At 37.0% G+C, this 144,179-nt stretch overlaps 2 protein-coding genes across 5 annotated transcripts; one reads left to right on the forward strand and one right to left on the reverse strand.

Moving 5' to 3' along the window:
• Positions 1-22,753: 22,753 nt before the first annotated feature.
• On the reverse strand, positions 22,754-101,364 carry SLC16A7 (solute carrier family 16 member 7). Of its 4 annotated transcripts, none has more exons than XM_062609081.1 (6): positions 101,067-101,364; positions 78,080-78,164; positions 57,665-57,907; positions 33,588-33,731; positions 31,220-32,032; positions 22,754-28,206 (listed from the first exon to the last, which is right to left on the reverse strand). In XM_062609081.1, the coding sequence occupies exons 3-6, from the start codon at positions 57,876-57,878 to the stop codon at positions 27,935-27,937; spliced, it is 1,443 nt and encodes a 480-aa protein (XP_062465065.1). In that variant the 5' UTR covers positions 57,879-57,907; positions 78,080-78,164; positions 101,067-101,364; the 3' UTR covers positions 22,754-27,934. The 4 variants fall into 4 exon arrangements, with proteins under 4 accessions (XP_062465065.1, XP_062465066.1, XP_062465064.1 ...); XM_062609082.1 differs by lacking the exon at positions 101,067-101,364 and adding an exon at positions 84,390-84,578; XM_062609080.1 differs by lacking the exon at positions 78,080-78,164 and having other exon boundaries at positions 101,067-101,361.
• Positions 100,560-102,105, forward strand: LOC134158794 (collagen alpha-1(I) chain-like). Its single transcript, XM_062609098.1, has 3 exons — positions 100,560-100,811; positions 100,893-101,052; positions 101,168-102,105. Exons 1-3 carry the CDS (start codon positions 100,560-100,562, stop codon positions 101,800-101,802), a joined length of 1,047 nt encoding a protein of 348 aa, XP_062465082.1. The 3' UTR covers positions 101,803-102,105.
• Positions 102,106-144,179: the final 42,074 nt, after the last annotated feature.

The following is a 144,179-nucleotide window of genomic DNA, read 5'->3' on the forward strand; positions in this document are numbered from 1 at the left end:
AAGTAAAATGAGCATGATGCTTCCAGCTTATTTTCTAGCAACCTGATACACTGAACTCTTATATCTGGCATACCTCAGCAATTAGTACAAAGTCCAAATGTAATGGGCTTGCTGGTACAGCATCTGAGCTCTACCTCTGGTAATTCACGTAATTAACTAAATAAAATAAACCAAGCATGCTTTGTAGAAGCAGAAGCTTATTGACATCAAGGTGAATGAAAACTTGAACCCTGCTTTGCTTCAGCTGTACATTATCTCCTAACAACATTAGTTCTCTTTCCATGAATATTAAGGTAAACAGGATCAGCAGTTTGAGCAGAGGATTGTTGTGTTTAAAAGATGGGGTATGCCCTGGTAAAGGACTGCATCATCAGTCTGTGCAATGCAAATAGACAAAATTTAAAATGTTCAAGTTTGGGTGGGATGCAGCTTTGAGAAACCTGGTCTAGTGGAAGCTGTCCTTGTCCATGGTTGGAACCAGAGGATCTTTAAGGCCCCTTCTACTTCAAACAGTTCTATGGTTCTGTGATAAATGACTTGATCATTAGGAGGCCTGCATAAAATAATTTACTCCACCTCTTATCATTTTCCTAAGTATGCCCAAAGTACGCTGTTCCTTAGCTGGTCAGCTGTGAAACAGATAACGTGCTGGAGAGCAGGGCAACAGGACAAAATAGGTGGAGCAGCGCTGAACAGCTAAAACAAACTTCTGATCTTTTCCATGACACAGAGAAGTAGCAGCAAGGTGGGCATGAGAGAAGATACCCTCAAAAACTTCCATTTTTACCTTGCATCAGATTTTTTTTTTCATCTTTGAACTCATTTAAAAAATAAAGCACTTGAGAATATAAATAGATAGATTAGATAGATAGATAGATAGATAGATAGATAGATAGATAGATAGATAATAACTTGACCTTTCTGCCCCTTAACCAAAAAATACATTGTTTTCCTCAGATGAAAAAGCCACTGAATAAAAGCAAGAGCTTTTATTAGTTGACTAATAAGCAATCCCTGCACCATAAGTACACTCTGTAAAAGTCAAAGAAAGATAACAGGATGAGAAGCTCTCTATAAAGTGATAAAGGATACATTCATTGTTCATGATAATACCAGCAATAACAGCAAGTTGCATTTTACAATCATGTATCTTCTTGTACAGATGATAGTGTTGAGATTTCTCTGTGCTTTTTTTTCTTGCTATGAAAAATGAATAGTAAACATTAACAAGCACTTCTGTCTGGTGTCTCAATTCTCTGTTTGAAAGATGCCACTTTTAGGTAAAGAAAGCTTCAAAGCCTGCCATTGTCAAATGAAATAAAATCAGTAGGAGCTGAGGCATCCTGAACAGATCCTTGTTGGATCTGCAGCAGCATTATCACACACACACACACGCACTAAACCTTGAAAAAGCAAAACCCACACACACTAAAAACAAGACAAAAAAGAAAACCGAAAACATACAACAAAAAAAAAAAAACCAAACCAAACAACAGCAGAAAAGCACCAAAAAACCCAAAACCAACAGAACAAATTTGCAATATTATTTCATTCACTTAGTTTGAATTGCTTTGGATGCAATTTTAAGGTGAAACGGACCAGTCAAACCTCCTTAGTGTGTAAAATTTACTGTAGCAGAACCCCTGAATAAAGGCAAACAACAATATATATCGGATCTTACTGTCATTACCCAGTCTTCTAAAAGAGCAACTAGAAGCGAATTATCTGTAGACTGTAGTTGGAGACAGTCCCTTGATGACAGCAAGTCCAACACGAATCACAGATGTGTGAGGAGTTCATGCTGATGCCATAGCTGCAACTCAGCTGGCATTCCTGCCTTAACATCAGAACTGAGCAGCCTTGGCATTGGGATGAAGAAATGGACCAAAAGCTGCAGATGGTGTTCTTTTAGTAACTGAGGTAATTAAATAACCCAAGAATGGAAAGAAATAGAATATTCCAGAGGTCTGTGCAGGTATATCACAGCTGGAAATTGACTGATAGTGCAATGACCGTATAGAAAACTGAATGTCGTATTTCCAAGAATTTTTAAAACTTATTTTTTTATTACCTCATCACTCACATGGAACTGGTCCCCTGTCTGCAGTGCCCAAAGGAGTGAAAATGGAAAAATCAAAACCATTGGTCAAATAAGCAGCAAATGTCAAGAAAAGCTTGTGAGAAGAAAGTCTAAACTCTGCCCCTCAATGGGCAAGCCCACACAGAGTTTGACAAAGTCAGCAAAGACCCCTCCCATGCTGCCCGTGCCATGGAGAGGAGCATGAATCTGAATATTTTCATACCCTAGCAGTTTACTCCATTTCTTCGTAGGTCAGGAGAAGCAATCCCCATGAGGTGCTCATATGGAGTCAACTGAAATTCTGAATCTTTTATTTTCATCCCTACACAATACGGGAAGCCTTTCTCTCTCTAAAATAAATCTCTCACAGCCTGCCATAAGCAGACTTGGCTCTGCTTTATTTCACGAGAGAAAATAAAGTCTTATTCAATATCTTTTTCACAGCGTTGTTTTGTTTTTTTTTTTTTAGTTAATGAACAGCATACTTACTAATTTAAGGTAGACTTAATTTTATCATCTAAGAATAATTTAATGGGTAATTAACAGAGAATAAAAATAAATTGTTTTTTATTAATAGCCCTTTTTGTATCTGGATATGTTAAGGTAAGATCCCTCATCCACCAGTTTATTGCAGTATTATTCATATTTAGTATGATTTATCCTGTGGTGATTGAATGTCAGTGATGGAAACTCTTCTCTTAACTGTCTCCAAATATTAGTCAGGTTTGGATCTGCAAGCATTTAAAATTTAAGAAAGGAAGGTGGTTCTTTTCAGATGTTTAAATCTGTAAGATCAGCTCAGAAGATGATTATTCCCCCCAATATGATTATTATTTTGGTGCTCAGTGGAAAGGATTATCCTAATATTTTTTCAGCTATGAAATTCCAGAAGCTTTTGATGAGGGAGGCAAAAAAAAAAAAGAATAGTAAAATGCTAATAATGGTGTCTTAATTATTTCTATGGTGTTAAAACTGTCAGGGAGTCCAAAAACAAAAAAAAAACAAACCACTTTCATAAGTACACCAGAATGCTTATTCGTTTTAACACAACTTTCAGGACAGCTCTCTTAGTAGTTGCACTAGCTCTGTCTGTGGGTAAGATTTAAAAAGAGGAACAGTATATTGCATGAACAGGACCTGTCATTCCAAACTTTGGAAACCATATTTTGGCGTAACAGGTGTTCTCTGGATGCAAAGTCTCCAGAAAGATTCATCAACAATTGAGTGTGTGATTAGTGATGAGTTTTAGCCTTACTCTGCCTCAGTTCATGGACATCAGTATTGCAACTTCCAATGGAAATGAACATGGGTCCTTTAATCTTTCTTTTCCCCTTCTATGTTCTCACATGGAAGAGCTTAGAACAAATGACCACAACAATAGACATTAAGGTATATCATTGGCTAACCTCAAAGGAATACTATCTGTATTTTTATATTCAAATTCAGTATCTTACAAAGCTTAGGAGAATCCTATATGGGGTTTATTATTTCATAGTAAAGAATCATTTTAAATATAAAGAAAAAATAAAATGTATCTATTATGCAAACATGCACATCCTTTTAGAAAACTATATTATCAATATCTAAAGGTAGATCTAAGTTTTGCATTCCTAGTTCATTTTCAAGAACAATTTAAAGTCACAAACGTGACAGTCAAAGCTTAAATATCTACCCAGTTAAATATATACCAGGCCCCATAAAACATTTGATCTACATGCAAGAGAATTCCATAGCAAAATGCATTATTTTCACTCAAATCTAAAGTATTTATTAAATACTAGCAAAGTATTTGTTAAATAAATAAACCCCCCACAAAAACCTTGGGAGAGAAAAATCTGTTACAAATACATAATCTTTATTCTTATTTTTTCATACTTACCTACTGATGACACAATCACACATAAATGTGATTTGATCAAAATCAATTTTTTTTCTATAATAGTATAAACCAGATTATAAGTAAGGAAATTTTCTAGTGGACTTCCCAATAAAACTTCATAATAAACAGCAGATTTCTATCACAAACATACAGGTACTTCCAATGTGCCCAATACAGAGTAGGGCTTCTTCTCTCATTTTAAAAGTCATGAGAAGTCTCATCCCAAAGGCAGAAGATTGAAAAACTTTCTTGATAGCAAGCATGTAGAACACATTGCCTTGCATTAAAAAATTGCAAACGTTTCCCATTATATCAAATGCAATTTCCTTCTCCAGCTCCTAGGAGGTTATGAAGGGTATCCCATTGTTATAAATTTTACAGACATGTCAAGCTACTATTTCTCCATAAAATAACATTGCTTATTCAACTTCAGTGGCACAACTCTGAGAAACTTTGTTCTTTTCCATAGTCTGTATCTCTAACAAGTCCACAAGAAGGCATTAAGCCACATTTAATCAAGAAAATATTAGTTTCTAATAAAGTAAGGCTGCAGAAAAAAAAAGAAAAGAAAATTGTACCATTTTGATATCATAATATGTAATGTCAGTGATCAGGGGACCTTGAGCTGCGACCATCCAGCCAATTCCTTATCCACCAACTGGTCCTTTTATCAAATCCATGCTTCTAGTTTAGAGACAAGGACGTCATGCTTTATTACCCTTTAGGAAAAGATTTCCAACTGTTTGTGAAGGTTTATTAGATAACGGCTAAACTTGAAGTAGATTGAGACTTTCTAAAAAGGGCTGGATTTAGATAAAAGAAGGTACATATTCTGATGCCTAAACTTCTAAAATTTTTTGGGACTGAAAGTAAAGTGTGATTTAGAAGTGACAGATCAGACTGATATGTCACCTTACTGCTGAGGGGACCAGACCTGCTCAGACTGGAAAAGAGAGGGCTTTGCGGGGATCAAGTAGTACCCTGCTAGAGCCTGTAAGACTTATGTGACCGTATGTCCTCCATAAAGACCATGTAAAACCTTTTTTCTTTTTGTACATTAAATGCAAACAAACATAAAAAGAAAAAGAACTGTTTTAAATCTGAACTTTTTAGAAAAGGCTTAACATATGAAGTCAGTTTGATCAGGGTATATTGAACACAGTGTATTTAAATGCTAGTAACACAGAAGGCAAAATACCATACTGCCATTGCACAAAGTGCATAGGAATAACAGAACAGGCCTAGTAGTGAAGAAGCAGTGCTGCCACTTAGAGAGCTTAGTCAAATGCAATCAGTGCATTATATTTGTATTATATTTGCATGAAAATCTAGCATGAAGTACATTTCCAAATAGAAATTGTAATATTAAGTATTAGAGAAGTGACTGTGCATCTGGCAAGCTTAAATTACAAAATTCCTAATAATAACGGAAATCTAGATATTTATATAGGTAAACAGCATAAAATTTATGTCAGCAATAAAATTTTAGACTGTTGCTTGAAGGTATTAATCACAAAGTCTGAATTTATACACTGCATTTTGTTGAAAACTGGTTTACCATTTAGTGAGCACAGTATACAAAATTCAGTTAGCTGAATAAAACCGGAAAACAAACAAAAATATCCAGTATATTATTGATTAACTCCTAAGAAAAGAATTCTGGTAAGGTGAGGAAGAGTTTTAAAGGAGCATCAAAATGAGTAAAGTGCTTACATGCAACACTGAGAATGTTTTATGACTACCAACCCTCCAAAAATAATCTGAACTATCTTTAACAAGACACAACTAAAGGCAGCATGAGTAAAAAGAAGTGTAAATGAGGATCCCAAATCTAAAATGATTGCCTAAAAAGACTGGAATTTCTGTCTAGAACTATAAAAGTACACAGATTATAAAAAGTTAAATGAAAAAGTGCAATGCATTAATTTAAAAGGCTACTTGTGAACAATTAAGTAGCAACATCAGAAGAAAGTAAAAATTTTTTGAAAGCCATTTGAAAAGTCTCACAAGAGACAGTGAAGAGTGAAAGAGATTTCCTTGTATTTTCCTTCATGGAATATATATTTATGTTGCCAGTCTGAGGATCTGTTTCAAATTTAATATGTATAATTTTAAAAGATATCAGTAGCATTGCTATCAGCAATCATAGCAATTATCACAACCAGATTTTTTTGCCACAAAACACTAAAAGAATTAATTTTCAGACTCCTAACAGTCGTTTTGTAGTTAGTGGTGTGTGTACTCAGTTCATTACGTTGGCTTCAGTATGAAAGAATGACAGTCAATAAAAAGTTATGTTAATTATAGAAGTGTTCAGGAAGCTTCTCAGAAATTATAGTTCAATAAATCTGACTCATATACTGGAAAAGCTAGCTGAAAATATTTGACCATGCTCAGAAAGAATATTGGGAAATATGGACATGTGGTTGGAATACAGCAGCTGTTTCTGTATGGTTTTTGTGGAATTACCCATGATATTACTCAGTTTTAGAGAGAAACATAAGAAAATCAGCAATATAATATTCAAAACCATTAAAATCCACCCAACCTATTGTAACTGATCCCTTGTCACTGGTTAAAGCACAGACAAACTCTGATCAGTTAATGCATCTTGTATTTGCACTAGCAGATTTAGTAACTGAGTTGGAAAAGTGGTTGGATCATTCTGCATATAAATTTTTGTTGCATTAGCTGCCTGATGCTATAATGACAGGAAGGAAGACTGGAATAATAACCTTTTGTAAAAAGAAACTACTGTCATTTTCTTCATTTTTTATATCAACTATAGGCTTTAGATGTATGGTTTAGTCAGCATGATATCCTTGTGTCACTGGAGAAAATTCAATGAAGTCTGTTTGTTAACATCTGAAATACTTTCTTTTTCTCTTCTTCGTGTGACTTCTGTCTTAAAGTACCTAAGTAAAGTTTGGCTACGTTCACAAAAAAAAAAAGTTTAGCAAGATGACATGCAGAAAACATCTGTTGTTTCAGGAGAATATTTTAGGTTCTCCTGTGATTTCAGTCAGGAGCATGGGCATAATCTGAAAGCCCAGCATTACTTCATTTTCCAGGGAAAACCATGGTGGTAGGTGTCAAATCGAAGCTTTTTCAGGAAGAAGTGGTAAATCAGCGGTGACTGCAGAGTAACTTGCTAAAAGTTGAATGTCTGTTAACTGCATTACTAAGCAAGTTGTTGGTTTACATGTTGTACACTTCTCATCAATTCTACAAGGAAGCCTGCAAGCCTGACAGGAGATGTATTTACTTTCTTTAGCAGTTTCTGCTTGCTCAAAGTATTTCTGTTTTTCATTGAGGTGATTAGTAACAGGGAATGCTTGTGACTAATACCCACTTCTTAAGAACGACTTTTTAACTCTAAATGCAAGGAGTGCACATAATTCTTTTTTATACTTTTTAGTCTTCTATTAAACAATTCTGCTTTCAAAAGCCCTGTTGGTCATTCTGGCACTAACAATATTTAGACGTGGCTACTGGACAGGGAGAGACATAGGTGGCAAGTTCTTTCATTTCTCTAGATGAATGTAAAAACATATAGGAGATTTTAAAATTGTCCTATTACATTCAATTTCTACAATTATTGCATATCAATTTACAAGTAATTAAAATTTTATCAGCACAGCACATATAGTATTTATCAGTTCTTTCCTGAATTTACCTGCATTCTATATCCACTTCCTCCCACTCTAATTGTACATTCTACATCAATTTAGAGTAGTTGAACCTGTTGAGAGAGATTTTATATTTAAAATTTATGTACTTAGTAAAAATAATTAGATGTCTTTTCTAGGGTTTATTCAAACTATGGATTAGTTTGATAGAAAAATCAGATTAGACTTAGATGTTCTACAAATTAAGTTGGCTAACAAGTACGGAGGTATCTGTGCCTTATCTTTAGGCATAGTTTTCTTAGACTGGACAAAAGAAGAAATACAGTTTACAAATGTAATATTCTTAACCTGTCTTGAAAGTGATTTTCTCCACCCCATCAAATGCAACTGGTGAGACAACATTTCCCAAAGTTAATCAAGATCTTATAGTTAAGAGTCTACTTGGAACCCCCTGGGACATTAAAGAATGCTCCTAGAAATATTAGCATTCTTTTTCCTCTATTTATATTTGCCCATTCTTTGAATATATATTTTGAATATTTTTTTCTAGTTAAGACTTCTTTTTTTCAGTATTTGCTTTTTTTTTTTTTTTTATTTTAGAGATATTTTGATAATAACCTTTTCACTTCTGGCTTATATATTTACCTTCATGTGATGATTTATCTTGTACATTCTGTACTTACTGACAATGAAAGGCAAAAGTTTACAGATTCAATTAAATCAAAAGTTGCAGGGGCTGATTAGAGTCAATAATTTTTTTTAAATAATGGAAAGCTATTAAAAATATTGAAATTAAATTATAAGATAATATAAAAAATAGGTGAGAGAAGATTAAGTGTGAAGCAATAGTCATTTTTGTGTAAGTCTAGTTCACTAAAATTAGAGAAGTAACTTCATCATATGTGAGCTGGTTGATCACTGATCCATTAATTAGCTAATAAAAGGGATTTTCTACTAAAAGTATTTTTGTTTAGGGGATGTTCCTTAGGATTTTCTTGAGAACCATATCCGAGGTAATGTTCTAATATTCATATTAATCAAAGGTCATCTCCAAAGGAGCTATTTAGGAAGACTTATATCTTTTTAAATAAGCAGCATAATGCATTCAAATGCTATTCTGTAATAATTTCAGATTTACAGCATTCTGGTTATCACAAAAGTAAATTGTATTTTGTAAGCACATAGTCTCTTAAGAGATATAAGGATTGACTTATGATTTATTTTGGGGTTTGAATTGGATAAATTATGAGGGATGACTCAAAAGCCAGTGACATGAAATAGATTTTCAACTACTAATGTATATGGATGGGAGTTATGCTTGCTCTGTCTTCTCAAACTCCTCAGTCCACATTCATTTACAAGTGTGAGTGACAAGTGAGAAAAAATTAGGAACAAGTACAAATAAAAGCTTCTTACATTTCTCTGAATACGTAAAAATGCCTTAAGTGAATTCTCTGATTTGGCTTTCATCATGTCCTGTTTAAGGTGATGATTTAACTTGGCCTAGGTATGTTATTCTTATCAAATAAAATAACGGAAAAATTTAAGCTCCTGTTATTGAATGTAAGTTCAACAAATCAACCAGCACTTCACTCTTCCTGCTGTCAGCTTTAGTTCACGCTGTATCCACATTCTACTGTCCAAGAATAATGCTCCCACAAGGTACAGCCTACATCTCTAAGGGAGATAATTATGCTCTTTTGCTTCATGATAGCATACTTTCTAAGAAATTCCTGAGACAGTTGCCCTTTATCCATTTTATTTTCCTAGCTGAAGGAAAAGGGCACAAACAAGCAAACAAGCAAATAAGCAAACAAATCTCAGTATCTCCACACCCTATAAAACATCACTGAATGGTGAGAAAATAATTTCAGTGGAATAGAACGCCTGGAAAGAACTCTATAAGAGTAAGAATAAACTGAGAAGAAAATTAGTTACTAGAAATAAACTTTCAACTAGAAAATTAAATGATTCTGATTTGAAGACCTACATATGGGTTGATTCCTGTATTATTTTAGATTTTTTTTTGATTACTTACTTATGCTTGGTTCAACAGAATCTTATTCTTGCTGATGATGATGAGGAAATAATTATTACTATTATTTTCATCAGTCTCTGAGTTATTATATAGAGAAAAGCACACACTTACAGAGTTAGGAAGATGAAGTCCAAAAATAAAATTAAAAAAAAAAAAAAAGATAAGCAAGTATAGCAACATGTCTGGGAGAAAAGGGAGAATATTTACAAATTGGAAAAGACTGCAATAGTCACACAGATTTCAGTCATTTTATTAGTGGTGAGACTAGATGTGGTGCTAAGCAATTTTCTTCCTGTTCCTCACCAAGGCTGACCAATCTCCCACTTAGTAATTATGTGTCTTTTATCACAAAAATGTACATCTTTGAAGTGAGACTCCATGAGCCAATTAGGCAGATTAGTTTCAAAACACACAGGATGTGGTAGTTCTCATTTGTTGACCCTTGGACAGCTGTGCTAATGGCTTTGTCTCTAGATTATCAACGTGTTAGCTCACTTACAGCTAGTTTAGATTTTAAAAATGTTAGGAGCCTGATTAGTGTACCCAGCCTGGCTGGAATACGTGGGCTGAATGTCCAGCTGTACCTCTTTTGCTGAGTTTAGAATACATGAAGAAGACGTAGTTAATAAGTATGTTGTCAGCTCAAAGTCCGGGTCTAAACGTTTCTAATTGTGATTGCTTTAATTGGCTTTATCAACAGAAATTTTCTCTGCAAATAATGCATTGTTTATTTAAGATACAGCTAGCAACACTGTCAGAAAATGTATTTTTTCTCGTACTGAATAAGTGATGAAGAAATTTTAGCTTGATTATTTATTTAGAAAGTTTTTAATTTAAATATTTTTTTACTTTCAATATTTTTACTTTCAATATCGTGTTATGTATAAAGATACGCACTTTAATTACTTTGAAAATACAGAAGCAAATGCAGTAGTCACTGCTCTTCAGTAGGCCTATTTATGTCTTGTCCTGAATTTTAGGATTATGTATAATAAGATAATGCATCTATAGGCATCTCTGTCCACAGTAAAGTTATGGGGAATAGTAAACTTGCAAACAAAAGAGAACTTCAGTTTAATATTTCAACAGCAGTAAATCAGAATATCGTATCATAACTCCCTCTCAGCTGCTGGATATTATTGAATTTAAGTAAGAAAAAAATTAGAAAAAACTAACAGTTAAACATGATGATCTTCAAAAGATACAGGAGTAATGTGAAGGTTACTACATTATTTCCTCTACTTGCCACTAATATTATAGGGAAAAAAACCTCTTGATCAGACTTATGCTATCACGTTGGTGCTGAGAGCACCATACTTTGAAATCCATTAGACTATTCCTAACAAGAACTAAAAAACAGTCCAGGAAAACTGGTCTCTGCAAAACACCACCAATATCAGGTTTCAGTGAATAATAAACTTAGGAAACTCAGCCTGATCTAGCTCTATCCCAGGGTAAACTGAGTTTATTATAATACTGGATCATCTGATTGCTAAAAAAAAAGTAGATTTTACAGGATTTTTCACTTTGATAAGGTTTTTGTTGATGATGGATCAAAACAAATTTTTGCATTTTTTTTCAGTGAAGCCTGAACACCGTGAAAAAAAAATTAAACTTTACAGAGATAAAAGGAGTGAGAGAGAGGGAGAGGTATTCTGCAGTCACAGTGAGCAGAGAGACAGGTTTCTATAGAGTAATTAATTTCACCTTACTTAGAGATCTCAGGACCCCAGCAGCCTGTAGTTGGCATATGTTGGCGATACGATCTAACCTAAATCCCCTGCTCAAGTAGGGTCATCCAAAAGATATATAAAACTAAAAAGGGGAGATGTGGAGACAGTGTTCTCATGGGAGAATGGATACTTGGTACATGAACTCTGAATAATCCCGAAAGATGCAGCAAGGCCATGAGAGGCCCGAGGAAGGTTAAGCAAGCAAGATAAGAAGCTGGAATTCACTGAGTTAATGAGAACTGTGAACTGTTGGCAAGCTTTTGAGGTCAAGTTCTCACACCTGTGCTTAACCAATTATATGTTAGTCGCTAAGGGTCTTCAAGACACGTATCCATTCATAATATGCCAAATCACTGTAACTGCATGTAAGCAATAGTATATAAGGAGTTAAGGCTTTGCAATAAATGGCTTTGGTCTGACCACATTGATCTCTGACTGAGTCCACATATTTTTTCTGTGGCAACCTTACTTAGAGATCTCAGGACAGCAAAAATCTCCTTCTATAACTAATTACAAGAGAGCCAAAAGTGACTTGATGTGTCAATTGTCTGAGTTATCAAACACAAACAGTATACTAGTAGAGAGTTACTTTCAAACAGTGTAAAACTAATTCACTAGCACAACACATGATAAATAACCATTAGCTAATCTCATTTAGCTAATACATTTATAGTTAAAGGTTGGATTTAGTTATTGAGCTCATGGACACTTAAGAGCTTCATTTATTTTCTTTAAATGCTTTCTACTATGACTACTTCAAACTTCATAAAACCTATGGTGGAACCTTGACTCTTCTTTCTTATTAGCTGGGTGCAATTATTACACAGGAAAAACAATCATAAGACAAAAGAAATACACTATGTTTGCTCTGCAAAATTATAGTAATAGTGCTGATTTACATCAGAAGAGGATGTGGGTTCTCAAAAAGCATTATTTAATCAAGTGTTATGGATTTACTTGAATCTGGTTTTGCATAACACATGCTTTCACTTCTCGGCATATATTCAATCGGTTTCACAGTTTAGACTTGTGTAACACATCAAATCATTTCATCTGTGTCAAATTCACAGCTTTTAGCACCAGGCTTGGAATGCTCTAGACGATGTGTGACTTACATGGTAAACTCCTCAAATGGCCAAATATCATAGAATCATAGAATCATAGAATCGTTAGGATTGAAAAGGACTTCAAGATCATCTAGTTCCAACCCCCCTGACATGGGCAGGGACATTACCCCTTGTCCTGTCACTAAAACAAGAGTCCCAACACCAAGGCCTCGTCCAACCTGGTCTTGAACACTGCCAGGGATGGAGCATTCACAACCTCCCTGGGCAACCTATTCCAGTGCCTCACCACCCTAACAGGAAATAAATAAATAAAATATATGTTAGAAATAAGCCAAGAATAAGCCAAGAAACTCAATTGAAAAGCATAAGCACCTAGGGCTCAAGGAAGCTATTGCTAGATGAGATCATGATGGTTATGTTTTCCATAATGACATGGAAACAAAAGAATCAGGATTACTGACTTTGCACAGGTATTTACTGCAATGTGATGGGCAGCACACTGGAAGATCAGGTTAACACTCACATACTGAAGGATCAGAAAGCTGTAGACGGACATAAAGTTGCAAATTCTCAGATTACTACATAAAGATTTTCTTCAGCACATTAAGCTGACCTTTGATGAGCTTTAAATATGTTATGTGTGTGTCTTTTCAAACTATTTTAAAGGATGTAGAGCCCCAGCTGGATTTCTTACAGGAAGACTGACATCACTCTTTAAAGGCTTAAACCTAAGTTTTTATTCTTCTCAGTGCAATTCTAAGCTGCAGTCTTGAAATTTGAGAAGGCCATGGATGCCTTTCATTTCTCTTTTTTAAGTCGGGATTTCATGAACAGAGCAGCAAGCATGCTTTTTGAATTTATGTGGCTTCGATTACCTGAACATTTCAGGTCCATTCATTTAATCATCTGAGAAGATATTCCTAACGACTCAGATTATAAGGATAGATCTCATTTATCACCAGTACAAGCAGACTAAGTTTCTGACACTTTCATATATACTCTTTTGCTAATAATCTTCCTAACAGGAAAGCTTAAGGAGATTAAATATAAAATAGACAGTTAATTATGAATGTAGAGAAACTAACTGAGTAAAATAAGGATTGTTCCCTATGAGCAGAAAAGCTTTAAAGTAGAATATGAAACTTTTTTTAATAATTACTATTTTAAAATTAAAATGAATCAAATGGAAATTTAGCTGAAAGTTACCTAGAGAGCTCCACAGAAGTATATACTTAGTACAGCAGATTGCTATAGACCTTTATGCATATATGCTAGGCAAAATGAAAGTGAAGAGATATAAAAGCTGTATTCAGTACTGGGACTTTAAGTCATTTGATTGGGATGAGATTATTTTTTTTATGCTAAGTGAAAACTCATCTGAACATTTTTTAACCCTATTTTCATTACATGTAAAAGGAGACCAAGTAAATAACTCTGAGATGTGTCTGCTTTCTGAAGCAAACTATTTTCTTTCTGTTGTCTGTAGGGGCATTTACAAGGTATTAACCATTAATAAATAAAATGTTTGTACAAATGTAAAAGGCAGTTTTCCAAATGTACCTATATGCTTTTCTATTTGTATTTATAATATAATATGTATATACATCCAGATAAATTCCTGGGAATTAATTTAAAATTGCAATTCACTGTAGTCACAGTTATTTTCCAGAACTGTTGCCTGCTTATCCAAATAGTAGATTTTAGTGGTAGGATTTACACAATGACACATATGGCTAGCATTTTCAATGCTGCTCCTGATATCTTCAGTTGAGAATCACCAAGTCATTTAAAATAGGTTACAATCAAGTAGCGAAACTGTTGGACAAGTCTGAAATTGGGAGACCTCCATGAAGACCCTAACTTTTCATATGTATTCAGAATTTCAGTTGTAAATACAGTGCTGTCTTTGGATGCACATCACAATATGAACATTCATTCTTGCTCTGTATTAAAAGTTAACTGTAGAAGGCCATAAACTATCTTCTTAGGGGTTTGCTTGTTTCAACTCTTCTACAATGTAATGGAAATCATGTTTCAAATAAAAGATCCATTCAGAATTACATCAGAGCAGGCAGAAACAATGCATTGCACCTGTGAGTTACTGTCATGTAATGCAGCCGAAGGCAGGAGGCTTATTATGATTTTCATCAGTTCACAAAAAGTTTTAGAAACACTGTTGTTTAGTGATCAGACTGCTACACTTTGAACTTCAGAAATCAGACAGTAACTAAGAAACAAGCAGGGCTAGCCATATCCTTCGTGGATTGCATTTGTTGTTTCTTTCTTCCCTCTCTTTATCTTTGTGCTGTTGAAAAGAAAGCTTTGCAGAACAGTTTATTTCCTGATCCTGAGAAGACACTGTTGTTTTCACTGCAGTGTCCCAACAGACATCTCATTTATGACTGTCTCACAGCCACACATACAGGAATACATGGGGAAGAAAAGCAGAAGCAATCACAGCATGTGGTACTGGAAAACCTCCCCATTCTCTCACCTTGTACTCTTCGTAGCTAAGAGTCAGAAACTAGTTTGAAGTACTGCTCATCAGTCTGTATGCTACCTGTGAGGACTCCTCACACACACTCTGTTCAAGGTTGCTCACCTACAGGAAGTTGTTGCTTTCAAGTGGATGGAAACAGCAAAATAAGTTGTGATTTATAGAGCTATTTGTTTGGTGGTGTGGATAAGCCAGGCTTAAGGATAGCAGATTGAATAGAGATGATGTGGATGATATCTTAGCAGAGGTAAGTAATCTGTTCCATCCTGAAGCAAGTGGCTATTGTACTGTAAATGTTTCACTGAATGACTACAACATGTCATAACCTGTCATAGAGTAACAGAATCATACTGCAATAAAATTACTCCTACTCAGCAACAATCACATATATTTTCAGTCAGAGTGCATTTCGAGAGGCACAGCAGTGCATTTGGAAAGACTGTGTGAAAGGAAAAAGTGAGAGAAGATCAAGCCACATAAGGACCAGCCTACTCCACTTACTGCTTTTAAGGTAGGCATTACTCACTTGTTTACTGGGAAAGAGCCTTTCCCCTTTTTTGAATACTGTATTGAGTCCATAAACTATGAGAGAGCATGCCTCTTCTTGGGAAATGGAGGAAAGGATGTAGTGATGAAAGTGCAATGGGCTAGGAAGCTGTATGGACCTTCTCTTTGCTCCTCATCCTCTGCAGGTCCACAAATCTGTAATGTTAACCAATTCATAAAATGCAGCGGTAACTAGCTGGACTTTTCATAGTAGAAAAGGAGATATGGTGACTGAGCAAGAGGACTTTTCAGACAGATTCAGGCTGTTCCTGAAACTGGTTCTCGAGTTATATTTTTAGATTCACAGAGCATTATATGTTCTTAACATCTAAACCATTAGCATTGTTTCAATGTCCATATTTATTCTTTCCTATGGTAACAAACCCCACTTAGAAATAAGCAGCCAAGTAAAGAAACAGTTGCTTTTAATTTGACATGTAGCACTGAGTTTTCCTGAACTAGGAAGTTATTTCGAGGCCAGAAGTGTTAGAAAGAGAGTAGCTATGTGGTATGTTTCCTTCAGGGATGCTAGCAATCTCATGCTGAGAACTTATTACTGCCTGCAATTCTGTAACAAGGGAAGTGGTTCTTCAGCTGCTAAAAAGGTGACAAGGAAAACAGTATGTGTCCTGAGCACATAAAAATATTAGTAATCACTGATATTACACTTTGAACTCATAGGTTTTAACTTTGTTAGCAAAGGTCTCCAGACATGATTTTTTGTATGCTTAGAAATGTAGGAAAATAGGGACAAATCAAGTCTAGAAAGTTGCTTGAAAATAGGACAGATGTGAGACAAATTCCAGCTATCTTGCGTTTCAGTTTCTTTCTATTTATACTGTGATCCTATTTTAAAGGGACAACTTTCTAAATTTACAAGCTTTCCCATAAAGTCTCTATTAAAAGAGAAAGTCTTTTCAAGAGTTGAATAAAGACTCCTGAATACGCTATTCCTGAATCTTACATTTAAGGTTTTTTTTTCCTTCCAGGCACCCGAAGTTAATTCCAACATGTGATTGTTTAGAATTTCCACAGTCACGTGTGTTGGTCAAAACAATTATCCCATAATTTATTTTTCTATAAATTGAATTAAAATGTCTTGGCAGAGTAACCCTCCTAAGGACAGGCATCCTGAGGGAGAAAAATCTGTTCATAAAGCTTTTTGATTGGTTCCATGTGAGCTGCTTTCAGAAAAATCCATCAGAAAGAGAAGTTCCCAAATTAAAAACTCTACATTTTCCCTGTGGCTTATATTCACTCACACTGAAACTTAAAAATACCAAAGAACCATGCAAGCTGTGCAACGTAAACATTTTGTGGTCATCCCTTGGCGTGTTTTGGGGCAGAGTGAACAACAATCTGGGCTGTGTCCAAACCAGGTAATTCTTCACAAAACCCAGTGAGATCAGCCCCCGAACTGAGCCCCTTGTAGCACTGAAGCAAGGTGTTACTTAGTTTTGTGTATTGTGGATGCTTAACTAACCTGGAGACTCTGCAAAAAGTGTGAGCAAACAATTTCCACACGGGCTCTAGTCAGCTGTCTGATCTGCAGTAGGAGGAAGGTGAGAGAAAGGTTATTTGTGGCGGTCTCTCAGTGACTGTTGCTTCAGTAAACAGAAAACACATTGCTGAGTCTAATGACACAGATTTGGGAATAAGTTATTAACTGATACACAAAACAGAATTGTAAACGGTTCCACTGTGTTTCATGCTTGTTGCTGATGCCTGTTGATGCCAGCTGCAGAACTTAAAGCAGTCCTATGACTGCAAGCTCCTATTAATCCCAAATTCTCCAGAGCAATTAGGTATGTCACACTTTTGAGCCCCTGACAATATATATTTCTGTTAATAACAGCCCACTTGCCACCCTCTACCAGCTGCACTGTATCTCCAGGTTACTGCAGCTGCTTTTGTTAAGACAGAGTTTAAGAATGAGTTTTTAATGTATTTTCACTTGGTTAATTTCAAGACAAAGTCTTGCTTTAATAAACCTGAGTGGAATCCAGCATTAAGACCATTTAGTGACACTGTTATTTCTGGTAAAAGTGTTCCTAAAAAAAAAAAACCAACCCAAAAAAAAACCTCCCTTGGAAAATAATTGCTACTTTGGGTCATTATTTCCCATTTCAGTTACTTTTTGTATCCAGGTTGAAATTCTACACACTACGTTTGAGGATGGGAAAACAAATATCTAGAGAGAGTCATTTTCAATCAACTCATACTGTACCTCTCTTTTAACAAATTCAGTGTCCATGTAAACACAAAAAAGCTTAATGTGGATTTTATTAATACCCAACAATAAAACCTTTTATTTGCAGTGGACATCAGCAGAGTAAAAATAAAGAGGAGATTATCAATGCCAATCTACTTTATTTCAGTCTTTCAAAAACTATGGATGTTGTATCTTTTCAAACCAAAGCATTTCCTATGCTATTCCCCAAACACAGTTCCAAAGGATTTTACTGGTGTGTAGGTATTAGCAATTTCTTTATTGGTGCTCCTTCAAAATACTTACTGTTGTTGAAAGACATACATACAGCCAGGTGCTAGAGTGCTCCCATGTGAAATGGAACCAAAGCCTCCCAGTCTCTTCAGCAGCAAAAAATATCAGCAGCACAGAAAGTCACTCACTCCAGCCTGAAGAGAGGGAATCATGGATTCCTTCATGTCAAACAGAAGAAAAAACTGAATCTGTCTCTCTGTATGTCAGATCATTGCTGAATCCTTTTGGTTCATAAATCCTATTCAACTCTTCCTTTATTTCCATTCAGAAGGTCCAAAATGAAATCAAAAGCTTTGTTTTGTAATTAAGGCCAAGAAATACTTTTTCTGTGAGGTGAAAAAAAAATCCATTCAGTTCAGCCCCTACCATTTTTACCCAATTATTCAGTTCAGTGATTGAACTGAATAATTATACTGCCTAACTGCTACTCATCTATCATTGAGGCCAAACTGGAATTGCAGTTATTAATCAAAATATATTATAATGGTTGGCAAAATGAATCACTGTTTTTTCCAAAATAAACTCTTTGTCACTGAAAACTAAAACATGTGTGGTGCTCCAGTAAGCTTGGCCACTTATTTTGGTATCTAGCTACAGCTTTAAGATTCTACAGGACCATTTCTTAAAATATTTTGTGGAAAGTACAAGCACATACAAGTCATGGATATCTTAACCGGATTATGTAAGACAAAACTTTTAGTATTCAGTTTAAACCTAATTTTGAAGGAACTTTTGGAGTTTTAAGATGTTTTAATAACACATTTTTCTAAATATTTCATATGCCTTTTGTGCTCAGAATTCTAATACCATCTAAAGAGTTTTATTACATTCTTGTCGTTTTTCATGAACTTGTCTGGGGCTATGTGTAGGTGGTATAGAAGGCACCAAAACTCTTCGGCTGTCACAATATATCTGCAATAGATATATACAGAAAATATTATTGCTTGGTTACCTGCAGTTACACAAGTTCCAGACAGAAAAAAAAATAATTAAATTCAGAAAAAAAAAAAAAATCTATCAAAAGAAAGAAAATTCATAGCTTTGCAGCAAAACAAAAGAAGCCCTTGTCCAGATACTACTGCTTAAATGTAGTCATTAAAATTTACGATTTCCAGCCATTAGCTTCTATTTCTATCTTTAACTGAAATAATATGTGTAAGATTTTAGGATGATATCTGCAAATGCTGAACAGTATCTCCTATAGGCATTTATTTTGATTCAATATTTTCTTTATGGAAATTTGGCCATTTCCAAGAATTTTTTCAGAGATGCTTTTTATCACGAGATCTGAGACTGTTTGCTTTTCCAAGTGGTTGGAAAATGTCTTTTTTTTTCTAACTAAAAAAATTAAATTAATTTTTAATTAAAAAATGTAAAAGGGGTAGCTAGCAGGGAAAGGATGTTAGTATTTCTAATATTATCTCTAATATGCAATTACATTCTATAAATAAGCACCTACCTAAAGGATTAAGCAACCATTACCTTAAGTCAATTGACAAAAGCATAGGATGTAGGAACACTTAGAAAGATGAGCTGAAATGTAGTTATCTATATCTACATCTATGATTTCAAGGCACCTAAATTCCTCTTCTGTATGAAAATTATTAGTGATAAATGAATGATATTGCATGTATACAGAATATAGAAAAAGATCCCAATCAAAGTAATGAAGAAAAAAACCTGTCTCTCCAGATGGTATTTGAGTAATGTGTGAGAATAAATCATAATTATGGTGGAATTTGGAACAGCAAAGGGCTGGTAGAATGTTTTGCTGCTGGTAGTACCTTTCCCACACATGAAATCTTCAGTTCTGTTTCTGCATGCAAAGAGAACTGATTTTGAGATCTTAACCTAAATTTGAGTAATGCATCAAGTAATATATCTATGAATATCTGCACAATTTAGAAGTGTAAATTACTTACTATTAATGAGTCTAAAAAACCAGCATTTGCATCCTTACAGAAATTTTACATTGAAATTTTATTCTCATTTTTCTTTTTTGTTTTCTTTTACATTGTTTATCATACACATTTTTCATTGTAATTTTCCATAAATACATATGGACAAATTTGACATATTAGACGCTAGTACAAGCCTGGAATAGAAGTTAATGGGCAAAAATGCATTTAAATACAAAATAATGCAGTTCATCAGCATTTTACAGGGTTAATATACATTATGCACAATGAATTGTGGTCAGGTCAGAAAATAGATTTGGCATCTAGAATGCTATCATTCACCCAGATCTCTTTGGAACATAAATAGCACCTCTAGCTAATAAAATGATTGTCGAAATAAAGAAACAAAAAAATCTAGCCAATATGTTCAAGTAAAAACCATACAGTATTGCAAAATACAAAAAAGAAGAAAAAAAAATTGTTAGTGAACAACAATGGCTTATGTATGCTTAATTATTGCATAGCAATACCAAGTTTTGTTGGTAGACTGAACTTTCCAAGTAGGCTATAAATGGAAAACAAACCTATGTCAGACTTCAGGAAGGTTATTTATGTAAGTAAGTGCTTTATGTACCACTCTGAAAAAAAAATCTCAATAACTTTATGGTAGAACTTTTAAAGAGTCAGAGGTGAATGCAGATTTTTCATGGGTTTGCCTACTTGAAGACAACATTAAAAAAAAAAAAAATTCAAAACCTAGAAAAGGTATGAAAAATTGTCAATGTTTTTAGAGCCTGGTGATCTGGACACTTCCCATAATAATTTAATACGGGTATTGTTTACAACATCTTAATTATTCTCATTTTCTACCCTTTTTACCACACTATCGTGTCCATCAGTACTTCATATGATCTTGTCATACATACTACAAGAGATGAAAATTCAGTCTACGTGTTGCAGTCTGTTCAGAGATCATCTAGTTAATGCTTCCACAGCAAAAACACCCAATCAGCTCCTTCACTAACAGTCTAGGTTTTACAGTGTAAAAATGATGAACATTCTCAGTGATCTTAGGCCACTTTGAACTGAGTTATGGTTGAAATACCAGCGCTATGTAATATTGCCATTTTCTGAATGAATTTCTACTATAAATTAAACCAGCATAAACCGAAAAGTAATAGCATATATACTTACAGAAAACCTTTGATTTTTTCTGTGATTTGCTGAAGTCTTTTATTTGCTTACAAATATATTTATCAGGCACAGTATGCAACTTGACTCTAAAATATTATATATATTTTATATATACATTAATATATATAATATATATAAATTAAAGCTTTATATATAGGGGAATACATATATATACACATATATGCATATGTATTCCCTTATATATATATATCTGTATATACATTCCTAAAAGACATAAACCATTTTCTCTGGAAATAAGAAAAATTAAGATTATAAACTGCTGAAGAAAGGCTTGAAAGGAAATAGACAATTTCCTTTGGGGTTAATCAGATTTGTTCTGATATTAACTTAAATATATCCTCTATATTTTATAATCTACATTCAGAGTTTATGGTGGCTTGGAGGCTTTTTTTATTATTTACATAGACTATTAAAACAATACATATTGTGCGTTAATTTAGGGACTGATTCATTAGGAATATTATGCAGGCATAGCTAAATTTGACAGTTGCAACAAATCCTGCATTTGTTCTTTTATGTATGCTACTCCTGAGATTTGATGTGGAGAAAATAAGGCTGAAGTCCCACTGAAGCCACATAATCTCCAATGTCTGATAAAGTCTTTGATAGGTTTTTTTTTATGCTGGCTTCAGTGGACTTTGTACTAGGTCCTAGAAGTCAAGAACAGTTTACATACTAAAGAATATTTTGAAAAATACAATCATCTCTGGTTTTGTAAAGAACAATCATTGTTTTTTGGCCCCAATTCAACACTTTGTGGCCATCTCCCTCAACTGCCTCAAAGCAAGCTAAATGTCTGTATTATTTCTAAACCAAAGAAACATATTCTTTCAGGGATGCAAGATGCAAAGTGTTCTGTAATACTTTAAAGAAATTGTTTGGATGTATTAACTATGTAAAGTTTCCATTTAATTCCATTAACTCAGAAGCGCGAAGACAAAACCAAAACCAAACAACAACAAAAAATAAATTAACACACCCCCCCCAAAAAAAAAGAAAAAAAACCAAAAAACAGGAGGTCCATCATCTCACGATAGACTTTGGATATCAAAATGGCACATTGAGTTTTTATATCAGATCAGTGATGTAAAAAACTAGACCACTATGGGTTAAGTCTTTAGACTTAATAAAGCTATGCCAATTGATAGAAAAAATTTGGTCATAAATATGCAGTGCCTTAAAAATAGAACTGAAAGTGGTTTCAAACACTTGCAAGAGTTTCTAATAGTCTGTACAGGTTTTATAATTATGCTTTTTGTTAACTGTAATCTTCCAGGGTTGTGCAAGTCTCCAAACTTCAACTGAGAGGTAGATGACAAGAAAAATCCAAACTGCAAAATAACAACATGCAAATTATGTTGAAATTACATAGCAATGCATTTGCAAAATGTGATCAAAAAGGTCTGTATGTGCAAACCCTTTCAATATATAAATGCACAAATATCAGAAAAGCACCCCCCCCAAAAAAAAAAAATCCAGAGAGCCTTGTTAAAATTGATATGTCACGTCTGAAAATAGTTATTTAAAAATTCCCTTTATATTCCTCTCTGTGAATATAAAAATAGTCTCCTATTGAGAAACTAACAAAAATTTATTGATTCAGTTTTGTTATAAGCAATATTGTCAACATCAGTTGCAGCATGTTCATCTATAAAAGTGGTCACTGGCTTTGTTTAATGAAACCCTGATGGCTGCCCATTATCTGGCTGTATGTACTATCTGTAGCTTATATATTTGAAAAATACCTCTGCACTAACATTCACAACCATTGAGAGCTGAAAGCAGCAAGAAAAAATGTTGCTTAGGCATTTGAGGAAAGAGAATAACAGAAAAAAAAAAAGTCAGTACATTCCAGGTCCAAAATCTTTATGTTGCATCAAAATGGAGAATGGGGTGTGGGGTGGAATTGGCAAGCCATCAAGAAGAATACGAGTTATCTGGGAGGAACGACTATGTACACACGGCTAAATGTTTGTTAAGCACACTGTATGTTGATATGCAAAAAGACCATTAAAATTCATGTGAATTTTGAATCATAATGTTAGTGAAATTGCTGTAATTCACTTCAGGAGCAAGGAAAGTTGGACTTCCCCTCATAAGGACAGCACCTTTTTAAACAAAAACATCTACTCTGTCAAAACAGCTCACAAATCACACACCTGAAATGAAAGGATTGTAGTCTGACTACTTATGCTACAGGATTTCATATCAAAAGATGCTTTTGTGAATTTAATGGAAATCATAGAATCATAGAATGGTTAAGGTTGGAAAGGACCTTAACATCTAGTTCTAACCCCATGCTTTGGGACGCCTCACCCTAGACCATGTCACCCAAGGCTCTGTCCAGCCTGGCCTTGAACACTGCTAGGACTGGAGCATTTACCACTCCTTTGGGCAACTTGTTCCAGTGCCTCACCACCCTCACAATAAGGAACTTCTTATGTTCAACCTGAACTTTTCCTGTTTAAGTCTGAATCCATTACCCCTTTTCCTACACAGAACTGGCAACAGCTGCAGCCACAGTTCAATGAAAAGAGAGAGAGAGAGAGAGAGGCATGGGGGTGAGATTTTGATATGTTCTTGAAAAAGTACAGAGAATTATTAGTGAGAAGGCTTTCTCTGGAGCTGGAAAAGGCAAGACAGAAAAAACTGCCATCTACTGGAGAGTATGATGTCAAAAAAACCCAAAGACATAAAAGCATCTGGATGTATATTCTGCAACTACTTGAAATTTAACCCTGACATTAGATAGGAAAACATTATTGATGTTATCCCCTTTTCTACAAATTTTAAAATTTTGGTTTTCTTTTTCTTGATTTATTGAATTAAGAACAAGATGATAATTAGGATCTGTGATATTGTGGCAGAGAAATGTAAAGGATGAAGTATACAAGTATAAATGAGATTAAGACCAATTAAGGATTTGCTTGCACTGACAGAGACTACGGACTCCATAGGGCATAACAGATGTATATGGTATCTCTTGAAGTTTGAGAGTATGTTTCTTCATTGGGGATGTGGCCCTGCTTGAGCAAGTCCAGAGAAGGACCATGAAGATGATCAGAGGGCTGGAGCACCTCCTATGAAGACAGACTGAAAGAGCTGAGGTTGTTCAGCCTGGAGCAGAGAAGGCTCAGAGGAAACCCTAAAGTGGCTTCCAGTGCCTAAAGGGGGCCTACAAGAAAACTGGAGAGGAGCTTTTTAGAAGGGAGTGTAGTAATAGGACAAGGGGGGAATGGCTTTAAATTGACAAAGGGGAGGTTTAGATTAGATATTAGGAAAATATTCTTCACTATGAAGGTAGTGAGACACTGGAACAGGTTGCCCGGAGAAGCTGTGGCTGCCCTATCCCTGGAAATGTTCAAGGCCAGGCTGGATGGGGCTTTGAGCAACCTGGTCTAGCAGAAGGTGTCCCTGACCATGGCAGGGGAGGTTGCAACTTTGGAACTTTGGATCTTTAAGGTCGCTTCCAACTCAAACCATTCTATGATTCTATGATTGTAGAGCTAAGGCATCTCTCAATCCTGCAGTGGTCCAGACTGCCAGTGAGGTAATTAAAAGAAACCAGAAGGTTTTAGAGAAATGGTATATACCCAGGTATTATCCTAAAGCAGAAGTGTAATGATTAAACAATTTGCAGTACAAATTACACCTCAGTGCAAGTAAGGGTGATATTCAGGAGTTTGAAGGCAAGTTATACCCATTTTGCTACTTTGCTGCTTGATAAAGAGTTGATTCAAGACAATTTATTATTATTACTACTTTTAGAAATAAGAACTCCTATACAAGGCAATTGCCCCATTAGGACCTGTTATTTGGAAGACAGTTTTTTAATTCCCAGCAGTTTTTGCATAGATATGGTTCCAATTATCTTCAGTCGTCTCTGAATTTTAACTTCTTTAATATTCAGTAATACCAAGAGTATTCAGATGGTTTTCATTTTGCTGTTAGTATCAAGAGGAAAAATAATGGAAGAAGTGTAAGAAAATGCTTCACTTGACCCAGTTCCTGCTTTATATTGCTCCATTTGCCTGCTACATCCTTTTACTTTACAGACTTAAAAATTGTACATTGGTGAGCGGTGATAAAGCAGTTCTTTCATTCCTATTAATTTTAACATAGTTGACCAGAGACAAGAGGGGTATCTCTGCAGAAGGTTGTATTTATATAATCCAGTATTTCTTCTGAGATAGGTTGTTACTGGTAGTCAGATATGTCTATGGCTTGAGGAACCTTGTTTTTCCCTTTTTTCCTATGCCATTTGCATCATATTCTGCAATCCTGATTAGAATGGGTAAGTTGCTTGCATGATTCCTGAGATACTTTTTTTTATCATCTTTTTTTTTGATTCCTTTATTTACCTAACAGCAACTTTTAACAGACTTAAGTCAAAAGCTGACACCTGTTGTCCTCTACCCTTTATTCTTAATCACGCTATTTTTTGCAAAGAGATAATAAGCACCTAGAATTTTGCCTCAGACATTTTTGTTCAGCCTCTATATTCATCTCTTTTCAGATAATCTCTGCCTTCCTACCACTTGCTGTCAAGAGCAGTGATGTTCCTGATGACTACTCTTTGACTAAAATTCCAGTTCATTTTTCACAATCCGGTATTTATAACTTATATTCCTCAATATATGAAAGCTTATTGTCTATAAAACTCCCCATCACTTTCTGGCTCTGGGCCTGTAGGACCTTGACAGATGCTGGAATTCACCCTGTATGTTTGTATAGACAAAAACAGAGCAATGCTTTTACATGGGGTGCTGGCAGGGCTATGGCTCCTATGGAGGTTCAAGATATTTATTTCTTCTGTGAGGCTGGGGCCTATGAAAGGAACTGTAATTTTACTGGGACTAAGTCTTTCTCCTTTACCCAGTTTGCTGTTCAAATCTGAGCATGTATCCCATATTTTCTCCCAAAACTCTGAAATGCACATAGTTCCTTGCTGATGAGCCTATAAAATTACAGGCCTTGTAGATGATGTTTGTTTTTCCTGCATATAAATAGGTAAAAAGTAGGTATTACTTTCTATACCATGCTGAGAGTAGATTCGCGATGCTTTGTCCCCAAAACATTGCTGAGATAATGAAAAAGTTCAGCATTAATGTGGAACTTCATAATATGTAAAATGATAACCCAGCAAAACAGAACCCAGCACTACCAAAATTTTTAGAAGCATGAAAATAATAATATTGAACACTACTATTAAAAAAATGTCTTTCTTAAAAGCACTCCCAAATCTGCTCGATTTGACTAGTATTTTTTTCTTTTGCTATTGGTGCTTCAAAGTGTGCTTAACACAGCTAGCTGTCAATAAAATGTATTTGCAACATTTGGAGATTTAAAAGAATGATAAAATGAATTATACTCTTTTCCCAGAATTAAGTGTATGTATGTATATCTTGCATAAACAGTGCATAAATGTTTTATGAATCAGACCCTTAATTTTCACAACTTCTGAGGCATTTTTACGCATCTCTCCAACAGGAATAGCACCTTTCCTCACCTACAAATAGAACAGAAATATTTTCACTTAATACTTCCAAAAGCTTGCACTTTTAGCTTTCAAGTGCAATGCTAAATGATTTATGTAAAATTGTAGACTTATATTTTCTTTTGCCTGAAGGAAGAAGAAAAATTGTATAAATTTTAATTGATATGAGAAATTTTGGACACAAGACCAAATATCCTGCACAAGAATGATACAGCAATTCAAAATTTCGATCAATGTCTCTTGCAGCATTTTGTCGAACTGGCATTACAAAACAGTAGTTTTTTACTAAATACATAGGAAAGGGAGGTGAGAAGTGGTATGAAGTTACTTGTCTGCAAAGACCTAAAGTTAGACTTTTAATCTTCTCTCAGTAAACTATCAAGAAACGAATGAGTTGCCAGTGAACCCAAGCATCTACTTGGAGTCAGTGCCATGAAACTGATTCAGGCCACAAAAGCCAAAGGTTAAGTATCCTTTTAACATCAACAGGTTCTGAATCTAGTCCATTTAGGAAGAACGCTTCACAATCCAATCCAGATCCTTCAGCCATACAGGAATACATAATCAAACAAATTGGCTAGCAATGTAAATATTGGGTCTAAATCCTTCTATATACAGGCAAATTTTAGCTTAGTTTGAACTACAGAGGTATGAATGTACTTTGTGTTCAAATGTACATGTTGAAGTACAATGTAGTCTGCTATCACAGGAGGAAACAACTTCTAGAATATATTGTAACTCAGCTGTTTATTGTAATTTAGAGATGGTGCCCACTAATTGTTTGTCTTCCAGACTTAACTTTTACATCCCTGTTATAATTGGTTATACAGACATGTTGTATCTTTTTGATCTAGTGGGCATATAAAAAAGTTTCAGTGTGCTTCACTCGGGTACTCTGTCTCTTTTTAAACAGATCTTGTATTCTTTTTAATAGCAGTGGTAGGTACATTTTGGGCATATTATTTCTACAGAATTTAACAATACTTAAAAGATGAACACAAAGTATCTTCGCAAACAAGAGCAGGAGACACTTTTGCATTATATATACTTCTGAAACAAAACCATTTGTTATTGGAAGACTACATAGTCTGGTTTACCTGACTCCTGATTGTCGAGAGTCATAGTCTCAGGGACTTACGTGGATGGAGTCACTACCTCTGTAATCTCAATTTTGTATCACTGAAATAAATAAACTGTAGATAGTAATTTAACTTAGAGTCTTGCCAATGGGGCAAAAGACTGTTCCCATCCAATATTGTGACTGATCATTTTTACTACAAAATCTGGTCTGTGTCTTGAAGACATATTTCTAATGGAACTCATAAATGTTGCCTTCTGAGCTATATTGCAGATTAAATATTGGTTTCTCTCTCTGAAGGATCTTCAAGAGCTTTATCAGCTCTCCTGGCAGCATCATCGCTCTCATTATTTGTTAGTGGTTCCGCTTCCTTTGGGTCAGCATTCTTCTGTGCTTTCTGCTTCTCATCTTCTAACTTCTTTTCTTTTGCCAAAAGCCTGTAGTTAATGGTATTGCCAATGAATAACCAGATACTGGCCACAATCACAATCACTCCGCAGACAAAATACATGTACTGATATTCACCAGTAACATCCACTAACCAACCTGAAATATAAACACAAGGAGAAATACAGCCTTTAGAATAGCATACCTAATACAATCCATATATTTTCCTAGGAAAAATATCTATATATTGTTTGGCTTTGAAGTTGGAGCAGAAGAGCATTTTCAACATGGTCAAATTTTTTAACATATACAGCAGAAAAGTCCAATGAAACCTCTATTAGTCAAGCTAAGAACTGTTGGAATCTCTGACAGTGATAAAATATTGAAGAACAAAATAAAGCTTAATGAATAATGACAGTTTTTTAGTTCTTTCATTTTCATTCTTTCATTGTCTTATTATTTTATTCCCCTCCTAATTTTGTTTCCTATTGTTTTGGAGTGACTGACACTCATGGAGGCTGCATACAGACAATAGGGTGAAAAGGTATGTGCCTTTTTAGGCTGCTGTCATAGTACATCAAATGCCTGCTTTTCATTTTTACTTTCGTGTGACTTGTGAAAGAGAGAGAAAGGTTTTTCCCTTCAGCTATTGTGCTTAACTGTTGAGTTTTATACTATGAAGCATGTACTTAAAACACACCCACACCTCTGAGATTAATTTGGTCATGACAGGGAAAATAAAATGTAACTGTTCTTTCACTTTATGAGCCATTCTTTCTAAATTTCCCCAAATCCCAAATCAACATTTGCACGTATCCAAGCACTTAGCTCTGAACTCCGCTACACTATCATTGAAATTCACAGGATAACCTGTGCACTTCAATTTAGTATGTATTTAGATGCTTTTACTGGGTTGAAGCCATAATACCAGCCTATTCACCTCATGCACATTTACGAGCCATCAAATTATTTTAGTCTTTATTTCAGAAGCCTAGCATTACAAAAAAATCAAATGGCACTGCAAGTGTATAATTCACCTATTAGTGTAAATAGTACAATTCACTCTTTTTTATCGTTGCATAGTCTCATAAAACTGATGATTAAAAATGAAATTCTGCATTAACATTACTTCAGCAAAATATTTTAAAGAACATGAATTAATCAAAATTGGAATTTAGCTTTTTCATGTGGTCATTCCCTTTGTTGTCTCTATTTAATAAGATAAATCAATTATTCATACAGTTATAGCACAAACAAATGTTTTTCAAAACTCCTGCAAAGCTAATATACTGAAAAATAAATAGTTGCATAAGCTTTTTCTCCATAAATATTACATTTAATGTCTTTAGAGTTATATTAATTTCAGAACCTGACTGACAAGGCTGGACTCCAGCGGTCACAGGCTCAGTCCGCCCACTAGGTGGCATAGGAAGAGTCTGTGTGAGAGGAATGTATTTTCTTCTATCGCCAAAACGAATTTACATTTAAAAGATGAGGGAAATATGGAATATCTTGAGGACTATTAGACTTTTACTTGAACAAATACTATTGTACTGAAGTGAGTGGAATTGTTTTGTCATATTTAAAATTTCACTCAACAATGCTATTTTCATAGAAATACTGACAGTAATACTTAAAATACTTCAATATATATAAATGTTTTTAGGCATACATAATCTTGTTGAATTCTGTAGTACTGTTTATGTGGATATAGTGTACATTCACCAGGCTGGCAATCATACTGTCTTTATATCTTCATATTGTTGGGCTTAGACTGCAACACACTTATATTTAACCAATATGTTTCAGTAAGACCTGAACATCTATTTCTTCAGTCTCTTGTATCATTATAAACCTTATGATTATAAAAATTACTAACAGCATTATTAAACAGTGGGTAAAAAGCTAGCAAACAGAAAATACATTAGATAAAATTCTTCATAAATTTGGTGCGAGAAACCAAAAGGTTATGAATATAGTTCAAGCTGTGCACCTAGGCTCCTTTTAAGGTCCCCTTATACTCAAAAGAGAAACGGGCAACATCATCATCTTTCAGTCAGTTTACACTCTGAATTGGTTTACATGTATCTGCTGGCTATAGAAACAGTCTTAAAGACTGGCTGTGAGATGGCTGTGGTTTGAACTCATGCCAGCATGTAATGCTCCATGGTTCCATGATGGAAACTCACTATGCATTCACCTTGCCTAGGCTGCTGAGCATGCCTTGTCCTTTCTGGTACCTCCCCACTAGTGTTCCAGAAATGTCAGTCCTCTCTGTTTAGACTAATTAAAGTTGCTATTTTAAATTTAAGCAAGTGCTCCTCTAGCTGCCACTGGGTTACAGAAACTATAAGACACTGTGAGATATTCACAAAAACTGACCAGTGAATTTGACCAATTCATAGAATCATAGAATAGTTAAGGTTGGAAAGGACCTTAAGATCATCTAGTTCCAACTCCCCTGCCATGGGCAGGGACACCTCACAGTAAACCATCTCACCCAAGGCTCTGTCCAACCCAGCCTCGAACACCGCCAGGGATGAAGCATTCACAACTTTCTTTGGCAACCCATTCCAGTGCCTCACCACCCTTACAGTAAAGAACTTCCTCCTTAAATCCAATTTAAACTTCCCCTGTTTAAGTTTTAACCCCTTGCCCCTTGTCCTGTCACTACAGTCCTTAATGAAGAGTCCCTCCCCAGCATCCCTATAGGCCCCCTTCAGATACTGGAAGGCTGCTATGAGGTCTCCATGCATCCTTCTCTTCTCCAGGATGAACAGCCCCAACTTCCTCAGCCTGTGTTCATATAGGAGGTGCTAAGAACTGTCTTGGCAAAGAGCAAAGTGGAACTGAATACATGTAAATCAAGACTGCAAATTTATCACTATTGTGCTCTCATGAAAATGTATGTTTATCACCTGGATTTATGGACCATTAGAGATATGCTCTTAATCTATCTATTGTACATGCACACGGTGCATCCCTTTAGATTCTCATATGGATCTTCATCTGTAAAGCCCAGAAATAACTGATGCAGTGCACTGCTACAATGCATTCCTAGTCACAGTGAAAACATTAAATAATATTAAGAACAATGTTTATATTAATTCAATGCTAAATTGCAGGATTATGCTATAATGTCTGAAAAACTGGAATAAAAAAAGATTCTTACCTCCTAAAGGAGGGCCTATGAGCACAGGGCAACATTCCACTATGGTGACAAGTCCAACCGCACTGGAAAATCTGGCAGCCCCAACGAGGTCCATCAGCGTCTCAAAAAGAACGCTGCTAACCATTCCAAATGCAAACCCAAAAAATACAGCATATATCACCAAGCCAGTATAATTTGTTGCCAGAGGGCACAAGACATGACAGATGCCATTGTACAAGACAGCAAAACTAAAAAAGTACTGAATCTTTGGCCGGATAAACTTGGAGTTTGCTACTAGTCCCATTGAAGGCCTAGCAAACATGTCTACAAAGGCTAAGATAGATAGCAAAAAAGCAGCAGAATATTCATCAATTCCCTTGTGCTTTGCATAAGGAGCCAAGAATACTATTGGAGCGAAGAAGCCAATAAACATAATGACATTTCCTGACAAATAGATCAGAAACCCTCTGTGTTTGAAGAGGGACAGATCTAGATATTTATTCATAGTTTGCCAAAAAGACTTCTTGTTGTTTTTGTGCAAGGTAGAATCTCCTGTGCCTTTTTCAACATCTTTTTTCACAGGACGGACTGTTTTCGGTCCAACAGGTCTCATAAGAGACCCAGCTACACAACAGTTCAAAAGAAGTCCTCCCAGAATGAGAAAGCTTCCTTTCCAGCCAAATGCATTAAAGAGGAATTGATTGAGAGGTGCCAATGTGCTCAGAAACACTGGACTTCCAGCCATGGCCAATCCATTAGCAATGGGACGCTTCTTATAGAAATACTTGCCAATCATGGTCAAAGCAGGCTGTAAGTTGAATGCTAAACCCAGACCTACACAAGACATAAAAGACAGTATTATTGCAGGTCATTCAGTGAAAAACACATCACATCTCTTTCAAGTTATTTTTAAAATAACTAGTATCTAATCCAGTGAATCCCAATGAAGGTAGAAACCAACTAGCATCAGAGAAAAAAATACAGTTTCATTGCTATGTGTGTTAATGCCAAGACTGTGTCATGATGGCGTTCTGCCATTTCCCCCAGTAGCATTGCAATAGAAGCCAGAACTCCTTGTTGTGTTTCAGCAATTACAGAGACAGGGGAATCACAGAGTAATGATGGTATCAGGACCTTGACTCACCATTTATATTTACTAAGCTATAATTCAATTCTCTCTTGGCTCATTTCACAAAAGTTATTAAATGTCACCTCAGCTACAATAAACGCAGGGTGCATTTAAATGCATAAATCTCATTTCTTATTTCCAGCCCTGTTTATGCTAAAACTTTCATCCAAAATTGGAGCTCAAAATGTCTTACTATTTTGGGGCAAATACAGCTCCACTTCCCCAGATATGGAAGTCACTACCAAAGGTGGAAGAGGGTAGAGGACAACTATGGGAGCAGATCACACATCTACATCAACTAAGCATATAACCTCTAGGTCTTCTGTCTGTATTAAGACATCTAGGCAATAAGGTCTAAGTAGCTATGCATCTCCTGGGTGGCACAGAAGTTTTTTTTCTCTTATAGCCCCATTTGTGCATCCTGACTTTATTTTTTCAGTGGGCCCCAAGTTTATGATATAAAAAATAAAAGCTTTAAGAAATAATCACTGAACAAAGGACTCCTTTAGTTTCAACATAAAGTTTAGCTTGAATGTAGGAACAAGTATCATTCATTTATTACCTGCCAATTTTACCTCACTTGCCTTCCTTATTCTGAGGGGGAAGCTTAAAAAAAAACAACCAACCCAAAACAAAACAACACAACTTTTGACAAGGAGGTTATTTAATTTACTGGCTTTATGATTGCCTTAGGCAATACCCAGGCCTATGATGGAGATTATAAGTCATTTTGCTTGGGGGTTGACCCTGGAGGATTTTAAACAAAGATATTGATCAGAAAGTTATTATACTTTTCTGTAAGAGTATATGTATGTACAAACCTACACAAAGCTGGTACTAGCTTTTGCATTTATACTAGAATTCTGATAGCTTCTGCCACCCTCTTTGAAGTGCACCTTGATTGAAAGCTAGAAGAATGAATGTGAAACTCTATACAAATGACTGCAATAAGTGCTGTCACGAGACGATCAATTTTTATACCATAATTACAGTGCAGTCTGGAAAGGTACATACATACAGCACTTATTGAATAAAATCATCAGTTGTTCCTGAAATATCCTAAGAAATAATTTAACATCATACCAGCTAATTTAATGGGTTAAATAGTTAATGTAGGCGAAACTAATTGATCTTGCTACCTTCTTGGTTTGCAATTGTACAATACCTTGCACAGTGGGTTCTTGATCAGTAAGGCTCATTGGCAAAACAGTATTAGAAATAGCATATAACATAACAATACCTTTTAAACAGGACTCTTACCTCCAACAACACCAATACATAGATAAAGTTCCAGGACGCTATTGCAGAAAGAGGAAGCAATCATTCCAAATGAACACAGGATACCACCTGCTATCATCACAGGCCGGCTACCATACTTATTCACCAAAATGCTGCTTATGGGACCTGTCAGTAGACAGAAAATACATTAACAGGTTACAGGTAACTCCATCATATATGTCTTTGTATTTAGGATGCACTGGAATGTTTTCCTCCTCCACCACGGCAAATGCTTAGCTGTTTTTACACCAATTTGTCTTACAAACAAACTCTGCAAGTTTGCAGACAAATGAGTCTGGATGTGGATATATTGTCTCCATGATAATATAAATATTGGTTAATCATGGAGATGGATAAAAAGATTAAAGACATCAGACAAGCAAGAGGGATTGTTACAGTTCAGAAGCAATCGATAGTGATACCGGTCAATGTTAGTTTTGAATGTGCAAGAACTGAAGAATTTCAAGTATGAGACAGATATCAAAACTCCACAGAGCAGGAGGAATTTCCAGGCAAGCAAACTAATAACTGACCTTAATACTGTAGCACATCCTGGACCCCTAATTAAAACTACTTATAGACTTAAAAATACTGTCAAATCAGAATGTAAATTGCTGGCACCTGAAGCTTGTTTTCCTTCCCTCATCCAGAAAGGACTGTTAATGGGCAGTAAGATAACAATAGGTTGTCTGGGAAAACATAAGAGGTGGTTTAGCATAAGGACCTATAAACTTCGAAAATATTGCTACAGGTCTGACTTTCAGTTTCAGCTGCAATTCAATTTATGGTGTAATTACATCCATACTAAACAAACACCTAGTGTGCAATTTAGCACGACATGCATTATATGTTTTTTAAACGACCGTGACTAGAATAGATGGTGTGATACATATCAAGATTAAGAGGTTGTCAAAGCTCTTTAGGTAAACCTGCAGGCCATCTGACTGCACTATATTTGGCCCAAACCATTACAAATAGTCTTGCTTTTACAATAACTAAACTTATCCATTTAAAAATAAAAGCCCCATAATAAAAAGAAATAAATTTCAAACTCATGATAAAACAGGCATTCAGCATGAAGTGGATGCCAAGCTCTGCACCTGATTTCACTGCAAATCATTCACTCTACTGGTAACAGTTTTAAGTCTCTCTTTTTATAAATATCTAAAGGAATAAATGACAGAAACTACATAATGTGAAAAAGCGAAAAACGACAAAATTTAAAAGTGTTACTTTTCATAGGTACAGTATTATTTTAGACTGCAGTGTTTGAATTACCTTAAATGCACTAAAGTACTATTATGGATACACCGTAAATGTTAATTACTACTTGCATATCAACAACAAAAGTCTTAAGCATATACTAAATAATCAACTTTTAGCTTACTTCCTAATAGATTACACATATTGTGCTCTCACAACTATGCTGAATCATAACTTCAGTCATGATTTTTTTGTTTATAGGGCTATGTCTGGACAATCAGTAGTTTGGCTTATGTTTGAATTAGAAAGAAAGCCCTTTTGAAATATGTGAAAAATACAAATACTTTCTGTGGGTGAAAAAAAAAACACCCCAGGCTTTTAACTGGAACTCTCTACTTAACTCACAGCAGTTTCACTTCAGGGATATACTAAAAAACTGATTTTAAAAATTATTTTCAAGTTCTTCTTCATAACGAGACATATATTTAAAAAACTGTAAATTAAAAATTTCATTTGTTAACATTACGATCTCCCCCAAATTACTGTTATAATTAATCTTTTCTTGTTGTCATCTTACTTGAAATGTTCCTTTCCTGATCCTTAGGAAAATCTGTAGGAAAGAGGCATCATAGCAGGGAAATATTTTACCATACTATTTACTATTTACTATACTGTTCACTACATGGAGCACCACAGATTATACCTTTACATAAACACTTCAGTTATAAAATATATAGACCTGTTAGCAATCCTTATTAATTCCTTATCAAGCAAAGACAGAGTGAAAAGCCAAAATTAAAAAGGCGAGGTAAATCCACACACAGCAAACTATCAAGTGTTGGAAAGAGGGGAATGGCATTAAAAACAGTGTTGTGCAATATTGCTATATTGTTAGTATTTTAAATAAAATTATGGGTCAAAAAGACAGCATTGCACAGCACTGACAAAGTTTTTCAATCATAATCAGAGACAAAAATGAGCTCTACTGTAATATTCAGCCCAAAATAGTACTGGCTATAATATTAATATTCTTTAGTACTGTTCCATCAATTCTTTCTTCCTTCTCTCATAGGACAGGAAAATGAGCCAGATTTTTTTTTGTTTAGGGTTTTGGGGAAGGGGGTTGTTTTTAGTGTTTGGTTGTTTTGAGGGGTCGACCAGAAACAGCAAGCTTCCCTCTCCTCTGAGGGAAATAATTTTGCAGACAGTTCCTTATCAGGAACAAGAAAACTGCATCTCTACAGATCTTAACTGTGGCAATTAAGCCAGGACTATAAATTATAGCTTTTCAGATCAAAGAATGTAATGTTAGCCTTGCCTACAAGACCTGTTAACTGAGGTGAAATACAGACATATTAATTTAGGTATACAGTGGATGAAGACACCAGAGGAAAGACAGTGTTGTCTGATGGGTCTGAGCTCTGTACTTTCAAATGACCTAAATCTGGAATGTATTATGAACTTAAAATTCCTTTAAACATAGTATTTTCTTTGAGATGCTTTCCTTAGTTAATGATGTGTATTTAACACTAGAGCAAAAATTAATTTTGGGGCTTCTTTTAGTATATTCCAGTATTATGATTTAAAACTTATCCATGTGGAAATATTAATTATTCTACAAGCCATAAAGTTAGTTCAAGCTTACTCCCTAAGTTATCTAGGAACCATTCCATCTGATGAGTAGGTTAAACATTTTATTGTGACATCTGTGTGTATACTTGGTTTTGGAGTTTCATAAAATGATGCATATTCATACCTTAATGTATACGAACCTAAATAAATTACAGCTGTTTGCCTGCCATCATATGTTTTATAGCAATACACAAATTGCATTTCCCATCTAACAGCTTCTGCAATTATTTAAGCAATGCTCACATGCCAGAATGTATCTTTATTCCTGCTTTTTTCTTTTTCTTTTCTTTTAGCAGAAGGAAGATTAAGCTGTTCAGATAGTGCAACACTGCCAAAATCATGCTATACATTAATGCACATAAATGCACTAAAGGCCTGCTGGATCTCTGAATCTACTTTCCCAAAGCCTAAAGTAACTATGTAACAGATGTTAAGTCAGGAAGCCCATAAGCATATTTACTCTGATCTCTCCCTCAGCACCTACAAACTACCAGCCCCAAAGGACTATACACTCCCTAAACCAAATTTAAAACCATTATCACAATATGTTAACAGTCTCCTGGCTGTATTTTTTGTTTTATATCTTCTGTTTCAGGCAAATGACCAGATTGTGAAAAGGAATGACAGCAACTGCAACCAGTGCCGCTGAAGGGCTGCGGAGCAGGACACAAATACTTAAGATGACAAGAAAAAAAACAAACAGCTTTTCACATTCTTTGTCATACGTCAGAGGAAAGATGGTAAAAGTCATTTCAGCTATGTGAGCAGAGGCTGGCTCATGCATTTGGGAGCTGTTTATGATGTTTTATACAAAGCCCATAATAATGTGACACCTATATTCTGTTATGATGGCTCAGCAGAACATCACTTGAGTATCTGTATTGTGCAAAATGTGAGGGCAAAGCTGCTTTCGCTGGTCTTCAGTGAATACCAAGACCTCTTGGAAGAATTATATTTTTTACAAATTAATTATTTCTAATAAGAACTAAGGCAGCAATAATCCATATTTTCCTCTCTCTTGCAACCTTTTCTATCAGCATTTAAATCTTCCTTCTGCTAAGTCACACTGTTGTAAATGAAAAAAAAAAAGCCATGTAATTGAATAATAAGTAATTTAAAAAGCAGATGTTTGAAGAAATAATCACTCCTCCCCCTTAAAAGATGCTTATTGTGCTAATATAGTTTAAACATAACTTGAACATTAAAGTTTCCTTTTAAAGAAATGTACTGCTTGCTATTTTTGTGGAAATGAATAGAGGGCTCAAACTATCCACTGTAAATTTAATACTTTTTTCTCATATACTTACATTTTCAGAGATACACACATCCAGCTATTTATTTGCTTTTTCCAAACAGAAGAAAATATACACTTCAAAAAATGATCTGACTCTGGAGACAATGCAACAACTTTATATCTAATATCTCTAAAAGCTGAAAGGATGCAAACCAGATAACAATATTTCCATTTCATAATACCTTGAGGTAATAGTACAGGCAGATCAGTTTTAAGTCTATGAAACAGAATAAAGGAAGATTTATTTGGCATAAAATCTATATCTTGCTCAGCTCTCAGGTAGAATAACATTTATAAGTCCAAATGTATTAGGTACAGTCCATTAATTTATAAGAGGATGAGAATCTAGGAGACCAGAATTCTTGCTGCTTTTCTATTTTTCATCAATTTTTTTTCATACCAAAGTGGAAAAAAAAAATACTTCAGAAAGTTCTCCCATAAATAGACAGCACTTTCTGTGAGGGATCAAAAAACATTCTGCAACTTAAATGTATAATAACTAGTCAGAATGGTTACAATAGTAGGGATAGGTTAATAGCAGTATCAAGCTGCCATAATTGTCTTGGATGTCCTTAATGTGCCATTATGTCCATAATGAGGTCATATTCTATATTTATATTCACTGTAGGAATGAAATTTCTTCCAAAAACATATAATCCAGGTTTTAGCATTTAATTTATTTGTCCTGGTTTGATTTCTCACTGCTATAATACAGTGACATAATTAAAGATCATCCACATTTGTAATTTGTTTCACATACAGCCAGTGAATTTATACCTTTTATATTGCTGCCTGCATTATTTTAGGTACAGAACTTGAGATGAACCTTCCTGATATAAAGGTAATTTTTTAAGCATATATTGACAACGTCCTACAGTGTTCATAGTGTCATTGATCCAAAGCTGCCTCAAATGACTCAGTCTGAACGATATAACATTTATTTAAATAAAGTGAATTGCTGAAAGAAGTTGAAAATAAATGCAATAATAGTATTTCAAGTTGCACTAATGCAATATTGTAGACTGCATCCTGTCAAGTCTAGTGATTTAAACACAAGTATATTTTCAGCCATCTGGTCTGCAGAGTCAATGCAGCAATTTTTCTGGTCCAGCTTTATTTTTTACTTCTGCTTTCTGTAAGGCTAGAAAAGCCTGAGGAAGTCCAATAATTCAATAGTTAACTTTAGGATAAACTACTTCCTAATACCAGTCAGAATTTTATTTTCTTTTTTTTTTTCCTTAATTTCTCTTATTTTTATATATATATATATATATTTATTTATTTACTAAATCTACTTGCAAGGGCAGATTTGCTTTGTTTGGCAAAGAATCCCCCAAATTTTGCCAAGGTAGAGCCCTATCTTTCACTTTAAAACAATTCCTTTAACCACAGACTTTAAGCAATTGTTAGTACTGCTATTGGAATGTCATTTCTGCTATCCAGAGGAAAAGAAACCCCAAATTGATTCTGATCATGTATAGAACTTGTTCATTGACTTGGAAAACACTTTAAAGTTATGCTGCTTTTTTCAGGTAGGACTAAGTCAAAATACTGTGCATTCTGTGACAGTCTTATATCTAGTTCAAAAACCTTTGGCTAAATACTTCCAGTACTTTTGGACAGGCATTTAGAGAAGGCAGAGTGAAAAGAAAAAAAATCAATGAATTTAAAAAATATTAAAATGTCATTCCACTGATTTTCTGCTAGATTCTCTATCACACTTCTGGGAATAGCAACCTGTGATTCTGACATATTCTGTGTGTTTGTGTAACAGCAGTGAACATAACATAGCTCAACAATCATTGGAAAGATTTCTCTGTAGCTCTTCTGTGTATTTGGCAGCATTTTTTTTTCCATTTCATATAACATTTACAACTGGCTGCAATGCTTCCATAAACCTAGATGATATAGTAACCTTGAGAGAAAGCAAAGAAAAAAAAAGCTCTTACAATAAATATCACCAAAAAGAAATTGCTAACATTGAGCTAGGGTCACTAAATTATAAGTTAAGATAGCTCAGCAGCTGAGAGCACAGAATTCTGGGGAGTAAGCAGACAGTCATTCAATCATCCATCACACTTTGCTCACTACTTCCTCTCCTCTAACTACATTTCCTCAGTGTCATTGCCATGAGTGCATACATTCTCACTTGTGGCCTGAAGGACCCTTGTATTCTATCAAGTTTTTATCTTTTGATTACTGATGAGGATTAATATGACCTTCAGATATTCCTTAGGACTTTTGCAAGAAATACGTTAAGAATGTGTTTGGTAATCTGTAGGTGACTGGCTGATGGTAGACTGCCTCACAGGTTCCTTCATGGCTCCTCCTCCCAAAAGGTTATATGGGACAATTTTGAACTGATGCACACAAGTCAGGAACACATAGGTCTGGCTGCAAATATTAGCTGAATATTTTCCTGAAATATTCAGAAGAAACAATATCAGTGAGCAGTGGTTCTGGTGCTTGCTCTAAATGTATTGCTTCTATATAGAAATTACAGATTCTTGATCTGTTTTGGTATTTTGGATTATTTTTTTTTTTCCCAGTGACACATAAAAAACAAACCAAGGGTACTAAGTATTTTGATTAAAGCTGTTGTCTGGCTTACACGACTTTTTCTTGTTTGCTAGGGTGAAAAAGTGTATGGAATTATGCTCCATGTAATTTAGAAAACATCTTCAAGTCAGGAAATTACTCCCTATGAATTTTAAAATGTTGGAAAATTGCCCAGGTTTTAGGAGTAGCCACACTGGTTATTATTTACATGGACACATATCAATGCTTTATATTAATTATCTTTTGCATGCTCTGCTACAGAATTTTTCTCATGAAAGACTAAAACACTTCATCACAAAGCAGAAGACTTTCAGATGATTTATGACATTTCTTCTGAAATTAGCAACATGAAATATCATAATATGTAATAGGAAATGAGTGTAATTCTAAGAGCTTCTAACAGTCAGCAGTTTTCAGAAATATTTATGGACACCAACTACAAAAAAAAGTCCTTTTCCAAAATTACTTGCCCAAATTTCATATCGACACATTTATTGTGCAATATAGTCAGATGCGGCAAAATATTTCAGCATTTTTGATTCTATCCTTATATTTGTATTCCTGTTAGCTTCAGAAATAAAAAAGTGAGGCCCATGCATAAATATTTGAGAAAATCAGTCTTTCATCTTTCTTTGGAAGATCTTGGAAAAAGCAAAGAAACAAGAAAGAAGAAAGGAGGGAACCAGCTAATGCTAAATTGGAACCAAAGCACCTGTAAGAAAGTTGCAATAGAGACATCGTAATACCAGGCACATATTTTTCCTAAAGTGTCATGCATGCCTCTGTGAAGGGGACAGCTGGAAACAGCATCAGTACATGATATGTGCATCACTAACACTCTTCTCAGAAAAATGTTCTTTCTCCTCAGAAACCAATGCAACCAACTTGTAACTTAAGCAGGAGCTGTCAGGTAGTGTATCAACATGATCATTAGAAAATTCAGTGACAAATATGAGGTGCTTGGAAGAATTAATGATGTTTCCTGAAGAAGAAAAGACAATGAGTTTCTAAAGGTTAGTGTTTAGCCTCAGTTATCTCCTCAGGACCTCACAGGCTTGCATGAATTTAAATTAAAAACAGCTTTTAAGACCCCAAAAGTATGTTGGGGATTTAGCTTAAATAGTATTACTGTTGCTATACACAATGCACTTGGGCCATTAAAGGTTACCTCCTTCAAGTGAAAAACCAAACAAGGACTTACTAATTTTTCCACTCTGAAAATAGAATACAGGCAATAATACAAATGTATAAATATTAGTAAATAAAATTATCTAAAGCAGTAGTTAATCCAAAGGTATTCATATAATAATAAATAATAAACTTGACTAAAATTATATCATTTTCAGGGTTTCACCAGGAATTTCATGAGGCATAACTCTTAAGTACAGAAATGCTCCAAGGAAAATATTTAATGGTTTTCTTCAAGAGGGCTCATCCTTGAAATATTACGCATTCATCTCAGTGGCTGCTCCTTCTTCATCTGTGGATGGTTGCAACTGAAATATTTAGTTCAATTTGGTAATATCTGTGTTTGAGCACTTGTACTGAAAGAAAAATCACATTTCTGAAAAGATTAAAATGAATCCTAACACGGCTGCTTTCATGGAACAAAGGAAAACTAACACTAACCTGACAAAGTAATATTTACTAAAAATCTGCTATGCCCAGACATGGAAACTAAATACACACACATACACACACACCCCCACACAAACCCCCAGACAACCTGATTGTTGGGCTTCTAGTGATATATAAATGAGTTGTTTTTCTCTGGTATAACAGAAAGTACTTATCATAGAATCATAGAACCATAGAACCATGCAATCATAGAATGGTTTGGATTGGAAGGGAACTTAATGGTCGTCTAATTTCAACTCCCTTGCCATGGGCGGGGACACCCTCAACTAGACTAGGCTGCTCAAAGCCCCATCCAACCTGGCCTTGAACTCCTCCAGGGATGGGGTAGGCACAACTTTTTAGGCAACCTGCTTCAATGTCTCACCACCCTCACAGTAATTTCCTCCTAATACCTAAATCTATCTTCTTTCAGTTGAAAGCCATCTCCCCGTTGTCCTGTCACCACATGCCCTTGTAAAAAGCCCCTCTTCAGCTTTCTTGTAGGGCCCCTTTAGGTACTGGAAGGCTGCTAGAAGGTATCAGTGGAGCCTCCCCTTCCTGAGCCCGATTAACCCCAGCTCTCTCAGCCTGTCTTCAAAGGAGAGGCACTCCAGCCCTCTAATTGTCTACATGGCCCTCCTCTGGACTCACTCCGACAGTTCTGTCTCTGTTGTGTTGGGGGCCCCAGACCTGGATGCAGTACTCCATGTGGGGGCTCATGAGAGAGGAGTAAATGGGGAGAATCACGTCTCCTGACCTGCAGGTCACACTTCTTTTAATTCAGCCCAGCATACAGTTGGCTTTCTGGGCTGTGAGCACACACTGCTGGGTCAGGTTGAGACTTAGTGTTTTGCACTTTGTGCTGAGCCAAGGCAGATAACAGGTTTTAGCTATAAAATCTGCCTTTACAACTTACTAACTGTGCAAATCAGATTGCCAAATGAGTTCTGTATATTCTGTTACAAAGGGAGTACTGTATTATTGCAGACTGTAAAACTAAAACAAAAGTAAGAGGTTGCATACACCATTGTCACAACTACAATTACAGCAACTTGAAAAATAAGAGGCATGTTGTTAATCTCAGAGCTAATTGTTGGGAATTAAAACCAAAACCAACAAAACAAACAGTGCTGGCAAACATTTACTTTAGTTCTTCCCAGACACTTTCCTAAACCATACCATTATAATTCCCTTTTTTCTTTCTTCCTCTTTTGTGCAATGGCTCTCTTTTCTACAGATCTGTGTATACACGTGAACACAAAAAATTGTACATGTTCATTACACACAATTTCCTATTTATTATTCCACATTATGATTAACAATTCCTAAACACCTTCTTAAAAATCTTTGTCTACTTTTCCTGGAATCAGAATAATATTTTGTCATTTGAAAGCCTAACAGACATCGCAGAGAGAAAAAAGTCATAGCAGACTTTCAAAAGGCCCTGCACAGGATATTCAGCAGTTCCTATGAATGTAGGGTAGGGTTTATTCTCTGCAACTCAAATCATTACATTTTTTTCAGATAATGAACTCACAGTGAAAATTCAGCCAACTTCAGTTAAGATTAATATTGTCATTTGGATTTCTCTGTCTTCTATAAATTGCCCATCACATTAATGTTCCCACAATATCCCATTTTTACCCTGCGCATCACCCTACAGTTTATTTTCTCCCAGAATAATATTTTAACTAACTCATCTTGGAAATGATTCCTTATTTATTGTTACAGGCAAAAATATGTAATTTCAGAGAAAGCACAAGATACATGCTTCTTCCTGGTTGCTCCTTTATCAAATTCTTTTCTGATCTCAATTTTGCACTATATAATTAAACTACAAATTGAAAATACTGAAATTAAACTACAGATTGAAATACCTACGCTGTTTCCATGGACCACTTATTGTGAGTTATGGATCATTAAATCTCATCTACGTAGTCAGAATATTTGTAAAGAGAAGTATAAATCTAGATGTATTTATAACTTGGAAGTGTCCTGAGAAGTCATCACATTTAGATCATTGTCAAAACATTGTAAGATTATTTCCAAATACATTTGCTATTTAACATATATGTACCATTCAGCTTAAAATATACTGTATAGAAAAATCTTTCTAAAACATTTTATCATTATTTTCAGTATAGTTTTTTAATAATATATAATAAAAGGCATATGGTGACTTGCAGTGGTAACAAATAGAAGCTCAAAAGTGGTAATTACCCAAATTCCTTTACAGCCTGTAAATTAGATCATGTCTGAAGAACTGCACAAGATATGTGAATAATATTTAGTTCACAATGAACTGGAGGAGTGGGAAGAGAGAGGGAAGCGGGAACAAGGAAAAGGAAATAAAAGGGGGAGGGGAAAGGGAAAAGGAAAGAGAAGGGACAGGGAATTTATTTTTGTTTCAAAGGTATCATGCAAAATGGGAACTGAGCAGTCTTACTAGATTTTGGCACTTAAGGTATTTAGAACGTAAGTGCAAACAATGGCAGTATATTAACAGGATCATACCAGGTACAGAATTTTACTTTTTCCCAGTATTTTACGAAAGGGGAGACTGAGAAACTGGGGTAGAGGGTAGGGGGAACAAATTCAGTTGTCAAGCAAAAGTGAGAATCTTTGAGGAGGTTTGTTTGTGGTTTGTTATCCTGGTTTTAGATAAGTGAGAAAATAACATGCACGTATATTGAGAAAATCTGTTAAATTGTAAAATGATGTGTAAAGGTAAGACTGAACATTCTTAATTTTCTTCCAGGTCAAAATTACTAAAGGCAATGTAAACTGTTAAATGCCTAGAAACATGAATTAAAAAAAAAACAAACACCAAAAAAACCCAAAACAACAAACCCTAGAATAATTAAAAGCCAAAAGTTATCAAAAGATAACTTTTTGGATCCCCTTATCAAAAATATTACTGAGATTTATGTGCTGCTTTCCATCTTCCAACACATTTCTTTATTTCAGTTGCACCTGAATCAGTAGCCTTTACTGAACCCTAGAGGAACTAGTAAATTTGGAGACAACTTAATGAACAGGTCCAGAATTCTGAAAGTGTTCAGATGAGCAGATATTTGCATATTCCCATACCCACCTGATATACTTTTTGTCCTCAGAGTTGAATTTGTCATCAAGTTGACCCTTACACCCATCTACAATAGAAAGAGCTTTTTACCTGACAGATCTTTAAAATTTTTAGATGTTTCCTATGTATAGTCACATGCCATTTATTTTGTGGATTGCATTAACAAATACACCTTCCATCTTTCCATGAAGTGTTATTGACCAAATCTTGATGACTTCCTTTAAGGAAGGAGAAAGTATGCCTTCCCCTATGAAAACAATATTTCATAAAATACATCCAATTACTGAGTGAAAGAATAATGAGAAATTAGTAGACGCAGCATGGGACTTAGGCAGTCCCAGGAACTATAAGGAATATGTCATGAGGGAATTCAGCAAAGGTCTTTATGGGATTTGTGTTTTGCCTGGACTAGACTGGAAATAGCATGCAATAATATTCTCTTCACAGTCCTTTCCTTGTCGCAGCAGAGGATACACCTCCACAGACAAAGTATTCTGAAAATGCAAGGGTGGAGAGATGGGAGACATCTAGACCAGGTCTGCATCCATGCACAGAGAATATCTGAGCTCTGCTGCAAAATGCAACATGAAGTGGGTTGGTGATGTAGTGCTGTTCTCTTGCACTTGCAGATAGTATTTGTATGGCTTTTGATCCAGGCATATTTCCTTACATAGTGTGAAGAAATAAACAACCCACCACTGTCAGAAACCTTATTCTCCATCAAGTAATGTCAAGCAGTTTACTGATAATGATTGTGATGCATCATAAATTCAAAATAAATTAGTACCCATTAAAATATAGGCTTCCAATGATTTGTATTACAGATGCTGCCTAAACATAATGCATTCCTGGAGCCACTTTTCATCTAAGGAGCTATATTGATATTCTTCAGCCAGAACATATTAAAATAATCCAATGAAATATACCCACTTCTCTAAGGACTTCACATGTGTGCCTGTGAGGAGAATATTACTTAGGTTTAATAATGAAATAAGTTATTTTCTTTCCACAGCAGGAGCTGTTTCTTTAAGAACTTTTAACATCTTACTGAAAGCAATTGGTTAGAAAGCTGTCTGATCTAGGCTATATGTATATCTGAACACCTTGTCAGGTAAAGTTTTTATAACATAAGGAGAAATGATCCATAAAAAATTCTAAGACCAAATTTGTTCTTGTCTTAATCCCATATGCACTTCAGCTCTGTTCCTCTGAGAATAGGGTCAAGTGCTTTGAACTCAGGTTACTGTTTACATTTGAGTAAGTAAATATGGAAAGCTAAATCACGATGGCAATGGTTTATATAACCTTGCACACTCTTTGCACAGGTATAAACTATGGCACTGTGTGAAAGACAAGAGAATCACCCCCACGTGTACTATCTTTGTGAAATGGTATTTGATTTTTAAGGAACGATACATAAAATTAGAACTAGCATTGCATGAAACTCTTTTATGCTTCAACATTCATTTTATTCCCAAGCTGGAATAAAAATACAAAGTCTCAGAATTTTCAGCTGAATTAAAACTCTTCAAATAAGTCACGCTAAAATATCACAAATATCTGTCATACAAACAAACAAATTAGGAAAATTAACTATTGAGCATACCCATTATCTAATTCTTCCTCTTAGCTATTCAAAATAATTGCAAACATTTTGTTTCAGGTCATTTAGTATAATATTGCATTTCATCACCAAATAATCTTAAAAAAAAATGCAGCACTACAGTTTATTAATTTAACACAAGTCAAATTGCTGGACTGTGTTACTTATTATTGTATATGCAGTCACATAACACACACTGGACGCCACTCTGAGTTGAACTGCCCCATCACATTCTGGGAGGTGCAGTCCTTCGGCAAGTCCAGCCCATAGGAGAGAGAGGTTTCTGAGGTGCTTTGGGTTGTTTCTTTTTTGTCAAACCTTTTTTTTTTTTGAGATTTTCCCTAACTTTCTATGACAATAAAAATGTGTTAATCAAAAATTATTTTCAGGCACCAATACCTACAACCACCTCTAATGTTGAATAATTCTCTTCTCACATGAGAATCATATAATTTCAGGTCAGTAGCTGAAAGTGTTTTGGTACAGTTTGTTGCTTCAATGAATAACTAGAATGATCCTTACAGGCACAGTGCCCCATTCTCCACTCCTCAGTCCACTTCGCAGAGCCGGAACTCTATGGAATCCAATAAATTAAAATTGAAGTTAGGAGACTCCTGGTCAAATTGTACTTTGTCCTTAGATTTTTATTTTTTATTTATGAAGCAGAAATAATCTTACTGACAAATGAGTCAAATATTTAATCAAATTACTTTAATAAAATGAATACCAACAGTTTTTTCAAGCACTGTAAATCCTCAAAGCTAATCTTCTATATTTTATTTACATTTTATTTGGGAGAAAATACGTGACTCATTTATGAATGTCTTTTTTAGGTTGATATAAATAAAAATGAGATTTTAATGAGTGTGTCTGGAAGCACTTAAGTCATTGAAGGCACGCTCTCAAGAGATATTGTTGTTACAAACACCTATGGATAGGATACTTGCATAATTATATAAACATATTTATACGTTGACTTTAGGCTGGTAAAAAAAATTATTTTAACCTTTTAACCCTGGTGTCCATACTTGGAGACCCAGGCATTTATTTCACATGTCTCTAACAAAAACATAACATCATCAGTGAAAAGCATCACTCATCACTATGTATACCAATGAATCTGTTAGAAGGTTTTCTACTGTCCTTTGTTGTTTTTTTTTTAAATCCAGTGTCATTAGCTAACTGTGACTTTAGAACATTTGGCTATAAATTCAAAGAAAACATGCAGATTCACCATATGTAGGATATGACCCAAAGTTCTTTATCAGTAATGGGCCTATTTTATTTCTTTTCTTTTCCTGTGTTTTGCTGGGCAGATGTCCAGGTAAATTAACTAACTAACTAATATTTATATTGTCATTAGTAACATTATGTTGCTCCTCACCATCTTTAAAGCATTATGTTCCTTAATTAAAAGTTTTGTTGTAAATTAGAGAGTCTTGTTTTCCTATGGATTTAATAGTTCCTGCATTGACAGTCTTTAAGTACAGTATCCAGAAGTAAAACTTCTTGCACTTTGTTTATTTACTTGCTGCTCTGGAATTTAAAGCTATTCTGATGAGGCAAATAAAACCAGATTCAGGTACTTAATTACACACACTCAAAGCTTAGCAACATCATAATTAGGAAAGGTCAATTCTGCAATTTAGGGACATGCCAATAATTCAAACAGTTTAGAACAGAATTTCTCTTGAAGCATTTCTGAATGAAACTTGACTTCCAAGGACACACGTTTACTTCCCCTTCTAGGGAAGGCCGAAAAGGACATCTGTTACCTCTCTTTGCCAGTTCGACCCTGAAGCCACTGGCACAGTCATTGGGAAGTCATAACATTAAGTTATATTCTACAACGTATAAAATAACAAGATTATAATCAGCACGCATCTGCAAATCTGGAAGCAGCATGTGCGGGACAGAGAAGCTCATTCTTGTAGAAAAAAAATCAGTCAACTTCTGTTCCTGGAAAACAAAGGATTTCTCTACAGGAGAGCAGTATGAATAAGGTTTGTACAGACAAAATTGGCACTGCCAGCTGATACTGACAGGGAAGTGTTACAAACAGGCCTTTAAGTCATTTCAAGAATAGAAGAAAATATAACAGATCCACAGATTTTTATCAGCTTACAATCAGCTGCAAAAGACTGTAAACTTGGTCAATTATTAGACAAACTAGCTATTCTCCTGGTTGTGTTTTTTTCTTAGCTGGTGATGGAAGAAAGGGAATTATGGGTATCAGGAAACTCACTGTAAAATTAGAGAAGATTTACAAGTTAATATGTAACCTTAAAATTACCAGGCGTTTTTAATAGTTTCAAAACTGGTGCAACTGAATCAGCGTCACTGAAACACAGGGGAATTACAACACATGCAATGTATAAGAGGTAAATTAGAGAAGAAAAATCAAACTTTAACCAGAACAAGGTCAAAATTGCTAACTATAGGTACATATCTCTAACAGGAACATTCTTAGATTTAAGGTCTCTATAATATATTGTAATATAATGTATTGTACAGGGCAACAACCATGTAGGGTAGCATCACCTCAGATTTCTGCCAGTCTTCCTCTAGGTTCATTTACCACTAAAAAGACACAGAAGTCTTTAAAACAAGATTTATTTGATGTGTTTTGAACATTTAACTTGGGAAGGGATGAATGACAAATTCCTGGTTTCACTGACTGACAACAGATGTCTACACAACTGGGTCAAATGTAGGTGCCTAGGCTAAGAAAGACGAAATAGGAATCCTGGCCATAACAATAGTCCCTAGCTACTATTGTTAAAAAGCTGTAAGGGTAGCACTACTCCTTTCAAAATTTTCTAAAAGTCAAAGCATTTAACAAAAAGTGGTTCAAAGCAGCATACATAGAAAACCAAACAGGACACATGTTCCCATCATCAGTGAGGAAGTGTTACTAGAAGTGTTTGAACTGGATGAGGAAATCAATGTATTATTTCACAATACAGTCTCCTATTTTAATCACATTCTTTCATTTGGTTGTCTAGTCGTAGTACATATTTGCCTGAACAAAAGTCAGGTAACACTGCACTGAAAATGATTAACTGTTTCGTGACAATTAAAAACCCCCTTCCAACATTTGTGGAAAAGAAAGGTAAGCTTTCCTTTTGGTTTTATGTGCCAACATGTGTTACCTGACGAAGATGCAAAGTTTTTTGTGCTCTTTGACATTAGCAATCTTAATAGAATATCACTGTTACATGAAAAGGTTTTGACTCATTAAAAACACTTCCTACCTATGTTTCTCTACATCTCACATGTGACCTCTGCAAAATAAACTTCAAAGCTAGCTAATCAATTAAAACAATGTTTAAAGTAATTATAAAAGACAATTCAAAACCACCTCATTCTTTGATTTCTGTTGCTCTCCTGGCATCAGCATAAACCCATCACGAAGTCCCTGGTCCACTTACCTCTGTTAATAAATATAGATTTACATGTCTTCATGTACTGCAGTAAAAGTCTCACCTGTTGCCATTTGATACTGGCTTAGAATATTTTCTAAACATATCAGTGCAACTCTGTTTTCCTTGAATATACCCTTCAAAATAAACAAGGGAATAGTTCTTAGACATTCCAAAACAATGGACCAGTAAAATTCTATAATAAGGTCTTTGTAAAGTGCTGGGTTTATTATTTTATTTGAAGTGCTGGTGTGACTACAATGTTATACAAAAGCTTTTCCTTCCACACAGTACTTCTCCGGTATCTGCTTAAATATCTCATGGTTTCCAGTTGTGCAAGACCATTGTTTCATTACCTTTGAATTACCCGACACACATCACAAATACAACCATTGTATGATCCAGTGATATGAAAAACTATATGGGAACTAATCCAACATTATTAGTACACAGAAAATAAGCATTCTTTAGTCAAAGATTTACAAGCTCAATGAACATATCAAAGGCCTATGTTTGTCCCTTGATAACTTTCTTAAACAAACCCAAAGTTTAAGCCTCTTAGAAAATGTATTTTATGATGCATGTTATTTATTATTGTTCAACTTTGGCCCATTACTTGAAACGAAGTGGGAGAGAAAAAAGAATCTTTTTTTCAGATAAAAAAGCCATCAATATTGATTACTTACAGAAATCCCTCAGTATAAAACCAAATGAAGATCAAAGCACAAAGCCTACTTAACTACTTCACTAATGTTCTGTAGGTAATCCACATTGCCTACTTATATGCAAATAAGAACTGTTTTAGTAAAGGGTTTGAGTTAACTAAATATAAATTACCGCAAATAATTCTATGCTATGCATCAATTCATTACAAATAACCTATGTTTTGGATACTTCTTTGGAAAGAGGTTCGTAGCAGCACTTCTTCATTGCATAATGTCTTTCTGACAATTACTCAAAATTAACGTAAGTATACAATAAAAGATAGAAAATACCAACCCTTATTTCTCTCAGTGAGCACATGTCCTTAACTTTGAAACTGGCTTCCTGAGCGTGGCTCAGTAGATCCCAGTAAAAACTAAATTTCATGAAAACTTGACAAAATAGGATCCCCAAAAGGCACTGAATATTTAACAGTTAGGTCTTATATGTTCAGCCAAACATAGAAAGTTGCTAAGTAAAATACCAGCTTGCTCCTGTAGATAGGACAAGAAAGCTGTTTGAAAATAAAAGTATAAAACCATCTATGTATAAAACCGTCTACAACAGTTCAGCTTTTTACCATCTTTCTTCCCATGATGATTTTAAAGAGTGTTTTCTAAACTTTAGGGAAGGCCTGCCTTTAAAACAGGCATTGCTACTGCAGAACACTGCCCTACCAGGTACAGTTTTACTGAATCTCAGAACCTTCCAAGAAACATTAAGAAGTGGCTGTATTACCCTTAGGAAGCTTTATCAGGCTTCCTTAGTATTCAGGTCTTCTGTTTTTAAAAACTGAACTACTGTAAATTTGTAATATTTTTGTTGCTATTGATATCTCTTTTTTGTATTTATCTCCACTTGTTAGTAAGATTCAAACTGCTCCGTTCTTCTGTCACCTTGTTATGTTATGCCTTCTTTTACTTTACCTATGTCTCAAATTAACTTGCAATAGATGTTTTACGTATATTTTAGGCTAAATATGAAGTATTCCCTTATGCCCATGAGGCATTCAGAAAGTTGGTAAGTTCTGCTTTCAAGGACACTCTAAATGAGGTTATTAAAATTCAACATTTTGCATATGATGGAGAAAAACATTTGTCCCTGACAACAAAGAACAGAGGTCATAGGAATAAGAAAGCTTCTTCATCTCTTTATCCATGGCCACTGAATGTCTTGTGCCAGTATTTGTAAAACCAAAATAAGAAAATGTTACCAGGGAGGAAGAAAAGTGTAGGAGTCCAGCTCCCGTCCAAAAGTAAAAATCCGTAACCATCTGTTGTTTGTGTTACAAGGATTTCACAACTGTCATCTCCATGGTACGCGCCATTTCATCTTCGCAGCAATATCACCGAAACACCCACTGAGATAAAATCACAAATATTTTGAACATACCATATGATATGTTATTTTCCAAATTAATATTTGGAAAATCAAAACGGGAACTTGTCTATAGGTTATTTTTGTCTTGTCACATGAAAAATCCTTTAAGGGTTTGCTCCTCTTTGGAAATACTTAAACTCAAACTTGAATAACTTAAGAAATACAGAAGGAGAGGAAGTTATTAAATGCTTAATTTTTTAAGTGTGTTTTGAAAAATCGTAATGGCCACTACTCACACTTATATAGCACCTTTCCAAATATGCTTTTTGAAGGTGCTGTTAAAACTATTTACTTAGAAATGCCATCTAGAATTTAAACTAACCTTTTTTTTTGTGAACTTCAGATCAGCAAGGCTATACCACATTTCACAGATGGGTATGGCTTGAAGGATTTATCACAGAATCATCTGTCAAGCTAATCTCTATAACCACATCTATAATCACATCCAAAACAAAAACAAAGCCAAACAACATTACAAAAAAAAAAACAACAAAAAACCCTAGAAGAGCAAAAACCAAACCCAAATCTGAAACTGTCCTTGAAAAAAATGACAGAAAAAGAGTTCAAGACCAGTGAATAAACCAACTGCTTTTTCCCTAAGGAAATCTAAAACTCAAGGTCAGCTGTGTCTGAAATCACCAGACCTGTCACATGGCTTTCATAGCTGCCACTAAGGCTCCTATCAAACCTATACTGAGAGCAATGAAAACATTTTTACTGGAAACAGATCAAGCTCTGATAAGAAGCTCTCTAACCACCTTTGGCTCTTAACACTGTGCAAAGCGAAAGGTGAAGTTTTGAAGAAGAGAAGAATGAACGAAGAACTTGAGGTCAAACGTATTTGATCTTTTCCTTGAGTTTCTTAATGTTTGTGTGTTAGAGAATAAATATGATTCTATAAATATGTGAATACATAGTTTGCGTACATAAGAATATATACATGCGCACATGCTTTATAAATATATTTTTGTAAACATAAAGAAACACAGGTTGTCCTGTCAGAATAATGCACATAATTCTATTTTATCCCAGTGCCTGTCCTCCAGTAACAAAATTTTGGTGGTCTCATTCATAGTCCCTCGGGTGTAGGAGTCCATCACAAAACCACCACCCTTAATATAATACAATCAACAGTCTCTGCTCAAGAGAGACAGAAGAAGGAGTTGCCATGGAGACTGAACTATTGTGCTTCTCCAGAGGATGCTTTTTTCAAGCATGGGATGAACAGTGGAGTCCATGCAATACCTGTAACCTTGATCACATCACAGGATCTTGCTTTTTGGGATGGCTTTTTAGTAAACTGTTACAAACATCCAGGAGATAAGAGGGGGGTGTGCGGAGGGAAGAGAGAGCTTAGGAAAACAAACAACCCCCCCAAAAAAATTAAACAAAAACAATAACAAACTCCAGTATGAAAGTGAATATTATGCCAGACAGAGAAGGGAAAAGAGTTTCATATTGATTTGATTTATCAGATTTGTCACCTCTGCCTAGTGCTTTCCTAACAGGGTGAATGCTGTGCTTGACCTGTTTGCTGGAATTAACCAGGACTGCAGGAGACCATATGGATTGCCAGATGGTCTGCTATAATTTAATGCCATTTATTCTAAGTATGAAGTAAGTGATAAACATAATTAACATTCTTCTAGCTCCTTACTGGATGCTTTTTATTAGGTTTTTAGTTTAGTTTCTTTTTTTTTTCCCCAGGAATTGAAAGGTAAGTTAATACCTTGTTACTGAAACACAGATGCCAGCTAATTACTGCAAGAGGCTGCAGCCTCTAAAGCAAAGAGTGTCTGCACAGACTCCAACTTATTCACTGACCCCACTGTGATGACTAATAGGTTGAATGCTAAACTCTAATGAGGATGACAGATCTTAGATGTTTTCAGGTTACCTTAATTAGCAGTAAAATGAACAAAGTTTGTCACAGACATACCTATAACACTTCATAGTAAACAATGCACCTTGTACTCATGGTCCAAACGCGTATTTCACATTACAGCACATCAAATGCTAAGGAATCAAACCACCTTGAGACAGTAAAAACAATGGAATGACTTCCTTCAGAAATGTTTTTCCTGATTGCTATTTCATATTTTGCCAGTGATTGTCTAAATGGCCTATCTTTTAGGAAGTAGTTCTAGAGAAGCTATGGCTTCAAAGAGTGTTTATATCAGGCAGGGTTGTCATTCTCAGCATTTTAAAACCACAAGTCTGTAACAAGATACCTAAACAACTTTGCCTAGTGTTTCTGTACTGATAATCTTCACAGTGACTGGGGTAGGTGTTAGCAAGATGAACCGTAAATCATTTCGTAATTGTTAATGTCAACGTACACATGAACTTAGTATGCTGGTACCCAGAACAGTAAAAAGTAGTATTAGAGAAAAGGCAGAAGCACTGAATGCTTTGTATTGTACATGAAAAGCTGTGTTCATTGAACAGATAAAAATGACCGCAGCTAAACATCCAGACTACCAGTATCTGAAGGGTGCCTACAAGAATGCTGGAGAGGGACTCTATCAGGGACTGTAGCATTCACGGATGGGTGTTGGGACCAGTCTTGTTCAATACCTTTGTCAGCAACACGGACAGTAGGTTTGAGTGTACTCTCAGCATCAAGCTGTGTGGTTCACTTGATACGCTGGAGGGAAGGAATGCCATCCAGAGGGACCTTGACATGCTTGTAAGGTGGGCTGATGCCAACCTCGTGAAGTTTAAACAAGCCAAGTGCAAGGTCCTGCACCTGGGTTGGGGCAATCCCAGGCACAGCTACAGGTTGGGCAGAGAAGAGATTCAAAGCAGCCCTGCAGAGAAGGACTTGGGGGTGTTGGTCGATGAGAAAATGAACATGAGCCAGCTTCAGTGTGCGCTTGCAACCCAGAAAGCCAACCGTATCCTGGGCTGCATCAAGAGGAGCGTGACCAGCAGGTCGAAGGAGGTGATCCTGCCCCTCTACTCTGCACTCGTGAGACCTCACTTGCAGCATTGTGTGCAGTTCTGGTGTCCTCAACATAAAAAGGACATGGAACTGTTGGAACAAGTCCAGAGAAGGGCCACGAGGATGATCAGGGAACTGGAGCACCTCCCGTATGAAGAGAGGCTGAGGAAGTTGGGGCTGTTCAGCCTGGAGAAGAGAAGGCTGCGTGGAGACCTCATAGCAGCCTTCCAGTATCTGAAGGGGGCCTATAGGGATGCTGGGGAGGGACTTCATTAGGGACTGTAGTGACAGGACAAGGGGTAACGGGTTAAAACTTAAATAGGGGAAGTTTATAGATTAGGTATAAGGAAACATTGTTCTTTACTATGACGGTGGTGAGGCACTGGAATAGGTTGCCCAAGGAAGTTTTGAATGCTCCATCCCTGGTGGCGTTCAAGACCAGGTTGGACAGAGCCTTGGGTGACTTGGTTTAGTGTGAGGTGTCCCTGCCCATGGCAGGGGGACTGGAACTGGATGATCTTAAGGTCCTTTCTAACCCTAACCCTTCTATGATTTTACGATTTGCACCTGTAGTGCTAATAAAACTTGTTGAACACGGTTGTCAGAATGATAGCAGAAATGGATGACAGAAATGGCATAAATTAAATGTTATTCAAAGAGAAAAACAAAAGTACCTGTGCTATAAAGTAAATTTGCCTTTAGAAAATATAACTTTAATTTGAAAAAGTGGTGAAAAAGGGTCCAGGTCAAAAGTCACAGCATAGGGAATGCAGAAACAAATTCCAGCATTTCAACACTTGTGTTTTTCCCTTGTTACAGATGAGTCCAGCCCTTGTTCAGGGGCCTCAACAGTTACACATCTATATTCCACAGTGTGAATGCTGTTGCAGCCTTCAGAACCGACTACATTAGAGGGGATCTGAATGTGATGGGACATATCTGCTCTTTTACTTCACTCTTGATTGTATTAGTTCAAGATACTTCTTCACCTGTTGTATTTTGGTGAATCAGTTACAGCTGCCAGTCCTATAAAATCCTGTAGGATTCTCTACTAGTATATGAATAAGTTATGATTTTCTACTACTATGTGAATAGAAAAGGGATCAAAATATCTGAACAGCAAGCTTTTGTTGATATTGACACCACCCATCAAGATGCCTTTATAAAGTCCCCATCTCCCCCAGCATTTGAAAGAAGAATGCATTTTACTATCCCATTAACTGAAAAATATTTACCTGAGGTGCTTGAGCTAATGCTATGCTGACTGCAGGTTCATTTTTACAGTCAGAAGGGAAAAACAGCTAGAGAGAACCACCCAGGTAACCTGTTTCCTCTCTGTAGGTACATACCACTCTTCCCTGACTGCTAAAGGATGTAGGGTCATTTAGGTGTCAAAATGTAGGTGGGTTGAAATCAGAGATCAAAACAAGACTTCACGCTTCCTTCAATAGGTTGCTTACTGGACCTGGTAATACCACACTTTACTATTACACAGACAACACTTCTGAAAAATATTGGAGTGGTGCTCTTCAGGGACCAAAGATATTGAATTTCATTGTGCTACTGGCACAATATTTTCTGTTTCTATGTATATACATTTATACATTTGTATATATACATACACGCACATATACGTAACTGCATGCATTTGATTGCCTCATCATTGCAAACAGTCTGATATGTTCCAAATCATTACCTTGTAACATTCAAAGAAAGGGCAATGTCAGGCCTATTATAAAATAATTATAAAATAACATAGCCTCTTACTCAAACCTCAGAACTTGCCTGAAAAAGTGTTTTGCCTAAGTAACGGCTAGCTCCCACCAATACTTAAAAAAATAAATAATCTGAAAGAATGAAGAAATCAAGCAAACCCGAAGTCTTAGAATCTGATGGACACAAAACCTACCAAAGCAGGTTTGGCCCTTAGTACTTAAACACGGCTTTATACTTTAAAAGTCTTTTTCATCTGTCATGCTCTTTACATGCTTTCTCACAAGAAAAAAATATATCAGAGAATTTATATTCACTGTTCATTTCAGTCCCAAAGCTAATATTTTCTACATAATAGCTGTCATACAGATGACACATAGGAAACATCACTCTTGGCCTAAATGGAAAGTAGGATTTTATTTTAGGGGAACTAAGGACAAGACACAAAACCCCCCTCTACAAAGGAATATCTTTGTTTGACTAATGAACCCTCATTGCTATTATAATTTTCTGTGTTTAAGCCTCATTGTCTGACCTCCTGAGAGATCTCACAGAGGCAGTGGAAACTGACCAAATGTACCTGCAGCCCCAGGAGAAGTTACATGGACATTGATTTGTTGGAAACTGTTGACTCTCAGAAACTAAATTTGGGGTAAGATTGCTAAACAGAATTAGGCACAGGAACAAACAAAAGGCCCTAAGGGGAAAATAAAAAGGAAGAGAATAGAGAATACTTTAAAAAAGAAAGTAAACAGTGCTTTAATGATGATGTGGCTACCAGTAGTGTCTGTGTTTTGATAAATCCTTTGGGTAATAACAATAAAATCAGGCAGCAATTAAATACTTTAAGACCTTAGAAAAATAAAACCACTTATGATATTTGCAAATTTAACATTTTATCTTACCTCCTGCATACATGACAGCCAACATTATCGATGATATCCAAGCTATCTCACTATATGATGTGTGGAAGATTTCTTGTATTTCTTTGAAGAATACTGTGATGGCTTTCGGGAATGCATAGGAAAATCCAATGGAGATAAAAGCGCCAAAGACCACAACCCATCCCCAACCTCCATCTGGAGGTGGGTACTCTGGTGCTGCTGTTGCTGGTGGCATATTTGATCTCTGTCTCTTCTCCAATTAGGCTAAAAGAGAAAAGAAGACGCAAGGTTTTAAACAGCTTGCTTTTGGTTTGGTTTGGTTTGGTTTTGGTTTAGAAAACTACAGTATTCAATCATTATCTGCAGGGATAAGAAAGTATCCTCAGAGCAAAGACAAATGTCCAGCTTTATGGGACCACAGAACACAAGTACCTGTTTTTGAAAGCAAAATCTGTTCTGCAAAAAACTTGTGGAAGAATATTTGTAATATCCCATTCAGTATCTGACAACCGTTACAAATTACTGATCTCAGTCACTGAAGTTGTATTTGCAATTAGTCACTTTTAGGGAACTGATGTGTTTGTGTGGGTTAATTTACGTAGTTCTACTTTCTACAGCATGGATTTAGTACAGGAATGAAACAGAAAAAAAAATCAATTGTGGAAATTTGACTTACAGGAAACAACAGAAGAAAATTACAGTAAATTATCAGTAAATGTCAATGTGTTACCAAGATTTACTGGCACCTCAGAAAAATCATCACCAATAACAGTGAGGAGTAAATTCATTACATTTTTTTTTTGTCATGTGCTGTCATTATCCACTTGTTGATATTTGCTGCTTATCAAATAACAGCATCAAAAAGGTGGGTTCTAAGCAGAGATTTAAAATTCCCAGTGTATCCATAAAATAAATACAAAATCTTACAATCCCATATTGTACTCCTATTTTAAAATTTTTCATCTTCATTTAGTTATGTTGATATTACTTGCAGGAACAAGGTGAAGCTTGATGGTACTACTATTGCTCTGTTTCAACATGTCAGAAGACATCAGGAAGTCTTTCATGAATAACCTCACAAACTTTCCACAGCTATTCTCTGATTTAGAATTTGCCATAATACATGCCACCAGAGTGATATCTTATAGGAGTTATGAGAGGTGCAACCAACACGTTCAGGCAGCTCAAGAAATCACAGGAAATCCACATAAAACTCCTAAAGCCAGAAATAAATTTCATACTGTTATTATCATCCTGGCATCTAAAAACTTCAGCTTTCTACATTCTGTAAAATGTTTTTAGAAAACATGAAGTAGCAAGAATCCATTTTGTAATTCTGAGATTTTTCTAGTATCAAATCCCTTTACTATTAAACACAGAGCTGGAGTCCGCTGTGGTTTTTTTCTATGTAGTCCAGCCTACACAGATAGCTTGAAGTAAAATTTCTCATTCCTCCCCGTTTCTTTCTTAGGCACTTCAGCAACTTGTTACTCCTGATTGGTCTCCTGCCACACCAGTATCAAAAGCTGTGGATGATAACAGTGTGTGGGTTGCTGTTATGCTAATGATTAGCAGCTAGTCTCTATGTGATTTCTTCCGTGCCACTTATGGCATATTCCAATTTCTCGCAGCAAACTGCATTACCAGTGGGAGTGATATGATTACCTTAACAAAAACTAAAAAAACTGAACTGTGTCAGCTTGTATTAATCTCTTGGGATAGCGCCTTGAGTACTTTCAGGGTAAACACCATGTAGTACTGTGTGCAATATATTCCACAAAACTGGCAAAGTGTTGCTTTTAAAATTATCTGTCACTAGGCCAGCCCTGTGATAGAAATCCACTGTACTTCTGACTCTCCACTTTACTGAAGCTGACTCTAGACATTACCCTGATATTGGCAGACTCCATAGGGAAGCTAAATCAACCACTAACACATCTCACTCCTATGCAATGTTACAAAAGCCCAGGTAGTTTGACTTCTGCATCAGATAATATAGATTTTCTGCTGGCAATAGTATCTATTGTTCTGTACATACAGCATATAAATTTTTTTATATGCACGCCCAGAAAGAACCTCTGGCATGTACTTTGTTTCTGCATGGGCCTGCAAGTAGAAGATGGACAAGTATAGACAATTCTGGTTGCTGAGACTTAATTTTTGCAAAGAAGTTAAATACCAGTTTGTTTTGCTGGATCAGGACTCATTAAATGGAAGAGTATCTCAGAGAGCCCATAATACCTTACAACACCCATAGTGACAACTGATGGCCTTCAAAAGCACAAAACCTCAAATTAGCATGAAAAGCAGCAATTTGTTTCTGTGAACTGAGTGACAGTAAACAACAGTTTGCTATCTGCCCCAGAAAGCTGTTGCTCTGCTCATCAGAGAAAACTTTAGGTTATTTTCTAAAAAAAAAATAATAAAAAAATAAAAAAAATAAAAGGTTAACTATTGTTTTATTACACTTCAAAGGTTTGAGCATATTTGTTTTCATATTTCATATTTATATCACAACACTTCTATCTGTATTATAAACTTTTAAAATGTCACAAAACATCAAGGCACTGCTTTCCATAAAAATGGAAAGGGATTATCAATTTATTGAGGAAGCACTCGTTTTCCTAAAAATAATACAAAAACACTTTGAAAAATCACTGCCACCACATTAGTCGGAAGACTGCTGAAAGTTCATGTCACTAAGGCATCGGTGTTTTGGAAAGATCCCATTATATCCACCCCTTTAGGGCAGCAGAACAGGCTCTGACAGTGTTCCGCTCTCTTCAAAGGTTTCACAGTAAACTAGGAGGGCATTAAGAAGAATAGCAAAAGGGCTCTGGCTGCTCCTATGCCTCAGTCTAGAGGCAAACTGCTGCAGAGCCCACTACATGGCCCTGTCTGCTGCTAACTTGCATTAGACTTTTTGCTGTCACAAAGAGCCTGGATCATCGTATCTCACACCTCCTGTTTATCCCAATGAGCAGAGTTAATAATAGCTTCCCTAATGTTCATTTATGATCATGATAGCCAATTTTAGCTTCAGTTAATAAAAGGTGACAAAAGAAAAAAAAATACATGTTTGCACCAAAGGAATATAAAAAATATTCATTTTATCAGAAACATTAAATCTAATATTACCAATATCCCATAATATCTCAGGAGCTGAAGCAATTTTCTCTGGTAAAATCTGCACTCGATATCTCTGAAAGGGAACTAAAGCAATCTAGCACTTTCACATACCTAGCTCTAATCTAAACCTAGATTTGCACAGACAAGTGCAAAATCCATTAGCAATCAAAACAAAACAGCATATTAGATTGGTGGATATAAATGTTGACAAGGGAAGAAGCAGAAGAGGGGGGAATGAAGCGATGACAAGCAAAATGCCTTTCCAGAGTTCTCAGATATTATTATGGGCTGCAAAGAATTAAAGTAAATATGGTAGAAAGTGCAAAAACAGGCATGTGTGATGATGTTCATGTGAAAGACGCAGTACCAGACTAAGAAACAAACAAAAAAAAAAGGCAGCACTTGAGTAAATAAAGGTTGCCGGCAGCGTTTTTAGTCTGTCATATGAATTCCATCATGTGCTTCAAGCTAGAAAGCAAGCACTGCTCATACCTATGCTTTTATAGGCAAGCAGTGGGTGAGGAACGCTGCCTGTTCTCAGCCCAGGGAATCAGCTGGGGAATAGTGACTTAAGTGCGCCCTGAGTGAAGCCATCAATCTCCCTTCTCTCTGTCAGATACAGAAAGGTTGCTCAGCCTTTCCTTACCCTGAGTCAGACTGTGCACAAGGATTTTCTTCTAAGCTGCTTCTAGTTCCCTGTATAAATCCCATTTATGTAACCAGCGGATAAGAACATAGCTTACTGTAGTAACAGCTGCATGTGTCTAGTAACAAATAATAGGAGAGCAACAGGCACACTTTAGAAACATATTCAACACCTTTTATTATCTGGATCTCAGCACATTTGAACTTAATTAGGCAAATAAGAACTAGTGAATGAAAGAGAGAAAGACAGAAAAGGAGGGAAGAAGGAAAAAGGGGGAAAATAATAAAAAAAGTGAGCAACAAGGTCAATCTAAGAACAAATGCTACAGACAGATAATGTATCTTGATATCATGCACTGTAGACTTCAGTCAGTCATAATCAACCTGTTCAGACTGTTCTTGTACCAATGCTTCATTAAAATTCTGCAGTTCCCAGCTGCCAGAATCAGCTATCAACACAACAGCTTGTCAAAGAGTCTTCTGAGAAAGGGTTATGTTCTTCTTTTCCTTACAGAGATTCTGCTTTTAATGGGAGGCTTAGTTTTGTTTTTTCTACAGCACTAGAGTAACTGCTTTCCTGATTGCATTTTGTCTTCCTTGTCCTCAGTATATGCCACATCAACACCTGACTCAGCAGCCAGTTGTCCCAGAGTGGAGAAGTTGGCATGGGAAAAATCTTTCCCCTCTTGCTGTAGGATAGTAGGAATATTTGGCACACGTGTCTGCATTCCAGTTCCACTCAGTAAGCTAAGGACTGCAAAAAGCTTTGCAAACGAGCAAATTCAGTCTTAAAACATCCCTGCAGGATGATTGAGAAATATGATCCACTTTCAGACAAAGGAAACAACAGGCTACATAACCTATGACTTGTCCCATATCAGTGGCAGAGCTGGGATGTGGACTAATGTCCAAGTAAGCTGTGAGTTATGACTGAGATTTTTCAGTACATGTGTGTTTTAGAAGCTCGTGAAGTAGCAAATGCAGATAAATAGTACTGCTTCATACTTGAGTTAGGAGCACAGGTGGAGTACAGTGTTTGCTTTAGAGATTTGAATAGTCGCTGCTCTAACTTACCCTTAATGAATGTTAATTACATTGCTGTATTTGAATCAAATGACTTTGTGGTAGCATCAGTAAAATAATGAGCTATATAGGAATTATACTCTTATGAAATATCTGTGCTTAAAAGCTGCAAAAGTGTTAATTTTCTTATTTTATTAACAGCCATTTAACGATTTCCAAGCAGGATGGCAGGATAGTGGGCATCATCCCATCAAATGGTATTGCCTCACCAACTTCGACAGGCTATTGTCATTATCTTGTGAGCAAGATTCAGTATTTGAAGAAAAAACAAATAGTGACAGCTTTGTGAGAAGGTTCTGCTCTGACTTAGGATTTTTTTCTTTTTTTGCAGAGAAAGGAAAGACGCAGAAAGGCTCTCACTGAAAGGCTCAAGCTTATTCCCTGCTTTTAGGTCTAACTACTTGGTTCTGCAGGCAAATTAGCTCCTAATGAGCTCAGTTATCCAGCCTTAAAAGAACTGGTTAATTGCTCTGAAAGAAGAAAATATCCTCTATTTTTTTTCTAAATGTTTGTATTCAGAGACTGAGGGATATGCAATAAATGAAACCTAGGTAGATGACAGATACACTCAGAATCTCACTTTACTACCTTTTTTCCACTAGAGCCTAGCCTGCAGAACAAATACACCCTGTGTGAGGCCAAGACAGCTAAAATTTGCCCAGGCTACTTGGCATTTTAAAAGCTGTGGGGTTTTGTAAAATTTATCCAACAGGCTTGAATCAAAAAGCAATATCTGTGAATGCTTTCTAGACCTTTATGTGACAATAAAATAACTATATGTAGTACATTGTATTAAACTGTATTTAGGATTGTGTTAGGATTTACCGGTTTTGCTAAAAACCTAGGCTAACCTTTAGAAAAAAAAAAAAAAAATCAGACCAACAAAAATCATCAGCCTCTTTTAATTTTAAAGCCTATTTCACTTCAACATTCAATAGCAAAATATCCAAGAATATTAAAATATATTACTAGAGACATTTTAAGTATAAGGCTATATCTTACTGAGAAAAAACAAACTTCCGTTTCCCTTGATGAGAAGAAGGAACTAGTTGTAAATATTCATATTCAAACATGGAGCTATTCAACCCATCCATAATTTACGGTTAAGAATCAATACTGTAGTATACTTGTCATCCCACTGGAACACTAACAAGTATGTGCTTGAAGACAGTGTGGGAAAGTAATAGCCCCTCACACATCCAAAGCAGGCATATTAATATCATTCTTCCAAATGCCTAGGAGGCTGGCAGAGGCAGGCTCCATGGAGGGAAGCAGAAGGGAGGGAAAGTTGCATGTCCTACGATAAAAATAACTGAACAATCCCAATAGCTTTCTTCTTAGCGTCTGGCACTACAATGGTCTGATTCTTAGTAACAGCATCAGCTGAGCAGATAGTTGGATGTAAAAGCAAAAACTGTTTGCTAAATTAAACAAGACTGATTGCAGATGAGAGTTCCTGATGTCTCTGGGAATGAGGAAAAGTCTAATTCACTTTTACTAAGTGTAATAAGTGGAATAAAGGCACATGTCATATAATTCCTTCTTCCTGTTTGAGGTCTCAAAATAGGATTACTGAGATAGAAGTGATCCCTGGAAGATATTGCCCTATAAAAGCAAAGATGCATAAATTATGCTGAGGAGTGTAATTAAAATCCCATTTGCACTAAGGCCCTGTTTCATCATGGTTTAAATAGAGGCTGAGAACAAAAGTGATTACTAAGTCAGTCGCTAAAGGCAGATTTTTACAGAACTGGAACCCCAATCCGAAAAAAAAAATACACTGAAACTACATTAGAATTGTCACATCATTGAAATCAGATTTTGAGCACTGCTGAGTCAGTAGTGACATGACTAACAAAATTTGTAAAAGCTAATATTAATTCAGAATTTAATATTCAAGGGGAGCTTGCTGGTTTTTGTTTGGGTTTGGTCTTTTTTAATCTCATATGTTGTGCTACCACATTCTCTTGGTATTCTCATCATCTGTATTCACAATTACAGTCATGGGTTGGACTTCCATTCATCATGTCTTCTGTTACTACCCTTTTCATTGAATATAAGGGAAACCTAACGACTGGCTCACTCTGGTTGAATAAATGCCTAGGTGACTAAAGTTAAGTGAAATGAACTCCAACCAGAGTGTCTGCAATTCTGATTTAATTACTTCAAAAAAAGCAGTCAGTAGAATATCTAGCTTACAGAGGTTGGCACTCCACACAAATTTAAGTCTACTGAAATGAAGTGTTGATGGTTAAGTTGAAAATGGCAGTGACCCAGTTGGAAGAATTAATCAGTTTTAACAATAAATTGATTGAGGCTGATGAAAAATTCTGCATGCCTGGAAAAAAATAAACCATCAAACTAATCAACATTTCAAATGAAACCAATCCAAAACCTTACTGTACCATTAAAGAACAAGTTTTATTAAGTTCAGCTAAACCCATCCTTTATAACTCCAAGTGCTGGCTTCCCACACAGCAAGAATTTTGATCCACTTACTGATTTGTTATTAACCACTTTGTACCATCCTTTAAATTCTACCACCATTCCCTCATATTTAACTATGGTAGTTACCAGCTTTACAACCTGCTCTATAAGCTTATTATAACTCTGTATAGACCAATTCTGAACCATTTTGGCAACATAAGCCTTTTCAGTACTCCAGCACACTCATCTTTAAAATTTTATAACGTTCACATTCAGTAATTGTTATAAAAAAGAACAATACCCAGAATAAAGAAAATAATGTAAATCTGGAGCTGCATATTTGATACTTTTAAGAGTTCTGATGTTTGGAAGATGGGGAGTTATATTTTAACTTATTTGTAATATTTTATAAATGGAAGAACTCAGGTTTCAAGTCAGTGCTAATGGAGTTGTCTGCACAGTTGCTGCACATTGCTCGAAAAATAAATAGCAAAATTTTTCCAAAGCAGGAGATTTTCCATTATCAGTAATAACATATATTCATTTTAATATCTCTCTCAATACTAAGCTACTGAAAAAAAATACCAACGATGGGAAAAGCTAGTCTATTCTTAGGCTGTGCTATTAGTTAAGGTTTCAAAACTCAAAATTCATATCCTTTTACATAATCATACAATTTGGAAGTGGCAATATTTAATTCATTTATTGCTGAAGATAATATTCACATCCATCAGCTTAATATTTGACATTATGAAGATGCAACAGATTCCAATTCAAATTATGATGACATTCATTTCTGTAAACTTTAGTAAAGTTGCTGTGTGCTCTCAAGATTAGAATCCAACCCGTCTTCTCTACTTCAGTATGATATATATATATTAAAATAATATTCAATATAATATATTTCTGTATATGACCCATCAGTCACATCCTGGCCTGGATGCATCATCTCACACATACTGGGAAAATATTTGTTTATACTCGAGCAGCACGTGACTCCCATGGGTGGAAATAGTTACTAAAGTCTGAGTGACATCTACTTAGATTATGTAATAGGAAGTAAACTGATCTGGATTCTGCTTCTAAGAGCGTATGACAGGAAATACATAACAGACCAAGGCTGAAATATAACTCCAGACTGCAAAAGCTTAGACAAGGTTCACATATCATTTATTCCTGACAGTTAGGAAATTGTTACTAGTTTAAGAAATACTTTTTATAGTTACTAGTTTAAGAAATACTTTTTATAGTACTAAAATGGAAAAAGTTAGGAACTTCTGATCATACAGAGACTTTCAGATTTGCGAACTGGGAAATCTAACAAATTATGAATTATCTGTTAGTAAAGCTACAGTTAATTATGTACTATATAGAAAATTACACAAATAAGGCAAAAAAAGAAAATGGGCAGAAGCAGCAAAATTAACAATAAAAAAAAAAAATAGCTTTTGAAAGAAATTACTTGGGAACCACTGTATCTTCGAAAAGCCAGAAGAGTTTCTGCAATTGTAGCTATGCAGTCTAAAAAACTCTCTGCAATTTAGGTCATAAGTAAGAAGCTACTCAGTTAATGTAGGTTTTAAAAGCTGTATGAAAGTAGAGAAAGTAAGCCATCTATTTGTATGAAATAAAATTAAAAACATACAGATAATTCAAACTGAAAAATCCAATCAATACAGCTGTGCTCATAAAGGCATGATATGTGAGCTGTTTCTGCCAGTGAAAGCTAAAATGGGAATCACTGATTCCAAGCACAATATAGTCAAAAGATAATTAATCCAGAGGTTCTTCCAGAATTACTAAAACATACTAGGTCAAAAGAAGAAGAAAAAAAAGGCAGGGGAGAGGAAGGGAAGGGAAGGGAAGGGAAGGGAAGGGAAGGGAAGGGAAGGGAAGGGAAAAGGGAACAATCTATTTTAACAGAACTTGGAAGAGATTAAAACTTTTTATAGATTTATAAAAAGTGGTTTGACATTAAAAAAATGGAAGAATTCTAAAAATGTCAACATTTTTCTTACAGACATATTCCACCTGAGAGTTTTTTCAAACCAGAGACATTAATTTTAATTTTATTATTCTCATGACCAGTGATACCCATGGCACATAAAACGCAAAGCAAGACAGCAAGGTATGCTCCTTACTCCAACTGTCTCCTGTTCCAGGCAGAAAGACAATCATGTAGGTATGCTATCAAGGTGCTCGTATTTGGGTCCATGCATGAGCCATCCTTGAAGATGTATTTAACATTTCTTAAGTACAAAAATCAGATTTTAATAGCACCTTGAAGAATATGCAGGGGAAGGTAACATCTGTGATCTCCAATCACCTAGCTGTAAAGTAGACAGCTATGTTCAGCACACTCAACTTTCAACCTTTCTTATGCTGGTATTTGCGCTGGTAAAAGATTGTAAAAGAAGGTCTATTCTTATCCGACCGCTCATAATTTTGAGCAGACAGCTAAAAAAAATGGGGAGGTATACATTTACATGGGACAGTGCAGTACTACACAGATACTCATGCTGTCTCTTGATGGCTAACCACGGCTAGTAGGAGCAGAATAGCTATGTTAGCTCATTGTTGCCTCATTGCCATTGAAGCAAATCAGCGCTACTCAGGTATCATGGCATTGTCCTACATAAAATAAGTACATGTATGATGATTATTTGTGCAGTCTGGGACATGATGATAAAAAATTCATTTGAAGTACTTACCAAAACTAATATAATTTAGGCAATGACAATATTTTAGCATAAACAAATACAGGGAAGGAAGAAGTTATGATTGTATTTGATTTCCATGGGAAGGAAAAGGATGTTTAATTACAAACTTACTGTGTACTTTGTCCAAGTGTTAATGAGGTGGCCTGTTGATATATATACAAAACAACTTTAAAGACCAAGATGCTTTAATCAAATTCTGATGTGTGTTCCTTCACCCATTGTGAGAAATTGGACATGGGGAGATCAAAAAACCTCACATCTATTATGGAGTACACAACACCCAAAGAGTACAACACACTGCTGTAGCTCTCAGAGAGTAGTTCTACAGTGCTGCAGCTAAAACAATCTTCATCTAATTTTCAGCAAACTTTAAAATTAATCAAGAGATTAATATATATAAAGTTGCTTATACCTGCATGGCTTGCAAGGTTTTATACTTCCATTTACTAAATCACCATGGAATGTCCAGAATATACACATGAAGCCTGCGGTTCTCCTCTGGCACAGTGGCACTGAAAAGTCATTTTGCACTTTTCAGTATATTCAAAGAGATAAAGAGGTGACCAACAACTGAAGGATGCAAGAGAAACGCTACCTAATTCTGATACCCCTTCGCTCTCATGCTGACATCAGGAATTTCTGAAGAATCTAGTATTTATTTTTTCCCCCATATTTTTAATATTTTCCATATTTGAATTTCCAATTATGGATTTTTCTATTTAATCACAGCATTACGCATTTATCTTATATAACATCCACTTCCCCAGCTGACAGTGGGTATCATAAGCCTTCTGAAACCAGCCTTTTGACCACAATTTACCATCTATCTTAGCATCTTGTAAAAGTGTTCTTTTCAAATATTAAGCCAGGATAAACTCATCTTACTACAAATAGATGATACAAATAGGCCACAGTCTAGGCTGCAGACCCAAAACCAGCAGAGTTGAAAACTGAAGTCCTGGAGTGCAAAAGTCTACTAATTATGCAATATGAACTTGCTATTGCAGTAGTTCTGGTTTAGCAGGTAAATTAATCATTTTTGACAGAGAATATGGGGTAGCATTGCTTCATTACTCAAAAGCAACCTGATGAATCCGCAAGATGCACTTTTGTCAATATATGCTGGACTCTGATTATAAAACTTTCCCCACATACCAAATTTCTGCATAACCCTACTTTGCCCAAACCACACCAAAGTAAACACACTCACAAGCATTAGATTTTTCATTTCTGTATCATCACAAGAAAAGCTTTACACTTCAGACAGTTCTACTGTGAACTGAGATAACACTTGTTATTCTCGTTATTGAGAATCTAGATTAAAATAATTCAAATCCTCAAAATTTCACCAGAAAAGCTGCAATAGAAAGAGCAGTACAGTTTACATAAATATATAGCAAATGAGACAAGCAATATAAAGATCTCTGTGGTATTTGCACACTTCCAATTAGCAAAAGGGCACAGTAAAAATATTCATAGTTAGTTCATATTTACCTAGAAGCTTAATAAATCACAAGTAACCCATATTGACTGTAGGGCAATAAGCTCATCAATCTAAGCAATGACTGTGTTATCCCTTCCAGGACAGATGTTTAATCAGTTCAGAGGCAAAAAATTGAGTTGTGTTTTTTCCTCATGAAAAGCAGATACGTACACACATTTGCTTGTTATCATATGATTTCTGCTGGAAGCCAACTTACACATAAAACCAAGTATTTAGCCAAACTTTCTACACGTAAACATGCAGATTATATTGGTTCATTATACCTAAAAACATGTACAGCACACTCCACATATCTATTCCTTTTGTCTTGATAACAAGAAAGCAGCAGTGGAGTTCTGTAAATCTCATTGTTTTTTCCTTGAGAAAGCAATTCAATGCTAGGATTCAGAGCCTAAGGGCATTATAGTCCACTGAAAATTACACTTTAGTCTTCAAGACAATAATACTTTCTTTGTGTACAAACTCCGAACTCTGGAGTTTATATGTTTTACTAAAACATTTAAAGACAACCCTTTTACTTATTTCTACTGAAGTCTTAACTATTATCCCACCTATGCATAGGTATGTACAGACTTCCTCTATATAGGCTTTTATTTTCCACACAGCCCAATGGACTTCAGAGAGGCTTAGATGGATTTGAACTACAAATATGTATTTATAATTGTCATTTTGCTAGATCCTTTCTCAGCCAACATCTGCAGATGAAACAACAATCACCTTCTGGGATAACTGCATTTAAGTAAGCATTTCTTTTTCTTTACAGTTCCTTCTCCTAACACACTTTTCAGTGTTTCAGTTCTCTCTCAAAACATTACTGGAGGTGCTGCAAGGTATTCCTGAGGGGAGGTTATTCTTGTTTTAATCTGATTCAAGTACAAAATCTGTGTTCTGTTCAACCTTTTCATGATATTTTGCATTTTGTATCTTAAAAATGGAATTTGAGTTTGTTGTTTTCTCTTTTTTTTTTCCCCTGTAAGTTATGTAGGGCAAAATTAATCTTTTCAGCAAAAAAGGTGTTTATACTAATGGTAAAATGAACTCTACCATAACTAACTCCAAATAAATGTTTATAGCTTTCATGTGTAGAACGAACATGGGATTTGTGCCTGTGCACCTCAGAAAATAAGACAATGTATGTAGGTGGTAATGCTTATGAAATGAAATTTGAATGCACAAGATTTTTTATTTGCACTTGGTGAGGAAATGTGTGATTGTCTCCTGCAGAATAAAAATGACTGTTAAAAGATGCAGCACTAATAAACCTGGAATTTTTAGGAAGTGAAAAAGGCCAGTAACAGAACATACCTGTTCAGGTTTCCTGAGCAAATATCAGAGTGCAAAAAGATGAAGCAAATAGTGCTGTTTCCATCTCCAAAATGTGAGTAAAGCTATGACTCATCTTTGCAAAATAAAACAGGACTTTGAGGAGTCTAGCTCTGGCTATTTATGACTTTTTCAGTTATCCCTAGCTTCTGTTCTGCAATAGACCTAAGCCTGCCTTGTAGGGCTGGCTGCATTCTGTAAAGTCATGTGTATAGTTGCAGTACATATACATTACAAATTACAAATTAAAATTATTTTGTTTGTCTGTTAACAGAGCAAAATACTGGTTTATTTGCTCTAATATACGTACCTGTTCACCTGATGTGAAATAATGTAATATTACTGTACCATTTGCTGCCAACTAACTCCAAAATCATGGTGAAATGCCAATAAAGTTGAAATGAAGTGCTTCTTTAAGCAAAGTAAAGATGTCTCTAGGGCATATTTGCACCATGGGACTAATATAAAATGGCTACTACAGAGTCTAAGATGGAGTCTTTACCCTTATCAATCACAAAGACATATTTTACTATAAGATCACTATTCAAAATAGTATTATTACGTGCATTCCAGGATACTACACTTCACAGAAAAACGTGGCATCAAGATAAAGTCAAATACAATAACTGACTACAGATTTTTGTTTCTTCTGGATCACAATGATGAGTCACCTGACTGTGAAAAATATACAGTTTTCTAAAGCAGATGTTTATTTTACAAATAGGTTGATGTACCTAGGACAGGGAACATGAAACTGAGAGATGTATCAAGTCTTTCAACTTTCAGCTGAGAGATGTGTCAAGCGTACATCAGCGCTGTCATCCTGGAGCATGCATCCACTCCAATATGAGTTGATTAGTATGTGTCAAGTTGATTGACACATATCATTTTTCCAACTTTTGCAATTTCTTGGTTTTAGTGGATTCCACTGTACTTATTCTTTTATCTGAATTATGTATTTTTCATGACCTACATGTATCATATGAGTGTACCAATGATAACCATGTATACATGTGACTATTTTTAACTCCATGCCTGACATAGAAGCATAGACTTCCAGCCAAAGCAACGACTTATGTTTCAGGTGACCTGAATCTTTCTCATTCTGCATCAGCCTTTTCTTATAATTTCAGGCAAGACTTCTGTGTCCCAGTTCAACAAAGGGCTCGAGAACCCACATACCCACATTTTTATTTCAAACAAAACAGGCTCAAGAGCTTTGCAAACTAGTTGACGGTTAAAGGAGTCAATATGTCTGCAGCAGAAAGACAGTCACTTCAGGAAAACATAAAGTCTGCATATCCACCTCCAAAGCAGCCATTTCTCCTGCTCAGGCTAAATTTTGTTAGTACTCTCATTTTCACAGGCCAAGGAATATGAGATTATTGCCTCTGAAATAGCACAGTTTTATCAAGATGTACTGGCAACATCCTCCTGATTAGTCTCACAACTGAAGTACTCTCCTGAAATGGAAAAGATCTTGTCTATAATTCTCTTGGATAGAAAGCAAAGTTGAATGTTAGGTAATGTTCTGATCATTGAGCAAATGCTTTAAAAGGAAGTGCCAGTGTCACCTAAGACAACCAACAGTATAGCATTCTAATGACCAGGTAACCTCTAAAAATGTAGAACAATCCAGACCTATCAAATGACCTCATGCTGTTTACTTAATGGGACTAAAATAATCCAAGCACAATCTAGGCTGGGACACTTCTGACCATACTAAGAAACAGAATGTTAGCAATCTGAATCAACTAGGAAAGAAACTTAATGGCCTTCACTACCATGCACCACTATGCAGCAGGTCTTTTAAATTTTGATTACTGAAGTTTATATATAAATTTATATTTATTACCATTATGTATGCAGTTTATACTCCTTTCTGTATCAAGCTTTATTATAGTGAACTGAGGGATGATGAGAACTGGCCAAATACGTATCTCTGATTGCAAATAGCAATCAAGACCATTTTCTCCAGCCATGAAAATCTCTCCTCTTAAGCACCTACATATGATCAGTTTTGTTACCTTTATTTTCTCCGTTAAGGGAATTCAGTCATGAGTGGGCCTATTGTAGGATATACTGTCTATAGCCTGCTTCTTTCGTCTTTCAGTCTTCAGTGTGAGAGAATATATACTTCTCAATAGCAAGGTCTTTAACACTGTGTTATTTTTGCCCTTTCAAACTGCCTTTTGTACAAGCCAAGGTCAAAACCTATTTAATCTATCTGTATTCTTAAAGCATTTATCACTGTGGCACTGTTCCCAGAGTGGTGTACCAAGATTAAAAAAAAAACAACAGGCAGGCTACTTGCAGGTAGGCAATGAAATCTATGTGTTCTGAGCGCTGTGATACCATGAAGTTTCTCTGGAACAATCAAAGGAGGCAGACAAATATTAAGCTCTGCACAAAACTTTCCAAAATAAGAGTGGTGGTGGGGAATCCCTGATTTCAAAACAGTTTTTAATGTGTAAGTATGCATGCATGCATGCATTTATTTATTTTCCCATATTCACGGAAAAGCATCAAAGGTTTATTTACACAAATAACCTGAGTTCAATGGGGAAAAGGTTATTTCAGAAATATCTTTTCTCACTCTCTTTCAAAAAGAAAAACAAAAACCAACACAACCCCTTAGATTTTTAAATGCAACTTTCTCATTTTATCTAGCACACTCATTCAAGATTTATAGATGCATATATTTTGCAGTTGAACAATAGCAAGTCTTTTTTACCTGAAAAAAAAAGAGACACACATAAAAAAAAAAAAAAACAACATTAAAATCAACATTTAAGATGAGGCGAATTTTTAGTGATATAAGAAACAATAAAATACCAAAGCCAGTGTTTCAGACTTTGCAAAAATACTCCCCTTTGTCCTCAGTACAAACATGGCAATTTCAACACCAATCACATTTTTAACTGAGAGTGAATGAAGCCTAGTAGCAGTGAAAATTTGTCCATCATCTGATAGCAACAGTCTCTCTATAATTTATCCCACAATATTACTCTCCTCTAGGCAAAGAAATATATCTTTTACATATATAATTCAGCAGATTCCACCTTCAGTGGGCCAAGTGGAAACCCAATGTCCAAGTTTTACTGGAAAAAAACGACCTCTTGATTTTGAAAATTTTAAATCATGATGTAGCAATAACCTTTTCCTTTTACTTGTTGCAAATGAAAGAAGAAATTCATAAAAGATCCAGTATTCATCCCAAAATGTAAGCATTTACTGAAAAAAATTAAATCAATGCTGGCTTTGGTATTATACCTCGCTTAGCTGAAATCATATATGCAAAGTCCACACATTCAGCACTAGCCAAGCTGTTGTCTGTTTGTATTTTGCAGCATAAGCAAGTGCTTGTTAAAAAGACACAGAGAGAGGAGCAGATTAGCATGTTTTCTGTGCCAAAGTATTATATACTCCTAAAAAAAAAAATTAAAGTTGTCATAAACAAAATAGGAAAGCATTGTGGGGGATTTGTATGGCTTGCATAATATTTTTTGAAGCCTCAACTGTATTTGTCATCCATTCTGTCTTCTGTATCATCACATTTATATTATTTGAACTGTCTTATGTTTCTCTAAGATCTGTGCTCACACTCAAGGATATCACAGGAGGACTTAGCTGAGATTTCACATGAAATATTTGGCATCACAGCAGAACAAGGTCACCTTTTAGCCTCATGACCAAAGGTTTTGATTTACTCTCACTGAACCTGCCTGTACTACATTCTGAGTTAAGTCATGCAAGGAGGTGGAAAGGATTATGCAAGAAAATGTGGGCAGACGCAGTAACATGTATAACCAGATGTACCTCTTTGAAAAGCACTTGGCTCCCCCCTCTCAGTAGGGTTTGCTTCTCTCTGCAGTTTTTCACTCGCTTCTTCCTTTCTGTTCTTTTCTAGTCTAGCTAGAGAAAATCTCAGTCCTTTCACACAAATAATTAGGGTATCTTGCTTTTGCACAGTACAGCACTGTCACAGGTATTTTAAAAAGCTATTTGTGGTTTTCTGTCACCCTGCAGGACTTTTTCCAATAGTTTTTCACAGCTCAGCTGACCAGCACAGAATGCCACAGCTTTTCTGGAGAAGAACTGACACACCAGTGTTCAACTGTGAAATCATTCAATGGATTTAGGAAACAACGTAGATCTGGGCCAAACTGCCTGGTTTGATTTGATAGAATTTACCAATACAGAATTTCACATAAATTCAACAGTTCATACCTTCTTCTATTTTGAAAGCAAACACAGCTCCCATCATCATCTGATCCCAGACATTATAGGAGGCTTAGGCTTAAAGAAGACTTTTGACTGTGTATGGGTTGAATATCCAGATTTTGTATTAATGCTGCCTAGGCCTGGCATATTTCTGCCTGAGATTTTCTGGGCAGAGATATGAGCAACAGTTTTCTATGACAAACAAATAGTAAGTCTCAGGTACCAAGCTGCAGGAGACCACTGAACATCCACAACAGACATATCTGAGATTTCTGGATAATTGCCAGAAAATCTTAAAATTCTGACCTGAAAATATTCCCAAATGAGAAACAAGGATCTGCACATCAGGGTACAAATATATTCTAGAGGCAGTAAACTAAGACATAACCCAAATGAAATGAAACACATAATTAACCCTTCCTCTGTCTAATAGTTTAGATAATATTTATAAATTTCATCACTTTGTCATATAATTAAAAATAAACAGCATTTAGAAAGGATTATTTTTTGTGCTCGTACGTGTTTAAATTTCTTATGGTTCTTTTTATGACGAGGAAAAAGAATCTTATTTAGAAATAATCAATTCAGAATTCATCAGGCAGCAATGCTGTCCACTTTCCAATTTCAAAGCTAAAACTTTCTTGTTAAGGAAATACGTGAAACTTCACCTTGATAATGCAAATGAAGAACTGGATCAAAGTATGTCATTTCCAAGACACTGATTTATATGTAGCAAAATTAATTTTAAGCATGTCACATACGGTATGTAGTATTTTATGAAATGTGAGCAACAAGGCAACTAAAGCACAGTGACAAGCATTGGAAATCATGTCAAAGGAATAAAACTAAAACAGGACTAGTCTTAGGTTTATTCCACACTCCACACCTGAGAAATAAACCTACATTTTACAAAACTTGTTGAAGGACATAAACTACAAAACCCTTTGCTACTACCTGACAGGTGTAATTAATGATCCATCAAAAATGACAAGGAAAAAAGTTTTATACTAACAGAGCAACATGCTGAACCACCCTCAGCTTGCTGAATCTAGATAAACGCACCAAGTCATGCCATACAATGTCAAGGAGTGAGTACAGTTTTCCTACTTACATGGTATGCCTGTGACAACACAGCCTTAGGTTTCCAACAACAGACATGCTGTTATTATGGCAACTGAACAGGGTAATAAAAGAATCCCTGTGAAAATCACACATGACAGAAGTTGAAAGTAGCAGTACATAATCGTTTCCCTGAAGCTGGGTCTACTGCCATTCTTCCAAGCATTTCCATGACTGTTATTCTGTACATTACACTAATTCTGCAATAAAATACTTTTGATGCATCATGATATGTGCACGATATTAGATACTGAATTAATAATTCTGTAAACCATGCTTTAGGCTAGAAGAATGTGTTGATATTTGATTATCATATCATGATAGGATCCATCCATTGATTACGGGAGGACTTCATCCTCCCTTGTAGGGCACAGGAAAGAAATAAAGTTGGTTCTTTATTCATAAAGATGCTAGAATTATAAAAACTAGGAAAAAGTGGCTGTGTCCTTGAGATGACCATGAAACAAAATTTTATTCCAATACCTACTTAAATAGGTAAGGCACTTCTGGTTATTAATATATAGATGTGTGAATTTGATGGAAGAAAGAGAAATCAAACTGAAAATACAAATAATAATAAAAAAGAAGTTTAAAAGATTAAATTTAGCATTAAAAAAATGTAAAGAGAGGAAATGTGCTAATACAGCAACAGCCAACTTTGGGGTAATATTAAAGCAACACAAAGTAAATTTTATAACTTGCAATGCTGTCGGATTATTCCCTGATATCTCCCCCCAGAAATATTGTCTATGACGATACGAGGATCCTCTGGAAATCTAGCACTTCTAATGTAGGAAAAACCTTTCCAGTTCTGAGCAGGCAAAATCACGTTTGTACTGTTCCTACTGTGCAACAAAAGAAAGGATCAAGAAGTGGCTAAATGTCTGTAGCTAAGCGCTTCTGACTCATGCTACCGGTTCAGAAAAATTCTCTTTCCAGTTCATTAAGGAGTCAACATATATCAGAAATTATAATACCACTAATAAATTAACAATCAAAACTCTGAAAGCAAGGTCAGTCACTGTCCTCACAAGAAATAAGGAAATAGTGGAAGTAAGCCTTTGTGTGAAAGAACACCTCTCTCTTACATGCCAGTTTGAGATATACACTGAGATACCTCAGAGGTCAAGATCTAGCTCACCAGTTTAAAAGTACCACCAGACGCATCAGCAATGCTTTTTTATGTCTGATAACCCTGTACTTATGGCCATCAGGATACAGACATTATGATAGTCTGTACTTTCTGTGGACATTTCACGCATATCATAGAAAGCTAGTACATCCATAGAGTCATAGAATCATAAAATGGCTTGGGTTGGAAAGGATCTTAAGAACATCTGGTTCAAACACCCATTCCATGAGCAGGGACACCTCACACTAGACCATGTTGACTAAGGCTGTGTCCAACCTGGCCTTGAACACTGCCAGGGATGGAGCATTTACCACTTCTTTGGGCCACCTGTTTCAGTGCCTCACCACCCTAACAGGAAAGAACTCCCTTATATTTAACCTGAACTTCCCCTGTTTAAGTTTTAACCCATTACCCCTTGACCTATCACCACAGTCCCTAATGAAGAGCCCATCCCCAGCATCCCTATACCCACCCTTCAGATACTGGAAGGCTGCTATGAGGTCTCCAGGCAGCCTTCTCTTCTCCAGGCTGAACAGCCCCAACTTCCTCAGCCTGTCTTCATATGGGAGGTGCTCCAGTCCCCTCATCACCCTCGTGGCCCTCCTCTGGACTTGTTCCAACAGTTCCATGTCCTTTTTATGTTGAGGACACCAAAACTGTACCCAATACTCCAAGTGAGGTCTCATGAGAGCAGAGGGGCAGGATCACCTCCTTCGACCTGCTGGTCACGCTCCTTTTGATACAGCCCAGGATACGGTTGGCTTTCTGGGCTGTGAGCGCACACTGAAGCCGGCTCAGGTTCAGTTTCTCATCAAGCAACATGTCCAAGTCCTTCTCTGCAGGGCTGCTCTGAATCTCTTCTTTGCCCGACCTGTAGCTGTGCCTGTGATTGCCCCAACCCAGGTGTAGGATCTGGCATCTTTTCATGACACTGGCTTCTATTACCAGGTAACCACACAATGGGCTGTGTAACATCTAGAAATGCAGCTTTAATAATAACCTTGGTTGGAAAGGATAATATGACTACATTTAGATAAAGAAAGAAAGAGGTGAGAGGGAAAAAAAAACAAAACAAAAAAAAACAAACGTGCAAGAAAGAGAGAGGGAGAGAAAGAAAGATAAAGTGGTACCCAAGAGAGAAGAAAATTAATTGTTCTTCATTGAATATTGGCAGACAAGTAAAAACAGATTCAACTTCTTCACTATTTCAGGTAGCTGGGAGGGAGAGATGAGGTATTTATATTTAGCTGACGAAGTACACCTCCCTATTGACATAAGGAAATTAATACATACCTACTTTTCTAGAAACTTATGGTTGAATTGCCCTTCAGACACCTTTCTGTTAGAAATTAAATGCTCCTCAAGCATAGTTATCAACTGTTACACCAGCCTTTAGAAGCAATTTGGTGACTCAAGCTTACAGGACAGTTGCAATAACGAAGGAAACTGCATTTCTGTCATTGATATATTTCATTGTGATACACATAAGACTTCTATTTGTGAAGGATTTGCTTCTGCAATTTCTCTTCAGATCTTCTATTTCAACTCTATAATACCTGGCAAATCATTAACTCTACAGTATGATTTGATTACACAAAGGGCTAGCACTATTTTCTCAGCTTATATCTACTGCTTGAATTACAGTAACTTCTATTTTGGAACTAATTACATTTTCCCATATTAACACATCGCAAAATGTCTCTGCTCTGTCAGTCTGTTTAACCAGTATTACACAAGAATACTGGGCCCTTGAGCCTAAAATTATGTGTATTTGCATGACATTTTCTTCTCTTACTGCTATTGCGCAAGTAATTCAGCTGCACTATGCAGCCAGATGTTAGTACATACTGCTGATCTATAACGTTCTTGCCAAGTCAGAAATTCATATCCTGGGATCATTTTGAACAAGTACATACTGAGGGACAGAAAACAATGTATCTTACATGAAGGATTCAATGCATCCCATAAGGCTTTTTTATAGACTTTCATAGAATTTCATAGAATCACAGAATCAACTAGGTTGGAAGAGACCTTTAAGATCATCAAGTCCAGTCTACACCCCAGGACTGCCAAGTCTACCACTAAGGCAGGTCATGCCCTCTCGAGTTTTTGAACACTTCCAGGGACAGTGATTCCATCACTGACCTGGGCAGCCTGTTCCAATACCTGATCACATTCTTGGTGAAGAAATTTTTCCTAATATACAGTCTAAACCTCCCCTGGCACAGCCTGAGGCTGCTATCTCTTGTACTATCACTTGTTACTTGGGAGAAGAGACCAACCCTCACCCCACTACAACCTCCTTTCAGGTAGTTGTAGAGTGATAAGGTCCTAACTGAGCCTCCTCTTCACCAGACTAAACAACCCCAGTTACCTCTGCTACTCCTCACAGGCCCTTCACCAGCTCCATTGCCCTTCTCTGGACCATCTTCAGCAACTCAGTATCTCTCTTGTCGTGAGGGACACACAACTGAAAACAGTGTTCACCAGTGCTGAGCACAGGTGGAAATTAATTCTTTAAATATTTTCATACATTATAGAAAATCTTCCTCATAATTCAGAGATTTATTACTAAGCAAAAATTATTAATGTTTGTTGCAACACTGTATTTCATACTGAATGATACAAATTAGTTTCCTAATAGGTGAAGAGAACTCATTACTAAACCAAAAATTCTTACTCTATGGAGTTAAATTCCTGTTCACCTCTTTTCTTATTTCCAAGTCAGAAATAACTGATTTGGAATTTGAAATTGAGGACCTATCAGTAATTTTATGTATGCAATGTATCAGTATTTTATGTTTTGCAATGATACAACAATTCAACTCATACTCTCTGAAAAGTCTTGCAAAAAAGAAGAAAGAATGAATTCAAGCCAGTTAAGACACATAAATAGACAAAAGCACTGAAATGGTCGTTTCATTACACCAGCATTTTAGTACAGTGATGGTCTACTTATGACTAGTGATTTAAAGTGTATGTAATGCCAGATATGGTTGAAATACCTTTCAAAGATTCCAGATTTGTCATTAGGTGTGATTTCATCTCCTTATTTCATTTTTCTTTATTTCACTATTCAGTATCTTTATTTTAAATGCCTGGTTTGTGGGGATGAAGGTGCATAAAATGAAAAGTTGCTTCCTGCTCTTACTGCACTCACATCTTCTCATTTGCAGAAGGTATAATTTTTCCCTCATTCCAATAGTTCTTTTCATATGTTGACTTCTACTCTTAAGATGAGTGGTTGTTATAAAACTGTCTGGGGAGAAGGGGTTGCTTTAGCTCTCACAGCTTAAAGACTTCAGGATTTGAGTAGCTAAGCTCAGATAACCATGCCCCAAATGATCTAATTCTCCTTCTTGTAGTCCCATCTCAATTATTCTAATCCAGAAAACACCAAAAGGAAGGGGTTTTTTTGGTTGCCTCTTATGGAACCTTGCTCATGTTTTGGGCTCATGTGCATCATATTTTCTTCATCCCAGATACCTTCTCACTCATTTTGCCATTCTACTGCATGTTTCAAGGTCTCACCTCACTCCATGTCTGCTGTCATTCCCTTTGTGAAAAGGGACAAAACCTAAGAGGCTCAAAAAGACTTTCTCACAGACCAACTGCTCTAGTTTGCTTTTCTACCTCTTTCTCTCCACTTAGTGCACTACCACTGCAGATTGCTTGAGTTGCACTCCACCATCAGGCTGCCGGCTGAAATTATAATGACCTCAGGCTGAAGTTACATCCACCTGCCATTTACAATGTAGATTAGGTTTTCCTTCTCCTGGAGCCTTAATTCAGATGTCTTTGGGCAAAGGCTAGCCAGCAGCAGAGGCATGTGTGCAAGTTACCTCCTAACTTCTTCTGGGAGTGCTGGCTGCTGTGTATAGCCTGACAAGGGCCTTCCTTCAACCAACAACCTGGGTACCCAGGCTGCACCAGCACATCTCCATGTGCAGGCTGCAAAACAAACACACAAGCCAAAAAGGTTCAAGCTATGTTATCTAATGAGTATCCCATTTGGCAATATCCATTTCTACCATACTTCCTTCATGAACACCTGAGATTTACTGTCAAGTAAGGCAAATGTTTCAGCTTTAATAAACGTGATAGCAATGAGGGAGAACAGAAAAATGAATTAACACTTCATATGGCCACCACAGACAGCTTCCTAGAATAAGGTGGAATACAGGAGAAGGCTCTTCCCAGGAAATCTAAAAATTATGACATAAATTATATTAGACATTATGGTGCTTTATATTCATATTTTATATTTGTATTACTCTTTTACATGACACATGCTATATAATATATATAAATCATAAACCCTATATCAGAGTCCAAAATCTAATGTAAAAACACAAATATATGTTTATAATCTTCATAATTATATAATTGGCACATATATGGCATATAGCTTTTTTATCAGCACACATCACAGACACTTTGTGATTACAGAAGTGCATGAATTATTATTTACTGCTGCTAAACATATGATATTAATTTGCTGCAGTATAATGAAAGAATAGAATTTTAAATAGAAATTTGACAATGGAGATAGTTGAGTGTTTTTCAGGTTCCAGGATCTTCAGAACCAAACATCACATATGGCAATTTTATTTGAGATTGATGACCAGTTCCATTTGTCATCTACAAAAAGTTGATTCCATCAGTTTTGTATTGTTTTGAATCACCAGATGGCACTTTTCCCTGCTCTAAAGACTTACCATCTGAGCATGTAGGAGTTAGATCTGGAAGAAACACTGCCAGCTGTACTGAGACACTGTATAGATGTTGAGTGCTTTACCAGTAAAGAATTACTTGTCTTATTTCAATCTCTCTCCTTAGCTGAAAATATTCCTTCCCAAATTAGTTGCTGTAGACAAGCTACGTCTACAGAAGTGGAAAAAAAAAGAATTTAAAATCCTCCACTTTTGTCAACACATATGCACTGCCCAGGGACATTTTTTAAAGGCATTCTCTCACATTCCCCACAGGACTGTATTTATAGCTGCACTTCTAACTTGAATAAAAAAATATTGACAAAATGAAATAAAACTGTGTTGAAAAGATTCTCCACTTCTAAGTGCCATTATAATTGTGCTACTTCTATTCCTCTTATGTTCTTCAAGTAATTTCTCTCCCTTGTTTCCATGTGCAACCCACAAGGAGACAAAAAAAAAATCAGAAACGTATGCAGCTATGGCATGGCAAGAGCTTTCAGTGAAGCACAATCATGATTCATTATCGTCACATACTAATGGAGTATCTCAGTGGAAACACCATAAAGAAATGTTTAAACATCATGCAGTGATTGTTTTGTAATATCTGTAACTACACTGCACACAAATCTTTCACTCTCCTGTTTTCTTCTCTTATGTGGGTCAAGCACAGTGCTTCCTTTCTCTGTGACTGGGGAGAAGAGACAGGCTCATTTGTTTCTTTTTCCCCTCAATTTCTTTCTACTTTCTAACTGTTTAAAGGGATAGGGAGTTGCACAGCTAAATCAATTTTGTGCAACAATCTGAAAAACAGTTTTTAGGCAAGAAGTTAAATTTAAAGGAATTTTTGTCATAAACTTCACTAACGTTGCATGCAGCATCATGAAAAATCAGTTATTCAAACACAACTCCTTTTTGTAAGGATTCAGGGACCTCTCTTCCATTACTCTGTAGGAATACCTTTATGTTATTTCATTCTATCTGTATTAACAGGGAAGTGACTGTTTTTACTGTTGAAGAGTTACCATAGCTAAGTTCTACATGAGGGTGGGACTGTGTGAATATACACTGGGTCCCAGTCACTGGCGAAAACCAAAACAGTACTTTTTTTTGAGCTCACCAATATTTTTTTTTCATAAATAATTTATGGATAACATTTGAGAATCATAAAATAAGCAAATGCAAATTTAAAAGAAGGTGTAAAAATACCCACTGGAAATAAACACGAAAACTATCACCACTAACCAGTTTTGTGATTTTTTTGTTTTGCAGTTTGACCCAGTTAAGTCCATGCTATGTGGTAAGACATTACACTGCTTCTGTCATCAGAAGAGTTGTGAAGATGACAGCCAAAATTCTGGCCTCTAAGCCATCAGGCTGCTCTAGTGAAATCAAAGTTTTGCACTCAGTTTTGAGCTCAGTAAGCAAAGAATTAGACCTTGAGGCTTTAAGGTTTGATAACAGGGATGACAAAAGCACCAAAAACCACCAGGCTATCTCCGTGAAATAAACTCAGTAAACTTTTCTCCAAAATCATGTATAATCAGCCACTGCAAAACCACTACTGCATTAACTATTGGTAAAACCATTTAGGTTGGTTGGAGGTTTTAGAGGGGTTGTTATATATGAAAAGCAGAATTGGAAATTATTTTTGGATTTGCTTCAGTCAAAGGAATCTAATAAATTTTAAAGTGCCTACAGCTAAAAGGAGGCACAGGACACCCAGCTCTGAGGTTGCAAAAGTCTGAAACAGAGTTACTTGTGCCACTGAAGTATACACCCACACTGCTGGCTTTAAAGCAACCCCTCATTCTTTATTATAGAAATCTATGGCACTGCAGAAGAATCGGCTGTTTAAGTGCTCAGCAAGGTTGAACAGCCTTCATTCCATAGCTGGGGGCTTATGCTGTGGCTGCCCTCCCAAATCCTTATGAAAATAGGAAGTTTATCATCAAGTTCTGTCTTGAATGTAAGATTGGTATTTCATTTATAAACTACATGTTACTTCAGAACAAATGGGATTAATTCTCCCTGTCAGCCCAGGCTCTAGTCTTCATTCCCACGCATGCTGCCACAGCAATCATCTACCTTGGCTGTTGCCTCATCTATGTCCAACTTGTCTTCAAATCTCCTGCCCTCATTCATCTTTTTCCATGTTAGCTGTGAGCTTCTTGAGCATCTTCAGACACTTCAAACACTTTGCTTGCACGCTTTCACACTGTCCTGTTGTTCCTCTAGCTCACATAGCCACAAAACCACTTTCAGCACACCTTTACTCTAACTCTGATGTACATTCCGCATTCATCAGTCCCGAAATCTGACCTGAGCTACACTGATGCTTCACTTTCTTTAAATTTTCTCTTTAGAAGATCCATCTTTGGCCTCTGTTTTCTCCAAAATGCTGGCAAAATACATGAACAAAAAATGTCAACCAAATCTATAAAGCCTGACAAGACTGGGGAGCGTCACCATTCAGTCATTAATCCTTGTTATGACTTTTTAGGAGTTGACAGAATATTTCGTCTTAAAAATGCTTCACACTCTTTTGTTATTTTATGCTAGGTAATCATTAAAAAGCCACTAGCAAATATTGTGCAACATGCAGTGGTGCGTTGACTTGTCTTGCATTTAATTAGTCAATTAGTTTTGCATGGATTATCACAATAATCTAAAACTACCTATTGTTACTATGTAAAGCTAAAAGGAAATAGGAAAAATTACACATTACCTGGCAGAGAGCTGCTGTCCAAGACAATAATCTCAACTTGATAGATACAGAGCCAGTTCAGTTTGAACATTTAAAGACTCTCTGGAGACGTGATTGGTTGATTATCACACATGATGTTTAGACAGTTTATTTTGTGTGACCAATTGCCAAACCAACAAGCATCTCAAATTACTAAGGTGCAAGAGGTTATGGTGAAGCTCAACATTCAGAACACAATCCCACAGAGAGGTATCCTTGGATTTTTCCTTATAATCTTCTGTGCCTATTTATATTTAAAATGAGCCTTTAAAGTGAGTGCTAATATCTGGGGACATCTGAACATGGTTTGTGCCTAATGGCACGGGAGCTCAGCATGTACTGAGATGCTGGGTGTGAACCTGCCTTTTAAAATGTATAGTAAGTTAAAATCAGCATTAATATTATTTTGTTCGACCAATTAAAAATGTAATAAATATGCTCTAAAGATCATCAGCAAAAGCTTAAAAGCAAAACTGGAGGCACTCAATGCAACTAACATGCTGCAGAAGTCTAATTTTTTTCTCATTTGAACAAAATTGTCCAGCAATTAACAGTAAATATGCAATTAACTTGGATTTTTTTAGACTGCTCCATTAACAGGCATACTAAAATATTGCATTAGGCTTTATGGAGTAATTAGAAACTTCTTTGTATTAATAAGCAATGCTATCCACATTATTTAGAAAGCTGCATTTGGCTGGAGAAAATGCAGAATTTGCTTCAGAGCCACAAAAATATTACTTCTTAAATTTTACAGAGACTTACCATTTCTGTATAGGAAAAAAGTGAATCATCTGCGATACTCACGCTAAAGCAAGTTGTACCTTAGATCAGATCATAAATTCACTCAAGAATTATGAGCAAAATGCTTTTGTAAGTTCACATCAAAAGCCTTTCCTTTTTAACTGCAAAAGTGACCTTAACTACTTTGTTAGAAAAGCAAACACAAAGGTATATGTGTCCTTACAATTGTTATTTTTCTCCAGTCTCGCACACCATACTTGCCTTGACCCAATAAATGCTGGAAAGGATGAAACACATGACTAAATGAAATGGGAAAGCATTCTGAGGACTCAGGTTAAAAAAAATTAAACGTTTTCTTGTCCAAGTTATCCACTGTGCAACAGTTTGGATGAAGCCTTGGGTGAGATAGTTTAGTGTGAGGTGTCCCTACCCATGGCAGGGGGGTTGGAACTAGATGATCTTAAGGTCCTTTCCAACCCTAACCATTCTATGATTCTGATTCTATGATATCAAAGCCTCAAAGCTCTTAAAAGTGCTTTGTTTGGGATTTCTAGGCAGTCTCTGGGACAGATTTTGTGGGCAAACTACTGTTACTTTCACTGCCCACCACTTTGAATACTCACAGGGAAAGAAGCAGTTTTCTCAATGAAGTTCTTAATTTATCTAAAAATGTTGATGCTAATGATGATCTGCATTTCTAAGGCCTGTGGCAACCTCACATGTAAAGTGAGACAAGCTCCAGAACTACTGGAAGCACACCGAATATGAGCACTGCTTAAAGTCTAGCCTAATCGTAAGAAAATATTATCATTTAATTGATCTCTGTAATGTCTACAACTTTAATTTGAATCTGAAACGCTTCCTTCAGGAAGAATGAAATATACTGGAGATAATACGGTGCAGTGATACATAAGCCTCTAATGCCAAACTGTGGGGAGGACTATTTGCAAGTGTTCTCCTCAGCACTGAGGACAACGGCAGGAAGAGAGCGTGTTTGCTGATACAAGCACATAAGAGGACCAAAAAGGAAATAAACATGGGTTGCTGAACTCTGACAGAGACCCTGAGGTGACAACAATACTGTGTTTCCTATTATTGGAGAGAAATAGGAAGCCAGACATTGTTCGTGCTGGACACCCTCTGTTAGATTTTGACAACTTGCGTCTGGTCCTGAGTACAGCTTCTCACATGTCAGCAAAGCTGCTCCCTCCTGCCGTGCCCTTCAGTGGCAGGCCCTTCCTTCCACAGGATCCCCATCCCACCCCAGCAGGGGAAGAGAAAATCACCTCTGGCCTCAAGATTTCTGCATCCATGAAAAGCAGCCACAGAAAGAGGAATTAACAGCAGGTACCACTCTGCTGTCCTTAAAAGGTGAGCCTGCAGCTCTAGGGATGCTGACTGCATGATCAACACAAGCAAGCCCAGCACAGCAGCACCTTGGCATCACGGCAGCAGACCATAGCTGCCTTGTGTCCATCCACTTCAGAAAGCAAACACAAGCGCTTAAATCTGTGCCTACATCGAGGCTGATCTTCTAAATTCAGAGAACTGACCATCAGGTAGAAGGTCAGAGCTAATGCTAGAGTGCTTCTGAGTGACAGAGCTAATTGGCACAGGGCACATCAGTGGCAGGCACTTGGCCTGCAGTGCACTGTCAGTTTGAACTTAACAAAAATAAAAGTTAATGCTGTCATGGACCATTGTCTGTAAAAACATAGAAATACCAAGAGAGCTATTACTCAACTCACCATATGAAACTAATCTGGCAGCGTATTTCGTGAATAATAATGGCAGTGGGTTTTTAAATATAACATGAATACAGCTACTGGAGAGATCCTCTGAGATAGCTGTGTAAATGTAGTTACTTTACTCCACCTTACTGCCCACTCACATATAGACACATACTTAATTTAACTGTTTCTTCCTGGAAGAGTGCCAGACACCAGAAAAAGGCTAGGTTTTCCTCCAGGCTCATGAGCTCAAATTGCTAAAATTGAAGTTCACCATAACCATTTAGTATGGATGTCAATATGAACTTCAGAGCACATTTGCTACTCATTAACATCTGTTTCAGTACATTTGTTTATTAATAGACACTTAAAGAATAATCTCTTTTGCAGACAACCAAATAATATCATTAATATTACAGCACATTTTTTCCTTCAGTCACAATCCAAGGATATTGATTTTCTTTAAAGAATGCTTTATGTTAGCAGTGGCAGTGGCAGTAGTCCTTAAAGCTACAGAGTGTTTTGTTTTGGAGGTTAGGTCACAAACTGTTTTCTGCTGGTGTGACTTTATAATTTCTTTGTCTAATCCCCTGCAAGACCTCAGATATTGGGCGACAATCTCCATTTCTACTGTTTTCTTACTAGCATATACTTCTAGCATTCCACATTTTAGGGAAGATTTAAGTTTGTAATCAAAGCTCTGCAAGATATTCTTTGGCTTACACATGATTTGTGACTTCTGATTTAAGGGAGGAATGCATCACAGCCTTACTTAGATATCAACACATATCTGCATGTGATCTGGATACCTATGCTCTGCTTACAGGCAATGGGCAGAAATGAACTTCTGGTACATATCTCCCTAACCTGTTTTTGACATCTAAGCTGTAATGAAATGATATGTGGCCTACAAGTGCTTATACCTCTCCATGATATAAAGCGAGTCTAGATAAGTTGCTCAATCGTATACCTGTGCTACTGAACTCTGCATTTCGATGAACCCAGCCCTATATCTTGGTATTTCAGGGAGCTGAAAATAGAGACCCAGTTCCTTATTCCAGTCCAATGTTTTTAAATCTTAAATGTTTTGGGACAGGTAGGAGGAGGGGTTTCATGTTTGTTTATTTAACTTTTACAAATAACAAAGTGAAAAATACATGTTCTGGATTCTAAACATGTTCCTCCCATCTTTGAAACAGATCCACATCTTAACAACATAGTGATGAAATCTGAAATTTTGCAATCTTTTCTGTATTGCTGAGAAAAATATATTCAGTTCAGCTGAGTACTGAGTCTATGAAAAGCAGTGCTGCAATGCCCATATTTTGTTACTGTGTTTGTAAAACGTGCAACTCAGTATTGTTGCACTACAAACATTTTTGTGGCTATCATGCCTGCATAGGAGAAAATTTATGGAAGGTACAAATCAACTATGTTATGCTGCATGTACATAGCACAGGAAAATAATACTATCCTTTTTGAAAGTAAATCTTCAAGTCAAGTCTTCTATAGCAAAAGCAAATCTTGACAGACAAAAAGCAGTGACAAATCTCTTAAACGCAATTTTAATTCACAATTTACTTAACTAAGTCACTGCATAAACAATCCAATTAAAACTTGCAACAAAACTCAGTTCCTTACAGAACAACCTAGAGGGCAATTTACCTTACGTAAAAACTGGACAGTTGCCCAGAGATGCAGAATTGAAGGGGCAGCATTTTTTGAGCAAATTCACAACTACACTGATTATATTGCTAATAAGACATTAATTTTTATAACACATGAATATTTTGCCTCATATTTTTCTGGATTTTTGTGAGGCTGCATTCCATAATAGCTGAATATGTGGCATTCTAAAATTCTCTAAAATTGCTTGGTATTAAAGACAATTTCTTGCAAATGTTGGAGTACTGGCATCAGAATACATTTTACTTAAGTCAAGAAAGTAGATAGGGCTGTCTCTGGTGACGCAGATATGCATCAGGGACTGCTCAAAACTGACCATAGAAACAGTAGCTTTACCAGAGATACTGACAAGTATTTTTGAATAATTCCATCAAGAATTCCATAGGAGATCCATCTGCAGAAAATAAAGGCAATATTAATTTTAAACTATTCTCTGTGAGTTATTTAAAATGTATTATCATTCAGGCATGAAGATTTTTTTTACTTACATAACTGCAGATCTGCAGATACACAAGAGCTTGAGTAATACGATATGCCATAGGGTGTGACAGTGCACAAGTCTGAGTGTGTTAGGAATGAAGAAAACTCCAATCTGAAAGGTATGTTGCGTATCACATTGCCCAACGTGCAGCCTTTTGGGCTGGTTCTTGCCTTATTCTCCTGTAAGCCCTCTCTGCAGCTGTTAGCATCAAGGCATAGTTAGGAGTGAATGAAGAAGACTACAAGGAACCATGAACAGACAATGGCAGGACCAGATTTGCTGTATGTGGGCAATATGAAACACAGAGATTTTCCCACCTGTCTCCAAAATGGCAATAACTCTCCTCCCTTGTACACCTCCTTCCAAAATGAGCCAGACACATTGGTGGGTTAAAAACTGCCTGTGCACAAGTTGCAAGTACACAGGCTAAAGAGAAGTATCAGCAGGTTCTTTCTCACCGCCTGTAGTTTACAATTTATTGCAACGGCACTGTGGTGAAAACACATGCTCCCCCACCAATCCCTTGGTCTGTCCACCCTCCCCAAGTGCTGCTTCAGCCTACTCCATGGGAATGCTCACTGCCCTACCTCCCCTCTTCCTCCCTAATCCCCAACCTCTTCAAAGGCTGGCAGTCTCATCCCCCTCTTACTCTACCAGCTCTAGTAACTCAAAAACATACCAGCATACTAAGTCCTAGAAAAGGAAAAACTACTCTGTAACTGACTGAAGGTTTATTCACCACAAGTTTGGTATTTCATGTTTCCCCTGGTGCCTTGATTTCCTTCATTCTCACTGTACTGTATTTAAATGTACCTATATAAAAATACAGGTAATTGAACACAAAATAAAAGAATGCAACAGAGGGAACAGGATGCTATGAGGACATTGCAAAATATAAGTGAAAGGGAAAATGAGCTTGAATGAGTGGCACTACTGCCTGTACTGGCATCTTAATTTTTCATGGTATACATCTTGTGAAAGCCTGTAACTCTTAGCTCTAACTTAAAAAAAAAAATCTGCAGTTGCATAATTATTACGTTGAGCAAAAATTATTTGCTTCCAGCCTCTAAAAAACTGCAAGATGGTCTCCAGCTTGAAAGTTTATGACTTACATACAGATATATAAATTGCCAAATAATGTGTTATATTTTTTGGAAGTGCACTCAGCTTTTCAACCAGATTTAGACCATGATTAAGGAAGGCATTTAAAATGAGTAAGCAATAAATGTAAGTGAACATTAAGGTGGGAATATGACAGTTGTATGTGGTTATATATTACTTGAGCATATAAGCACAGTGATACAAATATTCAGCAACTGATAAAGTGATTTTGTTTAAAGACAAGAAGGAGATATAACCCATAGTGATTAAAGGGTGTAGTATAATATCTTTCTATTTTGCCTAGAGGGGAAACTATGCTGGCAGAAGCTTTCACCCCTGAGGGATCAACTCTTGGCTGTAGCTTCTACCAGGGTAAAGCAGGTTTATTTTTATGGGCAGAAATCCACAGAAATCCTGCCAACTGAGGCTCCTCAGGAGACAGATAAATTTCATGCAACTCCCAGCTGGCCTGAATACCAAAACAGCAGCAACTTTCCCTTACTGCTCACTTTTGTTTTTTGCTCTCTGGACTAACCAACTTCTTTCTAGCCACCCTGAGTATGTGTATTTGAGATAAATACATCACTTTTAGCTACCACAGGTAAAAGATTCAGATCAATGTGCAGGTTCACTGTGGCTCTACAGCAGCTGTTTTGTGCATGCATGTTTTTTTAAAGATGGTTATCAAAGAAGTAATACAAAATGCCTCTCAAAAGTCAACCCAGGGTCCACAACAGAATTGCTCAATCTGCTCTAATGCTTATGCTGCATTTTAGCATTGAAATTAAAGCCAGTGCTCTGACAGCACTGTGCATTCTCTCCAGTCTGAGGCACTGAGGGGTTTTTAGGTAGCCCATGCTACCACGGCTTTCCTCAAAAGGAGGGCAAAAAATAAGTTGCTGGATTGCTGGACTGCCTGAGAATTAAAGTCCAGCAGCCTGACAACTTATATCACATACCTTTCTTTCTTTCTCTGCTTTCAAGACCTTGCATCTTCTCCCTGCTGTCACAAACCTTCTTACTCCTGCTTAAAGAATCATTGCAACACCCTTCAAGACAAGAAATTACCAATTCTCTGAAGGGGAAAAAAAAAAAATAGAAAAACTTTTTCCATAAGCTTTTTTCATTTTAGGACAAGAGATAGTCTCTTGTGATTCCCATTTGCTGTAGAAAGTAGGCGGCCCACTTCTATTCTCAGCAGGGCCCAGATAAACTGTTCTACTAGATGAAGAAATAAACAGGGATTCCCTCTGGCAAGGTCAGAGGAGCAGATGAAAATGACCTTGGTAGCACGAGTTCAACCAAGTACTAAAGGTTCCACGTTCACTGGGGTTTGGTTAAATAATTCCGGTCCAATCTTTTAGGAACACAAATGCAAACCATTCCCTTCTCAATGGGGTAACAGAAACAAACACACAAAGTTAATGAACCCAGCAGGGATTGACCAAACAGTTCAAACCCCCCTTTGGAGCAGCAAGAACAACTTCGAAGCAAACAACCTTAGCCACTTGGCACTGGAAAACAGAGCCTGCTCTGCTTGGCTGATTGAGTAAAAACTTCCTTGATTTCAGAAGTTCTTCATTCTTTAGGGTTTTAAATTTAATACCAAATACTGACTAAAGAATCATCCATTCAGTTCTGACAGTTCAAATGCTAAGTCAAAGAAATGGCAGTAAAATGGTTTCTCCAAGCATTTAATTCATTTGTGTTCTTACTGGGTCCAGATTCCACATCTCCTCACACTCCCTTACTGCCAACATTCAGGTTTCCCTCCTTCAGTCCCATGCTTTCTTCACACTGTTCTCTTTGTATGAAACACTCTTTTTATCTAACAGTATCCATTACTCCTTCTATGCACCTGGTCATAGAAGTGTTCCGAAAGAGTCAAAAGGATCAGACGGAAAATACATCCACGCGCATATATGGTACTCTTGGCAGATCAATATAAAGTGTAAGTGCCATAGTGAAGAGGATGGATGGACAGAAGGAAGGAAAGAAGGAAGGAATTTTTAACTACCTTTTTAAGGTTAAAAACATATTCTGTATCCTCAATAAAACACTGTACAGTATGCTGTAGAAAAACTATTCTATCAGACCAGCAATTTAAGTATAAAAATTTAACAGTAAGGTTGGACACAGCAACTACAACAGCTTTCCTAATTTTTCAGGAAATAGCTACAAGAAAAGAAAAATATCATAGCCTCACAGATAAAATACATTTTCATTGAGAACAATAAGGATTAAATCATCATTTTATGAACACAATATTTCAGCAATGCTAAAGTATATCCAGAAGTACAAGCTGATTACCTAGTTAAGCAAGAACATCTTGCTTCATTAACACCTTTCTATGCTACCACATTCAGAAGAACCTATTTTAACTGTGGGAAGGGATGCTTTTGTATCCCATTACATCATGATCACAATATGACTGCATTTTCCAGGTTGCACGAAACAATCAGCTTTATTATTAAGCATAACAGAGGAAGCCACTATTATTCTCTTTAATTACAAAAATAATGCTGAGCTGGAAACAGTCAACTGGATCAAAATTTGGTATGCATTTGGGTGCTACTGGAAGCAGACACGTACGTGTCACATATTCTCACTTCATATGTTAGAACTCCTTTTTCACAGCACACATGAGGAGTCACCTGTGCACATACAGGTCAGCTTGACAGACTGCACACTGCCATAGGGCTTCATGGTGTTGTATGAGCTGTTAAGTAAGGAACAATCCCCTTTTCACCCACTCACTGCTAAAGCACCTGAACAAATCCATACTGCACTGTCTACATTGTCTCCCACTGAGGTGATAGGCCATCATTATTCAAGGTGATGGTTTTAGCCTTTATTTAATTTTGCAGTGTTCAAATGGCTTTGAATGTGTCTTATTATTTGAAAAGTATTTCTGTAATTCAAGATATTCTCAACCACCAAGCTAAACCATGACTATAAAACTCAACATTTGCCTTTTATTTTCAAGGCTGCAATATTAATGCTTGAGAACTGTAGTGCTCAATAGTTTGTTATTTTTTTCTCATATTTCATACTCTTTATTAACATCTTGTTTGATGGATATATTGGTACACAACAGCACTGCCTAGAGTGTATGCCCATTTTGTGTACAACTATTCATCACAACACAACTATTTATCAAGAACAAAAACCTTGTTATGGCCTACAATTAACACACAGAAATAGTAAAGGCAAAGGTCAACATTCTCTCTACTCCCTTCTAAAAATAAACCAAAATAAAATCTGAAGACAACTAAAACCCTCTCTGAATGAAAATATGACACACTTTTCCACTTCTGCTGGCTTGAAGGTATTTGCCTCTGAAATTCCTCAAAATAATATTTCCTCAGGTTAACATCTCTTTCCCTTTAACTCTGTTTTCACCTTCCACATTTATAATTTTTTTAAGCTTCCTCTTTTTTTTACCCTAATCATAACACCTGAAAGGCAAAATTAAAAAACAGAAGGGTAAAGAATGTAAACATATGTAACTATAAAGATAAAAATAGCATAATTTATAAATACTGGTTACTATGGAGGAGCATCATTTGTGTCATGTGAAAGCTCTCCTATAGAGAGCATGTCTCCAACAGTTTCCAGTTTTAGAAAACACAACATGCCTGTAAAACGAGCAAAGTATAATAGTAACTTGTTACTTCGAGATTTTTATTCTAATAAATGGGGAGAAAGAAAATGTTTTCACAGAAAGAAAACAGAGAAGAGAGGACAGACAAGATAGATAAAGTGGGAACAGAGAAATCGTTTCGGTAATCATTATGAGAAATAATTTCCATTTAAATTAATCAGGCACATCAAAGCAAGTGATCCAAAAGACTTAACTAACTGTGTCTTGAGAAGCAGTCAAAAGAGTCTCTTCAGCCTCTACTGGGTGTAAACTGTGAATAACCCCTTTTAACCCAGTAGAACTCCATGAGAGGAAGGGAGCTCAAGTCTGGACCTAGAATCACAAAAAGAGAGGACATGCCAATCAAGCAAGACTGAAATATATGGCTGTGAGAAAACACCACAGTACTTTTGGTCTCAGTTTTAAGTGCTTTTCCTGTATTTCTCTACCTCATGTGAGTTTTCCTCTTATATTCATTAGGTTTGCTTATAAACCTCTTTCACTAGTCTAATATAGCTAAAACTGGGACTACGCACAGTGCTCATGATGCTCTAGCATTGTTAAGTATGAATGAGAAAATAAGCTAAATTGAAATAAAGCACCCTCATATCCAGCATAACTACATCAAGACATCTCTTTTTGGAGAACTACATCAGAAAAGCATGAGAACAAAAAATACTTTATGCTTTCAGCCAACATAATTATATCTGAACAAGAAAACAGGATCTCCTTTTTTTTTTATTCTTCACAAATACAATACATATTTCATGCTTTGTAAATACAGGCTATTATGGCATATTCTATTCTACCTATTTTCCTTAAATATACAACCTAGAGGTCTCAAAATACACAGCCTTTTTTTCATTCTTTGCCTAAATCTGATGACATGGCTTCTAATCAGGGGCTACTGAGTCCCCTGCTTCGCCTCTTGTAGTGCTGGTAAGAAGAAGGGAAAGAGCTGGCTAATGGAAGACAGTGAATTAGGACAATGAGCTGAGATCTTACAAATTCTTCAGGGCAGAAAGGAAGCCTTTTGTTTAATGCTATGCACAAATGACTATAAAAATGTACATCCTAAAAAAGGTTTGGTAATGGGGTGACAGGCCCATTGCCTTCTTCAGCTTCCAGCACCAATTTCCCTCCAGTCTATTCTGTCCTCTCCAGCGTTCCAGAAGCAACCCCCTTCTTTAGCGAGCAGGAGTCTCTGCCCTAGGCACATTTTTTCTGCCTCTGGAACCAGTCTTCAGTTCCAGTTTGCAGTTTATAGCTAATCAGTTTCCATTTCTATCATCAGCAGGAGGCACTGCTGAGAACTCAGGGTCCACTACCCCGTTTCAGATCCAAATCCAACCTGGAACAGCATGAAAAAGCAGTTAACTTCTACAAAAGATTTGTTCAGTGGAGAGTGTACTCAGCAATGGCAGAATTGTCAAGGAATTTAACATGTAAAATTCTGATTGTTAAGAAATCAGACACATTCCCATGAGGAGCTTATTTACATCATTCAGATGGTTTTTTTTCTTTCTTTATAGAAAGTGCACCAAGGTGCTAACTATAGGAGCTCAATTTAGCAATTGCAACTCCATTAAAATGGCATTTTAATTCAATAGCATGGTGAGGCGTCCTAAATTTTAAGGCTTCCAATTTCCACCTCTCAATAAGGTCTGCAGAGAAAAGCAGCTATGTTTCTTTACAGTTGGTAGTTGAACATAGTTCTGTGTCACTTCAAAAATTCTAACCTTCGCTGCCAAATATTTATATCATTATTCCAGAGAATTAAAAAAGCCACAAAGCACTTAATTTCTAATGTTAAAAACCTACTCTAATGCAATTGATTTCAAAAGCATTTGCTGAGAGTAAACATATTTCTCTATCCGCCACACTAATCAAATACTAATCAAATACTAATACAGTAGGAACCAATTTTCTTTAAAAAATCAAATATGAATTTTGCATGTATGTTTTTGCCATTTTTGTCAGCACAGAAATGGTAAGTTCTTTTTTTGTTTCTTCGTGTTTTTAGTACTGTAAAATACATATTTCTTCTCAGTATTTCTTGAATTCAGAAAACAAGCACCGAGAAGTACAAGCCTGAAGTTGACACTGTAAGTCTAAATCTAATACAGAGATAAATTAGATTTCATCTTTTTTTGTTTGCTTTTTGCTTGCACCATAGACTGCAAGAGTGTCTAAGTGATGAATTCTAACATCTTAATTAATCTATTTCTGTGGAAAAAAAATCATTTCTAGCTTTGGGACAACGTAGTTCTGTTTTGTAGCTAATTTTACTAATTTCTATTTCATGGAACACATGCAAAAAGCAATGTACATCATTGCATTGTCATTACCACCACTGTAGTGACAACAAATGACAAAACTTCTTTGACACCAAACATATTTTGAACGCCATTACAACTCTTTGTCATATGTGCTATGCCTAAGTGCCAAACAGGAGCGCTGCCAACAGTTTGCTATCACGGAGGCCATATGACGGGAGGGCACCAGACAATGGTCATGCCTGAAGCTGCAGCAGGAGTCTGCTAGCTGGCATGGGAAGATTAGCTATTCTAAAGGACCAGAACTTGTAAAAATATATAAAAACAAGAAAAGCCATGAAATATAGGAGACATTCTGAGCCATGTGCAACATGTTTTCTGAATGTTCCCACAGCACCTCGATCATCACCTGCAGCTGAATCCTCCACGGAGGATACCTTGAAGAGAGAAAAAAGTGAAATAACTACCAAGCTTGCTGTCAAAAGAAATGGAAAGTGCTCTTCTAGGGGTACAAATGTTCACGCTAGAAGAAAGCAAACACTGCTTAAACAATCCTGAACATTTGGGCAACTCCAGGCCATGGAGTTTTATGCTTCGACCATTAAAATCATGTGCTGAAAATATCTTTCCTTGTGACCATATGAAAAGAATATCAAATCCACCTATTCTGAAGTATCAAATCCATCTATTCTGAAATATCCCAGCTTCTAGGATGTTTGGGCTTTATGCAGTTTATCAATAGTTCACTTAAAAGTACAAGTTTCCTACAGTCTAAAGTTATTAGCCAATTCTATATAATTTACACTATGATACAGACCACTGCTGTCTTGTTGGGTGGAACCAAAATACATTCAATATTTCACACTCAATAATCATGACACCAAGTTAAAAGAAAATGCATCGACATCTATATTTAAAAAAGGAACAAATAAAGCAGGCTTTAGTTTGTTCTCTAGTGCCTCTTGACTTTGTGAATTAATTCAATTTCTTAAGATCCTAAGTCTTACAACCACAAAGGAAAAGAGTACATCGTGCTAAGGCCCCATTTTTTCCCATCAATTTTCCTCCTTCAATTTGGGGAATTTTTTTAATTGCCCTGGTTATGTTAATATCCTTTTAGAAATGCTTATTCAGTTTTTATCAGTAAATGCTCTTAATGCACACCTCTGACTACATATTACTGCAAGTGTCATGAGACAGGAAAGCACCATGTCCAGAAACCAAAAACATACTAGTATGTAACTGGGGGCTTGAACTTGAGCATAACAAATAAAGGAACTACTTCGAGACACTGCATTAACTAAAAATCAAAATATAATCAACAAAAGAACGAGCTGATGATAATAAATCTCCCTCCCAAGACACAAATATTATGAATTAAAAATCCTGAGATTACAAGAGAAAAAAAACAGAGACACTTCCTAGTTTGCCAGCCACCATGACCTGGTTAGCTAGACTTTTGCTCTTCAATAAAAGTTTAACATTATTTTGAATGCTTGACTGTGAGACCAACAGCTATAAGAAGTATCAGAAAAATGTGACATTATAAAGCCAAATAGAGCTCCCCAGTCAGTTTGTCCAACACCCTCTATTCCTCAAGCCATGGAACATTATCTCCTTACTCCTACACCCCAACTACTTTTGTTTGAATACTGCAAACTTTCCTTCAAACGTTCCAAGATTCACAATAAAACTATGGAAGTTGGCACAACAGCTCACAAATGCATGCAAGTCAAGGAATGCAGGTTTGGACTGAGATGTGTATGTGAGATGTAGCCTGTTTCTCACTTTCATTTGATACAAACCAGTTGGTCAATGAGGTCCTGCTTTCCTACTTAACCCGCTCCTCAGTGCTCTGCAAACATTAGGCCATATATATTACACGAACAGATGCAGAAACTGGTAATGCCCTCTGTTAATGATTAATGGTTATGACCTAGCTATTTTTTAATATAAATGAAAAGATAATTACATTTTCATAATCATACCGACCTTGAACATAAAACTCATTTAACAGCACAGATTATTAGCACAGCCCAAGAATATTCTTCTTTTCTTGATCCTCACATAAGAAAATGGAGAGCTTCAACTCTGGCAAATGGTGTAAGAGATACAATTAATTGAGAATTGTATTCAGATGCCATCTTTTCTAAAAGCAGACATCTCAAGAAAAATGCAACACTTCAAAATCATCCTGTGATGTTGCAGTAGGGAAAAAAAATAAAAATAAAAGCAGGTGAGATGTAGTCTCTTTTCTTCAACTGGAAACAGTCCAATAATAACCAGTTACTGGAAACAAAACCACTTGCTCATTGTAAAAAGAGGACAGGATAATTTGCTTAAGAAACAAAGGATACTAAAGAGGACTTTTTTCTAAAATGAAGAAAAAGAGTGCTGGAAATATATACATATCCACACACATATACGTAAGAAGTATGACACAGTGAACCAAATCCAAGAAAGAAGAGTAATTGAAGAATTTGTTTTTTAAAAAACACCAGCTTATGATTCAGGGTGAAATGCTCTTTTATCTCCCTTAACTTGCCTGCCAATAAGTAACAGCATCTTCTTTAAGGCTGCCCAAAGGAACTCCTGCCTCCATGAAACTGGGATTCTAGAATGAAATTTTGCCATAGCAGGAACTGAGTGATCTTAAATCCAGAGAAGTGACAGATAAAATTAGGTTAAAGAGATGGAAGGAGGCTTTTTTATATACTATTAATAATGCATGCACACTGAAGAGTCCTGAAACAGAATTCCACCTCTCTTCACTGCAGCTGCAGAGCCACAGTGTTTCTTTGATATTTCCCTTTAATTTCAAAGTCTCCCCCTTTACATGTAAAACGCCTGTTCAGATCAGTTGTATCAGTACATAACCCTATGGATAGTTTTCCTGTTCACAGGACTCACAAATTTAGTTTTCTGCCACCCATGAAGGCCTTCCATGAAGACTACAGTTGATACTTAGGATACTCCACATCATCAACATGAAATAAAAAAAAAGGCTGATTCCATTAACCAAAATTACTCACTGCTGCCATATAAGAAAATCCATAACCTTCCATAATCCATAACCCTTTGCCTATTCCGAATGATGAGCTGTTTTGCTCTGAGGACACTTACATTGTAAACACAATGTTGCAAAGTAAGCTAGCTGGGCCCTTAGGCAAGAGTTATAAGCATGAAGTTAGAGCTGCACAAATTGCACAAATAATAGAAATACCTGGAGTATACTTTATTCTCTGAATGTATTTCTCCAGGTGGAAGGAGCAGATATTCAGCACTCACTCTCAAGTATTATATTCAAACTTAGCAGACAATAATGGGAGGAGAGCACTGTCTTTAAGAAGCGAATCACTTATATATTATTCCTAGATTGAATAGGTGTACATAAAAACATCTACCACTTTTATTGAACTATTTGTCAGTTTCCTTCTTTTTCTAAATATCAGTCTACATCCCTCTCTCTCTGAAAGAAGTCTGACTTTCGTACCATAATTCATCTAGACAGAGCTCAGACACTATTTTGTTGGCTTGATTGGTGTGCTGTTAAGTTTATGGCCCCATTCCTGCAATGGAAGCTGCAAGCACCTCTTTCATTATTATTTGATCAGTAACTTGAGAGGCACAGATGGATGTCACTATGGAAACATGGGTCATTATTACAGAGACCAATGAAACAAGAATGGATGCCTCCATAAGGCATCAGCTTCCTTCAGTTTCTTTCTTTTTCCCAAAACAGCTTTCAATAATAAGTTCAGCAACACTCCGCTGCTGAAAGCTCAGGTTGGCATTTGAAAGAAACAGCTACTTCTAATGTTACTCTGTTTTGTTTTCCTATTCACCTTACTGGAATAGCAGTGGAGAACCCATGTCAGTTCTGTGCCCCTGCAGGACAAAGAGATTATGTGTCCTCCCAAGACTACCAGGGGACACTCTGGTCTCCAAATGTGAACAGGGAAACTTCTTGGTCTAAGACTGCTTCAGTGTTTTGTAGGGGCCACTTCAACAAACGTGAACCAAGGACACAGTGCTGCCTATGATCACAGAAAATACCTTTTCTGTTGGGATGATTGCCCCTCTCCATGAGACCATTCCCTTCAAGGACCTTGAGTTCACTGCGTGCTAGCACAGTCCAAATAAAGAGAACGATGGAGAGGGAGCATTTTCCCTCCTCTGGTACCAGTCACTCGGAGAGCTCAGTATACAAACAATAACTGGAGCCAGCAGTATTTGGAGGTAATAATGCTAGCGTTGTTTGGCTGATCGCAGCCCAGAGCAGGGCCGCAGCTGTCGTGGTGCAGCAGAGGGACCATGAGGCACGCGTTCCCAAGGTCATCTCGAGCAGGCCCGGTTCTGATAACGGCCAGCGCGGCAGCACGGTTTCACCGTTGCTGCAGCCGCCGCCGCCTCGGCTCCCGCCCACGGCTCCCAGCGGAGCTGCCCTGGGGCAGGGGGCGCCCAGGACCGCGGCTCTGCTAGGGGCGGCCGATGCCACCGCGCCCGCGGATGCGGCGGGAGGCGGCTTCGGCGCTCCTTGGGGATGCGCGCAGAGGGGCGGGATCGCGCCGCTCCCCCCGGAGCTGCGGCCTCAGCCCGGCCCAGCCTCCCGCCTCCCTGCCCGGCCGTCAGAGCAGGGCGCCGATGGCTGCAGGGCCGGCGGGGCAGGTGGCTTATCCCTGCGGTGGCTGCTTTGGGACGGAGGGGACGGGGGGCTGCGCCCCACGCGGTGTCTGTCCTTCAGTCAGTCCGTCCGTCCGTCCGTCCGTCCGTCCGTCCATCCCTGCGTGGGCGGCGGCTCGTGTGTGCGTGTGTGACTGACAGTGCGGAGCGCAAAGCGCGGGAGCAGCCGCCCTCACGCCGCCAGCCGGGGACCGCCCCGTCTGCGGCACCCCCTTCTCTGTCCCCCGGAGCCCTCCCCGGCGGGGGCGACCTCAGCGGCTTCGCTGCTGCTGCTCCTCCTCCTCCTCCTCCCTCCTGGCGGGTAGGTTACGTTACCTGGTCTCTAGCTCGGGCTGGATCTAATCCCGCGGCCGCCGCCGGCTCGTCTCCCTGCCGCGGGGCTGAGTGGGGTAATTAATTTATTTATTTCCCATGAGGTGTCCTCGGCAGCGGAGCAGCGGCGGGACAGCCCGGGCCGGGCGGCAAGGAAGAAGGCCCGGCTGCTGCTGGGGGGCCGACGGGACGCCGCTGTCCCGGGGGTGCTGCTGGGGAGCGGCCGAGGCGCTTCAGCACCGGCGCGGGGGGGCGGGGGCTGCGGAGGAGACGCCTCCCGGGCTGCCCAACCCGGCTCCGCGGGGCCGGCGGGGGCGCGGCGCCCGTCCCGGGGAGATGGAGCCAGAGCGGGAGGTGGGACGGGACGCGCCGGGCTGGGGCGGGAGGACGGGCAGCACTTGGGGTCCTGCGCCCTCCGGTGCGAGGCGTGAGCCCTCCGGGCCGGTGCCCTTCCCTCCTCCTGCCCCGCCCGGGGCTGCCGGGCGAGAAGAACCCTCGCTGGAAGTTGAGGCCGGGGCGGTGGTCGCTGTCCCCGGGAACAGGGGGGCATGGGGAGCCTCGGCGTTCCCCTGTCGCGTTCTTCACCTCGCTGCTGGCGACACAAGACGTATCCGCCCCCGGCCCCACCCTGTTCTCCTCCTCTTCTGGACTGAGGATGCTGAGTATTTCTCACCCTAAGGCTCATGCAGTCGCTGTTCCACTGAAAGATTACGAAAAGGCACTAGTTTGCTGCGTTTAGGAGGAAAAAAAACCCAACAATATTAACAGAGATATTTTTGTGCTAAACGCGGGAGCTTCGTCTTCCGAAGCAGGGACTGAAATTTGGCCAGTCAGCAGTGAGTTGTCAGTTCAAGTCTTGGTCACCTCTTCCTTTGCCACCTTTTTTTCTCCCTAAGAAATAACAAAGTTCCCAGTGTTTTGTACATGAACATATTTATGAAAGTGACCATTAAGTTCTCCAGAAATTCTGTCCTTAAGGCTAAAATCCTGTAGGGAAAGAGAAGATAATCATATAATTGCATAATTAAAGCTTTTACCGTAACGCCTATTCTCATGGGTAAAAGTTGCACGTTATGTACACCTTTAAAAGTAGTGTGAAGAGGCTGGAGTAATTACCTTTGTTTACATTATGTTGCAAAACATGTTCAAAAGTAAACCTGGTTATTTATTTATTTTCTTAACTTTATTGGATGTACTTTGTTTATTAAGAGCTTATGAATAGGATCTTTACAGACATGTTAGGAGCTGAAACTGTGTATGGATAAGAGTAGGGAGAACTTGGGTTATAGTCAAGGATATTCCAGTTTGCTGAGCTGCTAACTGAGGACGGAAGGACTTGCTAGGGTTGTCTCTTTATTTTGTTAATAACAACTGAATCCCTTAGCTAGCATCAGCCACAATGAATTAAAATTTTTGGAAAAATAATCTGAAAAGGAGCCTGCCATCCCTCAAAAAAAGCTGCAGCATGAGTAGCAATACCTATTGCACATCAAAGAATCTATGCACAAAGAATCCGTCCAACTTATGTTACAAGATGGGCTGCCATCTTGTAGCACAAGTTCATAGAAGTCAGGTTTCTGTGGCTTCGTGGCTTATAGATCTGCTGCCTTCTATGTGAGAAGTATTAAGAATTATTTTGTGTTTTGAACTATAATCATTAAAGCAGAAGACACAGACCCAGAAATCTCAGTTATCTAACATTTTATCTTTTTTTTTTTTTTCTTTTAGGATATTAGTGTTCTAATTTTATATCACCTGCTTCTACTGCAAGTTCTTCAGATTCAGGAGAGAATGCTTTGTCACATGTTTGTAAAGCAGCCAGGTCGCTACAGTCTCTGGGCAGATTCTGGCACTGTAGTCATACGGAGTACAAAGTAGTTCACTGGTAGAGACAAGCAAACACTTTTATTCCAGAAACAGACTGAACAGCTTGGAGTTATTTTTGTGCCCTTGCATAAGCTAAGTAATACTTGAGTTATGTACCTATGTCCAGGGACATTTTTAGGAGCAAACAGCCATGGTGATTGTGAGGGCACTTCATGAAAGTCACACTTGTGTTAATTTGGGTAATGGTGTGTCATCTCATGTGCAAGTGTGTGAAAGAAGCCTGTGCCCAGCACCCCCACATAGAGTTAGTGCCAGTCTGCCCTGGCAGCAGGTTGCACTAAGGGTTTTGGAAGACCAGCAAGAACTCAAAGGGCCCACTAAGCCAAGCAAAGTGAAGAGTAAACACTAAGCAGTGACTCCTGGTCATACAAGCAAAGAAGAGTTGGGTACAAATGCTTATGGTCAAACACTCACTTCCAAGCAGACCCACAAATACAGGATTAAAAATATGTAAATTAGCATGAAATCTGATATAAGATTTTCCATAGAGAAGCTGCTAGTGCTTGAATCAAAGTTTTAAACTTGGCATTACGGTGATGTTAAGCTCTCTCCCATATTCAGGCACTTTGTACACCCTGAAGAAAATCATAGGCCATATAGGACCTCAGACATTTCTTGTGACATGAAGAGCATGGCTACATTGTTCTCTACAGTGAAATATTACGATTTACATGCTATTTAAAAGAATGTTAGGAAAGTGATTTTCAAAGGGACCTGAAAAATAAATAGGTTAAGACAAACATAACTTTTTCATTGCATAGTTCTATTTCCTCCACTGATGTGTCTTAATTAGCAAAGATATCTAGTTATATAGATATGTTTTTTTAATTATAACTATATACTATATATTCTAGATAATAAACTTTATGAAGTGATATATGTCATAAGGTATATCCCATACTGCACTACACAGTATCACATTACTGTACTGTATAGAACATCCTGCGCATTGTATATAGCACAGTGCTACATACAGTATAAATGGATGTGTTCTGTGTTTATATATAATAAATTTGTATTTATCTTACTACTGCTTACATTAACATACCTATATAGAAACAGTAGTTTATACCTATGACACAGACATACATTTTCTGTATATATGTTTGTGCCTCATGCAGTTTCTTTCTATACCTCTTTTCAGAACACCATCTCTAGGAAAGGTGTATGCATCTTGACTTAATGTTGCTGTGCACTTCATCACATTTTGCATTTTCTAGTCCAAGGCAGAGACTGAATATAAGCTAGCTGCAGTTATAACAATGTGTGATTCTGCCCTACATTCTGTACAAATTCAGGTACAGCTCCATGTCTGCATCCTGCTCAAAGTCACAGGAATTACCATGAGCCCTCAGACTAACAGGTGATATATGATTGTATTTTTTATACTGACCTCGATTGCAGTGACATCAGGTTTTTAAGTGAATGTGCTCCTCTGTGTGTGCTGCAGAACAAGGGCTCTGATTTGGTTCCTGGTTGCAGATTAAAAACACCCTAAAAAACAACCTGTTGTTGTCATTTTACATCTTTCCAGTCTTAGACCACCTTCAGTGAATTAAGTCAAAATGTTCATAGCTAACCTCCAAGGGTAAGAATTAAAAATGTATTAGTGATAGCAGTTAATAATTTCCTTGTGAATTTCAAGGAGCTAGCAGAGGTTTGGAGCTGTGTGTGCATGTGTGTCTGAGTCTGTATATGGGAGGGTGGCATTCTGCATTTCTCAGTGATCTAACTGTAAAGAAATTAAACAAACATGTCTATCTAGCATGTGTGTGAAAAGAAGTCACACATCGGGTTACTCATTCTGTGTCCTTCTGATAGTGAGATAGACCTCTGGGAGGTTGTGTTATCCACTCTCCTGTTTCCTGTTGATAACAGCTTGAGGTCTTTTTAGTGATAGAAAAAGGTTTTAGGAATTATTTCTTACCAGAAAGGAAAAAAAAAAAAAAAGGAAAAGACAAGAACTGCTGCAAATGTAGAATACCTGGTGGCATTTTCTGTGAGTCTATCCACTAACAGTTTGGGTAAGTTTCCTCCTGGAATAGTCCATTTTCCCCACGTGGCACTTGTCAGGCAGTTTTATTTGAACCCAAAATTTTACAGGTCCTCTTCTAACTTTAAATTCCTCTGCTACATCACAGGTTATGTGTTCTAGTTGCAGAGTCCAGATCTAGGGGGTGCATATTTATGACTCTGTGTTGTTCTGGCCTACATAAAATTACATTCTGATTATGTTGTTTGGGGTTTTTTTCTGGACTGATTTCCATAAATACATAATTCAGACTTTTCTTGTGTTCATATGCAGGCTGGTGTGGTGTGCATTCTCATCTGCAGCTAATATGCAGCATATTATCATTAAAAGTATATTGGTGAATCACTTAGGCCAGCTTCTGTAGCTTTATATCAACAACTAATCATTGTCAGTCCATGTCTCACTCAATCTTCATCATTGTCAGTCCGTGTCTCGCTCAGACTTCATCCACACAGATAGCTCTGTCACAAGCATAAAACTTTAATCCTAGTTCTGTTAGTGAAAGAGATAGTATTCTTGTGATAAATTTTTTTGTGATAAAATTCATGTAAGTACAACTTGACTGTAGAATTTTAATGATAAAATACAGACAAAGCATGTTTTATATTGAGGTCAGTTTTGTCTATAAGCATCAACTATGTCTATTCCAGGCCCAATAACATTCTTTTCTTTTACAGCCCCTGGGGACACAGAGCACAGCACATTGTAACTACAGCAATAGACTCAGGTGTGCAAGAGCTCTGTTAGGCGCCACAGAGAACTTGAGGTAGCTGGCAGTCATCAGCTGAAGCAGGTAGTCAGTAGAAGTGTAGAAGATAAATACATAATAGAAAAGCGATCTGGAAATGTGGGAGAGATAATAAACCTCTCTTCTAGAGGGGAGGTAACAGATAAGTCACTGATGAACTCAACTCCCACATCAGTGTTGTGTCTAATACTGCTGAAAATACCATAGCAGCCCAAGCCTGTCAGCTCTGAACTAATATTCAAGATGCTGTTGGAAATGCAGTTTGACATATACAGTTATAGAAATCGCTATTGCAGTAGAGTTAAGAAAAATCATACTGCTGAAAGACAGGTGACCAAAACTCCAGGAACACCATGACCCTCTATTAGGTTACAGTTGCCAGAATAGAAAACTATTTACAGCCCTTTTCTATCCTGCATGCTACTGTGTCTTTAGTGCCAGCACAATCATTACCTGGTATTCCTGCCATACTGGCCATGGTTGTCTGTGGAGCACCTGATTTCTTTTTTATGTATTTTCTACTTGTCTTAAAATAGCTAAGCCTGTTTTCCCTATCATGAGCACAGAGAGCGAAAGGCTTATGAGTAAAAGAATGTGTCGTTCTTAGTAGATGTATATTAAATCAGTCGTACAATACATCTTTCTCATCAAGTCACTCTTATAATTCCCAAATTCCCATCCAAGGAAATTGTGAAATCTTGTATGAACACACAGGGAAACTGGTACCATTTGATAACTCCTGTTGCTGTGTTCTGAGATCTTGTAAGACTTTATTGGTACTAGGGAAATAGCAGCAGGAGATATTTTAGTGAGAGTGGACACAGGCAAAAAGTCTGTCAGTACCATCTTTTCACCAAAGAATTGCTCAAATTACTCCACTGACATCTGTCTTTAGTTTGTTAAAACACTCAGGTGGACCACAGGAAGGAGCTGATATCAGTGTAATGTGAATTCTTGTACAGTTAACAAAAAAAAAAAAATTCTTGAAAACTTCTCAATTTGCTTTAAAAGATGCTTTAAAAAGATCTGTCTGTACCACAAGAACTATAAATAATCCTAATGCATTTACACTGAAAGAACATAAACCAAGACATGTGCAACAAATATTTTTGGAGTATTAGTTACCACTGTCAAAGTTCTAGCCAGGAAAGCAGCATATTATTTTAGAAAACCCATTAACAAAATTTACATGTGTCTGTGTTGCTGGTTGCGTATTGTGAGTCCTTTGAACAGTCTTTGTAATTCTTAAAAAGTAATTGCTGGTTTTATTTTTTTTTATACATGTTTTTATTTTTTATATGTTGTTTTAATATTTGTTTCACTATGCCACTGGACATGAATTACTTGTGTGCCTCTCTAAATTCTGCCTCAAAGTAGTGAATACTGAGGGTGTTTTTCCTTTCATATCTCATTCTATGACTGCTAAAACAAGAAAAGGTCAAAGTTTTAAAAGTTGCATACATCAGAAGTTTAAAATGGCCATTTGTTAATATGAGACCTGATTCATCTTTCCATTATGCCAGAATAATCCTAGTGATACACTTTGGGACAGTCTGTATCCATTTTTTATATCAATTTCTCAGTTTAGATGTTATACAACTGTAAATTACTACCCCTGTATTATAAGGTATGCCTAACTTCATTAGATTACCAAACTTCTTAGGTAGCAGAAGAAATTGTCTTTCTTACATATTTTTATTTCTTTTTAAAAGAAGATGAAAGAGAAACAGCCAAAAAATTGCTTATTAAATAAAATGTTTCATACTTCAAAACTGCAAAAATGTTCACGTTATCATGTATTTACTTTCTTTATTGATTAGATAAAAAAATGTAGTTTTGAAAGATAAAGGTATTATAACAGATTTCAGTATAGTGATATGTTTAAGTTTTGGGGTCTATGTACCGAACAGGTCCTTCTCTGAATGCACAAATCGACAGCAGGAGACTTTTGAACAAGAAACCACACAATAGTTATGTGTGTGCTTCTACAGAGAAGTATGAGAAAGCAGAAGTCAACTCTCTTTTTGTGGAAGGCCTCAAAATGCTATTCCAAGCTGTATTTTCCCCATCAGATACATGGCATGGCAGCTGTCTGTTTGCAGGTGTTTGCATATGTGCTCTTACTTCTTTCTAGTGACTCCTATGTTGGAATAATTAGGCCTGGTGGAGCTTCTGGTGGTGCCCTGGAATCACACTATTTTGTTTTGATTATTCACCGGATCAGTAATAAAAATGTCTTTCTTCCTGTTTCCATTTTATTGTCAGTCTTTGTCTCATTGCCGATAATGTCTTTGGATACACAAGTACAATATTTTGTATTGAATTATCCACTTCTTAACAAATCACTAGATTTATTGTGGTCAAGGGTGAGACCAATGGAGGTTAAGACACCTTAGGCATCTATATGGAAGTACTGAAGAGTGAGCTATATGTGTGAAATCCTGTTCTAGACAACAGAGTCAATGCAATCCATGTAATCTACTCAGTGCCTGTCGTGAAAGGAGTAGTTTAGAGCCACGTGTATAATCAATTAGAATTGCCTAAAGAATCATTGTACCAGTTCACTATAGATGAGATTTTTACATGGCTTTTGGCCAGTTTTAAGGTGTTGAGTTCATTGAATTATTCACGTCAAATATCTCAGCATTTCTCAGTGTGTGAGGTTTGAGCCTCAAGGAGTGGAGAGTCTTCAGCCCAGGTCCCATCATCAGCTTTTGGCAATGGTCCTGCAATTTTCACAAACTGAAGAGCTGGTGACCTCTGAGGGGCATGCTGCTCAGAGGGAGATCTGGTCACAGCCTTCTGCAGTCTAGGAGAGCTCAAAGAGTCCCACTTACGACCACTGTTTACGGGGTTGCAAGACGATTTGCTTTAGTAAATTTCCATCCTGGCCACAAACTGAGTCAATAATTACTAGAATTTTTCAAAATTCCAATAACAGTGGTACAGTTAGGCTATGACCCAGGGGAGGAATGTTCCAAGGCTGTCAGGAGATGACTGTTTATCCCCACTCTTGCTTCCCACCTTGGCTACGCAACAAGACTCCCTGAAATGGTCAGTGTCTCCTTCCTTAGCTATGCAAGAATTAGTGGTATGGTCAAGGAATGCTTCACTGCTCAAACCATTACACAGACACCAAGGTCTGATGGGAGCTCCTTAGGTCGTAGGGCGGCACAGAGGATGGAAAGGAAGGATTGGAGGGGAATGCACCACCACAGGGCCTTGTCAGCCAACAAACTACTTTGCATATATTGCAGAGTGATCTGGGCTGTTCTTTCAGCTCCATCTGAACGCAGAAAAAAACTGTCATCTTGTAAAATGTACTGTTGGTTTTTGTGTCTTGCAGTTCTCTAAAGGATGGATCTCCCAGAAACTGGAAAAATATTCAACTATAATCATTACGTTTCTGTCAAAAATAGTAAAAAGAACTTTTTTGAGTTTCTGCCAAAGATAAATTAAGATTCTGTGAAATTGTCAAATCTCCTCTTGTCATTTGCTGTGATTTGTGCATATCATATACCTGTGTGCTCTAAACTGGTAACACGTATTTGGCCAAGTGAAAGCAATCTTGGGTAATCTTTGTGTGCCACTATCCTGAAAATGTGCATCAGTGCAGTGATGCCAGTTCTCACATCTCTTGGGCTCATTCAATGCATTTAAGGTATTAACAGGATTATTTGAGTTGGTAGCCTGTAATAATGGGAGACTACAGTTGTTAATGCAGAAAGTTACTCTGAATTCCAGTGTCTGTCTTACTTGTTCCATGCAAATAAAATACTTTCCTGTAAACATATTTTTTTGTTTCCTTTGTACTGATTGCATATATTGGGGAAGGGAAGCCATTTGTCCCTTAACCTAAAGATTTTTACTTCTCATAGCACCAGCAACTTGTTCTGTTCTATAACATTGGGTTAATCTGAAGATCAGCAGCTAATTTACCATAAAGCAGGTTTGAATCCAACCATCAAATAAATAAGGAAACCAACAGCAAAGGACACAGTCCAAGCTATGGTTGGACTAAGGTTACACAGAGTGGCTACTGACCCAGGACAGCTACAGAGATAGATCCTAGACAGCTGCAGAGCAGTGGCAGCCAGACAGTGCTCCTGAACAGAGAAACGTGAGGCCAAAAGGAGGAGGACTTAAATCTCAGATATTAGCTGCTTTGATATAGAACAAACAAATTATATGAGAACTTTACATATTGTGATAAGAATTACAATAGCTAGTTCAAAGCAGAGTCCTTGAAGATTCTTGTGCAACGTTTCAAATAGAAATTCTCATAACAAAACTATTTTTTAAAATATTAGCTTTTGTGACATACTTAGTTTTAAAATTTGAGTACACTAGATGCATCATAAACAATAGTAGCCATCAAATGCATCATATGTTGAATCATTAAAGAAAGGCCGTGAGTTCACAGGCACATCTCAGTTTATGGAAAGATAATCATAGTTATCCTTCTTTGGCTGGAAATTAGGATCTTCAAGGCTAAGTGTATTGGTTTTAGTATCCCAACTAGCCCAGTCTTCATGATGGAATGCTGTGTCTTCCGTACTTTCATTGTTCTTTGAGCAAACAAAAACTATTTATGAAAACTTTATTTATCTCTGAAAGTATGTCCTTCAGATATAATATATACACTCTGCACATCTCCACTAGCTTTAAATGCTAGTTTTCCTCTCCTGTTTATAAAGCATATAAATGCTTTACAAAATAGTTTCAGACCCTGTCACAAAGGCCTGGCTATTGAAAACCAGACAATTAAACAGCTTAAAAGGAGGAGAAGAAATACAGTGCAAAAACATCTCTGCAGAGAGCCTGTGGTTGCCTCTGACTCTCCCCAATATTCTGTGTAGGATGTGCTCAGGTAGCTTGGATTAGCCACAGTTTACAGATGATGTCAAAATCAGTCCTCTACATCTTTTATATTTTCCATTATGGAAATATGCTACAGAACTATGGTATCAGACATGAAACAACCCCTTACTTCTTTTTTCTTTCATGTCAGTAGAATTTTTTTTCAGTGAATTTTAAGTCATGTGTGCTGTATACTGTGTATATTTTTCATCATAGATCCAAAAATCTTTCCTGATAAGGGCATCCTTTCTGAAAGTTCTTCTTAAAATAGACGAGCTTGGTGCTGTGGATAGCACTTTGACATTGAAGAGAACCAGGGAGATGCAAAACAAATTCTAGCAAGTCTGGAAGCAGTGCCTGTATACTTCAGAAATGTTTTGACTCATTAGTTGATTAATAGGCTGCACAGAGAGCTGGATCTTTGAAAGAAGTCACTGAATTAAGGGCAGACTATTACCCTGTAGCTTCCATTAGCCTGCACATTAACCAGATAGATCTACAGATATTCTGTCCCTTACAAATCATTGGAACAATGGATACAGGTTTTATATAAAATCAGCATAGCCATAAAATGGAATGTAGGAACATTTTACGATTACTGCAGTTAGAATTGCCAAAGTCTTGAATAGAGCTTTGTCAGGGCTTTTATTTTCAAGAGCCTATTTATTCATAAATCTGAGATAGCTGAACATCACAGAGTCAGTGTCCTGGGTTCAGCAGTAGCAGTCATTTTTCTCCTTAATAGCTGGTGCAGTGCTGTGTTTTTTGACTTTTGATCTGGGAACAGCGCTGATAACACCAATGTTTTTAGTTGTTGCAGGTTTCCTAGTATGGTTATTTTTTTTCTCAGTAATAATTAATACAACCATTTAACAACTTTCAGGTAAAAATATATTTTGGTAGATGTGATATAAACAATACCTGATCTTGGCTGAGGGCAAAAGAATGGGCAAGACGACGTATCACCTATGACTGCAAGCCACTGCTCCTATCCTTTATCGCTCAAACACGGAGCAGTTGTGATGACAGATAGAGTGAAATACAGCAGTCCCTCCCAAAGGGTTTGTAGTGTTCTGTGTGTGTAGGAAGGTCATAGGAAAGGTCAGCAAGGTCCCAAACACTGCACATGAAAGAGTTCAGTTGCAGGTGGGAGCCTCTGCCAATCACATTCTGAATTTCAGTTACTTTATGTGTGGCTCGTGTGAACTTTTCAAATGGAACTTTTGCAATGCAGGAGCTACATCAGAGCTAGGCATCTAGGCTACCTTTATTCTCAGTGGTTAGGAATGCGCATCTGAAGTACACAATTAATTTCATAAAAAAGGTCTAAAATGGGTGAGTGGAATTGTGTTGTGGAACTGTCCATTTGTCTATTGACTACAAAGACGACTCACAGTGTTAGTACAAGTATAAACATCTGCAGTTTAAAAATCTGAAGTTAACTGAAATGACTTCCATCGTAACCTTTCACTTGTTTGCATATTGCCGTCTTTTTTCAGCGAAAAATTGATTTCTAGCCTTTCCCTGGTTTTTGATTGCTCAATAATTCATTATGTCCACTCTGTCTCACAGTAAAATGACTTCCCAGAGGCTTCCAATTTTGGCTGATAGTTCTGCGTTAGATAAGCACATTAGTTAAGCTGAAAAAAATACAAAAAGCCATTAAGCTATGCATGAGACCTTACAAATTTTGAGTCATGGACTTTCTCCTATAGTCTACAGCGCTGAACAATGGCAAGGACAGAGAAGGCATGGATTATGTTGTCTTTCCCAATCTTACTTTAGATGTAGCTGGAGAAATTTCATCCTGATTCTGCATGCCCCTAAGTGTGTGCCCCTAAACATAAAGACTTAAATCTTTGGTGGTCTCTTCACTATGCTTTAACTGCAGGTTGCTACCTTTATGTACTCCCTATGGGCTATTGCTTGAAAAGTGTACTTTGAATAGATCCTGTAGTGTGGATGTAATATACAATAGAAGCAAAAAAATATGGCACAATTTTGCTGCCCTTGAATTTCTGTAAGGCATAACGAATCTACTTACAGATGGCTTGAACCCCTATAACGCTCTACAGGAGCAGGAGTGTTTTATGCATTTACAAGTCCAAAGCTACAGCTGATGAACCCAGGCCAGCAATGCAGCTACAGCAGATTTGCCCATAGCTGGCAGCTGACTAGTGATATTAATGGAGAAGGTATTTTTTTCTCCTGCATGTGACATCTCTTTGACAAGTGTACTCATACTTGGCACAGGTAGAAATAGTTGATGCTCACATATTTTCTGCTTTAATAGGAAATATTGATGCTTGGTGAGTTTTTTCTCCCACATATGAAAACTGAATTCTGTGTTTCTTACAGCCTTGATCAAATACTTTGGTTTACCGTAGTTACAAAAATACAGTAAAAGGAGTAATATTTGTTAAAAAAACCTAGCTAGTGATACTGATCATTTAGAATTATAACAAAAGGCATGATTTTCAAAGGGCACGAAATTGGATGTATATATAATGAATTCAACTTCATTTTCAAGCAAGCACAATGAGACTGTTTTGCTGTTTATAAACCAATGCTCATTGTTTTGTTATACATATATGACTATATACAATATACATATGCATATATGACTATACAATTAACTTTGCATCTTAGAGAACTGTGTTTGTTTCATTTTTTGTCATACATTCCTGTTAATATTCTGAACAAAAAGGGTGAAAATAGAGTGGCTTAAAAGAGAAAAAAAACCAACCCAAAACTAACCCAAACTTGCAATTCTGATTCCCCCAAAACCAGGAAAAGTTCCAATGCAGAAAAACCTACTCTAAATTGGGGTACTATTTGAGGTAATTTATTGCTGTTTGTCTGTTTCATTGTGGTGGTGTTATGGCAATGTTTTTATTGTGAATGAAGTCAGAAATGCCCAGATGAGAAGCAAATGAGTGCTTTTCTTAATCTTAGTAATGAAACATCAATAAGTGATTCTAAAATTACTTGTGACAGATCTCAGCATTAATAAAGAAATATAGTTTTCAATTCACTTGTGTTTTTCAGCATGTTTATGGCAATGAAACTGATTATCACACACAGTATCACAGGCTAGAGAAAAAAATTCTAGTCCAATCCCCCTGCCGGAGCAGGAACACCTAGATAATGTTACACAGGAATGTGTCCAGGCTGGTTTTTCCAGGGAAGGAGAACCTCCCTGGGCTGTTCCGTCAACAAAAAGTGGAACCTCTTGTGTTCCAAATTACCCCTTGTCCTATCATTGTTTGCCACTTAGAAAGTGACACTCCCCCTTTATATATTTTAAGGTTCCAAACTATAGAGACCCAGCTCCCTCAGTCTTTCCTCATAAGGGAGATGCTCCACTCCCTTAATCATCTTCGTTGCCCTGCACTGGACTCTCTCCAGCAGCTCCACTGAGGGGCCCAGAACTGGACACAATATTCCAGATGGGGTCTCACCAGGGCAGAGTAGAGGGGAAGGAGGAGTACTAACCACCCCCCTTCTAATACACCCCAGGATGCCATTGGCCTTCTTAGCCACAAGGGCAAGTGTTGGCTCATGGTCATCCTGTATCTAGGACCCCCAGGTCCCTCTCCCCTACACTGCTCTCTAACAGGTCGTCCCAACCTATAGTGGAACCTGGGGTTGTTCCTGCCCAGATGCAGGACTCTACATTGTTATATTTTCCCGTTATTCCCTGCCCAACTCTCCAGCCTTGTCTCGCTGGATGGCAGCACAGCCTTTGGCATGTCAGCCACTCCTCCCAGCTTAGTGGTGATTCAATCATCTAAATCATTGCAATGTACTGACCCTTGAGGCACTCCACTAGTTACAGGCCTCCAAGTAGACTCCGCCCCATAGACTACAACTCTCTGGCTTCTCTCCTTCAGCCAGTTCGCAGTCCACCTCACTACCTGATCGTCCAGTCCACACTTCCTGAATTTAGCCGTGAGGATGCTGTGGGAGACTGTGTCAAATGCTTTGCTGAAGTCAAGGTAGACCACATCCACCGCTCTGCCATCATCCATCCACCGTGTTATTTCCTCATAAAAGGCTAAGAGATTGGTCAAACATGATTTCCCCCTGGTGAAGCCATGTTGACTGCCCCTCAGAACCCTCTTATCCTTGATATGCTTTAAGATGGCACCAAGGATAAGGTGTTCCATCACTTTCCCAGGGGTGGAGGTGAGGCTGACCGGTCTATAGTTACCCGGGTCCTCCTTCTTGCCCTTTTTGAAGACTGGAGTGACATTCGCCTTCCTCCAGTCCTCAGGCACCTCTCCCGTTTCCCAAGACTTGGTAAAGATGATGGAGAGTGGTCTAGCAATGACTTCCGCCAGTTCCCTCAGCACCCGCGGATGCATCCCATCTGGACCCATGGATTTATGGACGTCCAGATTGCTCAACTGATCTCTAACCCATTCCTCATCGACTAAGGCAAACCGCTCTGTTGACCTGACTTCATCTAAGGTCTCAGGGGTGCTTTCAGGACTGCCTGCAGCAGAGTAGACAGAGACAAAGAAGGCATTCAGTAACTCTGCCATCTCTGCATCTTCTGTCACCAGGGCACCCATTATTATGCTTTAAGGCTGTGCAAAGAATTGATTTTTTACTTCGGAATTAAGCAAAAGGAATAATTTTTATTTTGAGAAGCCAGTGTTTTGTGTTTCCTTCTTTTTTTTTTTACATTAGGACACAGGCAGATGAGAAAAGATCTATTAGTTTGGATTGAACCATTATGTAGCCTTGTACAAACAATTTTCTTGGAACACAGGTAAGGAAAAGCAAAGGAGAAGATGGACTAGATCCTCATGAAGCTGCTGCAGAAAGCCACATATTTTTTTCTGCTGGAGTGTTAGAGCATCCACCTGCACTGTGCAGCTTAGGTTTTGTTTTCAATTCACTTTAGCAAAATTAAACCTTAAACTCCTTTAATCTGAACTGCCAAGCTGTGAATGATTTTGTAAAGAGAAGAACAATTCTAACAACAGAAGTCTGATCTTCTCTGCATTATCCTCAGAATACCTATGGCTTTGGGAGAATGTTTAATTTAACCTGTGACATCCTACTATTAATTTAACCTATGAATCCTACCCTCAATCGGAAAGAGAACAGATCTGAGTTCAGAAAAGCACCTTAACAGGTGAGATGTGGAACATGCAAAGGCTGGGAATTTTATATACATATGTTGGAGGTACTCCATTTTGGATAAGACATCATCAGTGAGTCAGAGAGAGCAATACTTGATAGTACTGAGTTCAGAAAACCTTTCAAGAGCCACTTGATTTAAAAGCACTAATACAAAATATCACCATAAAAGGTAAATATGATCTCCCATTTTGGCTTTATACTCTGAAGTTAGGATGCTAAGCTAGCATCTGGGAGAAAGTTGGGAATTTAGGCAGGGACTGCCAAGTTTTGTATGAATGTCAGGAGCAATACATTAAGGCAGGCATAATGGTAGTTCTACTTTTGTGTGTAATGAATTTTTCAAAATTCTGTAAATGAGCACATTTGGCTTGCTTTCACATCATTTCAAAGTGACTAAAACTGCATTTTTTTGAGCAATATATATTTCATCAAATCATCATCAACATCATCATCATCTCTACTCACCTCTGTTATCAGCCTTAGCCTCAGCCTTTCAAGGGGTTAGGGTGGAGCAGAATTCAGTGATACCTTTGGGAACTTGGTGTGATAAAGGTGGGTGATACAGGGTAGGCTTCATTTTGCATCATGTTACTAAATTACTGAAGTTACGGGAAAGGGGAGAAGAACTACGTCTAGTTTCTCAAATGCACCAAATGTTGCAATTACAGAATTAAATTGACTTAAAGATTTGAAATGCATAAATACAGATTCAGAAAAAAGAATGGTGCATGGTGCATGGCAAATTTGCAACATGACTGTATGAACAAGGGCAATTTGGTAATACAGCAGTCACTCTCTCTAGTTCTCTACTCATGTAATTTAGTGACTTCTCAGACTATTTTGAAAGCCTTTTATTCCTTTGACATGTTTCTCAGTGCATTCCCCACACTGAGCAAAGGGACATCAGTCAGAATTACAACAGATCCAATTTCCTTCTGCATTAGTACCTGCTTAATACAATATTCTCCCTTCTCTCTGTCCCACATACACACAGAAAAATAGAAATTTGTGTTTTTGCATAACTTGATGGTTTAAAAGTTTGCAGATGGAATACGAACCTGGATTATACTAGGTCGGGGCAATCCCAGGCACAGCTATGGGTTAGACAAAGAGATTCAGAACAGCCCTGCAGAGAAGGACTTGGGGGTGTTGGTTGATGACAAACTGAACATGAGACAACTTCAGTGTGCGCTTGCAGCCCAGAAAGCCAATTATATCGTGGGCTGTATCAAAAGGAGCGTGACCAGCAGGTCGAAGGAGGTGATCCTAACCCTATACTCTGCTCTCATGAGACCTCACCTGGAGTATTCCATGCAGTTCTAGTGTCCTCAACATAAAAAGGACATGCAAGTGTTGGAACAAGTCCAGAGAAGGGCCACGAGGATGATCAGGGGACTGGAGCACCTCCCGTATGAAGATAGGCTGAGAAAGTTGGGGGTGTTCAGCCTGGAGAAGAGAAGGCTGCGTGGAGACCTCATAGCAGCCTTCCAGTATCTGAAGGGGGCTTATAGGGATGCTGGGGAGGTGCTCTTCATTAAGGACTGTAGTGATAGGACAAGGGGTAATGGGTTAAAACTGAAACAGGGTAAATTTAGATTGGATATAAGGAAACATCATTCTTTACTGTGATGGTGGTGAGGTACTGAAATGGGTTGCCCATGGAGGTTGTGAATCCTCCATCCGTGGCAGTATTAAAGGCCAGGTTGGACACAGCCTTGGGCTACATGGTCTAGTGTGAGGCATCGCTGCCCATGGCAGGGGAGTTTGAAATAGATGATCTGAAGGTCTTTTCCAACCCTACTATTCTATGATTCTGTGTGTAAATGGAAAGGAGATCATTTTAATCTATAATATTATATAAACTTGTTTTTCAAAGAAGGAACATGAGTGACGTAAATTATATTTGCTTAAACTAAAAGAACTCTTGATTATGCAGTTTCAAGGCTTCTAGGGAAGTTATGAATGTGTCTTGCTGGCAACTTAAAATTTTGTTGAGAAGAAATGTGCATATACAGCGCCATCAGAGTTTTATTTTATAGGGATATCAGGAATGGGATTTCAAAGGATAACTTTGGCAATCAAGTTCAATCTGCCTCTAGTACTATGTTGTTCCAACAATTTTAAAGATTTAGATGTCTATATTAAAATAAACATTTGTTCCCAGAGTTCCTCAATATTTTCTTTCCACAACTCCTCACTTCAAATAGATGCATTGCAGAACTTCTCTCTGATAAGTGTCATGATCTCTTTATATTAAAGTGGGGTACAGTATTAACCACATCTGTTTCTGTTCACTGTCTCCTTATTCACATATTTATATTTACCTTATTTGGAAAATGCTTTTCTTAAATTAAACTCTGACTTCCATTTTGAAGGTATGTCTTTTTTTTTGTCTTCCAAGCAGCAACTTGCTCCCTGTAATTAGTGGCCTACCAGCCACTTACTGACCCAAGAAATTATGACACTTATTTATTCAAAGAACTTAGAATATAAATTTGAGTGTGAAATATTTCCTTCACTGCACTATACAGTAAGATCAACCTGTCTGTTAAGAAGTGTACTAGTACAAGCATCTTCACTACTTCATGGAGTTTTAGGTAATTCTTGATTGAGGCCATTCACAACACTAGTCAACCATTGATTTAATAATTGCCTTGGGGTGACTCCTGCACAAAACTATTTTTAAGCACACCATAATAATGTTGCCAAAACCCAAGTACCTATTCTCGCCAAAGCTGATAATTCTTTGATACATTTACAGAGGCCAGGCCGATTCCCTCCCAGAACTTTTTTTCCCTTCTATTTCCTACACAAACCAAGAATATAATTCTGATCTCCTTCAGCTCTGAGTTCCCTATTCCCTGCAGTTATTCTATTTCACATAGTAGCCTTTATATTATTTTGATCAAGCCATGTCTTTTGCTAAGACTTTGAGGAGTGATTTTTCATTATGCTCTTACATTGAATTTTGGGTTCCCTGCATTTCATAGCTGATATCTAAATCTCAGAAGGCTCATACTCTTCTGTCACTTCTGACTTTGGAGATGTCTGCCTTCAATTAGCACCCCTCTCAGTCTAAAGCTCTGTGCACATGTATATGACTGCAGTATTACTTCATCTTGAACAGCATTGCCTTCTCTATATCTAGACTCCATTAGGATTTAGTAACTTAAAGACTGTTTCCCAAAGGATCCAATCTAGTAACTGTACATTGAACAGCCTCATGAACTGTCAGCATAGTTCAACCTATGCCAAGCCACAACTGCTTCTTTCAGAAACAATGAGTGGTAAAAGAGATGAGATTAATGTGGTGCATTCACTTGGCTTGCTGTCCAGAAGTTGGAGCATTCTGGTGGAAGGTAGTATACATGGGTCTTAATCATTGCTGCCTATATAACTTATGCACCTTAAATTTGGTTTGGGATTAAAACAAAATAATAAAAATAAGAAGATAAATTACTCCCTCAGTAGGGAGTAGATCCAAACCTAACCTTTTTAGCTGGGTGGTTTTTGTATCACTGTCACCCTCAAGCTAAGCTATGGCCTTGTTGTGAGGGTATTTACTTGAAGCATAAAAGTTGTGGAATTACATTTTTTGAAATTGAAGGGAAATAAATAATTCTCTGCGCTGTATTTATAAAACGGGCTACATTTAAGAGTAGGTGCCATCAGATGTACTTTAAAAAAGGTGAGCTACACTTGACTGTTTGTGTTTAGCCTAAGGAAAGGACTTAGAACCTGTGTCCAAAATGCTTAGAGAAACCTCTTTATAAAAAAAAAAACAAAACCAAACAAAAAAAAAGGACAGAAGTGATTGGTCAAACATACCTATTAACCTTACTCTATACTCTAGACTCCGCCAGACCTCCAAACTGAGAATGTGTGACCCATGAACGTCTAAACATTGCCATGTTCAGTGACTTCCTGCATCACCAGTGGCACTGACCTGCATCCCCACCCTGGCAACAGCTGGTGACACCTGTACTTGTAAACAGCTTTAGAGGAATAACTGACAGAGGCTAGCCACATCAGTGCAACATTCTTATCCTTCGGCCTGTGCCTGGGATGGTACCCCTGCATCCATCCTCACAACAATGACTCTGTTTTCTTTATTTTTCAATTAATATGTTTGAGATAATGAAAGAAATTTGTAGCCCATAACTGAGGGCATTTGTTATAAGTTCAGGGGGTGTCATAGGCAGAGCTTGTGGGCGCATTCAAGGTTCAAGACTTGCTGGAATAGTGCTGGAGGTGAGAGGGGTGGGTAGTCAGTTAGTAGGGGATATCAGTTTGGAGAAAGCTCTTAGTGTGGGAGTGGCTCTTGGCTCATGCAGTCCCAATCATTTTGTAGGAGAGTGCTAGATGGTTTGAGTGAAAACCATGCCAGAGAGCATGTTGAATAGTAAGCAGTATGAGTTGTTGGGTTCAGGGTTTGAGCTTGCTCTCTAGTCCTAGTTTATTTAGCACTGTAGACATAGCCAGTTGAGATAAGGTTTTACTGCTGGGCTCATTTTTCCCTAATCCAAAGAAATGTTCAAGCATGACTAGGTAAGGAGATAGAGGCAGATAACATCAGGCTGGTTTCAATAACAAGGACTGAGCAAAGGTAGCAGAAAATATTTGCTTTTCCCCTCCACAGTTGAAGTAAACTATGATTTTACCCTCTCCTACACATACATGTTTAGTGGACTTTATTAGAATGGGAACGCTGCAGGGGCACCAGAGCAGAAATAGAAGAGAAAACACAAAAACAAATCACAGAGGTGCAGAGAAAGAACTATGAACATGTTATAAACCAAGAACTACAGAAATGGGTGAAGAGGAGTCTTAAGTAGGACTTTCGTAAATATCACAAAGATTGGAATGATATCTTCATCCTATCTCACAATAGGTCTTTAAGAAGGATTATTGATGTTAATATTGTGATACTGCATTGTATTCAAGTGTTTTAAACAGAAGATCAAAGTAATAAATTAGTCTAGAGATATGCTAGAAAAAAACAGAAAAATATCTTGATTTTTAAAAATGAACTGATACATCTTTGGCCAACCCTGGTGGCCAAATCTGTCTTACAAATTGTGAAAATAAATGTCATCCTGTTTCTTTGAAAGGTCTGAAGACAATGTGCCCATAAAATAATAACTACCCATTCAAAATATAAGCAAGGAAATATGGCAGTTGAATTCTTGCTACTACTATTACTTGTGTTTATTTGGTTGAAAATTATTGTAGACAATTCATTAATAACAACAGAAATGACTAGAGATCTTGCGATTCGCAGGTTTACAAAACAAAGTAACAATACATATTGTACAATAATGTAGAACCTAAAGAACAGTAAAATAATTGTAATTATTTTCAAATTCAGTTGTAACAGTGTTTAAAAATGTAGAACATCATTGTTACTCCTTGAAAAACATCTTTTTTTATGTCATTTTTCTCACAACACTTCATGCTGTTTTGTGCTGTATTTATTTAAATGAATGTTAAACCACTTTTTAAAACAGTATAGGTGGTTATCAATTACATTCTATTTATTTCAGTAAGACAAATTCAGTGCTGAGATTACACCCTCAATCAGGTGCATTGACTAGAGTAGGAGGTCTGAACCGACAGATCATCCTCCATGCAGTGCTTTTACCTTTCCTGTCATGATTTTTGAGAGTTAGCTGGAGAGGTAATTCACAGAATAATGGCCTGAAGCAAAGAAGTGCTGATCAAGCCTTTCGTCATGGTAAGGTAAATCATCAGCCCTTTGTTTTTAACCATGGACATGGCTTTATACTGTGAGAAATTCTAATTTTTCAAGGGGATGAGCAAATGTTTGCTGAGAAATCAAGAACTCAAACTGGAAAGGAGTGATAAGGTATAACTTTAACACATTTAATTCCTTTGGCTATCACCACACTATAACTCTATCTACTTCTGGCAGGAGCACTAGCCTGTTATTTTTTAGTGCATTGACAGCCATTTAATCTGCAAAGGTACTGAATCATTATTTACTAGCAAAGATGACAGTGGGAAAAGCTTGAATGGCAGCTCTGCGTTCTGCATTAACATCTAAAGATGAAAATCTGAGAACAAATCTGTCATGAGCTTTGTACCATAAGGACCTTTCTTTCAGAGTATAGCTCAAAGAACTGCAGCCACGTAGTAATGAACCTGAGAAATCCAGGTCTCCTTTGAGAGTAGGAGAAATGGTGCTGTACTGGTTGTTCTGATGGCAGTTTGCTAGCACAAAACTCAACAAACTTGGATTACGTGCAGTGTGTGTATACTGTATTAAAAGGCTTTTAAACTGTCTGATCTGCATAGATAAGATGGTGATGATCAGACTTAGCAACCCAATAAAGAAGTCTATTAAGAGCGTGACTTGTGTCTGGATTCTGCTTGCTACTGTTTTGTGAGTTGCTGCCTTGGAGACCCTAAATCCTGAGGAAACAACTGAAATTAATTTCCTCACCTATGTGCAGTTCTCCTCAATCAGCAGAGACAAATATTGGCTCTACGTGACTATAAAAGCATCTTTTTAATTCTCATATAAAAAGAAATCCGTCTTGAAACTAAACAACTTACTGCTGAAGCTCTTTTTTGCTGGGCTGATGTGATATTTTCAGAGAGCTAGAGGCACTGGTTTGTACTGTAATCAGTCACTCTCCACAGGTGGTGTTATTTGACAGTGAAACCGGGAAAACTTTTCTCTGTCCTTGCATCTTAAACGACAGGGAACATGCTCAGATGCAGTGTACAAATATCACTATGGGTGAAGCAAGAAGGCCAAAATGCACTGACAAGGACTGGATGGCATTGCTGTGAGACCTGGTGGTGAAATGTCCTTTGTATTAATGCTTTTCACCTAGGAAAGAATACTCTTCACACAATAGATGCCTTGACTCAAGGTGTTTGGGAGACTCTGTGAATCCCTTGTCAGGACAAATATGAATCATTCTTGGGAGGAGAGAGAAAAAGCAGATTAATAAAGAGGAAAGGGACAGCTCAACATCAAATAGATTTTTTTTCTGAGGGGTAGAGAGTGTCACATTCAACCTCCTGCTCCATGAAATTCAGAGCAGAAATTAAAACATCGGCCTTATTCTGCCTTTAAGAGCAGAAATTGTACTTTGAGAAACTCTTGTGAGGATAAATTATTATGTGTAATCATGTAAATAGGCCTAGTTATGCTGTAGCTGTATTTGGCCCAGAATTTTATTTTAATAACTGCCATATTTCCAAGTAGCTGGGAATGAATGTTTGACTGCAGATATTTCCCTTGATGGCATAAATGTCTCATACCATGTTTGCAAGTAGTTGTGGTAAACTCTCTGGCATTTTTCCTGCTTATGTATACTGAGAGCATTCTTTTGCTAGATAAAAAGTCAGCTGAAGTATCACACATCACAGGGCTTTTTATGTTATGGCCATACTCAAAGAAAGAATTTCAGTAGATGACTCTCAGTTAAACAAAGGAGTGGCCCTCTTGACTTCAGAAATGTAAAGCGAAGATTCTCTCTGCTTCCTGTGTAAGATAACCACATTCTACAAATAGCTTTGACCTTTCTCCTCATGGATAATAAATCTATCATTATTTTCTAGAACTTCCTTATTTTGTAATTTGAATTTGAACTTTATCTTTAAGGAAAAAATTTACAGGATCAGCAACAGTTGAACCCACATTTATTTGTGAAAACTACGGAAACAGTAATTTATACCCAAGGGATAATTTTTCTCATTAACAAGTTAATAATTCCTATTGATAAGGTTTTGCTTTCTGTGACTATGAGCTATATTACTATATTGTAAAAGCTGTGAATGCAAAGCTCCAGATTTAAGCATCACCATATTTTATGACACATCTTTTTATCAGCAGTTTTTCTAACATGGTAATGAAGCCTACTAATAATAAAAAATATCATTATGCCAGATAGGTAATAAAAGAAAAAAAAACCAACAAACCAAACCAAACCAAAAAAAAAACCCAAAACAAAACCCCCAAAAAACTAACAAAAAAGCCCACCCCCAAAATAAACAAAAGCAAGGTACAGGTACTTTGATAGAAAAGATCATTAAATAATTGCTTACACAGTAAGGAATTTAAAGAAATAATTCCATAACCCTTTCTTTCTGTTTCTGAATTATTTCCACACATTAAAAACTCAGAATGCCATATAAAAAGAAGGACAAATATGTAAGTGTACTTACATATATTGTACCAAAATGTTTCTAAAACTAACTCTGAGCAGCTGCAGAATGATCTAGGTGACTGAATGTTAAAAACTGCAGTTGAATTTCAAAGCAATAATTGCACAGAAATGCACATGGAAAGAAAAGCAATCCTAGCTACAGATCACAATGACATGTTACTGTTTCCACTTAGAAAGCGATCTTGACAGCTTTCTGGTTAGCTCACTGACAGTCTGAGTTTGATGCTCAGTAATGGTTAGACACCAAACACAGTTATACGATTTATTAGCAAAGGGGTGTACAGCAAAGTAGGAAACATAGTTATACAAACGTGTAAAAGTGATATTTGCACATTGTAAATATTTAATTAATTTCTGGATATACAAACACATAAAAACCTCCAAACATGTAAAAAGCATGGAGAAGGGTATGTGGCATGGTAAGAAGTAAGAAATTATTTAGGATTTGTGAAAAATGATATAAGACTTTGGGGTTCCCAAATTCTGATTGCTTTCCCTTCAGATAATTTCCACAGTACATGCTTGGCAAGTTTTTTTAACAAAAGAAAGAATAATTGAGTATATTCCATACAACTTATGATTTAGGATTATATGTGTTTGATCTAAATTAAGTGTTTGAAAATTAGACACCTAAGTCTTAGCTATTCACCTTAGCTACAGTATCAATAGAATCATAGAATCGTGGAATCATAGAATAGTTCGGGTTGGAAAGGACGTTAAGATCATCCAGTTCCAACCCCCCTGCCATGGGCAGGGACACCTCACACTAAACCATATCACCCAAGGCCTCATCCAACCTGGTCTTGAACACTGCCACAGATGGAGCATTCACAACTTCCTGGGGCAACACATTTCAATACCTCACCCCCATCACAGTAAAGAACAATGTTTCCTTATATCTAATCTAAACTTCCCCTGTTTCAGTTTTAACCCATTACCCCTTGTCCTATCACTACAGTCCCTAATGAAGAGTCCCTCCACAGCATCCCTATAAGCCCCCTTCAGATACTGGATGGCTGCTCTGAGGTCCCCATGCAGCCTTCTCTTCTCCAGGCTGAACACCCCCAACTTTCTCAGCCTGTCTTCATACGGGAGGTGCTCCAGTCCCCTGATCATCCTCGTGGCCCTTCTCTGGACTTGTTCCAACAGTTCCATGTCCTTTTTATGTTGAGGACACCAGAACTGCACACAATACTCCAGGTGAGGTCTCATGAGAGCAGAGTAGAGGGGCAGGATCACCTCCTTCAACCTGCTGGTCACGCTTCTTTTACTGCAGCCCAGGGTACGGTTGGCTTTCTAGGCTGCAAATGCTCACTGCCTGCTCATGTTCATTTTCTCATAAACCAACACCCCCAAGTCCTTCTCCGCAGGGCTGCTCTGAATAGGGGAAAATAGACACTACAGAAGAGTTTCATCTCAACATAGTAATCCAAAAATGCTGAAATTAATTGCCCTTGAGATACCTATTTCCATCTGTTAATATTAAAGATGGCGTAGAGTGACTACCTCAGCTACAGTAATGTGCCACTGGCGTTTCTGCCATTTATACGTGTCCCTGCTTATTCACTGTATATACAGCACCCATATCCATGTAACATATATAATATCTATGTAAAATATACATATGACAGCTCAAGGACTTTTTTCTTTTGACGTGTGCATAGAGGTGATAGCTCTTTGGTCTCAATCACTGTCCTCTCTAAAGACAAAAGGTTGATCAGTTTTCAATTCTGTGGTGGCTAACTTGCTATCCATCAACTATTGGCCGTTATTTTATTATAAAACCTCTAATGGGGAGAAATCAACAAAATAGCAGTTTATAGGAGAAAAGATTGAAAAACACATCAATTGGGGGTGCAAAACTATTGCTAGCATTCATTTGTGGTCAATGGCTCTATGTCCAGTTGGAGACCAGCAATGAGTGGTGTCCCTCACGGATTGGTGTTGGGACCAGTCTTGTTTAACATCTTTGTCGCTGACATGGACAGTGGGATTGAGTGCGCCCTCAGCAAGTTTGCCGATGACACCAAGCTGTGTGGTTCGGTTGATACGCTGGAGGGAAGGAATGCCATCCAGAGGGACCTTGACACGCTTGTGAGGTGGACTGATGCCAACCTTATGAAGTTTGACCATGACAAGTGCAAGGTCCTACACCTGGGTCAGAGCAATCCCAGGCACAGCTACAGGTTGGGCAGAGAAGAGATTCAGAGCAGCCCTGTGGAGAAGGATTTGGGGGTGTTGGTTGATGAGAAAATGAACATGAGCTGGCTTCAGTGTGCACTCACAGCCCAGAAAGCCAGCCGTATCCTGGGCTGCATCAAAAGGAGCGTGACCAGCAGGTCGAAGGAGGTGATCCTGCCCCTCTGCTCTGCTCTTGTGAGACCTCACCTGGAGTATTGTGTGCAGTTCTGGTGTCCTCAACATAAAAAGGACATGGAACTGTTGGAACAAGTCCAGAGGAGGGCCACGAGGATGATCAGGGGACTGGAGCACCTCCTGTATGAAGACAGGCTGAGAAAGTTGGGGCTGTTCAGCGTGGAGAAGAGAAGGCTGCGTGGAGACCTCATAGCAGCCTTCCAGTATCTGAAGGGGGCCTATAGGGATGCTGTGGAGGGACTCGTCATTAGGGACTGTAGTTACAGGACAAGGGGTAATGGGTTAAAACTGAAAGAGGGGAAGTTTAGATTGGATATAAGGAGGAAATTCTTTCCTGTTAGGGTGGTGAGGCACTGGAATGGGTTGCCCAGGGAGGTTGAGAGTGCTCCATCCCTGGCATTGTTCAAGACCAGGTTGGATGAGGCCTTGGGTGATATGGTTTAGTGTGAGGTGTCCCTGCCCATGGCAGGGGGGTTGGAACTAGATGATCTTAAGGTCCTTTCCAACCCGAACTATTCTATGATTCTATGATTCTATGATTTGCACTGGTAACAGAGAGAGGAAAGTTTGCATGCTGTATCTACTGCTCACTCTGTATGATTCCTGCTGATTTCAAAGCAGCTTCTACTGTTTAAAGAGATGCTAGTAATTATGTGGTATAGTGTAGTGTTTTGAAAGGAATTTGAACACATAAAGGAGTAATAATGGCTAACAAGTAATGGGTTAATGAAATAGTTTTTCAGTTCTCTGGCAAACCAAGGTAAATCTAGACTGCTAAAATCTGACTGCAAAGACATGGTTGCAAAGATTGTAATTAAAGTTCGAAGCCAGTTATAGCCAAAATATCGCGTTTTATATGCAGCTTATTTATTTGTTTGGAATTTTTTTATTATTTGTGGCTTATTTATTTGCTGCATGGTGTTATCATTTTATGGCTGTAGTATGTCTACATTTATTGTTACCTGAGAAATCCATTTCTAACATACTTTATTTCTAGCATAGTTTATTTCTATCATAGTTAGTTCACAGTGCTACTAACCCACTATATGTACATAAGATTTGTCCTTCAGACACTACGTAGCCTTCCTGTCAGATTTTTGAATGATTTAATAAATTATTGTTGACTTTAGCATGCTTAATGATCTGGAACCTTATTGTATTAGCCATTTGTGTATTCCTAATGGAAAAACTGTGAGGTATTTCTCTGTCAGCTGTTTGCCAGTCATAAATATCACCTTGCAACAATTGCACAGAAAGGCATTTTTTTCCCCATATTTCCTTATCAGGTATTTTTACTTCTTTCTTTTCCTAGCTTTGCATTACCATGTATCTTAAACTGAGTTTATGAAGCTGATGTGAAATTAGATGCTTAAATATGCCTTTCATTGTATATTTATGCACAACACAGTAAGGTTGCAAACCTGAACCTTTTATGTCCAGTAGCAAAAGTCCAACTTAAAAATACAGGAGTTTGATCAGGTCCAGTGAAAACACAGTCTTATGTTAAAGGAGAAAAAGAAATTATCAGGAGGAGTGAGTACAGATTTAGATATGGAAGAATATTGGGCAGAATTAATGAACATTATCTTTTTCAATCTTAAGCAGTGAATATAAAAATTATCTTATTCCAAGCCATTATTATTATCTATATTCAGTAAGAACTGGGGAAAATGTACAGTGATTTGTAGTATTAAAAAAAAAAATTATGTTTGTGCTAGAATCAGAAATATGAAAGATGTCACAATTTCATTGTTGGAGTACCCCTTTTGTTATGGCAACTATTACATTTTGGGTTTTTATTAAGTAGGAAAGATTATCTTTCATCTTAACAAATGCCTTGCTCTTTTACTTGCTAATGAAAGAATAATTCCTCCTACAGCAAATTTAGTTGTAAATTTTGTCAGTAGAAGCCCGCTGTATTTAACATAGTTCTTTTCTGGGTTTCTCTGTGTTCAGGTTTTTACAGAATGCTATTTGTATTTTTGTAAATGTTTTGTGATATTATTAGTATGGTGTCTGTATATACATGGGACATCAAATCTAGAGTTAGAGAGAGAAAGCCAAAAAGAAAGCAAGAATATTTTACTATTCCAAGAAGTTGGTAAACTCTCATGAATTCAGAACTAAACTTTTGTGCAGCAAGTGGAACAGGAGAGTCTTTCTGAGAGAACAGTTTGTTGCAAAGTTCAAAGCAATCAAAAACAATTCAAAACCACATACATTCCAGATTTTTCCTCATGAGAATATTTTTCTTTTCCAAAGTGAGACCTGTCCATTCTCCATTAGGTAATATTTTTTTGAACCTGACTGCCTCTTAAATTAATACCCAAAACCTGAGACAGCTGTCCAATCAGAAAAGCTCTATCTCTGTGTCCCCTGTTGCATTATTCCACATATGTAATTATTAACTAAAGAGGAGATTTCAACCTTACCATTCTCCTTTATAAGAGTGAATTCTAGATTCAGAACAGTTTTGCAGTTTCTCTCTCTCTCAACCAAGAATATTTATTCATTTATATAAAGAGAAGCACCTGCATAGAGATATTAATGCTTAAGAAATAACCTGGCATGTACATGGGCAGGTGAGTTCAGGAAACTTCAAAGCAAATATTGGACTCATTCTTAAATCTGTTTGATCCCTTTTCAGAATTATTATCTATGTGCCCTTGAAGTTCAATACTTTGTCAAGAGGCCATAACATGGCTGGATATATCTAGAGTCATGCTCGAAGCATGGAAAAGTAACCTACAAGCAATGCACATCATGTTATTGGATAGCAAAAAATGTGAGAAATAGTTGAGGAGGAAGTAATAGTTTAGTTCTGTTTGGAAGTAAAAATTAAGTGAGATTTTGCACATGACTTATTAAGAAAGTTTTATAAGATTTCATGAGATTTGGTCAACCAAGATCAAAAAAGCCACCTTTTTTTTTTTACAGCTTCATTTTCTAAAAATCTCTTTTAAGAACAGTTTTCTCAGAACGCCTGACCACTCATTTTTCAAGTATTTCCTTTCATACCCATGTGACCTATGCATGGTCTCCATTCTTCAACTTCCTGTCATGCAAATTGGCCTAATATCCCCATTAAAAAAGAACAGAAGTTTTCTCCCAAGTCCTATCTTAAACAGTCAATTCACAAATTGAATTCTAATCATTACTTTCCCTTCTTGACAGATTGCTCTTTCTCTGCAACATAATGAAATACATGTGCTTCAGGGACATGAAAAGCTGGTTCATAGATGTTCTCTTTCCCTTCCGAGAGAAAAGACAAGGGAGAAGGGTAATTTCTAATGCCCCTCTTCAGAAGGGGGTTTACAGCTCCAGTCTTGACGAAACCAGCCATTTAGGCTGAGGTGCATGTAGCCCAGAGCTCTGCCTGTCTTGTGTGTGTGCGTCTATTCTAAAAGAAGAGTTCCTGCTTCAGAAACCTTTGCTTTTGTTACGTATTTCCTAAATTGGACACACAGGTAGTCTCAATAAGTAACAGCTGTCTTACAGATATTCAGTTCCTTAGTTTTTTATAAACTACAATATCAACTCAACAGTTCTTCTGTTTTTCTGAAAACCTATTATTAACAAAATTGAAAAAGACAAATAAGTCTGTAACAAATAAGGTCAGCCTTGCTCCTAAACATAGTTTGCTCTTAGTGTGCTGGTATTACTGTTATGTCTATTATGACACTTCTAGGAATAAATAGTTTCTATTTTAAAGAGATCTGTTTCCATTCAAATTAATATTTTTTCATTTTTCACTAGAAATGTTCAACCAGAATTCCCTAGTTTTTCTGTTTTTTAATAAAAACGCACATACACGTTCGTACGTCTATAGGCGTACATGTTTTGTATATATTTTTAAAGTTTTGAATGTGCCAATTTGAATTATGACATCATATAACTACTGAAAACAGACCAAGACACTCTTGTTGCATCAAAAAAAAGACTCCATATATAAACTACAATGATTATAACAAAATTTCATGGTGGTGAAAACATTAACATTTCAAATCTGAGTGACAAAATCCCCATTTGCAATGTGCCTTTATATACTTCTCCAATCTTTCAGAATCTCACTTTTCTGTGAAAATGCTGTCAAATAAATGAATGCAGCACGTTTTCTGGTAACCCTGGAATCACTAAGTGGAGAGCTCAGAAATAGATCAAAAGAAAGCTATAGAAGTTAAAGAGAAAGGAAATCCCCATGTTCTTTCAACGTATGAGATTCTATTGACCATATGCTTGGATGAATAAGAAAATAGAGCTGCAATGATTAGACAATTTAATGTTATTTTAGAACAGTTACTGTAGATGAACAGAATTTCTGTAAAACGAGAAGACAGTCAACCAGTTTAAGCTTGAAGGTATAATCTCAGAGGATAAACTGTGCCTTGCAGAATACTTAGTCTTCTGCCATTTTGAAAATACACGCTTCTGTTTTCTTGGCGGAATGCCATACTCATAGAGATTACATGTAATTACAAAATTTCAAAGAATCTGGGGTTTGTGTCTATATGCTGTTACAGAGAAATATACACATTATTCTGAGAAGGTTTAATTTTGGGTGGGGGGAGGGGTGTTCTTTCTTTTTTTCCACAGAAAAATATTGTATTCGACAGGATAAACTTTACATGTTTATGCAGCTGAATAAATATGTTACAGGGAAAATACAAATCAGTTTTCAAGTGAGACATTCTGGAATAGTTAAAAAACATGTTTACTGAAAATCATCTTCTGTTTGTAGTTTTTAGTTTGCTGTTGTACATAAAATGAAATCAAGTTTTAGCTTAAGGAAGCAATCAATGGCTGCCTGCAACCATGCCTAAAATATATAATCCTGGAACAACCAAACTGTCTCTTAAGTAATAAATGTGTGTTTGTGTCCAAAAAACCCAGGAGTACATTATTTCCCTCCTACTTGTGACCTAGTTAACATAAAAGGAAATCTGGAAGTGTGACAACCAAGCCAGGAGCCATGGCATGTATCCCACCTTCCTAAATCAGAGAAACCAGTCAGTAGAGCATAATGGTTGCCTAAAAGAAACCAAACTACACTAAGAAAGTTCAAGTAGAAAAAATATATTTTGACTAAACATTATCCCCATGTAGAGCTTTCAGAAAAAGTTAATAAAAAAGATGTTGTTTTGGCAATAAAAAGTATCTCTAAAGTTTTAATATCAGCAAAATAAGAATACATACCAAACTGCAACAGGATTGGAAATAAGTCCCTTTTTCTGTGTTTGCTAATTATCTCATGTCTTTCTTGGAAGTATTTTCTAGAGGAAATGAAATTTAATTATGGAAATTTTCTATCTTCTTTTGAAGGACAGATAAATTCACAGTATCTTGGATTATTAGCTACTATTATAATATCCAAGCTGCATAAATCCTTGGTATTACCTTCTATGTTCCCAGGCAAATCTTTCAAGCTCCATGTCTGAAGAGAAATAGTCAGCAATTTGTATCATATTCTTTCTCTGATGAGTGGAAAAGGTTGTAATAATGTCAGTTTACTGCTGACAAAGCTTTGACAGAGCTCCATATACTGTACTAATAGTGTAAGTACAGAGAATAAAAGGTGGCTTTAGAGAGGCATGTTTTATAATATGAAGTAAGAGACATTGGTTAGAGGCCTTGATTTTTTTGGTTTAGTTTGGTTTTGGTTGGTTTTGGTTTTGGTTGGTTTTGGTTGGTTGATTGGTTTGGGATTTTTGGTTTGGTTTTGGGTTTTGGTGTGGTTTTTTTGTTTGTTTGGTCTTTGTTTTGTTTTTTGCTTTTTGGTGGTTGTTTTTTAATTTTTTTCCCCACACAAATACGTTAGCAATAGAAAACACTAATGCTAATGAGGCAACAGATGATAAAACGGTGTTAAAGTGTGCATTTCCATCATGAGTTTCCTAAGGGACCAGTAGAAAACTAACCTAGACTGCAGTCACAGCCAGTACATATCAGACTCCCTCAGAATTCTCTTTCGTCTTTGCAATAAATGCAACCTCAGCTGTTGGTAATATCACTGGGCTGCAAAGAAGTTACAGAAGACAAACGCATTAAGCATTTTGTTGTTGAAATAATTTCTGTTGGATTAGTATTAGTATTACCATTTCATAACTGAAGACTGGGGTATCTTTCAATTTGCAAGTTATTCTACATCATCTTGTATTCTATGCATTTTTTTTAATAATAATTTAAAATTAAGAATTAAATCAAGGGTTTGACATAGAATGAATCCTTTCTTTCTTTTTTTTCTTGCGCAATTTCTGTCCTCAGGCAAAAGTACACAATACAGTTCAACACTGAGTTTCTCGCTTTGACTACTGCAGTATCCTTTTAAATTATAAGAAAGCTCTTAGGGCTCAAAAAAGCTCCACAAAACTTTTCCATGTAGATACCACAGTGTAACATATGCATCATTTTATTTAGATTCCAGACTGGGTACCCACATTCAGCCAAACACTTCACTGTATTGCAGATGAGAATTTCAAGGCTGTCTGTGGGGTGAAGTGGGTCTCTGGTTGACAGTACTGAAAGCTACAGGGACTTCATTAGATACAGTATGTGTAGAAAAATATCTTTATGGATGTTACCTAGAGGAATGGCACAGTAAGGAAACATTTGAGTTGTGATGAATAGGACAGCTGAGCTTTATAAATGTGTAAACGACTAGAATGAGAAGCAAGTAAGTATATAAGCAGATATTGCATGAGCAAAAGGGTATCTATTAAAGATATTAAAAGAATAAAAGCTATAGAAGAAAAAAAAAGTATTAGCCTTAAAGGATAATGTTGGCATGTGATCAAATCATTATAAAGTTAACATGAATCTATTTAGGCTGAAAATATAGAAGCTCTCTTTACAAAGAAAAAAAGAAACTTCCTTAAACTGACATCTTAACCGTAATCAAAGGTTTCTGTGGATCATTCATTAGTTTTCAGTGATGCTTCCATCAAATGCCCTTCTGACATTTATTGCAAAGAGGTTTTCCAGAAAGAAAAAAGGAAATATAATGCCATTGCCCTTTTGATGGGCAGTGAAATGTTGCCTCCTAAAGCATGTATACATTATAAAATAGTAGACTTACTGCAATAATTTTAGAAAGTGTGGTCTGTAACCATTTAACTCAGTAGTGATACTATAACAATATAGAACAAGAGACTTGGCTGACAAGATAGGCATGAAAAAGAGACTGCCTATAGATTGCATGTGAATTTGGGTGGCAAAAGTAATAGAAATTTGTGAGTTTTGCCAGGTCATAACTTTCAACAGCATGAAACTTATCACTTCACTCTTGCATTGCTTGCAGCTTGTTAACCGTTTGCAGTTCCTGTATGTCAATGTTTTCCCTGCATCTTTGCCAAAAAAAAAAACCACCCCCAAAACAGATGGAGGATAAATAAGAGCATTCTGAATAAAGCTCTATATTTATCAAGCCTATTGTTATATTTTTCCCTGGGTCCTTTGTACTGGGCAATGTTCAGTGCTGACAGTTTATATTTTCAACACAAGATGACGGAAAATAAGTTGATTTCGCTGTTAGTATGCTTCTTTTCACTTGCAGTGACTAATATGCTAAGAATATGCTGGCAATTTTAGGTTGCACTCTTACTATGCTAGAGGATTCACAGTCCTATATGGTAAAACAGTATTTCAGGGTTGATCGTTCACAATGGTTTTGTAGTGAAGCTGAACTCAAAGTGGTGATTTATCTATCTAGTCTTAGGTGAGAACGATAATGTGGAAAATATAGACCGTAACATTTACAAAAGAGTGATCTTAACTGAAAAAAATAGTTGCTGTGATTTTGTATTTCTCAGGTATGTTTACACATACAGATATGTCCAACAACAGACACACAGAAATTGTTGCTTAAATTGTAGGGTTAATTATTTTTGTACTCCAGAAGAAGCAATTTAATGAGGAGAAGCATAATTCACCTGATAATTTCGGGAAAACTGACTTTAATATTATATATTTTTTCTGGTTTTACATTTAGACGTGGTCAGACATGACTGGCCACTCATTTTCTAGAAACACTGGAAATATGTCACAGATCCTCTGTAAAGGTGTTTTCTCCTCTGAAGACACTTTGCTAGACTTATACGTGTATGATGCAATATCGTGTAGGGATATTCAAGCATGTTCCGAAAGAGTGAGTTTGGTGACTTGGTTATCTAAACATTGTTCAGCCAATACTAATATATCTTGTTTCTCGGACCATTGCACTGCTTCATTGCACAGCCGTGCATTTATCATCAAAGTACAAGGTTTCTCACACTGTATTTCAGTTGCATTTCAGTAGAAAAGTTCAGATGCAGCACTGAGATTCACAATTTAGGAAAATGCTGTTTACTAGGGTCTCAGGTGAAATAATTTGAATTTTTGAGTAACACAAAAAAGGCTTATGGAATACTTTCAAAATTAAAAGCTGACCCTTAAAACAAACATATGTGAGAGCTGGTTCTGGGACAGATGTCCTAGATGATGAGACCTGGACTACTTCTAGGTGTTCTGTCTTAATGTCTGTGTCCCCGAGACTTAAAACAAAAAGACTATTCTATAGGTTCTTTTGGACAGTTCTCTTTTGGACAAACTATGGAGCCCCATGCTTTTTCTATCTGACCTTCTTAATGTAAAAGATAAGCTAGAGCTGAGAAATTGGTTAGAGGTTATACATTGTAAGTTTATTATGCTGCATATTTTTCCTGAAGCCATTAATTAATGTCTATATCATCTATGACATAGGTGATTTCTGTCACACACCCCTTCAGGTAATACTCTCCAAATACTGCATTGCTGTACACCAGTATCTTATAATGTATCCGAATGTGATAGGAAGTTCAGCATAAATTATTACAAAATTTATCAGTAGTAATGTTGGGCAATAACTAGAGATCTGGAATCTATTCACAGTTCTGCTGATAGCTTTTTATAGCTCTCTGCCTCATTTTCCTTTCTTCATAAAGTTAAAATGATCTACTCCCACTGTAAAGTTGCAGTAAGTTTTCCTGATAGAAAGTTTTGTCTGAATGATGGAAAGAATGACAACAGCTATCTAAGCAGAGTTCTGCTACAGATGCATTTATATGCAGATACAACTTCACAGGCACTGCAGTTATTTTGTGATAGGTGCTACATTTGTCTTTAAAAAACCCACATTGTTCTTTCAATTCAATACAGACATTCTGTGAGAAAAGAAAGTGATACATTAATGCTGAGTTAAGGTTGCCAGTGGGTTTGTGCCTCATCCTAAGGATGAGGGTCAGTGAATTTTAACCTTTTAAAATCAGAAAATTCCAAATTATAGGATGTGAAATGGTTAATCTGTGATCTTTGAGCAATGCCTTTAAAAATCCACAGTATATAGAGTCTATACACTTAGTCTTTGCCGACAAGGTCATATTTTAAAGGAAATAGACTCCTCATAACTTCAGAATGATTTCTAACACCTTTTTTCTTTTTTTTTTTAACCTTTTTAAAGATAAAAACATACAAAACATGTGGCTAAGTGTACTACCGTGAGTTGAAGCTATTCCCATGTAGGTTACAGCTAGGAAGTAACCCAAAATATGCAATGTTTTACAACATTTTTTATATACTTCCATAAATTAAGTTGATTTTTCTGCAAGATTTTTGCTCTCACAACACTCAAAAATCCATGACAGGAAAAGGCTTGAATTTCTTTGCACTGATATTGGATTAAGACACACATACACCTTTCTCTCCTTGAATACACCCAGTACTGGCTGAGATCCAGACCTCCTCATACTGCCAAGCTGCTCCAGCTAACCCCTTCACCATTCAATATCAATGGATTTAGCACAGTGAATCCAGATGAAATGCATGTGGGATTTTGCCAGCTGGGAAGGAAGAGTACAGCTAATACTTCACTGACATATTTTAGCATTATTTTTTCTTGATATTCACAAGTTTAAGTTGCATACACATCAACTCCTTGTTTTCAGATATGTGAAAGTCACTGGATTAAACATTCTGGAAAGGAACATGACTGTACTGGCATTTAAATCCTGGTTTTAAAAAAAACAACCCAAACCAACAAAAAAAAAATCCAACATTTTTGTCAGGCATTTATTTATCATGTACCACACACTTTGGATACAAGCAAACATGAATTTGCTGCGTGCCAAAGTAAATTGCCAAAAAACATTTTACACAGAGTGTGAAAAATGGGCAGGGGGATTATGTGGCTGTTAGTAGTTTCTGTACATCCTTAGGGGCATGGAAAAGTTTGTAGAATAAAGTGAGAAGAATGCATGGTATTCAGCAAGAAAAATAAGGTAAGTTCAGAAGATACTTTCATGATTCAAATCTCTGGGGCTGGGATCTGAAGAAGATGACAGACACAAAGGCTTTCTCTGTAGCGCTGCTGGCAGAGAGATTGTAGCTGTCCTGGGACTAAGCAGTACGAAGCAGAACCATTGTGAATACTAGGGGGAATGAGATCAAGAACAGAATCTGCAAGAATTTCAGCATATGGTTTAGGCCAAAAATAAAATATAGTTTTACGGATTTCTTTTGAACTTGGGGATGTCTGTGGCATTATTTTGTATGGGAAAAGTGAACTGTTTTGTTCTGCTTGTCCTAAGAGATAAGTCTGGGACTCAAGAGAGAAACATACTGCCAAACCACCAGTAACCCAGCAAAACATGAAAAGAGACTATGATAACTGATCAAGGATTTGGTACGGACTGTGGAAGCAAAAATAGAATACATGAAAATGCATCATTCATCTCTGGTGCAGCTATGCTCATGCAATGACATTGTACAAGGGATGATTACTGATGAGGTGATAAAAGGCAGTAGGGAGCAATGAATAAAGCTATCTAAGGAAGGTCATAAACACATGATTCATCAAAAAATGAGAATCCTTAGAAACATTTCAGTTTTTAAACTGTTGTGCAAGTCTTCCTTTAGGTAAAGGAGTTTTTGAGCATGGAATCAAATCAGTTCCTACTTAACAAAATAAATATTCAAATTTTCACCTTGGAAAGACACTACATAGTGATTAAAAAAAAAAAAAAAGATGAGAAAAAAGGTATCTTTGGAAAATCTATCTATGACTTTGTTAATGAAATGCCAGATTGCCACACAGTCTGGATCATAACATGCAAGGTAGGTGTTTTCATGCTGCAGGATAATTACAAATAATTTTCCAGTTTCTATCTGCAGGAACAGCTACTAAAATTGCACGACTGTAATTAACAGAATAACTCTATCTGGTAAAACTTTTGGCTGTAAAAAAAATTCAAACAGAGAGAAAGCAAAGAAGAAAACAAAAAAACACAGGCTTTTTTAGATATTAATTTCACTGAGCACAAAACCTTTGTAGCTCTAGATTTTACCCAACAGCATGACAAATAATATTTTTTCTCAATACAGTTTTAGAAGTGCATAACAGTGTGTATCTGAAAAAATAATAAAAATACCCCAGTATAGGATTTTTTTTAATATTGCCTTTTTACTGTAATGCAGAGGCTGCATATGAATACAATACTTCTACAGCTGTTGTTAAGGAGCTGACCGTAGAGTTAGATTGGCATTATCAGCATTTAACTGTGTGTTTAGAATAGTGGTGCTACACAGAAGAAGTACTACCAACTCTCAGTTTCTGGGGATATTCAGGATTTCTGGATAATGCTGTTACTTCAGATCTGATAATACTTCATGTGGACCATAATGTGTAGTTCACCATTCCACATGATCTCATGAAGTTGTCAACATCAATATTTAAATAATAGCTTCCTCACCTGCAATAAAAGGACACCAGATTAACCCTAATATTGAGATGTTTTTGGTCTTCAAAAGTGGCTGATCATCAAATGCATCTTACCCAAAATGTCAAAATATTTTATTCACTTTGTATTTGTAACATCCTCTCTCCTCTAAATTCTGAGTGAAGCGAAGGCAGAACATGCACAACGTGAAATTGCGAACCCCTAAGTTCACAGTATCCTGTGATAGATAGTAGATAGTAGATACTTTGTGCCGACACTTTGCGTTGCATGTTGAAATTGCAGTTTTATTTGTTCTTTACCTTCCGTTAGTCTGAGATAACTCCTTTATGATATCTTTCAGTGTTGCTACCAAAGAAAAATGTGTTTTGATTATTTTTAGATAACATGGACAAGTTCAAAGTTTCATATAGGAATAAAGAGTCTTTGAGTTCCTATTGGTTATATTATCTTTGGTTACCGTTCCATTTAGAATTTCAGCCAGTGCTTAAGCTTCATTAAAGTATATAGCAGATATGACTTACTGTAAAAGCCATTAATAAATAAGGGCATGAATAATTTTCCTAACCATTAGCAAGTATGAGCAGAAGGAAGTTATTTTGACTTAATACATTTTATTAAGTATATCTGTCTTAAGTTCTAAATTATGGAACCAACAGCTTAAAAATATGCACTTTTTTCTATTCAGATCTTTGTTTATATTTCATTTTTCCTTAAATTAAGGAATAAGAACTTAACAATAAGACTAGAGACTGTTCTTAAGCTCTGAAATAGCACATTTTATGCCTTTAAAAAAAAATCAGCAGAATGAAATATTTATTGCATGGAATTAAAAAAATCTTTTAATGATGGCAAGTACTATTTATGATTCATTTCATAGAAAGAAATAATCCTGGCATCCACTGAGCTCAGATTACTTTCCACAGTTGCCCACAGACTAGCAGTCTTTAAATCTGAGTGTATCGTCATGGACAATAGAGTGGTAACAGCTGCTAAAATAAAGTGGATTATGGTTGTATAGGGATTTGTAAATAATCAAAAGTGCTTTAAAGAGAGTTAGTCTCACCTAACTGAGACTCATTGCTGGCACCTCCAGGGAAGGAGTGAATGCAATGTGCATGTTGCTCCTGTGAATTATCTGTTGCTTGTGTAGTGTAGGAGTAATTTCTAGAGGTAATCAAAGATCAGGTGATCCGTTTGGTCTGGTCGTGCCTCATGTGTGAACTGAGTCAAGTAATCAAAATAAAATGTAACCATCGGTGCATTAAAGAGTTGAATAGAAGGAGATCCATGGCTCAGCCTACATGGCAAATCTCATTTATCTGTTTTGAACAGTGAAGGCTATATACCAAAAAGCCCTTTCAGGAAATGAAGAATTTGCCAGTGTTAGGGATCTATGTTTTAGTGCTTATCTACATTAGCATAAACTCTTAAGATATGCTACACCATTGTGAAATTGAGCTTGCACATGCAGACTGCAGCTCAGTCAACCTGTGCGTACAGACAAACTCTGCCTGTTCAGGAGACAGATATATAAAAGGGAAAAAAAGTTTTGGAAATATCATCTTGTCTGTAATCACTCATTTTCTAGATATTAACTATAATGAATATGAGTCAGCCACACTACAAAGAAATAAGAATGTTTTTAAAATTAATATCTCCCAGGACCCTTCACTCACTCTTCTGATCTGTGAATTTTGGATTGCAGTTTGCATTCTTGCATATTCTACCTATTCTACCTATTTCTCCCTTGGGCAAACAGCAGTGAGGGGAACAGCAAGCAGGCATCTTAGGCAACTGGAATGCCAGCTGAGAGTTACGTAGGTTCTAGTGGAACACACCATGTATCTACAGGGTAATGAAATGCACAGAAAGAGCAGCAGCAGAAGAAAACAGAAAATTTATTGACACCATTCAAGAGAGCTACATCTCCAAAACTGAACATTATGTTGAGTATGCATGGACACTGGAAAACAGCCTAGTGCTTTGTCTGGCCACACAATTTAAAATCTGGTGATAATCTGGTCACAAAGATTCAGACTGGGAAGCCAGAGAGCCATTCCTACTTTGGGTGATTTTAGATAGGTGCGAAGATAAATCAGATCTTGATAAGACAGATTTCATAACTGTTTCTGAAAAAAGAAATACTGAGGCCAACAAATCAAACATGTTTTCTTTAATATAAAAAAAAGAAAAAAAGAAAAACAGAAAAATACTATACTGTAGGGCAGAAGTTTTTAGAGGTATAAAATATCTTTCAAAGACATCTTCAATAGAAGACATAATGCTTCAGCAGAATATGAAACAGATAAGAGAACCCAATTATCCTGGAATACATGTAATAAAATTAGTCCTACCATGCTCAAAAAAGAATCTCTCAATCTTAATGACAATTTAGGTAGATTTGTTACATTTGTAGAGAGTTCAAGAGCATGTTGAATTGTTTCTTTCTTCAGTAGCTAGATTTCAATGGGAGCATATGATCACAAAGAATTTGAGCAACTATGGTAAAAAAAATACCAACCCTCTAGCTATTAAAGAAGAAATTTGCCTGGCAAACAATATGTGTTCAATAGTCTGGGTTGATTGTGATATTTATTTTTTTTTTTGTCTTTGTAAGGTTTATTTGTAAAAGTTTGTAGGCTTTTAATGCTTTGGGGAACTCTGGCTCTGCTGGCTTACATTTGGAGTTATGTTTTGTACCTGAAGTACTGTCCCAAAAAGATACAAATAGGAGGGTATTCTAATGTAAGATGAAGCAATGCAAGAACATAACCAAATGTTCAGATAAGCTCTGGTTCATGTTGCAGATTTAAAACACAACAATAAATATAAGGCCAGAGAAACCGTAGAATTAGAAGTGTCTTGTTCTGGGATATGCATAAGTGTCAATAGGATAAAGGGGATTCCTTGACTTATAGAAAGAAAATTATGCACAAAAGTTTTCAGGAACACTATGTTTTGGGGAAAGCTTTTACCTAGCCCAGTTGTTTTCTTAAGGGCCTCTCTTAGCTGGTAAAGCTGCAGAGCAGGTAAGAAATACCAACCAAATATGGAGTTTGAAATTCTTACACAATTCAAACAGAAGGCAACTGCCCTGATATTCAAATGCTGTAAGTGCCAGACAAAGCTGTCACCTGATGCTTGCAAGCAGAGGCCTGGGGGCATGCTTGTACAAAGGCAGGGCAATTGCTTGAGACTTGTAGCATACGTTTACAAAGCTTGGACTGAATGAGTGTTGGTGTGAGCAGAAGCAGAAAAAGGATCCCTAGCTGTACTTTATGCAAGGAAGTAAATGTGTTAGTTTCTTTTTTCCTGAGGGAGACCAGGCTTGGTAGAAAAAGGTCATGAGTTTTGAAAGATGACTATAGAAAAGAAGTTAGAAAAGGCTTCTGGATTCCAGAAACCTTTTCAGTTTCAACTGTATGATTTACAAGCAGAGATGAAAGCGGAAAAGACTGTGGATACAGCTTGAGATAGAAATGAAATAGGAAGACATAGGGGTGTGATACTGGAACTTGGTGAGCCTGCTCAGAAAAAGTGCTTCATAAGGTGTGACAGTCCTCTCTCAGAGGATACGGTTTATCATTGCAGAAGCACAGCATAAAATCAAATTGCATCAAATCAAGATATTGATGGCTATTACTATCTTGCCTTTATTACAACTTCAAATCAGATGTTTGCCACACAAATGATACTGTATTTAAGAAAATAGACTTTATCCTGTGTTGATTTCAGATGGTCAGTTGCTATTTTCCACATGTGGTAATTCCAGAAATACAAATATTAAACACAAAATTAGGTCAGCTAATGTTATAGTTAAGTTAGAGTAACATCCTTGAATCTGTTTCTTTCACCTACTTCAGTGTTCAAGTAAAATCAGAAATCAGACCATTCAGCTATTTAGTCAAAAATAATAGTATTGTATGCTGTTGTAAATACAGTAAGACTTTATTGGTGGGTACATGTGTGTATATATACATATATAGATGCATATATATGGAGGGAAGATAAAGATGGACAGAGATAGATGGGCACAGTGGATTGAATCTGTTAAGAGCACAGACCTGGGGTTATATGTCTAGCATTCAAATTCAAGTAAAATGGAAGAATATGGACAAAGAAATTAGTGGCTTTTGAGGAATTTTGCCTTATTCTAGTGAAGTGGTAGCTAAGCAAAAGCAACTGTACGAATAATATAAAACATATTTTCAGAGCCCCCATCGAAAGGAGATGGAAAAGAGGTGGAACCTGTGTGCCTGTCTTCTAAAACAGAACAAACTGTAGAGCGCAAAAGGATCAGAGGAAGTGCTGAGTAAGGAAACAGAGCAAATACTTGGTGGTGTGTATTGTCTCTTGGGAAAGGGTTGTTGAAGGACAAGTAATATGTAACTTTGTGTTGCAAGCCAACACCTGGGGTACATTCTCGTAAAACTGGTTTGACGTCTGTACACAAGGAGAGCCAATTTGGATACAAGGACAGGTGCAGACCTTTCCTCCTCCTCTCAGATCTTAGAAAAATATTTGTAGCTTGCTTGATAAATAACAAAGGTTGCCCTTAGAAATGATTCCAGGGACAAACGTTTCACTACCTCCAGGATAGCTGCAAGTGAAGGGATGGTTCCTGGATCATGAAGGCCACGGGAAGCTGTTGTGCCCACTGCAGCTCCTGCCCTGCTGAGGTGTCTGACTTTCCTGCCAACAAAGCCAAGGTGTGCCTGGTTTGCATCCAGGCCTTGCTGTGTATCTGTACTGAGGAAAAAGGGAACTTGGAGTGAGCAATGGGGCACCCATTCAGCATCAATGTTTAATTCTCAGACATTAATAGCCACCTAACAACACTCTTTTGCCGTAAAAGCTTACCAGTTTCTGTCTGCTTAGCTTGATCCTTGATTTTAAGCCTAGTTCTAGTGAACCTAATCTGACTGCACTTGTATTCTTACTCCTGTTTGATTGTCAAATATACTCTGCTCGGCAGCTCCATTCCCTGAAGCCCTGCTAATTGCCACACCTTTTCTCCTTCTTTTCTTCTTTCCTACCTGGGATATTCTTTAGTCCCATTTTCTTCTCCACAAGATCTGTACCACAATCTGCTCCACCATCCATTTATTTGTTCCCATTTTTCCTCAATGACTCTTAGATTTGGACTTTGTTTCCTCTTAAGTCAATGCTTAGGCTTCCACCTCCGTATTTCTTGCATCCTGCAGAAGCAGGATGTACAAGAGGCAGCCAAGAAGAAACAGATTCCTTTTTCTTTTTTTTTTTTTTCCAGTTCCAGCATCTCTGCAGTTCCACTCCTACTTTCCTGGCTGTGAAAACTGCTAAGTGAAAAGTCTGACTTTTCATATAGTTACTCCATATGTTTTGGTTTACATTTGGGTTATATGAGCCCATTGCCTAGCCCATGACTCACTGCAGAAGCTACAAAAGAACATACAGTCTAGAAGCACTCTGTGTCTTCAGATAAGGGGACTGAGCACTGTGAGTTGCTCTGCAGACCTGATGCTTGTGTTGGCTGGTCTGAACCTGTGAGAAACTCAAATGTGCTAGGGATCTTTGTCTCTCTGGCAGGTTTTTATTAGGCTTGGATTGGTGCAGCAAGGCTCCTGAGGGCACTAACAGGCCACAGCTGCCAGCAAGCTCCACCTGGGGCCCCACACTGTACCCATTGCTCCATGACCCTCGTTTAAATTTAGGCTGGGATTAGCAGTCCTAGTTTAAGGTATGACATAGTTGTACCTATGTTAAAACCTGGTTTTGGCTCCCTCTCCCGGCTGGATTGCCTGTATAGACCTCAGACCTGGTTCATCGCTTGCTTTGTCCAGGGCTGTTGCAGACCCTGATAACAACCCTGCACAGTGTGCTCAGCCCCATTGGGGTCCCACTGGGACCAATGTCACTCCTGGCTCTGGAGCCCTGAGGGAGCAGCCATCTCTTGCTGTGCCCTCACAGCAGTTTGGCTCTCGTATATGCAGTTTGGGCAGTCTGAAGACTAAGAAAACAAGACTGATATTAAATACCAGTGTTAAAACAGCAGCAATACCAAAAGACTACAGAATTAACTTAGCCTTTCTCTTCACAGAGCTTCACAGTGTGCAGCTTTACCATCACGAGGAA

Source organism: Pezoporus occidentalis, unplaced genomic scaffold, assembly GCF_034315485.1.
Source record: "Pezoporus occidentalis ecotype Australia unplaced genomic scaffold, CSIRO_AGI_Poc_V1 ctg134, whole genome shotgun sequence".
Taxonomy (NCBI): Eukaryota; Metazoa; Chordata; class Aves; order Psittaciformes; family Psittacidae; genus Pezoporus; species Pezoporus occidentalis.

Bases quoted from the DNA above. Each gene is read 5' to 3' on its own strand.
- SLC16A7 (XM_062609081.1), bottom strand. From the start codon at position 57,878: ATGCCACCAGCAACAGCAGCACCAGAGTACCCACCTCCAGATGGAGGT. The intron at 33,732-57,664 runs GTAAGATAAAAT...GTCTACTGACAG, and splicing joins GGCTGTCATGTATGCAGGAG to GTCCCATAAGCAGCATTTTG. The intron at 32,033-33,587 runs GTAAGAGTCCTG...TGTCTTGTGTAG, and splicing joins ATGTATTGGTGTTGTTGGAG to GTCTGGGTTTAGCATTCAAC.
- LOC134158794 (XM_062609098.1), top strand. From the start codon at position 100,560: ATGCCACCGCGCCCGCGGATGCGGCGGGAGGCGGCTTCGGCGCTCCTT. The intron at 100,812-100,892 runs GTCAGTCCGTCC...TGTGACTGACAG, and splicing joins CACGCGGTGTCTGTCCTTCA to TGCGGAGCGCAAAGCGCGGG. The intron at 101,053-101,167 runs GTAGGTTACGTT...ATTTCCCATGAG, and splicing joins CTCCTCCTCCCTCCTGGCGG to GTGTCCTCGGCAGCGGAGCA.